The 122,482-nt window shown below is 51.2% G+C and overlaps 3 protein-coding genes across 12 annotated transcripts; all 3 read left to right on the top strand.

The window, feature by feature from the left end:
• Window positions 1–23,656: 23,656 nt before the first annotated feature.
• ACVR1B (activin A receptor type 1B) lies at window positions 23,657–55,479 on the top strand. Of its 8 annotated transcripts, none has more exons than XM_068971582.1 (9): window positions 23,657–23,747; window positions 40,679–40,918; window positions 41,688–41,934; window positions 44,854–44,945; window positions 47,469–47,636; window positions 48,852–49,008; window positions 50,006–50,130; window positions 53,011–53,141; window positions 54,556–55,479. In XM_068971582.1, the coding sequence occupies exons 1-9, from the start codon at window positions 23,657–23,659 to the stop codon at window positions 54,679–54,681; spliced, it is 1,377 nt and encodes a 458-aa protein (XP_068827683.1). In that variant the 3' UTR covers window positions 54,682–55,479. The 8 variants fall into 8 exon arrangements, with proteins under 8 accessions (XP_068827683.1, XP_068827682.1, XP_068827681.1 ...); XM_068971581.1 differs by having other exon boundaries at window positions 41,688–41,936; window positions 44,715–44,945; window positions 53,014–53,141; XM_068971580.1 differs by having other exon boundaries at window positions 41,688–41,936; window positions 44,715–44,945.
• Window positions 55,480–65,992: 10,513 nt separating this feature from the next.
• TAMALIN (trafficking regulator and scaffold protein tamalin) lies at window positions 65,993–73,657 on the top strand. 2 transcript variants are annotated; one of them, XM_068971590.1, is made up of 8 exons: window positions 65,993–66,287; window positions 68,356–68,405; window positions 69,999–70,053; window positions 70,158–70,260; window positions 71,381–71,474; window positions 71,573–71,639; window positions 72,001–72,067; window positions 72,497–73,657. In XM_068971590.1, the coding sequence occupies exons 1-8, from the start codon at window positions 66,036–66,038 to the stop codon at window positions 72,991–72,993; spliced, it is 1,185 nt and encodes a 394-aa protein (XP_068827691.1). In that variant the 5' UTR covers window positions 65,993–66,035; the 3' UTR covers window positions 72,994–73,657. The 2 variants fall into 2 exon arrangements, with proteins under 2 accessions (XP_068827691.1, XP_068827692.1); XM_068971591.1 differs by lacking the exons at window positions 65,993–66,287; window positions 68,356–68,405; window positions 69,999–70,053; window positions 70,158–70,260 and adding an exon at window positions 70,302–70,326.
• A 31,869-nt stretch (window positions 73,658–105,526) lies between these two features.
• NR4A1 (nuclear receptor subfamily 4 group A member 1) lies at window positions 105,527–114,005 on the top strand. Of its 2 annotated transcripts, none has more exons than XM_068971984.1 (7): window positions 105,527–105,645; window positions 108,384–109,261; window positions 110,073–110,202; window positions 110,531–110,682; window positions 111,020–111,222; window positions 111,307–111,485; window positions 113,260–114,005. In XM_068971984.1, exons 2-7 carry the CDS (start codon window positions 108,386–108,388, stop codon window positions 113,514–113,516), a joined length of 1,797 nt encoding a protein of 598 aa, XP_068828085.1. In that variant the 5' UTR covers window positions 105,527–105,645; window positions 108,384–108,385; the 3' UTR covers window positions 113,517–114,005. The 2 variants fall into 2 exon arrangements, with proteins under 2 accessions (XP_068828085.1, XP_068828086.1); XM_068971985.1 differs by lacking the exon at window positions 105,527–105,645 and adding an exon at window positions 105,784–106,916.
• Window positions 114,006–122,482: the final 8,477 nt, after the last annotated feature.

Below are 122,482 nucleotides of genomic sequence, written 5' to 3'. Positions count from 1 at the left end.
TTTATTTTCACCAGTAAGATTTGATCTCCGCCTGCTGTGAAATCTGATCCTCATTCTGTCCCTCTCCTGGGAACCCCATCTGGGAGGCAGTAAGCTAGTCTGATGATCAGTGTTTCCAAAACACCTGGCACACAGTAGGAGGTCACTCAGTGCCAGAGTCCCCTTCCTCTCCTTCCTCTAGAAGTCTGTGCCAAGCACCTAATTGTCCCAGGCCTACATGCCCAGAACGGGCACCATTCTCTGAGGGCACAAGGCAAACAGAATAGAAGGGCCAGTTGGGGTGACTTACTAAGACGTCTATTGACCTTGGCAGGTCCCTTGGCCTCTCAGCTAGGAAAGAGGGGGGTTGGTGGGTTTTAAGTGCGAGGGCAATTCTCATGTCACAGAGGGTAAGGGCTGAAGCCCCACCTAGGCTATGATCAGGGCCTGTCTGCTGCACTGTCTTACTGTGGACACCTAAGGATTCACCAGATGCCAAGGCAAGGAGCCTGGGAGACTTGCTGGGTCCTGGGAGTCATGAGGTCGCTCAGTCAGGCAGGCTGGACAGCAGCACCATACCACCCAGAGTTCCTGACCCCTGGCGCCCAGTCCCCCTGGACCTGCCTCGTCCCCTTAGGCAGGCGTTTCCTGTTGATAAGAAGCTCAGTCAACAAACACTGATAAAGAGATGAAAAAAGGAAATTGACAGGGCTTGGGTATAATGGGCATTTTTGTCTGCCTTTTCTACCCTTCCTCCTTCTTCCAGCACTCCTCCCCCCACTGCTTCCCAGAACTAAGGCGAAAACAGGCCCCCCACCTCCACTATGGGCCCTGATTTGCAGTTTCCAGGAATTTAGCCTCACAGAGCCCTTAGAAGCAGGGCCTTGTTTGACCTGGGGGGCGTGGATTGCGGGGAGGCGGTAGGAGTTCAGAGGCAGGAAGCTCTGGGTGCTGCAAGGCCCCCAAGTCCAGGGAAAAGGGCAGTGGCAGCAGGAAGGAAGGACTGTCAGGCACAGGTTGCATCTACGACCTTCACTCTTCCCTTCTCCTCCTCCCCCCAGAGGCCTGGATCCAAGTCGTGCTTAGGTGGCTGCATAGTCTATAATTAGTGGATTTTCCATCATTTTGGTCTCGGGCTCATTACTGGAAAATCTCATTAATTTTGACTCTTCTAATTTGGAATCCTTCAGGACAAGAAGCTGGACTGATGTTTAGAAAAAGAAAACAAATAAGTTTGCAAAGTGGGTCCGACTGCCCTTCCTGGGTTTGGCTTTGTAAGCTCAGCTCAACAAAGGCCCTTTTCTCAAGCGCTCAGCCTGCAGTTAAGATGACCTGCCACCAGGCGGTTGAGGAGGCTTTGTCCTCACTAATGCAAGTAGTCATGGATCATGGACAAGGGTGTTTTAAAGATTCGTACTCCATACTTCTTCCTTTCCCCCCAGAGAGATCGTTTCTTGATAGAACAGTTAGGCCAAAGTAAAGGAGTGAAACACATGGCTCTAAATGGCCAGTGTTTAAAAGAAAACCAACAGCCGTCTACAACTTGAGGTCTTTCTCCTGAATTCGGAATTGTTTCCAGTCCTGGTTACACCTGACCAGGGCTTTCTCTTGGCTTCAGGCCCTCAAAGCTGTCAGTGTAATTCTGACCCGTGAGGGGAGGAGCAGTGTGGTGCCAAGGGTTTTATCCAAGTCCAGATTCTAGTTGGAATTTTTTTTTTTTGTAATTCAATAAATGTATTCTAAATTGTATAGGGAAAAATATAAACTCATGAAGAGCTAAGCAGTATTCCCTTATTTTAGATTACTTTTTACATAGGTTATATATTCACATTGTTAGGAAACAAAATTGAAATGACAGTGAAATGTCTCCTTCTCATCCTTGTTGCCCATCTGCCCAAGTTCCTTGAACCCCAAAGAAATGACTGGTTTTAGTTTCTTACGCTTCCGTCTCTCCAAAGTTTCTTTATATGGATTTAAGTGAATTTGAATATGGATCCTTGTCCTTTCCCATCTTTATACAAAAGTAACATTATATACACTATGAAACTCCTTGTTTTTTTTTTAACTTAATAATATCCCTTGAAGATCTTTCCATATCCAGCAGAGAGCTTTAAGTTTCTTTCTTCTTTTTTCTCCTTCTTCTCCTTCTTTTTCCTCTTTGCCTTCCTCTTCTTCTTTTTAAAAACAGCGTGGTATTCTGCTGTTTGAATGTGCCATAATTAAACCAGTCCCCCATATTGGAAGTTTTGGTTGTTTCCAATTTAGGGCTACAGCAAACAAAGCCGCAATGACTAAACTTGTTTGTGTATCATTTTGCTTCATTCAAACATACCCGTAGGATAAATTCTAAAAAGTGAAGTGCCTAGGTCAAACGATATATGAATTTGGCCAAGCCAGTTTTAAAATAGTGTGGAGAGTGGAGACTTGCTGTAGCAGATAATAAAACATGACAAGCCATAGTAATGGAAATAGTATAGTACCAGACGATGGACACACAGACAAATGGACAAGTGGAACGTAATTAAGGGCTCAGAAAAGATCCATATACACTCGAGAACTGATATGTGATAAAGATGTCATCAAAATTTGGTGAAGACGATAACTAAAGGGTATAGTGGGTTTTTTTCCAGGGGGAGTGATGAAAATCTTCTAAATTAATTATGATAACTGTTATACAATTCTGAGACTATACTAAAAGCCACTTTAAATGGGTGAATTATATGGTATATGAGTTATATCTCAATAAAGCTGTTGAAATATTAGTGAAGACAAAGATGGACTCCAAATGCATTAAGGGCCAAAATGTGAAAGGCAAAACCGTGAGGCTAATAAAAGAAAACGTAAGAGGACATCCTTGTAACTCAGGTATGGGGAAAGATTTAAACAAGACTCTTAAAAGACAAACTACAAAATGAAGAACTATACGGACATGATGACATCAGTACATTTTCGGAGATACACCATAAATTTAACATCAGTGAATTAAGAAAACTAATAAATAAATGGCAGACCAAAAGAGATCTTTACAATCCCTGAAAAACTCTACAAGATATGAGAATGATATCTACAGTATATGAGAAACTTCTACAAATCAACAAAAGTCAATTTTAAAAAATGGGCAAAAGACATGAAGAGTTTATTCACAGAAAAGGAAACCCAAATTTAAAAAAAAAATGCTAAAACTCACTAGTGATCAGAGAAATGCATCTTCAAATGACATAAAACTAATATCTACCAAAATGGCAAAATTAGAAAAGTGAGTAATATCAAGTATTAGCAAGGAGATAAGGAAATAAAGAAACAAGGAAATGAGAATTCTTATTCACTTCTTGTAGAAGTCTAAACTGGTGTAGCCTTTTAAGCATTGCTTAGTGAAAGTGGGTGTGCCCATGCGATTTGATCTCGTGATACCATCTTTGGGTCCATATCTCAGAGAAATCCTCATCCAAGCCCACAGGGGACATGCACAGGATGTTTAACACTGTGGTGCTTGTGGTAGCGGGGAGCTGGAGCCAACCTCGGTGTCCCTTGCTGGAGGAACAGATAAGTAAAATGTTGTGGATGAATGTGTACGTGCTAAGTCGCTTCAGTCGTGTCCAACTCTGTGCAACCCTATGGACTGTAGCCCTCCAGGCTCCTCTGTCCATGGGATTCTCCGGGCAAGAATACCGGAGTGGGTTGTCATGCTCTCCTCCAGGGGATCTCCCGATGCAGGGATCAAATAGTTCAGGGTATTGTGTCATTCATCAGATGGAACCAGATATACATACAGCAATATGGATAGATCTTTAAAATATAGAACTGATTGGCAGAAGAGAACGAGAGAGCTAGATCACAGTGCCTTTTATATAAATTTAGAATGCATAATAGAACTATCCTGTGATCCTGCAATCTCACTTCTAGGTATACATCCAAAGGAATTGAAATCAGAATTCCAAAGAGACCTCTGCACTTCCGTGTTCATTGCAGCATTACTCACAATAGCCAAGGCATGAAGCAAACTAAATGTCTGTTGACAGATAAATGAACAAAGAAAACGTAGTATATACATACAAAGGAATATTATCCAGCCATTAATTTATTTTAATATTAATATTTAAAAAGAAGGAAATCCTGCCATGTGCAACAATGTAGGTGAACACAGAGGACTACATGCTAAGTGAAATAAGCCAGACACGGAAGGACAAATACTACAGGACACCGCTTACATGAGGACCCTAAAATAGTTAGACTCAGGACTTCCCTGGTGGTCCAGTGGCTAAGACTCCGTGCTCCCTATGCAGGGGGCCCGGGTTCAATTCCTGGTTAGGGAACTAGATCCCACATGCCACACTAAAAATCCCACATGCTGCAACCAAGACCCAGCGCAGCAAAATGAAAACAAAATAGGCATGTAGAATGGTGGTTCCCAGCGCCGGGCTGAGGTAGAAACGGGGTGGCAGTCGTTGGAAGGGTACAACGTTTCATTTACGCAAGAAGAACAAGACCTAGAGATCTACTGTACAGCAGAGAGCCTCTAGTTAACAATACAGTATTGTAATCTTAAAAATACACTGAGAGGGGAGAGCTTATGTCAAGTGTTCTTAACACACACACAATAATAATAGAATTCATACATATTCAAAACAGTACTGCGTTCTTAACAAGGATATGCATGTACTTAAGGACACAAGCTCACTAGAATGCTTGTGCGGAGAGGGAGCAAGGTGGATGGAGATTGCAAAGGGGATTGGAAAAAAATCTGAGAGAAGACTGGCTGCCTTGCACAGGCCAGTGATAATAACAAGCTGCTGTGTGATTAACCTGAGGCCCACGCATATACAGGGAGAAGACGAAACCACAGAGTCTGAGTCTTGACTCAGCAGTTCAGGAGTTCGTGACTTGGACATGAAACAGCACATAATACTAGGTTTCCTCATCTTGAAATGGAAATACTCTGAGGAATCACGATCATGTTGGATAAGGGGCCTGGCCAAAACTGTTGGTCAATAATTAATAATAATAGCATTGAGAGTGCTCTGCCCTCACCAGTAGTGTTCCTGGCTCTGGTTCTGCAGAGCTGCAGGCTAGCCTGGGGTCAATACCTCTTGCTGGGACCTCCCTGGTGGCCCAGTGGTTAGGACTCCTTGCTTTCACTGCAGGGGGCATGGGATCAATCCCTAGCCAGGGAACTAAGATCAAAGGCAGTCCCTCTCCCCAGGCCCTGGCTGGCTCTCAAATCTCCCCAGCCTCCTCATGTGGCAAGCAGCTAGAGGAGAGACTTCCAGGGAGATTTGAAATGTGATTGCAGATATACGTGTATACGTGTATAAGCCATATACATATATAGGTACATGTGTATGGGTATTTATGTGTGCTTATTTCGATGAGAAGAAGATTCTTCATCCTGTACTTACTGGCTGCTCCTTTTGGATCAATACTTTGGTTAGGTCTTTTGTGAAATGAAATTTATATTCACGCCCACCGTTCCCTTAGTAACAATCTCCGGCAATCAGATCTGCTCTCTGGTGGAAATGGCCTTTGGAAAGTGCTGTGCGGTGCACAGTTGCACAATCTTACCTTTGCCAGAAACTGTTTTCTGATGTAGCTGGTATCTTTTCCAGAAAAAAAAAAAAACTACATTTAAGCAGACTTAACAAGGTTTTAAAATAGATATAAAGTGGTTTCACCCCACAAGGGGAATTCTTAAAATACTAAAGTACTGTTTTTAAGCACAGTCAAGTACTTCAGAAAAACTAATTTACATTCCAAACAATTTCTATGCTAATTGCAAATGATTCTTTTCCAACTACTAGGTAATATTTTGTGTTACTGTATGTACCTGAATGAATAAAATTCTTTTTCTTTTTTTCGGCCAATATTCACTCATTCAAACTGGCCTTTCCACAGTTCTACTGGATTTGCACTTTCCTCCTATTTCAATAAAATTTTGATTTTTTTTTTGAATTTGAGAATTTGATTTAATGGTATTGAGGTAAAAACACAAAAATGGACTTATCATAGTTGTGTAAACGAGAGGGTTGCAACTCTCAGATCTCCATCGATTTTGCCTTTTCTTTCATAGAAAATGGAAGCGCCAGAATGCTCTCAACTGCAGACACCAAACCCATAAACTTGTTGCATCCGAATTTCTCCCTCCTTATCCCCTCTCAAGTCCTCACTCTTACTTTTCAAAATGAGTCCTTGACTTGCCCTTCTCTACCGAGTCCTTCCCACCGGGGTGTGAACTTGCTGCGAACAAAATACTCTCACCCCCGCCTCCCTTCCCATCACCCCAACCTCTCTCCCTTCCCTTCGTGGTCACATTTGTTGGTGAAGTCTCTGCTTCCACAGCTCCCACTCACTCCTCAGCCCACCACCTCCTGGCTCCGTCATGGAAACAGCTCCTGGAGGTCACCACTGGCCTCCTTGTTGCAAAATCCCGTGCACCCTTATCAGTCTTTCCTTTTTTAACTCGACCTCTCGGCAACATTTGACCACCGACTGCTCCCGCCTCAGCTTTTCCTGCCACAAGGTGCTGATCTCTCTCCAGCTTCTCTGGCGGCTCCTTTTCAGATGTCTTTGAAGATGTCTCTTTACCTCCCTTGGAAATGCTGTTGTTCCCAGCATTTTGTCTGAGGTCCTCTTCTTCTTGAACACAAGCCCCCTGTGTGAGCTCATGACACCTCTAAGGCTCTCCAGTGATGACTTTGACATCTGTGTCTCCAGCCCCCACCTCCACCCTATGCTCTAGACCTCAAGATCCAGCTGTTTTCAAACATCTCCTTGGATGTCTCCCAGATATCTCAAATTCATCACGTTAAAAACATAACTCCTTATCTGTCACCCCAAACCTGCTTTGCCCCTGATGTTCAGAGAATGGTATTACAATCCAAGCAAACACAGGAGATTCACTCATGACCACCTTCTCCCATCACCACCACCATCTCCCTATCACCCTTCTCATCAATGAAACACAAATTCTTGTCCATCCTACCTCCCAATTATCTTACCAGTTCCATCCACCTCTTTCTGTCCCCTTTTCTCCTCTAGTTTAGTGGGACGTCCACCTGCTGTCCTGCATCCGTCTAGCTTCTCCAGCTCATACTTCACACCGAAACTGGAGAACTTTCTCTAAAATACAAATGGACACTCCATAATGCTCTTTGCTGAATGTTGCTGCCCTCAGGTTAAAGTCTAAGCTCCTTATTAAACAGGCCCCTATTACTCGATCTGATCCAGCACACAATTCTGGCCATATCTCTTTCCACAGCTTTCCTCCAACTTCACATTCCAGTAACACTGGATTTCAACTCGTTAGACCCACAGTTCCCTTTGTCTGTGGGCCTTTGTACATGCTCTCCCCTCTGTCTAAGACACTCTTGGTCTGACTACTTGAATTTGTCTGCAAATGGGTATGGTGGTGTGATGAAGTGGACTTCAGAGAGAGGCAGACCTGGGTTTCAAATTCCAGTTCTGTTGTTTTCCATCTTTATGTATGACCTTGAGCCTGTTGACTAACCTCTCTGAGCCTACGTGTCCTCATCTGTATAAAGAAGGATACCTAGCATAAATGGGTTCTTCTTTTCAACTACCTGGCTCACTCCACCTCTCCACTTTCACCAACTTTTTCAGGTACCACCCTTTCTTCCCTATTTCTGTAGGAACAGTGGTGGTCCCTTGCAGTCAGGTTTGTACAACATGACCAAACCGACCCCCCCCACAGATTTTTAGACCAGAGGTTGACACCTGACCCAACCTGAATCATCAGTCCCTACCTCCTAAATGAGGAGTTGGGACCCATAGAGCGTCATACCAGAATCTTCCCTGAGAATATAGACCTGATGACTTCTCTTGAAGTCAAATGTTCCTTGTGGATGGGACACAAAGAACGCTGGTCTGCATCAGGGAAGATGGAAGCACAGGCACAGATGAAGCAAAAGCGGGAAGGGAAGAGAGTGGAAATGGAGAGTCTTGTCCATTTGACTCCTGCTTCCAGGCACAGCTTGAGACCAGCTGCACTGAGTCTGGGAGAAACTAAAGGAAAAAAAAAATTTTTTTTAAATAGCTTGAATTTCTATTATTTAGAATCAACGAAGTCCGAAATAATCTATCTATCTTACAGAGTTATTGTGAAAGTTAGAAATGAGGTATGTACACGTACGGTAGGTAATCAAGAAATAATGATGATAATATTATTTTTACATTCAAAGGATAAATGACTGAGGAAGGGATGTCACAACTCTCTGCACCCGTTTCTCTAGAACAGTCTCAGAAATAGAGCCTAGGGCTTAGCACTGTATCATCCCATGGGTATTTTCTTTTTAATTGAAAAGGCAAAGTATCATATTTTTGTATTTCTGAAAAAAAAGGAAAAAAACTACACCTTATCTCATCCTCCCAAACTGAAGCAAATATTTGCATACATACTTTAAATGATTATAATCATGGGGCATATCCTATTTTCTGGCCAGTATTATTCACTTTTATCGTAAACATTAAATAGTTCTATATAGAATTCATAATCATTTTAATAATCATATAATGTTTAATAACATTCCCAAAATATATTTATTTATTTATTAAGCCATTCCAAAAATATATATATTTTCTGTTTTTTTCTGTTGTAAATCATGCTGCAATATGTATCTTTGTGGAAATGCTACTTTATTAAGTAATTTATTTATATAAGAACAGTGGTGGTCTTAAGTAATTTGTTAGGCAATTAATTTATTAAGCCATTCCAAAATAATGTAATTATTAAGGCATTCCAAAAATATATATATTTCCTGGTTTTTTTCTGTCATAAATCATGTTGCAATATGTATCTTTGTGGAAGTGCTACTTCAAATCAGCTTACATTGATTTTTTTTTTAGTTGAAGCATAATTGATTTACCATGTTATACTAATTTCAGGTGTACAACATCGTGATTTGATATTTTTATAGGTTTTATTCCATTTAAAGTTATAAAATGATTGTTTTAGTTATAAAAGTAATATATAGTCATCTTTGAACATGTTGATAATATAGTCAAGAGGAAAATATTTACATTTTAACCACCCAGAGATAACTCTTGTAAACATTTTGCTAAATATCCTTCCAGATCTTTTTTATAATAATTAAAAAGTAAGTATTAAATTATACTATACTGCATATTTTATAACCTTCTTTTCCCCACTTTAACTGCAGATCATAAACATCTTTACATTTTCTGCAGTCCTTTGTATAGATGTACCTTACATGAACAGCTCTCTTTCTGAACATTTATTGTTGTTGCTGTTTAGTCACTAAGTCATGTCCGACTCTGCAGCCTCATAGATTGTAGCACGCCAGGCTCCTTTGTCATCCACTATCTCCTGAAGTTTGCTCAAATCCATGTCCATCGAGTAGGTGATGCTATCTAACTAGCTCATCTTCCACTCCTGTCTTCTCCTTTTGTCCTCAGTCTTTCCCAGCCTCAGGGTCTTTTCCAGTGAGTCAGCTCTTCACATCAGGTGGCCAAAGTATTAGAGCTTCAGCTTCAAAAACAGTCCTTCCAATGAATATTCAGGGATGATTTCCTTTAGGACTGACTGGTTTGATCTTCTTGCAGTTCAAGGGACTTTCAAACATCTTCTCCAGCACTACAATTTGAAAGCATTAATTTTTCAGCACTCAGCCTTCCTTATGGCCCAACTCTTACATCTGTACATGACTACTGGAAAAACCATAGCTTTGACTATAGGGTCCTTTGTTGGCAAAGTGATGCTTATTAATGAGCCATCTAGGTTTGTCATAGCTTTCATTTGTTACCAATATTTTACTATTTCAGCTGAAGCTGTGATGACATTCCTGATTTTAAAATCATTATGCAGGTATCTGAATACAATATTTAATTAGGATGAATTCCTACAAATGGAATTGTAGGATCAAGAAGTATATGAATATGCTTGGGATAATTCCCAGGAGTGGAATTATGAGGTCCAAACATAGAAATTCTTAGGACAATAAAGAGAAAAAAGAAAAGGCTGCCTTAATTGTTGAGTGGAATTTTAGTGGGACAGGAGAGGGGGGTTTTGTCCTCTCTGAATCACCTCCCAGAAGAGAGGCAGGCAGCAACCACTGGGCTGTGGGACCAGCTGTTGGTCTTCCTCCCTCCTCCCCTGCTCTCTCTGGGGCAAACCCCCCTCCAGTCCCTGTCACTTCCGGGCAACGGCAAAGCTCAAAAGACTTGGGTTCCAGGTGCGAGTTCCAAATTTTTACTGGCTAAATGATTCAGGCAAATTACTTAAGTGTTCTGAGGACTCACCAGTTCTCCCATCTGTAAAGTAAGGTTAATTATACCTACTCCAGAGTCTTGTAGTTTGTCTTGAAGGTGGAGTAGTAATATATCAATTATAAAGCCCTATTCTAAGCTGTGCATTTGTTCAGCCTCAGAAAGAAACACTTGTGTTTAGTATCAGAATCCGCGCCTGACAATGGGATGGAGATGTGACGGTGGAGCATGTTAAATCGTGGGATTTCACCCATGTGGCCTGTGGCAAGTCGGGGCGGGAGTAAGCCCCTATGAACCTTACCCTCTGGCGCTTTCAGGATCTATTTTGGGGGTTAGAACGGGGGCCAGCCTACTGCTGTAGTGGCTGCAACAGCAGCGGTGGGATTCTTTGGCTTTTATCCACAACCCTTTCCTCCCCCAAACCCAGGCGGCCCCTGTAGGTTCCCATGACAACGGCACGCCTGGGAAGGACCAGTTTGAGGAAAAACCAGATTTTACTGTAAGAAAACCTGATCAGAAGCCACAGGCAAGGCAAGCTAGGACAGGGGCTCTGTAGTGAGGCCAGGTCCTGCGACAAAGACCACAGAGGTGTGAGCACAGGCCAGTGCTAGGCAGTCTACGGAACAATATCTGACATGTTTGGAGTACTTCTCGCGACTGGACACCACTAAATATGTGCTGTGTATGTACTGACCTCTCTGATCCTCAGGACAAACCTGCGGGGTAGGGCCATTCTTTTACCTGTTTTACAGGTGAGGAGACCAGCATTGTTGTTCAGTCACTCAGCTGTGTCTGACTCTTTGCAACCTCATGAACTGCAGCACGCCAGGCTTCCCTGCCCTTCATTATCTCCCAGAGCTTGCTCAAACTCATGTCCATTGAGTTGGTGATGCTATCCAACCATCTCATCTTCTGTTATCCCCTTCTCCTCCTGCCTCCAATCTTTCCCAGTATCAGGGTCTTTTCTAATGAGTTGGTTCTTCCCATCAGGTGGCCAAAGTGTTGGAGTTTCACCTTCAGCATCAGTCCTTCCAAGGAACATTCAGGGTTGATTTCCTTTAATATTGACTGGTTTGATCTCCTTGCAGTCCAAGGGGCTCTCAAGAGTCTTCTCCAACACCACAGTTCAAAAGCATCAATTCTTCGATGCTCAGCCTCCTTTCTGGTCCAGCTCTCAAATCTGTACATGACTACTGGAAAGACCATATTTTTGACTAGACAGACCTTTGTTGGCAGATGGCAAAGTAATGTCTCTGCTTTCTAATATGCTGTCTAGGTTTGTCATAGCTTTTCTTCCAAGGAACAAGCCCATCTTTTAAGAGACTAGCATGGTGAGGTTTAAAAACTGGCATTTTGACTTCAGTGTCTGCATCAAAGACCTCTTGGAAGTCATAACTCTCCTGTCTTCAGCCTTTGGCAAGTGATAAAGGATAGCTTCATTCTATCCTCACCAAATTTTTTAAGATAAAACTCGTTATTCCCATAATACAGATGAAGAACCCAAAGGTCAGAGAGGTTCAATGATGGGCCCCAAATCACACATCTAGTAAGTAGCAGAGCTGGGATTTGAACTCAGATCTGTCTGAACCCAGAGCCCATGGACCTTTTTACTCTTAAGGAAATCAATCTGGATCTTCACATCTTCACCTGGGTCCATTTGTCCATAAGCCTGGAGAGACAGGTTATGGTTGCTTACTATAGCTTTAGGGGAGTGAGTGGTTGGCGTGTGTGTGTGTGGGGGTGTTTCTGTGCCTTTAGCACTGTGTCAACACACACACACACACACACGCGCGCATACACACACATACACACAGGCACACAGACCCTGGCAGGCTGATGACGCTGCCCTCCTCCCACTCACAACAGTCTTCCCAGGAGTGAGCCTGCCCACACCTGCTTGCCTCAGCTGGGACAGGCTGCTGGAAGGCACGTCTCTCCACCCCAGCTCATGCTGCATAACCAGGCTGGGGCTTCCCAATGGAGGGAGAAACTTCCGGAAGTCTGTGAGGCTGCTGGGACTTTTGGGGATTTTTTTTTCTCTTAAGGAGAGTGGGGAGCCTAAACTTCAGAGCTCAGAGTCTGGGCTCCTTAAAGGGGAAGTTCTGTTATCCCTAAAGGACATCATTCCTGTTCTTCCAGTGTCCCTTTAATATATCTAATTACTTCTCCCCTGATTTAATTATTTTCTGGGTAGTGGTCTTTGATTTTTAAAAGTCCTGCAATCCCCGCAGTAAGTGTGGTGGCCTTCTGTCTGTCCTTCTGTCTCATCTCTGTCAGACCATCCCATAGCTTTACCTGGGAGATTACCTTTAAGGTCTTGAAGTAAAACCACAACTTTTGCTTTAGATCAGTCATTGCACAGATATTGATCCTATAACTTTCCCCCAAAAGGCAGAATTTGCACTGAAAACTAAAGACACATTTAGACCCACCTGTTCCCACCTCTACAGAGTTAAGGGTGGGTGGCAAGAGAACATCACATTCTGTCAAGTTCCTCTCAGGTGGTGGGCCAGCTAAGCAGCATAGACTTCAAACCTATCTTTTTTTATTATTTAAAAAAACTTTTAAAATTGAATTATCATTGATATATGTTTCAGGTGTATGGCAAAGTGATTCAATTATACATTTTCCTTTCAAGTTCTTTTCCATTAAAAGTTATTACAGGATATGAAATATAGTTCCCTGCACTATACAGTATTTTTATATATGCTATACAAACAAACTATACCATAAGTTTGTTTTCGTTGTCTGTGAGTCTATTTCTTAAACATAGATGATTTCTTTTCCTAGTTTATTCTCTATCATCTGTATTCTAAACCCTCAGGCTTACAAGTGATTTTAGAGATCACTCGGTAAAGCCAACTAGGTAAAAATTGTAGCTGGCGTTGAATGAACAAGGGAGAGAGTTATAGGAGATGGGGTCTAAGGGTCAAAGAGGGGTATTTATCATGCAAACTTGTAAGTCATATATTAGTTATCAATTGCTGTTTCCCCCACACTGTAGCAGCTTTCAACGGTAATAAACACTTATTGTCTCACATAATGTCTGTTACTCTAGAATTTGGGAGTGGCTTACTGGTGGTTCTGGCCCAGGGTTTTTCATGAGGTTGCAGCTGTAATACTGATTGGGGCTTCAGTCATCAGAAGGTTTGACTGGGGCTGGAAGACCTACTGAAGCCTGTCTGGAGCAGGAAGGTTCTGCAGCCTTTTCTACTAGAAGCAGAATTAAGGCTCTCTCCCCAACTCTATCAGCCTGACCATCTGCCTCCATCCAGTTTCTCTCTGAAACTCCCATGGCATGTCCAGGGGGATCAACTTGGAAGCCATCCTAGGAAGCCTGGACACCCACCTTTCTCCAGGAACTGGCAGACCCTGCCATGCCTGTGCCTAGACCCTGCCAAACTGTCAGGGATCAAAGAATGATGTGGGGATGGGAACACTTGACAGGCAGCTCCCAGCTTCTCACCTGTGGAGAAACCAGCCATGAAGCCTGTCTTTAGAAGACTCAGCTGTCCAACCACAGGGCAGCACAGGCTCCATAGGGGAGTGGGCAAGGGGGAGAGAGGCTGCAGGCTCAGGGAGAAAGAGAGCCAGAAAGTGAGGAAACGGGGTGGTGGAAGAGAGAGCGGGGGCAGGGACCACGGCCAAAATATGTCAATATCATGCTTGTTTTTCCCTCTTGAGGGAATGGTGGGCAGGGCACCCCTGCTGCCTTGAGAACGGGGCACCTGTGCATGCTCCCCGCCCCCACCCAGCCTGGCCCAGGCTCGCAGCGGGCACTTAGTAAGAGCACACCAGAGCCGCTGGTTATGTTGATGAGATGACAGGCACAGCACTCAGTCTGCAAAGTCCAGACTTCTGTCTCTCCCACCCCCTGGGAATTTCATAAATAAATCCCTGGAACTGTTCCAAGAAGAATTTCAAGGCTTCTGTGTGTGTGTGTGAGTGTGTTTCCAGTAGCACAAACAATTTTACATGCTGCCTGGTGTGCAAACTCCAAAGCAACTCCTGGGGATGGAAGAGGACTCGACATAACAGAGAGAAGGAAGAGGACGGGTCAGGCTGGGCCGGATCGGGCCAGGCAGTCAGCAGTCCACAGCGGAGCCTCTGCAGCTGGCTCCAGGCTAACCGGGCTCGCAGACACCCAGCCGCCTGGGGCTCAGGTTGCTTATCTTCCCCTCCCCCGCCTCTAGCTTTGGCTATAATCTCCACCAGGTTTTTGAAAAGTGCTGGGGTCTTAAAATAGCAGGAAGGCACACACACACTCAGACTATAGTGTCAATTCCCGTACCATAGAGTGATCAAAGAGGGGGGAGAGAGGAGCGGGAACTCCAGGGCATCTTCCTGAGCAGAGAGTATGGCAAGTGTGAGCTCAGGCCCTGGAAGGGTGGGCACTCGACCTGAAGAAGGGGATGGATGAACCAGGAGGAGAAGACAGACAGAGCTCAGGTCTGGGTTTGCGTGTGACAACCTAACAGTCTCATAGTCTCATTTGGGGAATGTGTGTGTGTGCGCGCGCGTGCGTGTGTGTCTGGAATCGTGAAACCGGAGGCGGTGTTGGTGTGACTAGTTTGGCAAGCAGAACATGGACTTCCCTCCTGGCCTGTGAACTCCGGTTGGGCAAAGGACTGAGAACTGCATCTGAACCATTCCCCAAGTCTAGCCTGGTGCCTGGCACAAGCACATTCAAAGCATGTTCCAGAATGAATAAATGATGGCTGGACCCATGGATTTGCCAGAATATAAAACGACAGGAATAAAGGTAATCCGGCTTCAGATGGCAAAATCAGAGCTGGGTGCCCCAACGTTAGTACATTCTGAACGTGGGGAGGGCAGTGGAAGAGGTGGGGTTTATGGTCTGTCTGGGGAAGCAGGGGCAGCACACCCGGGAAGGGGAAAGGCTTCCTGGAGGAGCAGGGCTTTGAGCTCCGTCTGAAGGATGGGGAGAATCCCTTGAGCTGGTGTTCTAGCCAGTGCTCCTAGGCTAAGAGAACCAACAACACTCAAAACAGTGGAAGTGAGAAAAGAGGATTTCCTGGAAAGATACGTGGGAATGTCAGAGAAACGGGAGCGGGAAATATGGCAGATCTCATGGGACCTGGAGCGAGTATGTGAGGAGGACAACTTCGCTGTTGAGAGTAGCTGCGGCTAGAGGATGTGTGCACACAAGCACACCTTGGTGACCACCCCCCCACCCTCCCTGCCTTGGCTCCACTCCACTCTCTTCTCCCAGTACATCCTGATACCACACGGCTTCCGAGTACCACTCTGTAGTTTCTGCCACCATCCAAGTAACTCAGTCTCTATGCCTCCTTGGTGCAAATGCTCAGGAAAGAACAGCTAAATAGCTCAGCCAGTCTATTTACCACTTTCTCTTGGTTCCGATGTCCAACACTGATGCAATCATCTGTGGCCAGACAGCAGACCATGTACTCATCCAGGAGAAGGGGGTGTAGGCAGGTGACAGTGATACACCCTTGTGATCCAGGTGGAGAAAAAGAGGGCAGGGGCTGTGTAAGCAGTGGAAGGACAATGAGTTAGGACTTGGCAGGTGTGCCTGAAAGTGTGTAAGAGAGGGAGGGATTGAGGAGGGGCGGGAGCCAGGATGAGAGGGGAGCTGTCAGAATTGGGTAATCTTGGGCGAATTATCTGATCTCTCTGTACCTCAGTTCCCTATCTCTGCAATAGGGTAAACAGTACCACACCCACTGAGTCTGTGAAGATAAATAATCCACAAAGAGGTCTCAGGAGAGTACATGGTCAGTCTCCGTAAACGTAAACTCTTTTTCTGTGTAGGGGAAGTAAGTCTGGATGAATATTAAGTGCTTGGTGTGTAGAGGTCTTGACTGTCAGTTCTGGTTTTGTCCTGGACAAGTCATTGAGCTAAACGGATCTCAGTTTTTCCATCTGTACAATGGGGTCACACTAAGTAATTTCTAAAAATCCCCTCCAGATTTAGCATGCCATGGTTTTGGCTTGGTGTTGTGGGCAATAGGGAGCCTGTGTGCTCTCGGTAAGGCAGATGACAAAGTGAGAGGGAATACGGGTTTGCACGGGATACCTGGCGACTGCAGGAAGGGTGACCAGGAGGTGGGGAGGTGACAGCAGGAGCAGCGTGTGTGACATGAAGCTCTGCATGGGCCTAATCGGGGCATGGGGAAGAAAGGGGCACAAATAGACAACAGCTCAGAGGCCCGCGGCAAAGGAATGACCCGGAGAGCCACCCTGCTTGCCCGCTGGGCATGCCAAGATAGAACTGAAGTACGAATCATCAAGGGCGAGGGCACTGGGCCTGTTTACCCAGGAGGCACTGGGGTGGAACGAGGTCAATGTGAGGCCTATAGTAATCTACAGTCATGCAATGGCTCTGGAGCAGAAAGTGAGGGGGGAAATCCTGGGAGGGTTTTCTTTAAGAACAGCAGAGTTCAGCAGCATCCCATGGGGGCCCCTGAGCACAGACTGCAGCCACTGGCTCTCTCGGGTCCTAAACGCTAACTGGGGCCTTCGGAATCCGCAGGCCCACCGCAGTGCCTCTAGCCAGCCTCTCATCCTCAGCTGTCAGCCACGTCACATTCAAGTGCCTTCCACCACCTTAGCTGCCCTTCCTCTGCTTCCCTCAACTCCCTGGCCAACCTGTTCTCCCACTAGACCCTGAATCGCTTCCTCCACCCCTTCAGCCTCCAAACATCCCCGCTCTGGCTTCTATCCTAGGATGCTGAGCATTTCTAGAGGAAACTGTAGCATCACAGAGGCTCGTCATGGCCTCAGCATGATGTTTGGCAACTCTTGCTGGGCCCCACTGCTCCTCTGGCAATTATCTTCTGCTGTCTTATGTGTCTGGAGAAGGAAATGGCAACCCACTCCAGTGTTCTTGCTTGGAGAATCCCAGGGACAGGGGAGCCTGGTGGGCTGCTGTCTATGGGGTCGCACAGAGTCAGACACGACTGAAGCGACTTAGCAGCAGCAGCAGCAGCAGTCTTATGTGTCTGGACACCATCCTATTCCCACAGTGGATTTTGCAAATTCTCACTACTCTTTTCAAGCATGTCCTCCGTCGTATGCTGTCCTGCCCCCTGATTACACTGACTGAGGACATCTAGGCGACCTTCTCGTGCCTATAAACTTTGTTTCATGCCCTTCCTCCAACTTCCAGCTACATCACTTTTTCTTCTTCCTATATCTTGGACTCTTCCTGGCTCCTTTATTGTACTCTAAGTTGCAATCTCTCCCTTCTTCCTAAAGCAGCAAAACACACAGCAAATGCTCCTTGACCTCGTCTATCCTCTGGAAATTCCTTTTTCTCTCTTTCTCTTCTCTAGTCCAGAAATCTGTATTTTTAGTTTGGATTATTTAGCCCATTCATGTTTATTATAATCACAGATGTATTTGAATTTTCTTTCACCATCTTATTTTGTGTTTTCTATTTATCCCACCTTAATACTAACCTTTCCCCTCCCCTTTTCTTGTCTCCTTTTGGATTGCTTATACTTTTTTATTCTGTTTTTTTCCTTCTCTTAACCTGGAAGTTATATACTCTGTTTCTTTTCTATTAGTGAACATCTGACAATTAACAAAGTAGGCATGAATTCATATATAACTCATACATTTAAAAAATTTAACCCTCATTTTTGAAAGATATTTTCTATGAGTATATAATTCTAGGTTGTTATTTAGTTATTTTTGGATTTTTTACTACATAGATTATATTTCTTGGAACTTTGTGAGAATTCCTTGCAACCTGTGTTAAATATGGATTCCTCTAGAGATTATTTGCTCTTTTTTTTTCCAGGTACTACCAAGGGTTCCTACCAGCCCAGCCCCACTGGAATCTAAATAGTGTATAGTTTTTCAGACCACCCAGGTAGGGTTAATTTGGAATGAAATTAAATCATTCAGGCCAACCTGTGGTTCTGAATTCCTGGGGGAAATTTCTCCCCTTTCTCATTCAGAGCCAAGGTTCAAGTCAGGCAATTTTCCTGGCAGCCTTCTAGAGGAGTGAATAATATCTAGTTTATTCCTTGACCAAGTGCGTTATTATCCCTGTGAGTCTCAGATTTAAGCAGAGGGCGATTTGTTAGACTTTTCCACCTTGGGCAGGCCTGGGCTTTGTTTTCTGTCTCCTGAATCCTGCTCACTTTCAGAACAGGAAAATTCAAATTCACCTAACAAACAAATTCTCTCAAGGTGAAAGCCAGCTTTGGTTCTCTGCTTTCCTCACTTTGTTCCTTAGTTTTCCACTTTATTTTTCACTTTCTTGCTAGTTTACTGAGCATTTTGAGTTGTTTCTTTAGCAGAAGTTTTGCTTAGGGAACCTGGTCTATCTTTCTGAAGGAAATCCAAATCTCTTTCTCCCATCACTGCCAAGTTCTTTTAAAAAACAGATGACACTCAGTCTTTCTAAGCTTTCACTTCCTGGTCACCTGTAGCCTCCTGAAGTTAGGCCTCCAATCCACCTTCCACTGAACCTGTTCAAGCAAATGGCACAGCAGGACTTCAGGTTATCAAATCCTACACATTCTTTGGTCCTCAAGTCACTGGATTCCTTCTCAACGTTGGAAACTACTGATCTCTTGAAACTCTCTCCTGCCTTGGTTTCCATGATCCTGCTTTTTTCCCCACGTCTTTTCCCATTTCTCTGACTGTTACCTTTCTGTCTCCTCTTTCCTGTCTGTGTTGCTGTACTTTCAGAATTATTGCACACCCTTGAGCTGTTTGAACAACTATGATATGCTGCTGATTTCTAATCCATATTGCCATTGCTCCTACTTACAGGAGGCCCTTCAAACTCAGTATGTACAGGGACTTCCCTAGTGGTCCAGCAGGTTAAGAATCCACCTTGCAATGCAAGGAACTCTGGCTCGATTCCTGGTCAGGGAACTAAGATCCCACATGCCTTGGAGCAACTAAGCCTGCAAGCCACAGCTAGAGTCCATGCATTGCAACAAATGATCACAAGTGCAACTAAGACCCAAAGCAAGACCTGACACAGCCAAACAAATAAACAGAAAACAAACTCAGTGTGTCCAATGATGAATTCACTGTCTTTCTTCCAAGCTTGCTCTTGCTAATCTGCTGAATGAAGTCACCAAGTAGCCAGTCACCCAAGTCAGATTATGCTGGAAACATGATGGGCACCTCCATTTCTTCCCCGCTTCTCACATCCAATCAATCTGGTAGCTTCTGCCTCTTTAAAATGGCTTGAATTTATTTTTTTCCCCATCTCCACTGCTGCTGCCCAGGATTAGGTCTTCTTCCTGTCTCTGTCTGAGCTACTGGAATTGCCTTCTCTTTGGTTTCCTTACCACCAGTTTTGCCTTCCTCCAACCATCTGCACAAAGTTTAAGTTCATTTACTTCAACAAAGTGGTCTTCCTATAACACACATGTGATCAATTTACCCCCACCCCCTGCTTAGAACCCTTCCAGGAGTACCAGAGAAAAGGATACTTCCAAGTGCACTTCTACATCTGTCTCTCTCTCCCATTATTACCTTTCAGCTCCCCCACCGGCTCCTCTTCACCCTGTACCCTCTGGTGTGCTGCCATGCCTAAACATCAAGCAATTTCACCTCGGTGTCTTACTCATACTGCTTCCTCTGCCAGGGATAATTTCTGCCTCCCTCTGCCCCACATAGGCCTGATTAGCCAAGGAACACCCTTAGATCTTCCAGGAGTCAGCTGGAGCATGGTCTCTTTGTGAGATCTTTCCCACCGCCTTAACCCTGCAGAGCTGCATCATTCAAGCCCTCTGGAGTGCCCCTGCTGAACCTTCACGTGTGTGTGGTACAGCACGTACAGCACGTTGTGCCTTTTCCCTCACGCTCATCTTTATTAGACTGTCAATTCCATGAGGACAAGGACTATAACTTATCCATGTTTATAACTTAGGCCATATATACGGTAGGTGCTCAATACGCACTTGCAGAATGGTTGAAGCTGAGCTATTGCCTTCTTGGAATGAATGACCCTGCTGCTCACCAAGGCAAACTGTGCTGAATCCCCTAGGAGGTGGCGCGTCTTGGTGTGTCGTGACCAAGTCAGCAGCTGTGACACTGGGTGGTCTAATCAGTGGAGCCTGGAGTAAGACTTTTTCCTAGAGAAGTAAATCCTGGGAGCTCTGGGGAATTCCATGACAAAGGGACAGAGCAAGGCAGATGAGTAGTTAGTTCATAGAATGTGATGTGGGTCCAGTTCTAGGATTCAGGAGGCTTACAGAAATGGACACTTTGCTGAGACCTTCAGGGATGGGAGCAGAGCCAAGCTGTGGGAGCGAGCATGGGGAGAGTTGGCGGTCTGTCTCTATACAGCTTGGGATGTAAAAGGGAAGGTATATGCATCTTCTGGTAAAGTTTTGACTTGAGATGCTGCAAACTCTCAGGGATAGGGTGTGAAAAATATAACTCACTGCTCCCCATCTCCATCAAGTCTAATTTCTCACCATCAGCTGGCTCTTGAAGACTAGTCCCTGGAAAAGCATGAGATGCTGTGATGTTGAAGAAGCACAGGATCAGTAAGCTAGAGTTCAACACTTAATTAGATGTGAGCTTGGGCAAGTGGCTTACCTTCCCTAGGTCTCAGTTGCTTCATTGGTAAATTGCACACACCCTGACATGCCTCAACCACTTCACAGGATTATAGTCAAGGTCAAATCACCATCATCACAATAGCTGTTCTTTTTATATCACTTCGTATGTGTCAGAGATTGTGCCAAGTGCTTATAGACAGTATCTTCATTCATCCTCACAATATCTCTATGAAGCAGAACTAATATCAGCTCCATTTTACAGATGAGGGAATTAAGGTTTAGGGAGGCAAAATATCTTGCCCAAGTTAAATTCTCTCAAGTGAGCTAGCATTCGGTCTGTGGACCCAGTCTGATGATTCCCTGGGCTGTGCCTTCAGCTAAGGACCGACCTTGTAAATCAGGGGTAAAGCAACCACAGGTCCCTTCTGGGACTCCTGGTCTTACAGCCATAAGACAGCACTCAGTAAGGTATAGGGGAAGACAGTTCCTCCCCCCTTGGCCTGGTGATGTGCTCCTGAGGGGGTCAGCTTTTCCTTCCCAACCACAAGGGTTGGTGAATGTCCTGTGGTGTATTGTGTCCCCATTTTTCAGAACCCGTGAATGTGATCTTATTTGAAAATAGGAACTTTTGCAGATGCAATGAAGTTACAATGTTTTTAACTCATACTGGATTAACTGGTGTCTTTATAAGAGAGAAATTTGGACACAGATGCAGACCCAGAGGGAAGACAGGCATGTGAAGATGGAAGCAGAGATTGAAGCTATGCTTCCCCAATCCAGGGAACACCAAGAATTCAGGGAACTACCAGAAATTAGAGACAAGAACGGACTTTTCTCTAGAGCCTTCAGAGAGAGGATAGGGTTCTGACACCTTGGTTTCAGATGCCAAGCTTCCAGTACTGAGAGAATAGATTTCTGTTCTTTAAGCCACTCAGTTCATGGTATAATACTTTGAGACAGTCCTAGAAAGTAACCTTACACGGTAGGGCTTCCCAGGTAGCACCGTGGTAAAGAACCCACCTGCCAGTGCAGGAGACGCAGGTTCAATTCCTGGACTGGGAAGATCCGCTGCAGGAGGAAGTGGAAAACTTCTCCAATATTCTTGCCTGGAAAATTCCATGGACAGAGGAGCCTGGTGGACTGCAGTCCATAGGGTTGCAAAGAGTCCCACATGACTGGGTGATGAGCATGCAAGCACACAATCTTACACTGTGCCCACCACAGCTGGGAATCCTAAAGGGCAGGTGGAACAGAGTTTGGGAGATCAGTTAGATAAAATAGAGGGGAGAGGGTGCCCATTTTGGGGGATGAGCACTTATAAGAATATATAGAGGCAGAGCACTATAAAAATAAGGTGTTTGATCATTCAGTTACTGACCAATGTGTAGATAGTGCCTCTGTAAAACTTTGCATGTGTGTGTTTGTGTGTGAGTGGTGTCTGGGGTGTCTGCAGCCTAGTTTTTTCTTTATATTAGGAGGGGTATTCTTCAGGTTGGTAATAGCTTTGAAGGTGAGGATTCCATTTGAGAAGCTCCACCCTCCCACTCCCACCTTTGGGCATCCTCTCCACTTCTAAATCTCATTTGATGAGACTCTGCTAATGGGGGTTAAAAAGTCTGCCCAAGTTTTCATGCCAGTTAGTAAGAAAATGAGAATTCAGATCCAGAACTCTGGGTCCAAAACTCTGTCCTTTTCATGATTTCAAACTCTTTTTCAAGATAAGAAAAGTGAATATTTTCAAAAAGATATGAGCGATTCAGTTTACCGTTAATAAGCATTTTCCCCTAAATTTGAAAGTAACAGTAGCTTATTTGCAAAATATTTAGAAAATACTGAAATGTTTAAAGAAAAAATAAAAAAAATTATTCTGGTGATAACTACAGATAATATTGACTAGGTTCCTATCAGTCTTTTTTCCTTGCAGTTATATAGTATCAACAAAATCAGAACAATACTGTAAGTGGTTTTGTATTTTGCTTTCTCATTTAGCATTATCTCATGAATATCTCCTCACATCATTATTTTTACAAACATAATTTTTAATTAGTAAATAATGTTTCATCGTATGGACGGGACATAATTTGTTTTCTATACTATTTGTTTCCAGCGTTTACAGTGATAAACAAGTAATAGTTAACATTTCTCACAAAAACCTGTCCTCATCTCTATTATTGCTTGAAGATGGGAGGCTGGGGTATGAACATTTTAAGACATTTGATACACAATGCCAAGTTGTTTACCAAAAGGTTTCTACCTACCAACAGCACGGGAGTGCTTCACGCAGCACCCTCACCAAGACTGAATACTGTCATTAAAAAGCCCTGTACGTTCTGAGAAGGGGCATCCCATGATTCGATCACACAGGTGGCTGTGCGTCCTGCGGATCGCAGGGGGCCACTGTGAATGGGAGACTAATTAGGAGATGGTTGCGACGATCCCAGTGGGATGTGATGGGTGCTTGAGGCTAAGCAGTAGGCATGAAGGAAAAGGGAACAAGCGCACGGGACTCGTAGAACGTTCTATGCGAGGGATGGGGGTCGGTGCTGATAAGATCACGCAGCGCTGCTCGGTTTGCAGAACCGGGCGGAGGCCGCGTGTGTGGGGCTCGGCCTCCGCGCCGTGCTTGGCACTCACGGGTGAGGTTGGCCGAGGCGCGAGCCCCTCCCACCCCTTTAACGGGGACACTCCCCTTTAAGGCGGGCGCCCGCGCGCACCCGGCCCCGCCCTTCGGGGGCGCGCGCGGCGGCCGCGGCGCCGGCTCCGCCGGGAGCGCACGTGCCGGCGCCGGGTGGAGGAGAGGGAGGCGGGAGCCGGGCCGCGGGAGGAGGGGAGGCGCCGGGGGCGCGCGCGCGCGCGCTGGGCGCTGCTGGGCTGCGGCGGCGGCGGCGGCGGCGGCGGCGGCGGCGGCGGTGGTTACTATGGCGGAGTCGGCCGGAGCCTCCTCCTTCTTCCCCCTTGTTGTCCTCCTGCTTGCCGGCAGCGGCGGGTCCGGGCCCCGGGGGATCCAGGGTGAGTCCCGGGGCGGGGCGGGGGCCGGGATGGAGCGGGCCGGGCGAGGGCGAGGCCTCGCGCCGCGGCCCCTGGCTACAGCGCGCCCCCTCCCCACGCGCACAATATGGCCGGGCGGGGGGCGCGGGGGAGTCGCGGGGACCCCTCACCTCGGTCGGCTTCCCCCGATCCCCGAGGCGCGGCCGCCCCGCCGGGACCGAGCTCACGCCGGGCCCCTGGGGACCCGAGCCCTTTCCCAGGAGGGGCTGGATTTGGGGCGCTCTCGAGGGTCGCGCTCCCAGCACCCCCATGTTCCATGGAAGGGAGTGCAGGCTTCCTTCCCCGAGGTTTGGAGATCCACGTTTCTGCCGCTCAGCATGTCCAGGGGCGGGGGTCTTCATTCCCTCCCTCCAGATGCTCCAGCGGGGAGTTGGGGGGGGGGGCGCCTTTTCTCCCGCCAAGATTATGGGGCTTCGGCTATGGGGTCTTTGCTCCTCCGAGGTATCCTGACGTTGAGAGCCCTTGCGCACCATAGATAAAAGGGGAAGGGGGTCTTCAACCTTTCCGTCAGCTCCCTCCTGCAGTTGGGGTGCTTCTTCCCCTCCCTCTCCTTCCTCCCTGACGTTCTGGGAAAGCGAGTCACATTTCCCTCTCGGGCAGTCCCTTGAGTTCAGTGGGGCCAACCCCCCTCCTCCAGTCCACATGCCCCGGGGAAGCTCAGTGGAGGAAATGGGACGAACAGGCCCCTATCTGGAGCTTGGCTTTGGAATCTCTCTCACCCTAGGAGACCTAGTTCCAGAACGGTTAATCTGCATCTAGGTGTATTTGCTTTCTCCCTTGCCACTCCCACCCCACCTCAGGGGGTCCATTCTGTTGGTCACTTTGTGGATGCCTTTCAGGTGGCATCCTGGAACCTGCCTCCCACCCCCAAGATTATTTAAAGACCCCACCACCAGACCAGCTGTTGGCCCCTGGTCAGGATTTACTCACCTTCCCACACCAGCCCTCTTCCCAGCCCTTCCCCCTACGTCCTCCCCGACCCTTGCACACCCCTCACCTTCCAACTCCCACAGCCTTCTGCTCCCTGGCAGCACCCCCATCCTTCTCACTGCCAAAGTGGTGCCTTTCTGTGGGACACTCAGTTGAGTGTCTGGTTTGTGAGGCTTTACGGGCTTGAGGAATGCAGATGAAACCCTAAAATATTTAAGGGAGTCGTCTCAACCCTGTGCTGGCATTGGGGTAGCAGATGAAGGTTATATTTGGCCTTTATATTGGAGTGATTATTGACCCGCAGTTGGATCTGGGAGAGACAGTCAGGACTGTCTTTGCTCCCGATGTACAAAGCCTGCTGCTCTGACTTCTCAGCAGCCCCTAACCTTCTAGCAGCAGGAGATCAAGTGTGTGTTCCGTGGTTCTCTTCTCTCCACCAAAAAATAATGGTTCTCAGGCAGGTTCAGATCTCTTTCAGAAATGAGACAGTCAACCAAAGATGCGATCCCATTTTGGCGTCTCACAAACAAGTTCATTCCCTCCAGCCTTGATGTTTGTTTCCAGTGGTGCAGCCTGTGTGGTGGGGTCTTTGTTCACTGGTTAATGCGTCTGCTAAGGCTGTCGTGTGTATTCCTGGATCTCGCTGCTCTGTGGCAGAGGTAACGCGCTGTGGAGTCTGATAGATGTGGTGAAGGTATTTGAACACAGCCTGACATTTGTGGTAAGTTAATGGTTTTCATGAATAATGTATGCTGGGCCTTACTTTGGGGCCATGTTTTTGGAGTGTGTATCATGATGTTATTTCACTAGTAGGGTAGTAAATAAGGAGATTCAGCCTTCAGGTTTGTCATTTTACATGTGTATGACTAAATCTGTAAATTTCTTCCTTAGGAATTTTTATCCTGTTGCTAATGTATCTGAAATTCTTAACAGCCATTTCCCTCTTGGTTTGGTGTAGTGTCTGGTGGGATATTTCTTGTTGTCATGAGCCTAGTTAAGAATGTTTAATTGATGATCCATCTGGTTCTGAATGGGGCAGGTTCATTTTTTTTGTAACCTTCCTGAAATGGATGTTTGTTGGGATGAGGATGGGTGGGCATAGTAGGGAGTTGGTTTCTTTTTTTTGGTTAATTGGAAATTAGGTTGTGTATCCAGCAAACATGCTCGAAGGCCTTCAAACTTGGCCAGACACTACAGTTTTTTCCGGGACACATCTCGTTGCCAATAGTGCATGCTACAGAGACCACTGTTGCAAAAGGCTTAAAGTGAAGCATCAGTTCTGGGAACATAGAGGCTGTGAGATAACTAGAAGTTGATTACTGTCCTCCCCACGCTTCCTCTGTCGTGCTCCCCTAGGTGGGCCGGGAGGAGCAGCAGGACCAGGCAGCCCTGATGCCTCTGAACACAGGATGTGAGGACAGCAAGGGATAGGTGTCTGTGTTAAATAGTGAACTAGTAGCAACTTAGTAAAAGGCCAGTGGTACAGAGCGTGAGTTCCAGGTTATAAACTGCATCCATTTAATAGGTGGACCACATTCTAAGGCCTACCTTTGGCATTTTCACTTTAGTATTTAAAAATGTAAAGCTGAATTAGTAGCAGGAGAACATGACATTCATTTTCTTAAGACAAAAGCTGCAAGGGAGACATTTGAGGTTCTGACGGGAATATTTTGAATTTCTGTGATTAAACCAAAAATTTAATCTCAGGCCAAGTCTTATACTTTTGTTGAGTGGACATGAGTTTGAAATACAGCAGAAGTGAACTCTTGTAGAAAAAAAGAGAATCTCGGATTAGTTTTGTTAAGAGCCCCTGGAACAGATGTGGTTAACACAGTAAAATGGCTACTCTGGTTAAAGGTTAGGGCCAGGTGGGGGGAGGAGGCTGCTCTCCAGCCCCAGAACTTTGCTCCCTGACAGGTTGTCCTTGAGTAAGGCACTTCACTTTTCTGCGACTGCCTCAGTTTTGCCTCCGTGAAGTAAGGAACTGGTCTGTGTCTCTCTTATTGGGACATTTGTGAGACTGACTTACTGACAGCCAGTTGGCTGGGTGGTATTTTTAGACACAGTTTCTGACTTCAGTGAACAGGCAATGTTGGGTTACTTTTTATCTTATGGGGCAGAGAGTAGCTCCTGGGATTGAGAGAAGCAACACATGTCACCATGTGGTTAATTTGTTCTCTGTTGCATTTTTTGTGGACCCCTCTCAGACTTCCTCAAGTTAATTTCTGTCTCTTGACAAGCCCTCACATCCTAGGCCTGGCAGCATACCTGTGCTAATCAAAGACGGTCTGGAGGGAGTGACCTGCTTTAGGCTTTATTGGTTTGGCAACGTTTCCATTCTTACGCAACTCTGGGTATGTTTATGGCACTATGTAAATGTTACATAAGAACATGGAGGCAGAGAGGTGGCCGGAATGGTGCCTGTGAGCACAGGAAGGTTAGACTGAGGACTTCATCCGAAAGGACCGTGGAAATCTGCAGTCAGTAAAAGAAGCAGCTGCACTTCGTTTTCCTCTAAAAACCTTTTTAGGTGATTGTGTCTTTCAGGTGGACTGCTGTGTTATAAATAGGTTTACTCGCCACCGGTGAGCTAATTGTAACCTTGCCACCAAAATATGAATCAGGAGACAAGGAGACGATGAGGCGTGCTGCTTCTTCCAGCATGGCCTGTTGAAGCCGCTTGTTGCATTTTGGAACAGGAGTTGAATTGCGTTGCAGCCTCAGCCTGTTCTCATAATAACTCGGGAGCACAGGGTGTCGAGGTGGAATGGAATTCTCAGTCCGCGGTGCTTGCGATCTTCTTTATTTTGGAAGGTTAAATTAGAACACTGAAGTGGCTCTTTTGTTTTAATTTTGAAATCCTTATTGTTTACGGTTCAGTCTTTGCTCAGAGCCGCGGTGAACATTAATTCTGGAATCCCGCCTCTTTGTCTCGAGCCCTTGTGCTATTTGTCTGTTACAGCAGGAGGTGATGTAAGAGGGGTCTTACCTCATTTTCCTCTCTGTGTTCACGAGAAGAAAATCCTGGAGTCCTCTTGCTCATCAGCCCCCTCCGGTGCTGGAAGTGCTGAGGGCCTCTGGAGCCCATCAGTTCCACCTGGCCTGGGAGTGCCCAGACCTTTGAAAGGACTGGAGCGGGCAGTCCCCTGCAGGCTGTCACTCTGCAGGGGGCCTCATGTTCCTCTTGAGTCCCATGTCCGGCCTCTCGGGTTTTGCTCTCCTCAGCTTCTCTGCCTCATACATGGTTCAACCTGCAGCTGGGCCTGGAGGCAGCATCTCTGGTCTCGCCTGTTCTCTCTGCCCTCCAGCTTCTCCGTCACGGGTAAATACCATTCCTGGTGTAGGAATGGGTAAATACCATTCCTTTCTTCTTCCTCTGTAGTCTTGGTCCACCAGCCTCCCCGGCAGTCTTACCTGCTTGCAGGGCATCTCACGGTGCCACCTCAGGCAGCTGTGGTGCTCTTTTTGGTTTTTTTCTCTCTCCATGTAGTCTGAGGCCTCATTTGTCTTGCTAAATATTTTGAATTTAACATAATGAAAGTAACTGCCTTTCCCTTTAAAGTATCAATCACCCTAATATTTACACAATTACATATAGGAGGTTTCTTTATTCATTTGGTTGGGTGTAGGCCTGGAATGCTTCTTGGCATGGGGAGGTAACAGGGAACAAGAGGGACAAAAATCCCTAACTCTTCATGGAACTTATGACTGCAGAGGCTCAGACTGAAAATAAATGAGTAAACACAGTTATCAGTCATGAGTGCTCTGAAGGAAATAAAACAGGATGGTGTGCTGGAGTGCGCTGGGGGCTGCCACGTCACAGCCCCGTCCACTTCATTGTTTGATCTGTGAAATGGGGCTAACACAGTCAGGTGGCCTTTTTTTTGGTAACTGTTCTGTGAAGCCCAGTTGAACACTGGATTAGCAAATACTGGACCGCTGCTCCTGCTGGTTCCAGTGCTTTCATCAGCTGAACAGCACATAACCTTACGTTGTTTGTCTTTCTGTTTCAAGACAAATTTTTTAATATATGTTGTTGATTCATAAAAGTTGAGCTCAGGGCCAACAGCACTATAATGCCTGCCTGAATGAAGCTTATTCAGGATATGTATTTTCTGTCTAAGGCATGTCACTGTCTTCTTGAACTTGGGGACACTAGCCAGCGTTTCCGCACTACCCTTGGGGCCGTTTTGAAGTGAAATCGCCAGCATAAACCACAAAAAGACAGAAAGCTTGGCACTGAACATACCATGAGAAGAACACATATTAACAGTATGAGAGCTGAAACAAGCCAGAGCGTTCTTACTCAACCTCCGTGGGAACGTGTGTGCCGGGTGACTCAAATTTGTCACCCCTCTGTGCTCACCTGTGAGTGTCCGTGAACACTGAGAGTGTTGATTTTGAGGTTACAAGTAAATTTTAGCAAGTAGACAGATTCACGCATGTGGATCCATGAATAATGAAAATTGACTGTATTTCGTTCAAGCAGTGCAATGATCGTGGCAGAGAGAAAGTCATATCCTGTGGAATTCCCAGGACTCCTGGATGGTTTCACTGTACCAGTGTAGTGTATACAGTTATAAGTTCTCTTTCTAGCTTGTGAATAAACCAGGTATCTATATATACATGTATTGAGAACTGCTATGGTGCTCTAAAGGTTCCTATAACACAGATTTACTGAGCACCTACTATATACCAGGCACTGTTGTAGGTGCAGAGATACACCAGTAAACAAAAGGAGACGAAATGCTTAACCTTCATGAAGCTCACCTTCTGGCAGGTGAAATAGATGATAAACAAAGAACAAGGTGGTTATGTCTACCACAGCTTCCTTCCCACTGCTCCCTTCTCCCCATGATTTCCAGCCTTAGGTATACACACACCTGTTCTCAGTTCTCAGACATGAATGAAGGTGGTGCAGCTGACCCTTGAGCAACGTGGTTTGAACTGCATGGGTCCACTTATACATGGGTGGTTTTTTTTTTCCCCCAGTAAATACCAGAGTGCAGTACTATGCAGTATGAGGTTGGTAGAATTCACGGATGTGGAACTTCAGGTCTAGTGGGGTGATTGTTAAGTTATCCGTGGGTTTTCGACTCTGTAGCGGTCAGTGCCCTTAACCCCTGAGTTGTTCAAGGGTCAGCTGTATCATGAAGGGTTTAAATCAGTTGACCTTCAGATGGGCACGCTGTCATGGTGGACCTGACCTAATCAAGCTGGCCCTTTGAAAGCAGAGCATTTTCTCAGCTGATTGCAGAAGAGGAAGGCAAGGATGCCGCAGCTAGCTTGGGAGAAAGTAAACATTCAGGTGTGAACTGCCCATGGGAGCCGCGTGACCAGGAATTACAGGCCAACTTTAGGGACTGAGTGGTCCCTGGCCGTCAGCGAGTAGGGCCGTTGGGGGGCCTTAGTCCTTCATCCACAGGGCATTGAAGTTTGCCAGCAATGAGTGAGATAACCCTAGACGAGAAAGCCCCAGCCAATATCAGTCATGCTATGCCTGGACTTCTGACCTACAGAAACTGAAATAGTAAATAGGTATTGTTTTTTAAAATGCATGTGGGGTGAGTCAGATGGTTATATGAGGAGAAGGAAAACAGGATTGAGGGATAAGTGCACTCCCCAAGATAGGCTTGAGGCTCCTTGAGACCGGGTCACCCTGCCATCTCATGGATGGACTTACATGTGGAAAGAAGTCCTGAGACCACATGTGGCTTTCAGCTGCTGCCTGTTACCTTTTCCTAGACATTGTGAGGTTTGGAGGAGAGAGAAGATTGTGGATGCTTTCAGTGATTTTGATGTGTTGAGGAATCTGTGACTTGAGGGATTTCTATTTTTTTTAATTTAAATAGAAATTTTAAAAAATATATATTGTGTTGAGCGCCCCTGTCCCCAGATTGTCGTGTATTGTCTTGGTGTACATTTGTACGTTACTTTCTACACTTGCAGTAGATAAATTCAGATCCAATCAGTGTTCTTTCTTAACATCTCCCTAGATGTTAGGGAGCACACCTCAAGCTCCTCAAGCTCAGTGTTGAGGGGGATACTGAGGAAAGAATCTGTCCTTGCCATTAAGAAGTTTGCCCACAGACTGACTTCTGCTTGTTAGAACAACCATAAAACCACACAAGAGCGCAGCCCCTTCTCATTCACTAGGATGACAGCAATAATAAAACCATCACATTTCCTGAATGTGTACCATCTAGTCAAGGGTTATACTGGGCATTTGTGCTGCATTGCTAACTCTGTACAGCCATTCTGTGAGCCACTCTCATCCCCATTTTACAGGTGAGAAAACGGGGGCACAGAGGTTAAGCAGTGGGCCTAGAGTCTTGACTCCACAGCACACGCTCAAAATCCTGTACTGTGCTGTGTGCTGTGGTGACTGTTGAAGTAGCTTTCCAGCCAGTCCCTGCCTTCCCGTCCTACCACTGGGTTCAACCCTGAAAGTGCGCCGGCTCTGCCACCTTTGTGTAGCCTCCAGGATTGACTCCAGACCTCCTCGCCTGCCACCGCGGCCCGCGCAGTCCAGTCTAGTCTCGCTTATTGCCCTTATCTTGGCTAGAACCCTGGCGTTGTCCTTTTGCCCATTTACTTTAGACCTCACATGCCTTGTGCTTTTCTTGGTCTTGGCCTTCTCAGCCAAATCCAACATCCTCCAAGTGTGGGACCCTCTGTGTCTTCCTGCTATCCCCCAGCCAGTAACTCCATCCTCTCTGCGTTTCTTTTTGGTCCATTATCAGTAACATAGAGGTTCACACTGGCTTAGAGTTTTCTGCTTCTCCCGCTCTCCCACCCTCTACGCCCTGAAAGTTGATCCTAGGAACTGCCTTGTATTTTCCTTATATGTCTTTGTTCTATCACAGAGCCTTGTGTATTTTAGGTACTTAATGATTTAATTGAATTCATTCATTTCTTTTCCATCCTCTCAGCAAAATCCTAGGTAAATAATTCCAATTCTGTCCTGCTGTAATTTCATTGTCTCCTATATATACAGTTTTCATCCTAGTCGCTTAAAAGTGCCACAGACATTTGTGCGTTACCGGGAACGTCATAATCTGTACCTCACCTCTTTCATCTCTGTTGAATCCACTACCTGCCCATTTTACTTGAGATAAATTTGATCTCAGCCTCATTAGTTGTTTTTTGGTGTTTTTTGATGTGTTTTTTTTTTTTCCGCTGTGCCATGCGCAGCACGTGGGACTTTAGTTCCCCAGCCAGGGATCAAACCCGTGCCCTCTGCAGTAGAGGCACTGGAAGCGTGGCATCTTAACCACCAGACCACCAGGGAAGTCCTCAACCTCGTTAGTTTTATTCTCCATCCTTGCTTATTTTTTTTCCCTTCATTGTCCTAGTTGTCTGAAACAACCATTCCTATCCCTCTTCTCGAAACTGTGATGTACGCTGTCACCTCTCCACACATCGTAGTGTAGTAAGTAGGTCAGGAAGCAAATACAAAACACCACTGATAAATACTCTCCCCTGCTCTAATGAGCCAGGAGTGTGTCTGTTTAAGTACAACAAAGAAAGAAGACAGAAGGTTGTACATGTCAATATAAACTTGTGGGTAAAGGAGAAATACCAAGTGACTAGCAGACAGTCTGAATGTGACGGCTGAGTTTGTACACTTAGGTCCCAGGAACACAGGACATGCTCTGCCATAGGGATGCCTCTCCTTCCAGCTCTACCTTGACATTCCCCTGGGCAGCAGGTGGGCCCTTGCTGGATGTTCAGGCATTTACAGCCAGCCATAAATTAAGTCGCAATGACAGGTCTCCTTAGCATAAACATCAAACGTCTCTTTTGAGTGAGAACAAAGCTTTCATTCTCTCGACCTGAGGCTTAAGGGTGAACTTGTTTAAACAGCTCTCTGGGGTTGGGTTTGTCTCCAAGTAGAATGTCAGAAAGGCAGTTTGTAGAATAGATACAGTGTGGAGCTGGCTTTTCAAACACCTTTCTCTTATGCAAACCCCACTCTGAGACCTTTCCCCAGATTGAAATTAAATACCAAGCTTATCAAATGTCTTATTGTTAAATCTGTGCTTTTTTTTTTTCTCTCTCTCATACAAATAGCTTCCTTTATTAAGTCAGCTGGAAGTGCTTTTTACCAGTACACTTTTTGGGTACCACCAGCTAGCTACACATTGTAAAATTGGACTTCATTATGGCTCTTTGGTACTTGAGAGTTTTTGTTTTGTTTTATTTTAGTGTATTTTTACAATCTAATTTGGATGATTGTGAAAACTGAAAATGCACTTCGAATCTTTGTCACCAATAGCACCTGATTACTTGATTTCCGTGCAGCAGGGCTTTCCTGCCTGGTGCTGTTGTCAGCTCCCCAGCCTTTCTGGAGAAACAGACATTACCTCTGCTTTGTGACAGTGGAGTGCCAGACACCTCCATTTTTAAGCCCAATTCAGGATTTTCATAAACATTTTGACAGTTGTCTAGATCAGTAGTTACTGAACAACTTTTTCTTTTTTTCTGTCTTCTTAAAGCAGTAAAAACCTTTCAAAAATGAAAATGTGGAAATGCATATAAAACAGATAAAAGCATGTCCTCTCTGGCAGAGCCCCCTGCCCTCTCAGATTGCTAGACTGAGAGCTGCTGAATGAGATTTATTAAGCACAGTGTGGCGTGTGGGCACTCTGCTGGATACCAGTGAGAAAATGAAGACAAGAAGGACTCTGGTTCCCTCTTCTAGGAGTTCACGGGTTCCTGGGGCATATGAGGGCCTTCGGACTTGGGAAGGACACAGAACAACCCTGTGCCTTCATTTTGGGGGGTCTGCATGTGTTGGGTTTTTGCTGGTTTTGTTCTGTAGTTGAGACTGTATTACACATACTGCTTTTTAGAGATTTATGGTATTTTTTAAACTATGGTAAAACACATATAAGAATTTTTAAGCATTTTAAAATGTATAAATCAATGAAGTACCTTCACAATGTTCGGCAAGCCATCACCTCTCTAGTTCCAGAACTTTTTCTTTACCCTGAAGGAAACCAACCTAGTAACCCACAAAGCCAGCATCCCCCATCTTCTCCCCTCTGCAGCCCCTAATAACCACTGATATGCTTTCCAGATGCTTAATATGAATGGACTTGTACAATATGTGGCTTCTTTCAGTTAACACAATGTTTTCAAAGTTCATCCACACTGTAGTAGATATCAGCAGTTTATTCCTTTTTATAGCTGACTAATACTCCATCTGATGAGGGTACCACATTTTGTTTGTCCACTGTTTGTTGAGTGGACATTCGGGTTTCCACCATTTGATGGTTGTGAATGGTGCTGTTAGGAACATTTGTGTACGAGTTTTTGTTTAAACACTTGCTTTCATTCTTTTGGGCATATTGTACTGGGAGTGGAATTGCCAGGTTATATGGTGATTCAGTGTTTACCTTACTGAGGAGTCATCAAGCTGTTTTCCATATACAGGAGCTGTACCGGTTTGCGATCCTACTATCAGTGTATAGAGTTCCAGTTTCCTCTGACTCTGCACCAACGTTTTCTTATGGCCTTCCTAGTGGGTGTAAAGTGGTATCTCATTGTGGTTTGGTTTCTGTTTGTTTTTGTTTTTCTTATCAAATGTGACTTTTATTTAGCTGACAAGCACTTTTCTATAGATGCACTCTTGGGACATCACATGGCAAAAACAGAAGTTTTTTTTCTCTAGTTTTTTTCCCCCTTCTTTTTTTACCTTATTAAAAATGAGATTGGTCCTAAAAATATAGAAAGAAATATAAATTCACCAAAAAAACTGTACATTATCAGAAAGTCACTAAAACACCACATTTAGTTATATGTGGTTTTGGTTTACATTTGAATTTGAAATTCATTTGCATTTGATATGATGTTGACCAGCTTTTCATGTACTTTTGGGTCATTTGTATATCTTTTTTGGAGAAATGTCCATTCAAATCATTTGCTCATTTTAAAATTATTTTTTGTCATCAGTTTTTAAGAGTGAGTTCTTTATGCATTCTGGATGTAAGACTGTTATTAGATGCATGATTTTTGAATACTTTCTCTCATTCTGTAGGCTCTCTTCACGCTGTCTTGACATTATCCTTTGAGACACAAAAGTCTTTTTAATTTGGTGAAGGCCAATTCATCTATTTTTCTTTTGTTGCTTGTGTTTTAGATGTCATATCTAGGAGCCCATTGCCAAATCCAAGGTCATGAAGATTTACCCTTATTTTCATTAAAAAATTTTTAGAATATAAACTTTAGCTCCTGTATTTTGGTCTTTGACTTACATTGAATTAATTCCATTACTTACATTATGTAATAACTTACATTAATTAATCTTGGTGTGTGGTGTGAAAGGCCTGAGTTCATTCTTTTGCCTGTGGATTTCTGTTTGTTGAAGACTAGTCTTCCCACCCCCAAAATGTTTTAGAAATGGAAAATCAGTTGATGATATATAGATCTGTTTCTGGACTCTCAATTCTGTTTCATTGATTTATAGTCCGTACTTAGGCCAGTTTCATTCTGTTTTGATAGCTGTAGCTTTGTAGTAAGTTTGAATCAGGTAATGTGAGTCCTCCAACTTTGTTCTCTTTCTTTTCCCTCTCCCAGGATCATCCTGGCTTTTCAGGGTCACAGAGTTGTGTAGAATTGTGGTCTTTGTTCTATCCCAAGAAAGCTGTAGGGAGTTTGGATATGGTCCAAGGAAGAAGAATTAAAATGATCACAGGTTGTAATAGGCTGTTCTCATCAGTTTGGGCTGTGTGATGGATGCTGTCATCTGGAAAGAGGAGGGCTCAGACGCAGCTATGATCAAGTTGTAAAGTCATGAAGAGTAAGGGGGGAGGGGGCACAGGCTGTATTGGGCGCCAAATCTTAACTCTTGTGGAACTAGAAGGTTGCCCAGTGAAGTTTGGAAGAGGCAGGTTTAGTATCCCTAAACAAGACAATGTGCCACCCTAAACTGATGAAACTTACCATCCCCAAGGAGTATATGTGTGTGTGTGTACATATAAGCCAAAAAACATAGATACTGTAGCTTTAAAACATCATGAACCTTCATGTACCAGGACAAATATGGGTGTTCTGGGCTGCCTTTTACCTTCTGAGGTTGGTGCCTCTACCTTGCCCCTCCCACAGCCTGTCCGCTGGTGATGTGGGCTGAAGGGCAGTGAGTTTAGCCACTTGGTTCTTGGGAATTTCTAGTTGTTGCGACAACAGCCTTGACTGAGTGTCCTCCAGAGTATGCCGTGGGCAGGAGAGAGGGGCCTGCGTGGGGCTCTCTGCTCAGACCCAGCGTGTTAGCAGCTCCATAATATGCAGCGAGACAAGAGTCTGCCCAAGTCGGGACTTGTCAGCCTTCCTCCAAACACAGCCTCTCTCCCACATTAAATTTGCTTTGATATTCTACCACAGACCACCGTCTCATCATACTTTGAAAACACGTTCAAATCCTGCCATAATGTCTTTGGTTCAGGTTTGACTAGCTTGTTCGTATCAAAATGCTGTGCTAGTGAGAATTTCACTCTGACCACTTTTAACCTGCATTTGTGACTCCTCTGTGACTGGCTTTCCTAATTGTGTTATTTCTAACTCTTCAGTCAGGAACACGGAGAGTGTTAGGTATGTACTGTTTATGCACATGTGTGTAGGCTGATTTCACCTGATGAGTCACTATGAAACAGATTATAAATGGCTGTTATCAGTAGTCCAGATTCATTTTTTCAGAGAAATCAAAAGCTAAATTTGTGATCTAGTGTACTAGAAAAGTTTTAGTAAATTCAGATTTTTTTTTGTGTGTGGCCATGCCGCGTGGCTTGCTGGAGCTTAGCTCCCTGACCAGGGATTAAACCTGGGCCCATGGCAGTGAAGTGCAGAGTCCTAGCCACTGGATTGCCAGAGAATCCCACAATTCAGATGTTTTTATATTTTTATGATCCCTTCGTTTCAATGAAAAATATTAACAGAAGACAGTTTAGAGACCAGTCTTTCTTGGGTCTTCCCTGATGGTCCAGTGGTTAAGAGTCTGCCGTGCAGTACAAGGGGTGTGGGTTCGATCCCTGGTTGGGGAACTAAGATTGCACATGCAGCGGGGCAACCAAGCCAACCAGTAAATAAAAAAATATTTTTAAAAAATGATTAAGACTAGTCTTTAAAGTTCAGAAAAAGGTATATGGAATTAAAGCAGAACTTCCCAGTGTTGAATCAGTGATCCAAGCAATGTGAATTTAAAAACAAACTAGAAAAAAAAAAAAAATTAAAAAAAAAAAACAAACTAGATTCAGATTTCAGCTGGAGGATTTTGGAGCTCATCTGGTTCAGCCCCTTCTTTCTGGTTAATGATGAGGAAAATGATGTTCAGGAAGGTTAAAATGAGTTGCCCAAAACCACGGAACTAGTTACTGGCAGAGCTGAGACTCAAACAGCAGTTCCTTGCTGTGGTCTTGCTGTAACCTGGCACTTCCTAATTAGTGGTTAGAGAGACATGTTGTATGTGAATGTGTTTACTTGAGTTTTACACTGAAGGGAGTGATTAAAATTTATTGAGTATCTCTTTGCTTCACATTTTTTAAGTCTCGTTGTTGTTCAGTTGCTATGTCCTACTCTTTGCAACCCCCGTGAACTGCAGCCTCCCTGTCCTTCACCATCTCCCAGAGCTTGCTTAAACACATGTCCACTGAGTCGGTGATGCCATCCAGCCATCTCATCCTCTGTCACCCCCTTCTCCTCCTGTCCTCAATCTTTCCCAGCCTCAGGAGCTTTTCCACGGAGTTGGCTCATAAATCTCTTATTTCATGTAATTCTTACACAGTCCTGTGAGGTAATTAACAGCCCCACTTTTCAGATTAGGCAGCTGGGGTGTAGAAAGGTTACTGACTCGTTCAAGGTCATGTGACTGATGGAGCTGGTGTTTGAGCCCTGGGTCTGTGTGACCTGCTCCTGCCACGCTCCCCTGCTGTGGCTCTAGGGAGAGTAACAGAAACCTCGCAGGGGCGTGGGCAGTGGTGATGGCTATCACAGAAATACCCTTTTCAGACTTCTCACTGCCTTGCTAAAGAGCAGACCTGCACACAGATGCAGGCAGCCTTCTCGGAGGACCAGCAGCACTCTGCAGATGCGGGTTGATCTTCAAACCGCCTCTGTCACGTAAATGGCATTTTCTGGCTGGGCTGCCGAGGCCCAGATAGAGCCAGGGACTTGCCCAATCCCTTATCACAAAGCCGCATGGCCCCGCTCCCAGTTCCGTTCTTCGTCCCGTCTAGCATAGATTTCACCACTTTTGTTCTTTCCTGTCTTACACCAAGATTGTTTAAGTACTTCCCAAAAATAATGAGCCACGTGTGGGTGTGCTCGTCCTCCAGGATGAATCACTGTGAAAGAGGCCATGAACCAGGGAAAGGGGAGCGCATGTCTGGGAGCAGGGGCTCTGCTTCCCCGGCTGCTAATTGACGGACTCCGAAGGGAGCTGCTTTTCCAGAGGCGGCCACGGGTCTGGCTCGCGTGTCCCACTGTGCTCAGAATAGCCCTCTGGGAGTTGTTCGCTTTCCCTTCTGGCTTCCGAAAATAGCCCCGAGACTGTGCTCATCCCCAGCCGGCCGTCGGGGCGCGTGTGTTGAGAGGTGTGCATGCCGCGGGGACCCCTTTGTGCCTGAATGTCCCCATTGATGGAGAGAGGAATGGGCGCTCGCACTTGCTGATGAGTAGGCAGGACTCCAGCGTGAGTCAAAGGAGTTTGGGCTGAGTGTTCTGAGAGCTGCAGAAGTAAATTTCAGTCAGCAAGAAGAATGACATTTAGAAGGAATTTACTTTTAAAATTCCTTTTGTGTTTGGGATCCTAGTCTAAAGGGTACCTGCTTTAAACTTCCTGCCTTTAAAATACGACACTCCCCAAGCCCTTCAGCAGAGAGCTGCGTGTCTTGGAATTTCTCCCAGAAGAAAAGGCTTTGATCAAATACTGTGGGGGGGGGAAAAAAATCCCGCAGGCTGTGCGGTGAAGATCCATGCTGTCAGAGTACCTGTCTGAGGTCGCTCTCCTTTGTTTCCTCGGTGGGGACGGCGAGGATCGTGTCGTTTACAGAAAGCCTGCCGGAGTGGGGAGTTGGACGCAGAGATATTTCTATTCTGTCTTTGGATTTGAAAGGCCAGGAGATGCCTTTCAGTGTTTTAGAGGAAGAGACAAAGATAGACTGTTTACAGCCGAAAGGGGTGCGTTACAACAGGATAGTTTTTCACGGGACTGGTCATAAATGTCTCTTCTCCAGGGGCCGTAGTTTGAATATGTTCTCTCTTGGTATCCAGATAGTATGCGCGTAGTGTCCAGCCGGGGACTTGGGTCCCCCTGCACTTGCAGCCCCGATGGGCGAGCGCTGTGTGCAGCCCCGTGAGCCCCAGCCTCAGGACCCCGGTGGGCCGAGCCCAGAGGTCAGGGCTGGGTCAGGCTCCCGGGAGGCAGTGCTGGGGAGAGCCAGCTGCTGCTGTCTGTGCTATTCCTGTTAGATGGATAAATAAAGGATTTCAGATTCCAGGGCTGCCGAACTGACTTTCAGAGGCACCAAATTCATTTACAGTAATTTCCTGTCAACAGTGCACACTTAGGGATAACACACGCCCAGCCAAACTTGTTAGTCCCAGAGATGATTGCGTATACTATCTATTTGGGGGTGGGGGGAATATATATACACACATATATATATATATATATATATATATATATAGTGCTTTTCAAGTGATGATATCAAGGCCCTTTCAGAGTGGGTTAGATTTATTGAGTACTTTCTGTACGTTGGCTTCCCAGGTGGCGCTAGTGGTAAAGAACCTGCTTGCCAGCACAGAAGACATAAGAGACGCAGGTTCTGTCCCTGGGTTGGGAAGATCTGGAGAAGGGCATGGCAGCCCACTCCAGTATTCTTGCCTGGGAAATCCCATGGACAGGGGAGCCTGGCGGGCTACAATCCACAGGGTTGCAAAGAGTCATACACTAGTAAAGCGACATAGCATGCACCCATTCTGTGCATTAGCTTATTTAATCCTCACAGTGACTGTATGAAGTAGGCACTAATATTGCCCTCTTTGGAGGGTGTCTTTTTGCCCCTCTTGAAAGGGGTACCTGCTGGGAACTAAAGGGAGAAGGAGGTTGTTGGACCAGTCAGGAGAAGCTTGTCAAAGGAAGTGACGTTTAAGCTGAATTTTAAAGAACTTGTAAGAATTAGCCAGGAAAAAACCATTGCAGCAAAACCCTGTGTGAGAGAGCACGCACACTGCATTCAGGAAACTGTAGGCGTTTCTGGTGCAGAGAAAGGAGATGGGGTTGAAGATGGCTCTAAGAAGCGGTGGTGGTGGAAGGAGTATGTGGGGGAGGGGCCCTCTTGTCTCCCAGGGGACCGTGCTTGGCTCTCATCTTTAGGCGTCTAAATTCAAAGGAAAACCCTTTTCCCAGCCTCAAGACAGGTTCTTAAAGTGAGTCTAAGTCTAGAGTAGCCCCCCTCCTCCCAGTGGTGCAGTGGTAAAGAATCCACCTGCCAGTGAAAGAGACACGGGTTCACTCCCTGGGTCGGGAAGATCCCCTGGAGAAGAAGATGGCAACCCACTAATACTCTTGCCTGGGAAATCCCAGACAGAGGAGTCTGGCAGACTGCAGTGCATGGGGTCACAAAGTCAGACACAGCCTAGCTACTAAACAGCAGCAACATACAACAGGCTAAAGCAGAGTTTAAAAGGTAGTTTCTTTGTTTCTTAAAGACATAAACTAGAGCAATTAGAGGAAAACGGCGGGGTAGGGGGACAGTTGCGGAGCAGAAAGCCTTGTCTGTGATCTGAATAGACAGGTGAAAAGGTTGGGCTTCCCCTGACGACGTCATCTCTGGCCCCATCCCTGTAAAAAGCACCTTGTTTTGGAACCACGAGTGTGGTAGGGGATTGTATTCTAACTCCAGAGAAGGACCTAGGCTAAGACCTCACACTGACATCAGTGTCCGCTCCCAAATTCCCCACAGCTCTGCTGTGTGCGTGCACCAGCTGCCTCCAAGCCAACTACACGTGTGAGACGGATGGGGCCTGCATGGTCTCCATTTTCAACCTGGACGGGATGGAGCACCACGTGCGGACCTGCATCCCCAAAGTGGAGCTGGTCCCCGCTGGGAAGCCCTTCTACTGCCTGAGTTCCGAGGACTTGCGCAACACACACTGCTGCTACACTGACTTCTGCAACAAGATCGACCTGAGGGTGCCCAGCGGTGAGTGGACACCCTTGTTGGACTATCGGCTCGTCGTGGAGGTCGGGCACCCCCGTCATTTCATCCTTCCCTACTGCGCCCCCGCCCCTTTGTTGGAGGCTAGGTGAAGGCGCCTTTTGGATGCTCCCTGAGGTGACGTGGGAGGGCATGCCTCCCAATTCTGGTCTGTGGATCCCAGGAAAGGGAGACAGACTTGTCGAGTGCACCACAGAGGTGAAGGCCGCATTTTGGGTCGTGGCTGAGGAGCCATCGGCAGCTGGTGGGGAGTGGGAGAGCCAGCCAGAGATGCCCGTGGGAGGGTCTGGGGTGATCCTGGAGGAGGCAGCCCGTAAGCCCTGTGACGGTGATGGCAAAGGGGAAGAGGGACTCGGGCCTGGAGGATGGCGCTCTACGCTGGGGAGTGGTAGCCACCAGCCTTCACAGGTCCACCACTTAAGAGGCGTGACTGGGGAGATCTGAGGAGGCGGGGAGAGACCGAGTCGAGCTTCAGGAGGCCATCACAAACGGAGGAGCAGAACCTGGTGTGTGCCTGGGGCATGGGGGTGGGAAGACACCATGAAACGCCGTGAAATTACCGAGCGGGCCGTGGCTCTGACCGTTGCAGCGGGTGCCATGTGAGAGCGTCCAGACAGATCCACCAGCCCAGTGAGGCCAGAGTGGGGAGAAGAAGGGGGCATCTCCACCTGGACGGAGGAGCCAGGGAGAGGGAGGCCTTGGCGGTCCCACGTTTTCACTCTCTTCTTTCCCTCTCCCCTCTCACCTGCCCCAGGTCATCTCAAGGAGCCTGAACACCCCTCCATGTGGGGCCCCGTGGAGCTGGTGGGCATCATTGCCGGCCCAGTGTTCCTCCTGTTTCTCATCATCATCATCGTTTTCCTTGTCATTAACTATCATCAGCGCGTCTATCACAACCGCCAGAGGCTGGACATGGAGGACCCCTCGTGTGAGATGTGTCTCTCCAAGGACAAGACGCTCCAGGACCTGGTCTACGACCTCTCCACGTCAGGGTCTGGCTCAGGTACCACCTCTTCAGGCCTCACGCCAGCCGTTAGCCTTCCTCACTGCCTCCCAGCACGATGGAACGTTCAGGAAGAAGCCTGGCCATTTGCCTTCAGAATTCCCCTTCTTTGGGAGTCTTGACATGTAATAAGATGATGGGGTTCACAGAAAACCTCTCATTCCCTGGAATTCCAAGGATCAGCTGCAAAACTCTCCCTTCCAGAGTCCCTGCCTCTCTTCAAGTCTTGTAACCATGCAGCTATTAAAATTCACCTGGTTCCGCCTGAGCAGCAGAGTGCTCAGTGTCAGGGCCCCTTTGGAGAAACTGGAGTGTGCCGGGTTCCTGCGAGGTGGTGGCAGCTAATCATTGATCTGTGAGCAACCGCAAGGGGAGTTTAAGGACACCGAGCAAGGCCAGAGAGCTGGGCTTGGGTAAATGATCGACTCGTAGCAGTTGCCCAAGGGTTTATGGTGGCAGTTGAAATAAAAGCAGCCAGGGCTTCCAGCATGGCGTCAGCACCACTTCCGGAGCTGCCTGTCGGTGACCGAGCCTTTCTTAGGTGGGCCTCGATGTAAGACTAGAACTTAGGGTAAGGACCGTTGGGTGGCTCCGGTCTCGGAGGAGAGCGGAGCCAGCTAGCAGATGCGGCTGTGAGTACAAAGCAGTCTTTTTAGGAAGATAAATAATTATTTTAGTGACAGTGGTATTCTGTTCCTGTGGGGGAAAATGTGGATACAAAGGCCCCTGTTGCCATTCTAGCTCAAACCTACAGGCTTATGTCCGTGAGAGTTCCACGTGTGTTGGTGTATGTTTTTTCAGCCCATGACAGACTCTTCTGTGGGGAAATTATGCCATCAGTCATGGCCAGACATCCCTTCTTGAGCACAGGAATACTTTGAGCTCTGACATCTTCTGAATTTCTGTGGTTTTGCCTTTATTAAGCTCTGCAGTAGAGAGTGCCAAGATGATGGATATATTTAAAAGCTGCATATTTTTAGGAAGAGAGAAAATACATGGCTTGTTCTTTGCTGAAAGAGGGTAGGGCAGTGGTTAGAACTGACTGGCTCTGTGACTTGATTTGCTGCTGGAGGAGGGTCGCTCGGGTTTTCTGGAGTCTTTTTTTTTTTTAAGACTTGGATTAGCTGAGGTGAGGGCAGGTCTAGGGTGGTTACTCTATCATCTGGAGTGAAATGATGAGTAACTGTTTCTCTCTGGTTGGTTTCGTCCACTCAATTCAGAATATGCAAAGCTTCCAAGGTGCTGGGGTTTTAATCCTGTGGCCTTAAAGTAATAAGTCCTTGCTGCTTGTGTAACCTTCAGTTCACACTAACAAGTGTGTGTTGAGCTTCCTGTGGGTGATACAGAGTAAACAAGATGAGCAAGAGGCCAAGCCGGGACTGGATAGAAGAGATTGTGGGGAAGGATCTCACAGAGGAGGTCGTGTTTGAAGGGGTCCTGCGTTGGAAGTTTTGAGAGTGGGAAGAGGGCAGGTAACATTCCAGGCCACCGGAAAACCCTTGCACGAGAGCACAAAAAGACAGAAATGTTCAGTGAGTGTTTAGGGAATGATCTAGAGGCCAGCTTGTTGTCCAGGCCCTGGTGGGAAAATACTTGGGCTGTGCTTTGTCTGGTGAGGGGAGAGGCAGCTACCGAAGACTGTCGTGTGAGAAAGCGTGTGCTCATGTTTTCCTGCGGAAAGAACTCTGGCAGTGGTGTGAAGGGTGGATTCATCCATCCAGCAGCCCCCTGTTAGGGAGGGCAGGGTGAGGCTGGCTGTGCGGGGTGTGTGGGGCGAGCCAGATCAGTGGGGAGGCAGAGAGACTGCTGGAAGTCCTCCAGAGGAGGTCAGAATGGGTCAGGAGGGCCGCGAGAGGAGGGGGCCAAATTGAGAAGCATTTGGCGGCTCTGTGCTGTGGGAGTTACAGGCATAAACTCTGGAGTCAGTCTTACGTGCTTTGCCATTTACAGCTTGTATGAATTCCAGTAAATAACTTAACCTTCCCCTTCGAGGCTTAGTTTTCTCATTTGTAAAATGGGCATAATAATAACACCTACCTTATGGGTGGTTGTGAGGAAATGAGGTCATTTATGCAAGCGCCTCATGCATAGTAAACATGCAGTAAATAGCTTGGGGTTGATAACACTTGGATTTGTTCAGTCAAGGAGAGGGAGAGAGTTAGAGTCAGTCACGAAGGTGGAGCTGACTGGAGAGGGAGGGAGACACTCCTTGCATGGATCAAATGAGGTGATAAATGAGTCCTATAAAGACAGTGAAATTAATCTGAGAACCATCCTGGGCAGTCGTCCGCCCGCCAGTCCTGCTGCATCTGGAGCTCTTGTGAGCAGAACTGTGATCCCTTTGGAGAGCGGTGGGAACTTGGTGTGCCCTGAGCTCTGGTGGGCTTTCATGGGCCACGCAGCACTGCCCTCTAGTGGCCACTGAGCAGAGCAGCCAGAGGCGCTCCGCTCACTCAACTCCTTGACTTTGCTCTTCCACATAAAGCGGCTGTGGGTGGCTGGCTGAAGAGTTAGTAAATCCGGTTAGACAGTTAGATCTTTCGTCCATACTAGCTGGGAGGAGAACCTGCGTAGATGAGGAACAGCTAATCATATGCCTTCCCCCGTCGGGGCTCCCGAGCTCTCCGTGGTTAGTGGGCCACTGTAGCATGGAGGCGCTGTGGGAAGCATGGAGGCGCTGTGGGAGGGAAGGGCTTCTCCAGGGTGGCAGTGAGTGGGAGCTGCAGAGGTCAGCAGATGTACACAGTGTCGGCTTTCTGTCCCTTCTCTGGTCCCCAGGGCTACCCCTCTTCGTCCAGCGCACAGTGGCCCGGACCATCGTCTTACAGGAGATTATTGGCAAGGGCCGGTTTGGAGAAGTGTGGCGCGGCCGCTGGCGGGGCGGTGATGTGGCTGTGAAAATATTCTCTTCTCGGGAGGAACGGTCTTGGTTCCGGGAAGCAGAGATATACCAGACAGTCATGCTTCGCCATGAAAACATCCTTGGGTTCATCGCCGCTGACAATAAAGGTAAAGGGCTGGGCTTACAGACAAGGCGTGCCAGAGCCCACCACCGGCTCGGTGGAGGGATGACTGGGGAGCCTGAACAGACACGAGACAGCACAGTTCTGTTTGCCTTCGCAGTTGCTCCCCATAGAACGAGAATAAGAGTAAGGCAGTGGTTTTCAAACTTTGCTTCTACGAAAAGCTTGTACTGAAATCCAGGTTACTAAGCCAGTAAACAAGCAGTTATTAACCAGGTAAATAAGCCCTCATCCTACCTGCTCACTCTCCCTTCTGTGATACCCCCAAACCCACCTCCAGGGTAATCCCTAGAGGAGCTTCAGTAAACTTAACGTTGAAAACAACTGGAAGGAAGAAGGGAAGCTTCAACCCCTGCAAGGAAAAGGACAGCCCCAGGAAAGCCTGTGGCCCACACTCCTTGGCAGAGCAGCATCACGCGCATCGTTGCAGTGGAGCAGGCGCCCCAGAGGCACAGCCTGCCTCTCCGCGCTGCCCCACCGCGGCCTTCAGGCTCAGCTTTTGATCCGCTTGTATCTGAGGTTCCTTGTTTCCTCCTCCCTCCTCTGCTGGTTTTGCTCTAGTTTTTTGAGTCTCTCTCATGTGCCCAGGCATGTACTCATTTTTAAGAGCCTCACGGACTAACAAAAGAGAAAAGTGAACTAATGGTTGATTATAGGAAGTAATCAAACAACAGGTATTCTGGTGAGTGCAAAATGGGGGTGAGATGGGGGTCACGGAGATCATACCTGGGCTTGATTGAGGCAGAGGTGGCAGGGAGTTGGTCAGAAAGAAAAACCAATGAAAAGAGAAGTCCAAACATGTGCAGAGAGGTAATGTCTTTGGGAAGCTGCAGGTGACTCAGAACATTCCAGCCAGAGACGTGGGTGGAAAGGTGGCGGAGGCCAGGTTATGGAGAGCCGTTTTGAGAGGATTGTATTTTATTTTAGAGAGAGGGTAGTAATTGACATTTCATTCGTTGACTCAGTAATATTCATTGGCTACTGTCTGGTCCTGGGGTCGTCACACATAAGACCAAGGCACAGTTCCTGCCTGTACAGTGCCCAGGAGGAGAGGACAGCTGGCACCTGGGCAGGCAGTGCACTTAAGACAGAAAGACCGTGGGTGGTGGTGTCTGCATTTTAGAAGTGTCTCTGGCAGTCAGGACACGGTTCGTTCGCTCCGTGGTCCAGCAATTTTAGAAGTCGCTGCTGGCAGAGGCTACAGAAGATGCTAAGTGTTTGTTTTTCTGTCCTAAATCAACAGCAGGCTGCTTGTTTCTCACATTGCTGTGGGGGTTGTAGAGGCCTCAGCTGCCCCCAGGCTGAAGAGCCTTGACCTCTCATGCAAGGGAAGGGAGAATTCCTTGCTCATTCCGAGTAAGCTTGGTGCTTTTTAAAACATTTACCTTTTGATGGTTAGTTTAAATCTGACATGTATTTTAAAGGCTCAAAAAGACGTCTTCCCTTTTAACTTATAAGCAGGGTCCTCTGGACCTCAGGGATGTGTTTGATGGACCCCTTGCTCGTAATCAGAGAAGCAAAGGTTGGTGCCTTCCCAGGAACCACTCCCTGTATTGATTCTGGCAGCTCATGTGAGTAGAATCTGGCTGTTGAAACCCACATCAAGGCCAGGGGAGGAGAAAGAGCAGGCTCCTTTGTTCTTGTCTTTTTAGCATGATATGTTTAGTGTAAGGCCCTAGAACTAGGGCCAGCCTGGAATTTGGGAGATCTCAACCCAAGCTCATTAGATTACCAGCTTTGGTTTTCCTTTCTCTCCCTCCCTACCCTCCTCCCTCCCTCCCCCTGGACACTGCACACCCCCAGCCCCTTGGATGAAAGTGTGTGCTCACTGCCTCCCATTGCTCTTCCGAGGCTAAGATGATAAGATTCGATTCCTCTCTGGAATCCTTGGAAAGTGTCCTCTTCATGTATTGAAAAGCATTTTTGGCCCGGAACACAGTAATGCACAAAGGAGCTCTTTCCTCCTCCTCATGGAGAGCTCATAGCCTGGTAAGAGCAGTGGGCTTCAGAGAAGTGCTGCAGATGGGCCCGGCGCTGGGGCTGGGCTGTGCTCGAAGGGTCTTGGAGCGCAGCGGAGGGCCTGTGAAGCCTTCCTCCTTGATGGGGAGGACACAGGCAGTCATGGTTTTGATGAGCGGGTCTTGTCAGGATCAGAAGCAAAAGAAACAGATGTCCCTGTTACTCCCCCTAAGCACGTGCTACCTCTTCTTTTGAAGGCCTCACATTTCACATCTGGAATAGGGGAGGTGTGGTTCAGAATCCTACAGCCCCCTGCCGGAAGGGAGCAGGTCTAAGTAAGAAAAGCTGTTCCTCTTCTCTTCCTGGAGCCCAAAGCTGTGGGCGGCTGTAGATGGCAAGGGTGCCGAGGGGCCTCGGAGGTGTGGGGGCGAGCAGCCAGGGACTTGGGGATCACGGGGGGTGTGCGTGGCACATACACTCTTCCTCGCCACCCTTGCCCTTTTTGCTGGTAGTTGTGCCTTTTCTGGAACTCCTCTGTGGTCCTCCGCAGATAACGGCACCTGGACACAGCTGTGGCTCGTGTCGGACTATCACGAGCACGGCTCCCTGTTTGACTATCTGAACCGGTACACGGTGACCATCGAGGGGATGATCAAGCTGGCCTTGTCGGCCGCCAGCGGGCTGGCACACCTGCACATGGAGATCGTGGGCACCCAAGGTGAGCAGGCCTGCTCGGCGGCCGTCCGGCCCCCGCCGAGCTGCTGGGACTCCTGTGCACTGAGCAGGCTGGGGCTGGGCCTCAGGAGCGGGGGTCTGGTCTACGGGAGAGGGGTTTGAGCTTCACTTGAGCAAGAACGAGAGGTGCCTCTGCCTTTAGAGCTTCCTGAGGGAGTCCTGTGGGAAATGTTGGCTGTTTGTTCCCCGTGTCCTGGTGTGGTTGTTGGTTGGGGAGCTGGTGTTAACTGAGAGATCGTCTCAGACGCCCACAGTTCACAGGTAAATGACGAGACTGAAAAGGTGGGTTAAACCAGTGTGCCGAGATTCAGTTTAGTGAGTGCACGTGCTCATCGTTGGGTCAGCTGGATGGTTGGACACTGGGCTGTACTATCTGGGAGGGTTCTCCTGGAGGAACACTGCCTCGGGAGTCCCTGCTTGTTGACTGGCATCAGCCTTTTGGGAGCTCCAGGTCTTGGCAGATGGCACGTTGCTTCCTGGTGCATGGTCAGTTGGGCAGGAGCTCTTTCTGTCTGTGATCAGAAACCAGCCGTGAGAGTTTGACACTATCCCTAGACTCTGCAGAGAAAGTAGTGGTTCTCACCTCCCCTGTTTGGTTCTGAGAACCTAGCCAGTGCAGCAGCTTTTTCTCAAGTCCTCGACTGTTCTGTACAGGAGTATATGAGTTCAGGGAAGGTGAGCAGCGATAGCATTCATAAAGTAATGTTAGCTAATCCTCACGCCCTTCTAAGCGCTTGACTCACCTACATTAATATATGTACCTTTCACAACATTCCCGTGAAGTACTGGTGTTTGGGCTTCCCAGGTGGTGCTAGTGGTAAAGAACCTGCCTGCCAATGCAGGAGGCATCAGAGACGTGGATTCAGTCTCCGGGTCGGCATGGAGGAAGGCATGGCAGCCCACTCCAGTATGCTTGCCTGGAGAATCCCATGGATAGAGGAGCCTGGTGGGCTGCAGTCCATAGTGTCCCAAAGAGTCTGACACGGCTGAAGCAACTCGGCATGCACGCACACACTGGCGTTTACTCTCATTTTATGGATGAGACGACCAGTGTATAGACAGATTGTTGCATTTACAGGGTTACTGGGTTAGTGGGGGGCAAAACCAGAACTGAAACCCACATATCCAGCTGCAGAGACTATGCTTTAAATGCTTATGGCATCTTTCTCTAAAGATCCTTGTTTTTCTCCTCCACCAGGGAAACCTGGAATTGCTCATCGAGACTTAAAGTCAAAGAACATCCTGGTGAAGAAAAATGGCATGTGTGCCATTGCAGACCTGGGTCTGGCCGTCCGTCACGATGCAGTCACGGACACCATTGACATTGCCCCTAACCAGAGGGTGGGAACTAAACGGTAGGAAGGTCCAGGGCCTATGCCCTTGCCCAGTACTTGTACTGAGTAGCCCATGTGTGCCCTTGCCCATGTGTGCGGGAGAAGGAGTGTGGTCTCAGACAGCTGGCGGTTGCACTGAACTCCTGCCCCCACACTGGAAAGCCACACAGGTTGCATGGAGCAGTTGCAAGTGCTGGCAGCATACCTCCATAGGACCGTATGCCCACAGGCACCAGTGCATTGGGGTAGGCGAGGCAGCGGAGAAAGGGAGCTTGGAGCAAGGTTTGGAAGGGGACCAGGCGCCAGGCTTGGCTAGTGGGATGGGAGAGTGCAGTCTGAAGGGGTGGCCTGTGCAGGACCCCTGAGGAGGCAGAGCGCATGTTTTGCTTGGGCTGTAGAGATCAGTTTCATCTAGCAAGAACAGAGGTGCTCCAGCGTAGAAAATAAGGGGCCCCCGTCAGGACTGGGCCTCCCTCCTGCTTCATAGAAAAGGAAAGTAAGAAATAAGGGACAAGGACTTCCCTGGTGGTCCTGGGGCTAAGACTCCACGTTCCCTGCAGGGGGCCCAGGTTTGATCCCTGGTCGGGGAGCTAGATCCCACATGCCTCAACTAAGAGTTTGCATGCCACAACAAAGATCAGAGATCCCGTGTGCCTCAACCAAGACCCAGCATAACCTAATAAGTAACTAAATATTTAGAAAAAGAACTAAGGGACAGGGACTCCCCTACTGGTCCAGGGAATCTGCCCCTCATTGCAGGTGGCACAGGTTTGATCCCTGATCGGGGAACTAAGACCCCACATGCCATGCAGCTTGGCAAAAACTTTAAAAAAGAAAAGCAATGAATGAATGCAAAACATGGGAGTTTGCAGTGAGAAGAATCCGTCACTTCCTCCTCCCCAGGGGCCAGTCTTGGGTGATGGCTTTCCCACCTTCAGGGGGCCCTTGAACCAGTGCTTTGAGTTGGAAAAGAAGTCATTGTTTTCCATGCATGACCACATTTCGTTTGCTGTTGCAGATACATGGCCCCTGAAGTACTTGATGAAACCATCAACATGAAGCACTTTGACTCCTTTAAATGTGCTGATATCTATGCCCTCGGTCTTGTGTACTGGGAGATTGCTCGAAGATGCAACTCTGGAGGTACCGTTCTTCCTGCCTTCCCTGCTCCTACCTCCCAGTCGAGAGTGCCGGGCCACCTGAGAGCCTGGGTTTTGACTGCAGCCTCCTTTCTTTACACAGCTTGTCGGTGCCTCATGTTAGCGCGCGTCACACGTAGGATTCTCATCCAGGAGGAGGGAGGCGACCTGGGAGCAGCAGTGGCTAAGAGTGTGTTTACTCTTGTTTTATGTTGTGGTGACCATCCCAGAGGCTGTCTTTAGGGGTCTGTTGAGGTTGGGAAAGCCCTGGGCAGGAATAGCACAGGACTAATGCAGGGGGTCTGCTTCACACAGAAGGCAGGGTATTCTGATGCACTGGCTCTCAAGCCACATACCTGGGGAACGTGGGGTTTTATTGATAATGGTGATTTCTCAATTCATAGGAGAAAGCTTACTAACACATAGAATTTTTTCTTCTGCAATATTTTCTTAAATCTTTTGGCATTTGCAACTGTTTGACCGTGTCAGAACCCAGTGAAAAGTAGTATCGGATTTGGCAGAAAACACTTTTTATCATCAACTTAGTATGTTAGAATTTTACGGTGACTTTCAAGTATTCTGTCACATGATCAAGTTCAAGAGCCACTAGAAGCCTGCCCTCAGCCATTTATCTTTGATGTAAGAGATTCCAGATCAGTGGAAGTGAATTAAATTAATGAAAAAGAACTGGTGGGTGTTCCAGCAGAGCCCTTTTCTGTGTTGTACTGCCTTTTTCCTTCTATGATATGTTTGGTAAGGTCCGAATCATAGGGAGGCATCTAGGTATTGTACATCTTAAATTTTGATCGTGATATACAAATAAAACAGATCAGGATATATCTAGCCACACAGATTTTAAACTGTGAACAAGTTAAATTTTTCTTTCTCCATACCATCCAGAAATTGGGGTTAAGTATATAATAATTGTACTAAGATTTGTTCACCACTTGCTATGTATAAACTCATTTAATCTTTTCTTCAAACCTATGAAGTGGGTACTGTTAATTGTCACCATTTTGCAGATGAAGAATATGAGTCACAGGTTAGGTAATTTGTCCAGAGTCACACTGCTAATAAACTAGGATTCGGACCTTGGCAGACTGAGGCCAGAGATGAAGCTAACTGCATCTTAGCTAATTACCAAGTCAGACTCCATTTAAAAATCTGTCCCATCAGCTCAGGACAGTAGAATTTTGCTTGAAAAAAGGGATGAGAAAGTTACATTTGATTTTTTAAAATACTAATAACTTTTTATTATGGAAAATATTTCCATTTGTAGCTGTAGAAGGTAAAAACCTTCAAAACTGTTATTACACTGTAAAAATCAACAATAATTCTTTAAAAAATTTTTTTAGCTATTTTGGTGCGTTTACTGGCTGTTTCTCTTTCAGTTAGTTAATTAATTGGGCTGTGTCAGGTCTTAGTCGTGGCACCCAGAGTCTTCATTGTGTCATGCGGGATCTTTCCTTGTGCTCAGACTCTCTAATTGTGGCTCACGGGCTTAGTTACTTCGAGGCATCTGGGATCTTAGTTCCCCCACCAGGGATCGCCTGCATTGCAGGACAGATTCTTAACCACTGGACCACAGGGGAAGTCCCAGTAGTTCTTAATATCATTTAACATTAGTTAGTGTTGAGATTTCCTCAGTTGTCTCCTAATTATTTTAAAAGCAGCTTGATAAATGTCTGCTGCTGCTGCTGCTGCTAAGTCGCTTCAGTCCTTGCCGACTCTGTGCGACCCCATAGACGGCAGCCCACCAGGCTCCCCTGTCCCTGGGATTCTCCAGGCAAGAACACTGGAGTGGGTTGCCATTTCCTTCTCTGATGCATGAAAGTGAAAAGTGAAAGTGAAGTCTCTCAGTCGTGTCCGACTCTTAGCGACCCCATGGACTGCAGCCCACCAGGCTCCTCTGTCCATGGGATTTTCCAGGCAAGAGTACTGGAGTGGGTGCCACTGCCTTCTCCGTGACAAATGTCTATCCACTGCAATTGATTGGCATACCTCTGAAGTCTCTTATGATGTACAGCTTACCACTCCATTTGTCTTTTTTTTTTCTTCTGCAGTTTTGAAAGTTGGAGAATCCAGGTCCTTTATCCTGTAAGATTTTCCTATGTAGATTTTCCTGATTGCCTCTTCATGGAGTTTACACATTCTACTGTTTCTGTGAATTTCCTATGGGAATTACATCTAAAGACTAGAATCATTCCCCCCCAAAATCCTCCCGTTAAAGGCACATATAATGGTGGTTATTTCTCTTTTTGTGATAACAGCCATCGTCGATCATTGTCCAAATCCAGATTTATCAGAGGTTGAAAAGTGCCAGCATTCCAATTCTGTCAAACTTCTCATATTAGCTAGATTTTTAATTAAAGAGAAACTTCCCCTTATTGTCTCTTTGGTTACAAAGGTGTTTAATTTGAAAAGGAAAGGCAGGAAAAACACTTGATTCTTTCCATTTATTTACCATTTTTCAAAATAATGAATTTATTCTCTATCATCCCACAAAGGTGACTGAAGTTTTTGTTTGTTTCTTCTTAGTGTCCTCATGAACTGATGATCTAAAATATTTGTTTCCATTGATGTTATAAGTCTTACTATTGCTTAAATATTCTCATCTTTGGCCAGTTGGGAGCTTTTCAAGGTGGTACTTTTTGACATGACCTTAGTAGTCTTTGATAGTTTCCTTGCTTTTTGTTATGGAAAAGATGTTCCTGGCTAATCCTGTGTGTCTCTTGTCCCATACCTAGCGTTGACCAAGCTCTCCAAGGAGCCCTAGTTCCTCTTAGTGGGAGGCCGGGTTTACTGATCATGAGTCTTGTCACTGGCTTTTGAGTAATCCCTTCCTTCTTTTGATAACTCTGGTGGATATTTTCTTTTCTCCTAGGAGTCCATGAAGAATATCAGCTGCCATATTATGACCTAGTGCCCTCTGACCCTTCCATTGAGGAGATGCGGAAGGTTGTATGTGACCAGAAACTCCGTCCCAACATCCCCAACTGGTGGCAGAGTTACGAGGTAGGACGCTGCCCTGTCTCCTGTGCTTTTCTATCTGCCCTATTTCTCTACCTTAGAGAAGGGTTTCCCAGAAATGGGGCCAACCCCAGGGCTACTACCTGTGTAATGATAGGTATTATATTACTGTTACGTGCTGTTATATACTAAGCCGTTGTCCTGGACACTGTAGGGTCCCCTTTGGAACCTAGAAGAAGGCTTGGTCCCAAGACACAGATCAGAGACAAAACAAAGTCTGAGTGGGGCTGTTAGACCTGTCCAGCTAGAAAAATGGCTTTGGAGTCATAGTGGGTGAGCTGAGCTCTATGGGAGAGTTCAGAAGCATCATCCACAGAGGGTCAGCAGATGAGAGGTGGACCCAGTGAGAAAACAGGTCTGAGGAAGGTGGCTTTCTGAAAACTCAGAAGCGAGGAGGGTGCAGAGGGTTTGGATTTGGGGTTAGTGGTGGATGAAGTGGGAAGGGGACCACATTCGGTGGAAATGATAGATGCGAGGACAAATTTATGATCTAGATTGCTAATAAACCTGGAGTTGCGGGGTGCTAGAGTCTTTGGGGGCGCGGGATTTGCTTGGCTAGTGCTCCTGGGCCCCCTTGTCACTGGTGGCTCTGCTTTAAGGCATGTCACCACTAGAGGGCAGCTCTGCACTGAGGACCAGAGTCAGTGCGCATTTCAGTGGTGCCTCCTCTTTGCAGGACAGAGCAGCATTTTCCAAAGTATTCCTTGGACCCTCAGGGCCTGTTCACTTCAGAGGGTGAGGGAAGCAGAGAGCCAGTCTCTAGCTGCCCCCCACACTCCGTCTTCAGTCAGGGCTCTTCGTGGGTTGGGACTCCGCATGGGAAAACAGGTCCCAGTACTGAAAGGCATCAAAAACACTGGCCTGGGGCAGCAGTCAGGGAGCTCTGTAGCCTCCACCCATGACTCTCCAGATCCACCCCTCACCTGTCCGCCGTGGCTGCCCGTGTCATCCAGGCCCTGGCTGCAAACTGCTGCCTCTGACAGTCAAGACTATCTTTCGGGGGCTGCATCCTCCCCTTCCTCCTCCACTGTGTCTCTGCGGGTGAACGTGGGGTCACCACTGCGCACGTGCGCCTGCTGGGGGTGTCCCTGCTGTGCCTGGTTCACGTGCTACTTTGAGACAGCCATCAGTAAACAATCATAAGCATGGATACTCAGACCTTCCAGGAGTGGTTTTCAGATCACAGGCTGTGGCCGGTCTTGCTCTCAAGATCACCCGGACTTGGGGGAATGGCGGACTGTGCTTGCGGAGAAGGCCCCTCCCCAGACTGTCCCTCAAGGACTGGCGAGCCCTAGGGGGAGTGGGGCTCGCGGGCGTTTCCCCAGGGTCAGAAGGAGGGCAGGTGGGGGATCAGGCAGGCAACAGCGGGGCAGGCCCCAGTGACGCCGTTTCTGTGCAGGCGCTACGGGTGATGGGGAAGATGATGCGGGAGTGCTGGTACGCCAACGGCGCGGCCCGCCTGACTGCTCTGCGCATCAAGAAGACCCTCTCCCAGCTCAGTGTGCAGGAGGACGTGAAGATCTAGCCGCCCCTCCCACAGCCGCCAGGCCACGGGACCTACAGCCGAGCGGCCGTGTCGAGCATCAGATGGAGGCCTACCTCTCGTTTCTGCCCAGCCCTCTGTGGCCAGGAGTTTGGCCCACAGAGGGACAGAGCCCGGGAGACTCGCTCACTCCCACGATGGGTTTGAGACACAGACACCTTTGATATTTACCTCCTAGTGGCATGGAGCCTCTGAGAGCGAATGGCATGGAGAACTCAATGCCGCGACCCGGACCGGCTGTCGTGGGATGTCCCACAAAGCCCGGTGCCCCCGGTGAGGAGCCTGGTGTGGCGACAAGCGGCCCGGGAGGAGCTGAGCGTGGCCCCGTGCTGAGCAGCACTGAGGGCTTTACCCCGGGACCAACCCAGTGCAGCGAGCGGCCCCGGGAACCAGAAGGATGGCCCCTCCTGGCAGCTCCAGGTGGAGGGACTGCTGGTGCCTGTCTGTCCAGCCGTGTGTGCATGTGCCGAGGTGCGTCCCTGTTGTGCCTGGTCTGTGCCACGCCCTTACACGTGTGTGTGTGTACGTGTGTGTCTGTGGGTGCGCACTTGCCTGCTTGAGCTTCTCGTGCATGTGCAGGTCGGGGCTGTGGTCGTCATGCCGTCTCTGCGTGCCGGCGCCTCTGTTCAGTAGTGAGCCGCGTCTAGTTTCCCTGGCGCCCCTCCCGGGGGGCTCCCTCCCCACCCCTCCTTCCAGAGCCCCCACTCCACAGTGGTACCCCCTCCCCAGCAGGCTGTGCCGCCTGCCTGTGTGTCGCCTGCCCTCCTTCTCCACTTCAGACTGTGGAACCAAAGCTGGCCCAGTTGTCCGTGGCAGGCGAGGCTTTTGGGTCCAAACGTGAGGGAAGAGGGTGGGATGGGCAGGGCAGGAATCTCGGCGGAAACCTGGGGTATTGTGGTCAGCAGCCACCGTGGGAAATGAGCCAGCCTAAGGGCATCATCCTTGGCGGCGGCAAGGAGGGGCCGAGGAATTTGCAGCCCAGACCTGGGGAGACTCAGACTGGAATGTCACATCTGTCTTTCATATCCCAGATTCTGGAGACAGCAGTGTGTATTTTCGGTGGTGGTGGGTTTAGGGCGGGGAAGGGAAGTGGGGATGAGGACTGGGGGGGGAGGCTGGGGGGGGGAGGGAGGCATCTGCATGGGTCTTTTACTGGGTTATCCAATCATGGTGGAGGGAAGATGTGAGACTTGCATCCACTTCAGGGGCTTTACTAAAGGGAACAGCCTGAGCTGAACCTGTTATTTAACCTGAGTGTAGTATTTAACGACGTCTAGAAGCACGGTTGTGGGTGGTGGTTCGGTCAGCATATCTTAGGTATATAATAACTTTGAAGCCATAACTTAACTGGAGTGGTTTGGTTTTCTTTCTTTCTTTCTTTCTTTTTTTTTTTTTAATTTTATTGGGAGGGTCTGGATTTTAACTTTTTTTAAATACTGTTAAGTTTTTATAAAAGGAAAACCATCTCTATGTGATAATTACCTCTCAATCCATTTGTTTTTAAGGAAATCCCTATAAAAACAACCACACACACACAAAATGCTTCAATCAGACGCACACAGCTCAATCACACTGGAAATATCTGTCCTTGTACCTGAGCCTGCTCCCCGCCCCCTCCGACTCAGCTGCGAGAGCTCCTCTGCGCTGGGGGTTGGTCTCGCTGGCGTCCTGCCTCCCTGCCCAGTCCCACCCAAAGCGGGTTTTGCACTGGGACTCTAGCTTTTTGTGCGTCGCCCACAGGTTGCACCTTCTCATCCAGGCACTCACTCAGCAGACACTCGCTGAGTGCCACCTGGGTGCCAGGCCCCATGCTGGGTGCTGGGAAGTGCAGCTGTGAACAAGATAGGCTTGGGTCCTGCTCTTGGAGCACTGACAGTGGGACTCAGTCAAGTCAGGGGGTGCCTATCTTGAGACCAGAAGTTTTCATAGTTGGTTCTGAGCCTTTTGAGCCTGGAGCGACTGCTCTTATACAAGACCACTAAGGAGGCGAGGATGCCCCCCCTGTCCTCCACCAAAGAGGCCGGTGGTGGGCAGTGAAACCCCCCTTCACTGCGTTCATCCAGAGCCCCCTTCCTGCCCCCCAGGGGAGGCACAGTGTGTGTGCAGCCTCAGCGCATCCCTGCCTCTAGCCCAGCGATTCTCTGCCAAAGCTTGTGGAGGAGGGGGGGAGCCCTCTCCCCACTCCCATCCGTCTCCCCAGTGCCCTGGCCTTCCTATTTATTTTCCCGGTGTAGTGCTTTCCTTGTGTTAAAGGAGATCTTCCCCTCACCCTTTGGGCCAATTTACTGGCTACTGACTAATTTCCCTTAAATACCAATTGTGTCATTAGGGGGGTCTTCTCTCCCTACCCCTGCTGACGCACTTCCCCCTTGTTGTCTGCCCTCTGGCAGAGCTTGGCGGGTTATGGGAGCTGATGGAACTCAGACTCCTCACTCCCTGCCTCAACCAGCCTCTGGGATCTGCCGACACTCCTCGACCCAGGGACTCCCAAGCCACTAGCCCACTCCCCAGGTGGCCCAGCTGTCCTCACAACACACTCCTCCTCCACCTCTGGGGAAGACTGAGCAGTTTTGGGGGGAACGCTCCCAGCCCCACTGCCGCCACTCTTAACCCAAGAGTTAGGAGTTAGAGAGTTGGGGAGAAACTAAAGCTGTGGTTTTGGCTCCCTGAGGCTAACCCTGATCCATAGGGCTACCTGCACCTCTGGATTTTGGATTCACAGACCAAGTCCAAGCCCGTTCTTACGTTGCCATCAAGGCCCCCGAACGGCATTCTCGGTACTTCTGTTTGTTTTTGTACATTTTATTAGAATGGACTGTAAAATAGCCACTTAGACACTTTACCTCTTCAGTATGCAAATGTAAATAAGTTGTAATATAGGAAATCTTTTGTTTTAATATAAGAATGAGCCTGTCCAATTTCTGCTGTACATTATTAAAGTTTTATTCACAGAGCCTCTCTGGTGCCATCTGTTTTACATCTGTAGGCCGACTGGCTGCCCAGCCTTTGTCAGGGGAGTTGGGCAGCTGTTTCAGGCGTCCCCTCCCACTTGCCAGGGTATGATGCTCATGAACATCTGCTGCAGCAGTGCACGTCAGAAGAGGGCCTGATTGGAGCATCAGGGGGTCTTCCTGAGGCTGTCCCTCTGCATTTCATAGAGGGAGGGCCTGGCCTGGAGAGGGAGTGGAGGACAAACTCCACACCTTCTCTTGGGCTTTGTCTGTATTTGTCTTTTAGCAGTTTTCTCTTTATATAAAAGAGGGTCTTGATCCTGGTAAGTCACAAGCCACCTGGTCTCAACAGCAGCCTCAGCCCTCCTCAGTTTTCGCTTCCCCACTTGACTCATTGGAAAAGACTCATGCTGGGAGGGATTGGGGGCAGGAGGGAAAGGGGATGACAGAGGATGAGATGGCTGGATGGCATCACCGACTCGATGGATGTGAGTCTGAGTGAACTCCGGGAGTTGGTGATGGACAGGGAGGCCTGGCGTGCTGTGATTGACGGGGTCGCAAAGAGTCGGACACGACTGAGCGACTGAACTGAACTGAACTCCTGACTTGGAATAGAAATGTGAATTTGGGGATGGGTTAGGGGACTTTGAAATGGGAATGTACAGTGGTTACTCTGAGGTCTTCAGTGTATGGGTGGCTGTGAATGTCTTTAAAAATCTCTAGGCCAAGGAACCCAAGAGAAAAAGTCTAGAATCATAGAATCTCAAGTTTAGACGGGACTCCAGAGGTCCACCGCCCATCACGTGCTTGACTCCCCCACAGCATCCCCGCCAAGTGGCCGTAGCCTCATGCCGTGACACTCAGGACCACAGCCTCCACCTGCTGGCCATCTGCTCAGTGGACAGCTCTTCCTTACATAGGACTGGGCAGCCTCCCTGTGAGTTCTCTCCGCAGATGGTTCAGAGCACTAATTCTCCTTTCCATTTAAGGTCCCTTAAAATACTTGAAGGCAGCTGTTACGTTATCATGAATCTTGCAAAGCTTAGAGCTTCTCCCATTAGTATTCAGCAAATACTTAGTTACTGTGTGCTAGGCAGTGTGCCAAAATTGGCCTTACATACATGAACTGCTTTCATCCTCAAATAGCATGAGGTGGTCGTTATCCTCTGTGGATTAGGGAACTGACGGTTAGAGAAGACAAATTGCCCACGCACGTAGCTCACAGGGGTGGAAAAGACCTCGGGTCCACGGTGCCTGGCCAGAGCCTGCAGCCCCTCAGCCTCAGCACATCCTGTCTCCATGACGCCACGTCCTTCCCCCACGCTGGCTGCTTGCCGAGAACCTGGCTGGAGCCTGGGGCCGTGGAGGGCACGTAGCACTCCACCCGGACATTGACTGACAGCATAGACGGATGAGAATCCCAGACTGCCTGACACCTTCAGGTCACATCCCAGGACTGCACCTCATGTCGCGGATTGAGTAAAATCCAGCCCCCTTCCTCCATCCTGTATGTGAGAAATCGGTATTTTTGAACTCAAGTGCAGGATGTTCTGTGTATACCCCATAAATTTTACCGTAGAATCTGCCGATAGGTCCAGCCTCTCAATATTTTGAAATTCTGATTTGTTACCCAGAGTTTTCTATTGTCCTGTCATCTGAGACTGTTGGGCTGGAGAAAAGCAACTATCCTATACAAGTTGGCTTTTAAGTTTGGCATGCATCCCAGTAACCCAAATCAGCCGCTAACTAAATTTTCCTTGCATCCTGGCCAGAATTTAATGGACAAAATAACAGCAAAGGCGCAAGCGCCTTGCAGAAGTAGCAAGGTATTCTTGTGTTTGTCGAAAGGAAAGGTGAAGTGGCCTATAGTGGACCTCATCCCAGTTCAAAAGCTAATCAATCAGCAGTGAGTCATCTTGCCAACTATGGACCCCAAATCCACTAGGCTAAGAACTGCAGGTTCAACTTGCATCATTTTGAAAATCAGAAAGGCAACCACACTGGGACCTCTTCATGTGCCCTTGAAGGTTACTAACATTTCACCTTTGTAAGGCCCATGACACAGGAGACCGGAATTCATTTGAATGGTGTATGTCTGGGGGTTTTGTTGCCCACATTTAAAACTTCTGTTCCTGCCATCCTCTCACCAGACCATGTCTTCTGATCTACAGTCTGGAGAAAATGCTAAATACAACCAAAACAAAATGAGGTGTAGAATAGGAGAAGTTTAAGAGACACACAGGAGCATGTGAGGGACGTGTAATGAAGGCCTGGGGAAAGCTTTGGATCAAGACAGGAATGGTTTGTTAGGGCTCACCCGAGAAATGAAACTAATAGCATGGATGGATAGACATTTAAAGGAATCGATTGATTCACACAATTGTGGGGCTGGCAAATCTGAAATCTACAGAGCAGGGTGACAGGCTGCAAGTCTGAAATCTACAGAGCAGGGTGACAGGCTAGAGAGCCAGGAAGGAAGACAGGGGCAAAATTTCTTCTTCCTCAAGGGACCACAATCTTCTAAGCCCTTCAACTGATTAGGTAAAGCCCATCCACCCTATGGAGGGTTACCTGCTTTATTGCAAGTCTATTAATTTAAATGTTCAGTTCAGTTCAGTCGCTCAGTCGTGTCCAACTCTTTGCGACCCCATGAATCACAGCACGCCAGGCCTCCCTGTCCATCGCCAACTCATCCTCTGTCGTCCCCTTCTCCTCCTGCCCCCAATCCCTCCCAGCATCAAAGTCTTTTCCAATGAGTCAATCACACCTAAAACATAACTTCATAGTAACATCCAGACTGGTCTTTGACCAAACCTCTGGCATCACATCCCAAGAGGAGTTGGGCATCCCATGGCCGGACAGGATCAGATTTAAGGAATATGGCAGATAGCTCTGGATCCACCTGGGAATGGTCCTTGGAGGTCAAGGATGGAGGACAATGGGATAGGAAAGTTTAAGGGACAACAGGATGGACTGGGCTGTAAATTCATTAAGTAAAAGCATTTGTCCAACAACCTCAGTGTGTAAAGCAGTAGGCAGAACAGAAGGGCGAACAACCTGTGGGCCCTGCCCTTCGAGATGGAGAGGATCTACACAGAGAACAGGAGGGCAGGTTTTAGCAAGTCCCATTACAAACCATGTCATGGAAGCACAGGTGAGGTGCCTACGGAAAGCCAGCTCTCCAGGGGCTCCCCACCAGATGGGATGCACTAGTTAATAGGTAATTACAATGGGGCGAGGTAGTGCTATGATAAGGGCAGACACATAATACTCTGGGAACACAGGAAGATGGGGTCAAGAGAGGTGATGTCTTATCTCTTTTGGGTTTGGCATTGGCCTACTGACTGGGGACAGGAAATTTGGTCAAAAAGAGTGTCACCACCATTCAAGAACTATAGGTGGGACCTCCCTGGTGGTCCAGTGGTTAAGAATCCACCTGCCAGTCCAGGGGACACAGGTTCAACCCCTAGTCCCAGAAGATTCCACGTGCCGTGGGGCATCTAAGCCTATGCACCACAACTACTGAACCCAGGCTCTAGCCCCTGTGCTCTGCAACAAAGCCCACCAAGAGAAGCCCGCACACCTTAAGGAAGAGTAACCCCTGCTGGCTGCAACTAGAGAAAGGCCAGGCACAGCAAGGAAGACCCAGCACAGCCAAAAAGTAAGTAAAAAACAACCCATAAATGTTCAATATCCTAGAGCAAGGGAGCCAGGGTGCACAGAGGAAATCTCCTAGAGCTATCATATGCTAAGAAGTCAGGACTGCATCCCGAGGGCCGCCAATGCCACCACCTCCCTGTGACAGCCACCTCAGACTGCTAGTCTCCATCACTTTCCCTCTTGAGTCCCGACAAGGTCTCTAAATTCTTCTCAGTAGCATATTTATGTGGAGTTGTCCCATAAGTGAACACCTCTTTGTCCTTCTGCATGTAGGACCAAGCCCTCGGCGCGTTCTGAGCAGCGGAATCACGTGATGTGTTTGCAGAAGGACATGGTGCTGGCTTGAGAAGGCAGTTACTGGAGTGGTAGAGCAAGAAACACTGGAGGACAGGGACACTGGGTAGGACGCACAGGCTGGGAGCATGGTCAGATGCGGACAGTGAGGAGGAGCCAGCTTCAGTTCGGAGTCTACAGGAGAATCTTAGCCTGGTGTGCAGCGCTGTCCCCAGGAGAAGGAGCCAGGGGTGGACCACCAGAGCAGCTGTGTTTACCAAGAGGGAGGAGATGTGGGGAGTCCGGGGCCCTGAAAGGTGTCGTTTTCTTTCCTAGCTATCTGTACCTGTCTGAAATGAGGCAGGATAAAATAATACATGCCCTCTGTCCTAAAAGAGGTAAGTGGATGCTGTAAAGAAAACTAGAGAGCTGATCCTTTCTCCCTTCTGCCAGTCTAACCTGTCCAAGCCTGAGATACTAATATCTTGGCATCCCACCTAGGAGGCAAGATGGTCCCTGGCCTCTGACTGGGACTAGACTCAGAGGCCACTGTATCCAACACAAACAAACTGCCATATCCGCCTTGCTCCAGTTCCCAGACCTGCCCCCAACCCCCCGCCCCTGCTGCTGGGTCTCCCTGAACCCCAGTGCCACACACAGACACTAGCCTGTGGAAACAGTTGGGAAATAGGAGCCATTAAGGAAAACAACCACTCCCTGCCCAGTCAGCTGCCCACCAGCTGCCCAGGCCTCCCTCAGCGTCCTGCACCCGGGGCCCAGCCCCATTCCTTCCCAGACAGCCAGCTGAGTCCCCAGCCCTCGCCCTCCCACCTCCCACTCAGAAGCAGTGGCAACGCCCAGAGAGGGCCCCCAGTCCTGGGATGAAATGACCATGGGAGAGCCCTGACATCGACTCGGACACCAGAGGGCTGGGCTTCTGCAGCTCTTGCCCTGAGTGCCTGGATCTCCTGATGGCAGCCGAGAGCTTAAGCAGGTGGGTGAGGACAGGACTCAGGGGACTGTTGATGGTTACGTGTCTGGGAAAGGGCTTGTCTCGAAGGGGTCTCACCTAGGCCTCGTCCATTAGCCAAGCCCCTGCATCTGTGCCCCTCAACACAGACCAAGCCCTGTGTACCCTGAGAGCTAGGAGCCAGGACAGCTGGAACAAAAGGACGCAAAGCCTGGGAAATTCTTCTGAAAGCCTGGGACTTGCTCGGGAATAAGGTACAGATTGAGTGCAGATGTCTGCGGAGCCAGAGCAACAGGGCTTTGCTTTTACCAGGAGGCTTCCTTGGGGAGGAGAGTGGAGTGGGGAGGTGTCATAGTATGAGGCTGCAGACAGAGTGCAGTGTGTCCCCCACCCCCATCCCCAGCCTTAAGGAGCTGTTGAAGATGGGATGAGGGGAGCAGACGCTACACTAGAGACTCAGGCTCAGAAGGAAGTGGTGGAGGATTGAAAAAGGCAAAGTTTTGTGGGCCCGGTGTACTGTCTGGCTCATGCAGATTCCTGCACAGAAGAAGCCCACCGGCTGTCTGCCTTCTCCCTGAGGAATGTCACCTGCAGCCAGGCTTAGATCACAAATACAGCTTCCTAACGGGTGTGAAACTCCAGAACTTCGTGACCAAAGCAGAGCTTGGCGTCTCAGCTGAACACAGTCCTCAGGTGGAAGAGGACCTCTGAGCTGGCGTCCTTAAAGTGGGGCTCTAGCGCCTGCTGGACAGCCCTTCCCAGATTGATTTGAAGATTCTCCAGGAGATTCATGGCCAGCAGAGGGCACCACCACCCCACAGTATGGCATCCTGGGCTCCCCATTGCCTCCCTGGAGGAACTGGGAATACTGGGAGGAGGAGGCGGGCATGGATCTCTGAGATCTCAGGCGGAGATACCAGCAGCTGAATTAAATAGTCTCCAGAGCCAAGGGGGCTCGGCTCTTGTGGGTTCTAATGCTTGTTCTGCCACCATCTTTCCCTCCCTGCTTCAGGTTGCCACCTCCATGGAATGAGGGCTTGGTTCACTTGGTGTCCACTCCGGATCACAAGGCCCTTTTCGGCTCTGAACTTCTGGGATTTGAGGAAATCATGCAATGAATGTGACAGAAATGGCATCTTCTGGCCCCACCTTTACTCTGGGATTCTCCAGAGTGCCCTGCCTGGCAAGAGGCAGAAACTTGAGTTTCACCTCTCTGGGGCTGTTCTCTCACTTGGTCGCGGAGAGGCAGACTGGCCTGGATGCTGATGGGAAGACTCTGTCTCCACGTCAGTCTGAAGAAGGACTGTCTCAACAGGGCTTGCAGACACGGATACCCATGGCATATGCTCCCCTGGGTTTTAGGGAAGGAGGTGTCCCTTAGGAACCACTGTGGGATCGGTGGGGTGGTAGTTCAGAAGCACTCATAAGACGCCCTTTTGAGAGTCCCTTCAGATAGGCAAGGAGTGCAGAGAATAGACACCATCGCCTCTCTTGCCTTCACTCGCTCGCCTCCCCATCCCCACCCCCACCACAGATGCTGTCTGTCGGGAGCAGGCAGCAGACGGTCCAGGGGTCCATCTGTCCTACTGCTTCACAATAGAGTGCCGTGTTTCCCCACCAACTCCCCCTCGGCCCCTCAGCTGATGGCCACTTGGTGGTGCCAAGGGGGAAGGTGGGAGGAGGCAGAGGAAGGCTCTAAGGGAGCTGGTACTTGGCTCCTGGCCGTCCCCAATCCACCCCTGCCCCCCACCCAACAAGCATCCTGCCATCTGGACTTGTGTAATCACTGCAGGGTGGAGAAACACCCCCTCCCACCCACACCTCCTATAGGGACTGGGGCCCCAGGGGCCTGGGGGTGGGGGAAACAGACAGAGTCAGGAGACTAGGAAGCAAGAAGACGGAGACAGACCCATGGACTGAGAGGCACAGGAGACAGAAAGCCTGTGCTAAGCTTCCCGGTTGCTGGGTCACTAGCCCCTCTGTGCTCCACATGCCATGCATCTAACCCAGCACTGGCGCGGGCATCACTCCCTACCTGACCAAGAGCCTCTGTAACCTGGCCCGGAGCAGGGCTTCAGCCCAAGGTGAATGAAGAACAGCAGAAGACTGCATCACACAGTGGGTAGATGGCAGGCTCTGCAGGCTGCCCAGGTTGGAACCAGCTCTGCCACAGAGTGGCCTAGAGCAAGTTACTTAACCTCTCCCGGCCTCAGTTTCCTTCTCCGTAAGAGATGATAATGGGATCTGTTTCATAGGGTTGTTATGAAGACCAAACAAGTTCATTCATGGATGTAACACACAGAACAGTGTGCAGAGCACATGGTAAATGGCTCATAAATGTCAGCTATTAATATAAAGGCATAACACAGACTCGGGAACAGATGAGGACAGTGCATTCCTGGCTTCTGTTTAGTGGCAGACGAGATGTGGAGCCCTCAGCTCGCGGTGCTGACGCTGTGTGGTGGCTGGCCACTCTTCAGACGCCAGGCCTGACCTACCACTTCCTCCTCTCACTTCTTATTCAGGTACCACTGATGACAGAGACTTTGGCTGGGCCATTCCCACCTCTCTCATAGGCTGGCCGCCACAGACAACACAGCCAAGGGTCGGGGGTGGGGGGAGGGTCCCCAAGAAGGGTCAGAGAATTGTTGAGCACCAACCCCCAATCCTGAGCACCCCCTCAGCACACCATATGCCCTGCCATGAGTCAGCCCTACAGTAAGCATCTGTCTGCTGGAGAAAGGTTACCTGAGCCCCAACATCAGGAGGTGAGGCTGACGGGCCATTATTAAGTCTACTACTTTCTGGGTTTCCCTCTCTTCCCTTTTCTCTTGACCTGGGGAGCAGAGGCAGCTCTTTTCAACTGTTCCGGGAGCTACGTAAAGAGGAGACTCTGGACCCTTTCACCCCCTAGTGGCTTCTACACAGTTACTTCAGGGCCATCTTTTTCCTACCCCCAAGAGACCTCACCCCTCATTCTCCTAACCTAAAGTCTCCTGCAGCGCCCTGGGTCTCCTCAAATCTTACTCTGGGCCTCCAAACGTCCTTTTAAAGACTCCTTACTGTCACTCCACTGCTAAATCTCGTGCACAAGCCCCTTCACAGGCTCCCCGTCCCTCAGGTATCATAGAGACCCATACTCCGTCCCGGGATGCCCTGCACACCCCCCCATCCCCGATCCTTTCCGCGGCTAGCTTTTACCCCAACGGGCCAGTCGCTCGAGGTCCCCAAGTGTTTCCCTGGTCTAGGCAAGTCTCAGGAGTAGTGGGCGGGGCTCCGGAGCAACGGGCTCCGCCCCAGAGGCGGAGCCAACCGCGCAGGGGGCGAGGCCCTGCGAGGCCCCTCCCCGACCGCCCCTTCAGCCCGCCCCGCTCCCCGAGCCTATAAAGGGAGGCGACCCACCACCCTCCAGGCTGGCATCCTAGAGCCACCCGCAGCCCCGCCGCGCGGAGAAAGCGCTGCCAGAGAGGGGCGCCGGAGCCATGACCCTTCGTCGACTCAGGAAGCTGCAGCAGAAAGAGGAGGCGGCGGCCGCCCCAGACCCCGCCGCTCGGGCTCCTGACTCGGAAGCCGCTCCCGCCGCTCCGACCCCGACCCCGGCCTCGGGACCCCCTGCTGCAGCCGCCGGCCCTGGGACCCCCGGGGACGAGCTGTACGCAGCCCTGGAGGACTACCACCCCGCCGAGCTGTATCGCGCGCTCGCGGTGTCCGGGGGCACCCTACCCCGCCGAAAGGTGCGTACCTCCCCAACTCCCGCGGACCCCCTCGGCCCCCGGTACCCTGTGGTGTCCCTTCCTCAAGACCCGCGCTGCCCGCCACAGTCCCCATGGATGCCTGCCGATCCCCACCCACACCATACTCCTGGGGTCCCCGAGCCCCCCACTTCCTCCCCCGCCCTCTGACCCCCACGGACACCTTCAGATCCTGCTGGATCCCCTCGACCCTCTGCTCAGAAGGCGCAAATTCCCCCATCTCCGGCTCCACGCCGCTCGCGAGCTGGGCGGCTCTCCACTCCCCATGCGCCGCTGCCCCGTCTCGCTGCTCTCCTTCCTGCTGCTTCCCCAAGTTCCCTTCCCCTCGCCCCAACTGGCCATCGGCACCCCGCCCCAGCCCCGCCTCCCCGGGTCCAGGAGTATTGAGGTCCCCAGGATCCCCCCGCCCCGGCTTCTCCCGTGGGAGCAAGAGGCCTCGAGCTGGGGTCCGGCCGCTAGTCCAGCCAAGTTGAGAGTCGGCGGACCCGGGGTGGGACTCTCGCCGAGGAAGTGCCTGCGGCGCCGCCGACTCCGAGAGCTCACCCTTCCGAGGGGGCGCCGGGATTCCTGGGCTCGGCCGCCTCACCCTGCGTCTGAGGTGCGGGGCGCGAGGCCACGGCTCCCTGGACGTCAGCCGCGACCGGACGCGGTGGGAGGCGTCGCAGGGCGCCCGCTGGGCAGGAAGGATGCGGGCCGCGCCCGCCCTCGGAGTCTCCCCCTCCGCCGGGCTTTTCCTCTGGCCCGAGGGGGACCCAAGCGCTCAGAAAGGAAACTTAAGACCTAGGTTAAGGAGAGGGGACTGGTGGCCTTTCCCAGCTCAACCCCCCCTCCTCTTCCTTTGGCCCCTGGCTCCCCCCCAACACAATGAACAGCTTGTTGAGAATTTGCATTTTATGAAAATCGGTTGGAAAGACAAAGGGGTCTCTCTATGCTGCCCAGTCCTTCCTCCCTGGCCGGTCTGGGAACTGTCCCCACCCTTGAGGCCCGTCTGTAAGGTTCTAGAGAAGGAGGACTTCCTTCTCTTCCTGGCCTCGGGGTAGCCTGGGGAGAGAGTTAACTACCTCACTGACCAGGAAGCTCCTGTGTTGTTTGGGGCACACGGGACAAGGGCTGGTCTGGAACTGGGCTTCTTCCAAGCATCAGTCATTTAGGGAGGGAGAGACACTGCTTTAGTTTCTCAAGGACCCAAAAGAGGTAAGGGGTCCCTCAGCTCTGTCATCCCTCGTACCAAAAAGCAAATGAAACCAACCAAACAATAACAAAACCTCCTCATCTCTCACCTTGAGTGTAGTGAGACTTAACAAGTCTGAGATCTAAGTTTTTGTTTTGTCCTAGAAAGCAACAACATGTATCACAATGCTGAGAGACCCAGGTGGAGATGGGCACAGCTGGCCACCTGCAGCTGGACTCCATAGTTTGAGGGAGGGGGCTTAGCCCCTCTATCCCCTGCCTTTCCATGCTTAAGCTGATATTCCAGCCCTCTAGACCCGGGCCCCTGACTCCAGCTCCTGCAAGCCACTCTCTGTGACTGAGAAATTAGGAGAGATGTGACTGGCCTTGGGGGCTCTGAAATGTCTTGATAGGCAAGCCCAGGGACCCCTGCCCTTCTCTGAATAATATCTAGGAAGAGCCCCTGCTTCCCCTTTTGGGGTCTAGGGTGCCGAGCCCCTTCAAACATGCACCCTGGGGACAGAGGCTGTTCTACCTAGAGTCATAAAAACCCCCACCCCCTCCAGACTAGGAACCAGGACAGGACTTAGAGGTTCATGCATCTGGAGCCCAGGAAATTGTGTTCCCGAGGTCCCAGTTGTGGGGATAAAGCTTAGGGAGAAAGCAGTGGACTGATACTGATGGTGGCACTCCAGGGTTAGTTACCCCAGCATCAGAGGAGCAGGTGTGGAGCTGGAACAGGACAGATAGGCAACAGGAAGTTAGATGCTGGGTCTAGGACTTGAGCCCAGGTGAGGAACCCCCCAAAGGAGGGCTCTCAGCCTCTGCTCCAGGACACCTCCCTCTCACCTGCTTCTTCCTGACTCTCCTTCCCACCCAGGGCTCAGGATTCCGCTGGAAGAACCTCAGCCAGAGTCCTGAACAGCAGCGGTAAGTCACCATTACTCCCGCCTCTGCCCTGGCCCAAAGGATGAGGTGCTGGGGAGGGGGCAGCACGACACAGCATCTCAGCCCACCCAGGGGGAGTTGTGCTCCCACCCTTTCAGCACGGTGCCCTCACCAGAAATGAGGGGCAGGTGGGGGTGTGGGCTGTGTGAAGGGGGTGGCAGAGGAAGGAGGGAGGGACTTTTGAGTCATCAGGTGCTCCTTAAACCACCCCCAGTCCCTGCCAGTCACCCCTCCCTGGAGAAATCTGGATCTGGGAAGGGGGAAGCAGGAGGAGTTTGGGGAGCTCCCCTGGGCCTTCCCAGCCGAGCAAACCTTGAAGGCCCAAACCATGGCAAGCTGCATCCGGCTACTCGACTGTCTGGCCCTGCACCCAAAACCTCAGTGCTCTGCTAGTCCCATCGGTGGTGGGCTCTAAGGAAGGGCCTGGGGTGAGGGCAGAAGGACTAGCCCTGCTCTGCCTGTGTCCCATCCTGATGTGAGCCTGGTTTCTAAAATGGATCAGCAGACTATGGCCTGCTGGCCAGATTGGCCTTGAGCTGAGAGTTGTTTTGATATTTCTCAAGGGTTGTAAAAATAAAGACAAAGAACAATATAAGACAGAGACTGTCAAATAATTCAGGTCTCGAAAAGAAAGGCTGAAATATTTACCATCTGACCCTTTGCAGAAAAACTTTGCCAACCCTTTTAGAAAACCAGAGAGCACTGGAGTAATCATAGTCACCCTGCCCCCACCCCCACCCCAGCCCAAATACACACAGAGGGGGAAAGGCCTGCCTGCAAAGCAGGGAGGAGCTCGTGCTGGGGTAGGGAGTTGCCGATCAGCATTTGGGGGTGGGGGGGGTATGTGGGTAAGGCTGGGCACTGAGAGGCCTGGGTCTCCAGGGCCTTGCTGAGGCCGAGAGGCTTGAAGGGGACTTTGAGGCTGCTTCAGCTCGGCTTGTGGCGGAGCGGGAAGGAAGGGGGTGGGAGTGGGCAGAGGAAACTCTGGGCTCCCCCAGCAGGCGAAGATCTGGAGCAGCTCCAGACCATTGTGTCCAGTGGGCAGGCCTTCAGTGCGGGAAGGGGCGGCCTCGAGTCTCCCCTCCCCCCAGCCCTCACATCTGGTGGGCTGGCCTCACCGCAGCTGGGAGGGGCGGCTGGGGTCCGGGCTGAGCCTCGTGACTGGCCTCTGGGGGTGGGGCCAGCCCTCTCCCCAAGGCTCTGGAGCAGACAGCGCTCCAGGCTGGGGCCGAACTGGGGGCCTCAGCTAGTCAGTCAGTAGTGTTCTGGGGCTCACTAGGAAGCTGGGAGTGTGGCCGAAAAACTCAGCTAGTTCAACTGGCCCTGGGGGCTGGCCATTGCAGTGTGTCCCCCACTCGAGGGGACTGATTTTGTGTGGCTTGATGAAGCTGATTTCAGTATGGGGAAGGACATTCCGACAGCCGGGGATGAGTATGGCTTGTCACTGGAGACAGTGAGCCCTGCCTGGATGTTCCAGAGTAGACTCCAGCATTAGCAGAGGGCCACACTATGGGCCCACCAGGCTCCTCTTTAATCCTGACGGACTTGATGAGATGGGCCCTGTGTCTCCTGCAGGAAAGTGCTGACTTTGGAGAAGGAGGAGAACCAGACCTTTGGCTTTGAGCTCCAGGTGGGAGAAGCTGGGTGCAGAGGGAGGGAAGGGTTGGGAGGCGGTCTGAGGGATGGATGGATCCTGCTCCGCTCCTGGGCTGAGGGTCCCCTTGCCTGTTACAGACTTATGGCCTTCACCACCGAGAGGAACAGCGCGTGGAGATGGTGACCTTTGTCTGCCGGGTTCATGAATCCAGCCCTGCCCAGCTGGCGGGGCTCACACCAGGTGGGGCCTGAGCCCAGGACACGGGGCTCTGGGAAGGGAGTATGACCTTACTCCCAAGCAGAGGGGGCCAGAAATCCAATCAGTTCCCCTTCCTCCTCCTATTTTGAGAAGGCCAGAAAGAATGAGTTGGATCAAGGCAAATTTACCATTTACTATATGATCTTGAATATTCCCATCTGCATACTGGGGGCAGTAACATGTCCTCATATCAGTGTGGTGAGGGGCTTTCCTGGGCACAAAGCCAGGGCCTGCCTGGTAAATGGCAGATGTTGCCACGGCTATTCTGCCTCCTCCTGGCGATCTGGCAACCCAGCATGGGCAGGAGTCGGGGAGAGAGCAAGTCCATCGTGTTCCCAACCTGGCCCAATGCTGGGGTACCTGTGATACTTCCTCTAACAAGGACATGGTGCTGCCAGGAGACCTTTGGGACTGGCCAAATCTAGAGCCCCAAGTCCCAGGAAGGGGCAGCCTGAGACTGCACGAACTGGACTCCCCCCAATTCTATCCCTGTTTTCTTCCTGAAGTCCTCAGCTCTCGCCCCATTCACCAGCAGCCTCTGGTAGCTAAGTGGTACACTGCAACTTTGCAAGGTAGTTTCACATCCCCATGGTAGCCACCACAGGGGCCCACATCTCCTTTTCCAATTGGGCAGTGGGTCCTAAGAGAGGTGGTCTGCTCCGCTGGAGGTCAGGAGGCTCTGCAGCAGCCTAGGGTGTCAGAGGTTGAGGCCTCAAGCTTGGGGGCCAGTGTTAAAGTTCGTGGTGTGGTGCTCCTCACCCTCCTGCCTTCCTGTCTCAGCTGGGGTTCGCTGGTGACAGCCTGTGGACTGGACCGAAATAACCAGCTCTGGGGGAAGCCCGGGCTTGCTGGGAGGGCTCAGCCTTTGGGGACAGAGTTTCCTGAGAGTGAGATGAGGATGAGGATGTGGATGTTTGAGGGCCCTGGCCCCTATGCTAAGGTGCCAGGTCTGCACAAGATCGCCCCAGAACCATGAGTGGGGGTAGGGAACTCAGGAGAGTTCTGTAGGGTTATTACCCCTACCCTTTGTGGTGAAGGTAGGGGACTGAAATTCTTCCGCATGCCCCGTGGAGCAAACGCTCATTCCCTCTCTGCCTGGCAGGGGATACCATTGCCAGCGTCAACGGCCTGAACGTGGAAGGCATCCGACATCGGGAGATTGTCGACATTATTAAGGCATCTGGCAACGTTCTCAGGTACATCCAGGTGCTGTGGTCCCTAGGGGATTCCTGAGCGCAGCCTTTCTTCCCCACCCTGTGGGCCCACTCATCTTTTGATTCCCCTATTTCCTCAGACTGGAAACTCTGTACGGGACATCAATTAGGAAGGCAGAACTGGAGGCTCGTCTACAGTACCTGAAGGTAAAGCAGCCTGGAAACCATCCAGCCAAACCCCTGCCCCTGCAGGCCCTACTGGTTTTTTTTTTTTTTTGGGGGGGGGGGGGGGTTGTGCTGGGTCTTAGTTGTGGCATGTGGGATATTCACTGTGGCATGCAGGATCTTTAGTTATGGCATGGGAGGCTTAGTTCCCTCTCTGGGAACATAGAGTCTTAATCACTGAGTCACCAGAGAAGTCCTCCTACTCTTTCTGGGGGGTCGTTTATCTGCCTGAACCTCCTTTTAACCTTAAGGTTTCTTCTGTACTCCCGGATCCCTCAGTCTGTAGCCACCCTGGTTAGTTTCTTGCTGACTCCTGACAGTGAGGTGGGTGTGTCTCTTGCAGCAAACCCTGTATGAGAAGTGGGGAGAATACAGGTCCCTGATGGTGCAGGAGCAGCGGCTGGTGCATGGTGAGTAGCTCAGTGTTGGGAAGGGTCACTTGTGCCCCCTACCTATACCCCCACACCTGCTTCCCCCTAGGAACTAGTCGCTTACTTCCCCCTCCAAGTTTTGCTCAACTACTACTCTGGGTACAATGCTGCCCTGGGCTGATGCCCACAAATTTTCATTCTCACAGTAGTGCCCTGAAGGAAAGTACTACACAGAACTATCTCATTTTACAGGTGGGAACACCAAGGCTCCAAGAACTTGTTTCAGGCCTCTTTTGTGACTTGTGTCATAAGGACCCTCAGAAGGATCCGAGTGTATAGTTTGTGTTTTACACACTGGGGAAGTAGGGTTCAAAGTTTTGACTTGCCCAAGGGCCACACTGATGGTCATCAGGAAGGAGCAAAGGTCCTCTGACGCCTGCCCCCCCGCCCCGTGTCTTCTGCCCCCAGGTCTCGTGGTGAAGGACCCGAGTATTTATGACACGCTGGAGTCGGTGCGCTCCTGCCTGTACGGCGCGGGCCTGCTCCCGGGCTCGCTGCCCTTCGGGCCTCTGCTGGCCGCCCCGGGAGGCTCCCGCGGGGGAGCGCGGCGGACCGGGGGCGACTCGGAAGATGCGGTCTACCACACGTGCTTCTTCGGAGGCGCTGAGCCGCCTGCGCCCCCGCCGCCGCCGCCGCCGCCCCTCGCGCGCCTGCCGGGACCAGGCGCGGCAGACGCTCCTGCCCCGGGGTCCCGATCGATGCTGAGCCGCAGCGCCAGCGTGCGGTGCGCGGGCCCCGGGGGCGGCGGCGGCGGCGCGCCGGGCGCGCTCTGGACTGAGGCTCGCGAGCAGGCCCTGTGCGGCCCCGGCCTGCGCAAAACCAAGTACCGCAGCTTCCGCCGGCGGCTGCTCAAGTTCATCCCCGGACTCAATCGCTCCCTGGAGGAGGAGGAGAGCCAGCTGTAGGGGCGGGGGCGGGCAGGGGAACGTATTTATTTATTTATTCTTTCCAGCAGTGCAAAAAGCGGGCGGGGGCGGTCGCTTGGCCGCCACGGGGACCCCAAGAGCCCGGAGTAGCAGGAGAGGGTCCTTGGCAACCCCAGCTGGTCCTGGCTAGTCTCTGCAGAGTGGTGAACCCAGCCCCAGGCCTCTTTATTCGCGCTCCCCCAGACTACAGTGGGAGATGGGCACAGGAGAACCGGAGAGTTTGGGGTTGGGAGAGGTTTGGGGGCCAAAAATGGGACGTGCCATCCTGCATCTGGGTCAGCAGTGCCTTGTGGGGTGTCCAGGAAAACTCCACCTCTAGGTGGGGGGACCCTGTCCCACGAAGCCCTCTCCTCAGCTTTACTTGCTCCCCACCCTTGGCCATGGGGAGAAATGGCCTCCGCCGGGTCGTTCCCCTACCCACCCCACACAGACACAGTTCCAGTTATCCAGTGGGCGCCTGAGGGGGCCCAAGGTGCTGGTCTCCCTTCCTCTCAGCCTTGACCCTTAAGGGCTTGGCCCCCTAGGGGCCCTTAACTAAGTGGGGCCCTACTGGGCAGGGGTCCTGGGTCCTCTGCCCTTGGGAGATAGGAATGGGCACCCCCGGGTGGGGTGAGGGCAGTGCAGCCTCTTCCACCGTTTTGCATATTGTTGCTTCTGAACCACAAACTGTATAAAATGGACGGTTTTTTGCATCTGTGTCAGTGTGGTGACTGCCTGAGGGGGAGGATTGGGCTCCGGCAAGCTCTTGACTCCACCACTCCGCCCCTCAACACATACACACACTATATTTTACATCTTATTTGCTTGGAGCCTGTGGCCAGGGAAATAGACTAGGGGATTGACTTACATGTATGGGCCTGAACTAGAGTACCCACACTGCTTCAGAACTTGGGCCTCTTGTTTAATGCATCTGGAACCCCCCCTCCCCAAATACCACAGCAGGTGGGGTCGAAGTTCCTCTAAACCTAGCCTTGCATAAACAACTGTTTGGCATGCTCTCTCCTAGGAATCTGGAGCCTCCTGCATAGGAGTCCCTAGCCATCATCCACCCAGCCTGTGACAGGCCAAATCACGGGTCACTCGTTCTAGAACTCCTCAAAGGTGTCACGTCACTCCCAGGATAAGAGGCTAATCCCTACCCAGGCGCATCTGGCCCCTGGCTGCCTCCTCTTCTTCCTCCCCTCTCGCTCCCTGCTCTCGCCCCCTTGCCCACGGTGCACTTCAGGTGTCCCGCCCTCAGTGTCTCTGCACTTGCTCTGCCCACAGTTGGCTTCTTTGGTATCAGCATGGCCTCCCCAGGGCCCTCCCATTTGGTCTAAAATATGGCCGAGCCTTGTTTGGTTTGCATCATATTACTCATCCCCTTCTGAAACTGTCTTGACTAGGATGGGTTTGGGTTTTTGCCTGGCTCCCTTTCCCATAGGATGAACAATCTTGAGAGCAGGACTCTGGGGCCTCTCCTGTCTTACTGCTTTATTTCATGAACAACACGAGCACATAATAGAATCTCAATAAACACAGTGTGTGCTCAAAGCGTCTGCGAAAGGTGGTCACCACCTTCTTTGAGGTGACACCGAGCAAGTGAGCTGTCTAGGGGTCACAAGTAAATGGCAAAGTAGGGCCCAAGACTCTAGACTCCTGTGTTAGTGTTCCTCCCTGGCAGCAACTGTCATACAAGTGGTGCCCTTGAGAGGTCTAAGTGGCACCCTCCCCCAGGCAGGCCACCTCCTATACTCTCCTTCCTGCACTGCAGCACTTGCTTCCTGAAGGGGCTCCCTGCTTCCTCTCTCACTCTTGGACCATCGCTTTACACAGCAGTTGGGGTGATCTTTCCAAAAAGGAAATTGGGTCACAACCCTTCTCTGCTTAAAACCCATTATGGCTTTCCCTGGAATTAAAAAAAAAAAAAAATCCAAACTCTTTATCATGTTGTCCAAAACCCAAACTCCATAACATGTTGTCCCTCTGGGAAGACAAATTAGGAAAAGGCATCCCTTCCTGTGGGTTGACAGCAGCCACACAGGCCAAACGGTTTAGCAACTGTGAGCCTCTGTGCAGTGCACAACCTCTGCAACTGTACTGGGATGCCCTGCATGAGGCTCTTGTGGAACTGGGCCCTTTTCAAGCTCCAATTGTTTCTCCCTCTATGTCACTTATCATATTTAAGCCACACTGCTCTTTCTGGTTCTATTCTCAAATATGCCAAGCTCTTTCCTGCCTCTGGCCTTTGCCCATACTCTTCCCTCTGCCTGGAAGAGTCTTTGCAGGATTGATGCCTCCAACTTCAGATCTCTTAAATATCACCTCCTTGAGGAGAAGAGATTTCCCTGATCTGATCGAAAGTAGTTCCCTGTCCCCATTATTATTTATCTTGAGACCTCTATTTTTTTTTTTTTTTCTTTATAGCACCTACTCTCAGTTGGTAATTATACTGACGTCCATTGTATCTGCCTTTTGACTTTCTAAGGCAGGAAAACTCAACTGTGTTACACTGTACCTTCAGGGCCTAACACAACCTGGCACACAGCAGCTGCTCGGTACACGAGAACGTCCCCTCGGGACCAACCCTGCACAGGGGTGACCACCACCTCTGCACCTTTCAGTCCTGGAGGGTGGGGTGGGGAGGCCCCTCCCCTGCGCCATCTGTAGCTGGCATCTCTGGACCCCTTTCACCAAATCCCTTTGGGGCTGGGTGTTGGCTCCAGCCAGGGGCACCTGCTCCTGGCCACTCTGCTCTCCCTGGTCCTGGGGAGGGAGGACATTTGATTAAGAAAATGGAGCTTCCCCAAGCTCCCTGTTTGAACAGCTGCTCTGCTGTGATGACAAACAGCCGCTCCCAGGGGCTCAGGTCTAGGGGAGGGGCCCTCTCACATCTTTGTTCCCAGAGCTCCAGGCTGCCAGGAGCCCAGCTGCCTGGGCATCGCCTAGCACCTTCCTGGTGTTGGGGGGCTGCCAAGGCCTCCCTGACTTTCTCCTCCCAGAACAGATTCCCAGCCCCTCTCCTACCAGCCCCTCCCCCCTCCCCCACCCGGCAGCTAGTGTTGGCAGTGATGTCAGTCCCCCTCACCCAGGCCGAAGGGGGCTCCTGGCTGGCCGTGTGCACCCTGAGGAGGCTGAGGAGGTGCCCAGGGCGGGGCTGGATCCCACCTCTCAGCTGATGGCATGACGATGCCAGCACAGCAGCCTCCTGCCGTGTAGGTGGGTGACAGGGAGTGACTAATGTGCGAGCTGCGATGCTAAAAATTAACCCAGGGATCGTGTTTGGTGGAGGGGTGGGGGTGGATGGGAAAGGAGAAGAGACTAGGAATACTGTGTGGCCGGTATCCCCCCTGCCCTGCCTCCCCTCCTTTACCTCCCACCAGCCTTCTGGTCCTCTCAAAGCCTCAGGGGACTCTGCAGGAGCCCCTCCTCCCTAGGCCAGGAGGGCCCCTAATAACTCCAAGGAGGAAGAGTGGATGCCACTCCAGGCCTCCTGCATGGTAGCCTGAGGACACAGCCTTGCAGATGGAGTTTTGATCTGAGGTCCTCACAGAGCCCTCATCTGCCCCACCCCCTCAGTATGGGGGCTGTGTGGCCTAAGTCTCCTGGTTCATCCCCCTCTTCCCAGGCCAGAGCTCTGCCCAGGGGTGGTAGGGGGAGCAGAAGCATCCAGTGTGCAGAGACAAGGGCAGGTCCCTGCCAACAGGCTGGAGCTGGGGACAGTGGGGGTGTCAGCGGTCCTGAAGGAAAGGCCAGGAGTCTGTCTTCCAGAGCATTGCCTAGGGATGCTAAGCATGTCCACATCCATCACCTTACTCAGGCCTCACAGCATATGTGACAGCCCATTCTCCAGATGAAGAAAACTGAGGATTAGAGAGGATAACATAGCCCAGCTGGTACCTGCCTGAGCCTGCATTCTCTCAGATCCATCTGTCTCTCGAGCCTAGACTGGGGAGAGGGATGTTTTCTGGAGGAAGGAGTGTGAGGGCGGGGTCAAGGTGGCAAGGAACCGTTTTGAGAAATTGAACCTCCAGAGCTGTGGGACTCACTTGTGGGGAGCAAGGTGGGAGCATGGAGGACAAACGAAAGGTGGAATCCGAGAGAGCAGGAGCTGAGGTGTGCCAGACAGCGAAGGGCGGAGGAGATCAGGACTACAGGGTCAAGGCTCCATGGATTTGGGTGCTGTCCTAGAGTAAGGGGGGGCAGAGGGGCTCTAGGGACTGGGTTCTAGGAGTCACAAAAGGAACTGGGGCTTAGAGAAGAGCTTTGTGGACAGACATAAGAAAAACTGTCAGAAGGAGGGAACCCATAAACACTCCTGTTTTCTCTGGAGACAAAACCAGAGAACTTGAGCTGAACTTGAGCAGGAGGGGAAAGGTGAGACAGTAGATGACACCTTCTTCTCACCAGTTCATTACTCACTCATGAACTTGGGGAAGTGAGAGAGGCTGTGGGACTCTTTGAGGGTCAAGAAAAATGTCAGGCTGTCACGCTGGGAGGCTGCCTGGTCCTGCACTGAAGGCTGGAGGGGATGACCTAAAGGAGGGAGTGATGGATCAAGAGAAGTGAGAGAGAAAGACAAGGGACCAGGAAGGTTCCTCATAGAAGAAAATAGATGAGACAGATGCTGGAGAACAGAGCAAGTGTGCCTGACCCCTGGTGGTGACCTCAGAACACTGCACCTCTCAGCCCAGAGCACCCCAAAGGCAATGGGGCAGAGGTAGGGTTCTCCTCCCAGTTAAGATGCCCTGAAGGCAGCTCTCCACCTTAGAGCCCACCTGCTCAGCTTTGCCCTCATGCTCTTACAAAGCGGACCCTCCTTGAACCTCGCAAACCATCTGACGCTCTCCCACACCCTTGCTGGGCCTGGCACTGAGCAGGCATTCCAACAACACTGGAGGCAGATATGTCTAAACGAATGAACAATGAATTCAGAATCTATGTCATCCAGCTCCACTGATTTCAACCAATTTACCCTCTCTGCAGGGCACTCCAAACACTGAGCTCAGGGGCCTGAGGTCCTGTCATCTGTGTCATCCTCCGGGAGCTGAGGACCTGGGCCTCCCACCTTCCACTTCATGGTGTAAGTTTGGGGGTGTAAGATAGCTGCTCCCCTTGCTTGGAGAGCAAGGAGAACCCATTGGACACATCTATGTTCCCACCTTGGCTGGAGTGGGGCATAGGGACACAACACAGGTATCCAGGACCTGCTGGCTGAGTGGGTGTAGCTAATGCTCAGGGGGCAGGGGAGCGGACCGGAGGTGGGGGACCGAGCTGGGGTTCATGTCTAGACCAGAATGCGGGGTCAGCAGTGGGAGGTGAGACTAGGGGTAGTGCTGGGGGCGCAGGAAAGCCGACCTTCAAGTTCTGGGCTTGGTTGCAATGGGTGGGGCTGGAATGCCATTTTTGGTGCCGAACTGTAGTCAGCCGGGCACTTCCACCCTGAAGCTGAGAGGCTGAGGGCTGAGTTGCGGAGGCAGGTCCCAGCCTTGGGGGTGCAGCCGCCATTAGCTGAAGTGGGGGTGGAGATGGGGATTCTGGTTTGCATTTGGCTGGGAGCTGGGAGGGAAGCAGGTGGCCAAGCCAAATCTTGCCGCCTCAGGAAGTCCCACAGACACGCTGCACCCTGTCCCCCGCCCACGCCCACCCTCGCTCCGCCGCGGCGCGTGGCTCCCCAGCATCTTTGACCTCATCGCAGACGCCCACACCATCCCCCTCTCCCCGACAACCTCTCCTGCGTGTCCTCCCCTCATTCCTTGCCCCACTGGCACCCGCCGCCTCTCCAACCCCAAGGCCCGCGGACCCTTTAGAATCGAGGGAAGGCGCCCCATGCGCACCTCCCGGCTCCCTGGATCTGGGGTAGGGCTGTCCGGGAGGGGGGTGGCCTGGGAGGTTTGCGGAGTTTGGGGCGGCGTCGCCCTCTGCTGGGCAGATCCGGGAATTGCTTCGCCTCCGTCGCCGCGTCCTTCCATTGCCCGTTAGCCCACCTGGTTTTGGCCCTTCATTGACTTCTCTGCCATCTCTCTCCTTTCCTTGACCTGACCCTTGCAGGACTCCGACTATGCAGATGTCGGTCCTGGATCCAGCTCTGTTACATTCTGTCTGAGGCAGAGTCGCGGCCTCCCTGGGACTTGGCTTCCTTCCCTGTGAAATAGCAGTTGTGAAGTCCAAACGTGGGACTGTGAAAGAAGACACTTTGTAAACTGAAAGCGAGCATCTGAAGATGAGGTGTGGTTGTTGTTAAAGCTAAGGGCGTCCTCTCCCGCCTTCTGGAAGAAGTGGCTTAGTTCATCCCTTGGAGTCACCACATTTTGATGCATTGCTTTTCAGTCTTTTCAAAAAATGATATATATATGGTCACATCTGCATTAAATACATTTATTGTATATTGTATATTTTGGGCTTCCCTAGTGGCTCAGGGGGAAAGAATCCGTCTGCAATGCAGTAGCTGCAGGAGATGCAGGTTGGATCTCTGGGTGGGGAAGATTCCCTGGAGCAAGTCATGGCAACCCACTCCAGTACTCTTGCCTGGAAAATTCCATGGACAGAGGAGCCTGGAGGGCTGCAGTCCACAGGGTCACAAAGAATCAAATACGACTGAAGTGACTTAGCATGCATGCACGCATACTATATATTTATATAACAAATAGTTCAGTTCAGTTCAGTCGATCAGTCAAGTCCGACTCTTTGTGAACCCATGAATTCCAGCACTCCAGGCCTCCCTGTCCATCACCAACTCCCGGAGTTCACTCAGACTCACGTCCATTGAGTCGGTGATGCCATCTAACCATCTCATCCTCTGTTGTCCCATTCTTCTCCTACCCTCAGTCTTTCCCAGCATCAGGGTCTGTTCCAATGAGTCAATTCTTCGCATCAGGTGGCCAAAGTATTGGAGCTTCAGCTTTAGCATCAGTCCTTCTAATGAACATCTAGGACTGATCTCCTTTAGGATGGACTGGTTGGATCTCCTTGCAGTCCAAGGGCCTCTCAGAAGTCTTCTCCAACACCACAGATCAAAAGCATCAATTCTTCGGCACTCAGCTTTCTTCACAGTCCAACTCTCACATCCATTCATGACCACTGGAAAAACCATAGTTTTGACTAGACGGACCTTTGTTGGCAAAGTAATGTCTCTGCTTTTGAATATGCTATCCAGGTTGGTCATAACTTTCCTTCCAAGGAGTAAGCGTCTTTTAATTTCATGGCTGCAGTCACCATCTGCAGTGATTTTGGAGCCCAGAAAAATAAAGTCAGCCACTGTTTCCACTTTTTCCTCATCTATTTCCCATGAAGTGATGGGATTGGATGCTATGATCTTAGTTTTCTGAATGTTGAGCTTTAAGCCAACTTTTTCACTCTCCTCTTTTCACTTTCATCAAGAGGCTCTTTAGTTCTTCTTCACTTTCTGCCATAGGGGTGGTGTCATCTGTATATCTGAGGTTATTGATATTTCTCCTGGCAATCTTGATTCCAGCTTGTGCTTCATCCGGCCCAGTGTTTCTCATGATGTACTCTGCATAGAAGTTAAATAAGCAGGGTGACAATATACAGCCTTGACATACTCATTTTCCTATTTGGAACCAGTCTGTTGTTCCATGTCCAGTTCTAACTGTTGCTTCCTGACCTGAATACAGATTTCTCAAGAGGCAGGTCAGGTGGTCTTGTATTTCCATCTCTTTCAGAATTCGCCACAGCTTATTGTGATCCACACAGTCAAAGGCTTTGGCATAGTCAATAAAGCAGAAATAGATGTTTTTCTGGAACTCTCTTGCTTTTTCCATGATCCAGCGGATGTTGGCAATTTGATCTCTGGTTCCTCTGCCTTTTCTAAAACCAGCTTGAACGTCAGGGACTTCACGGTTCACGTATTGCTGAAGCCTGGCTTGGAGAATTTTGAGCATTACTTTACTAGCATGTGAGATGAGTGCAACTGTGCGGTAGTTTGAGCATTCTTTGGCATTGCCTTTCTTTGGGATTGGGATGAAAACTGACATTTTCCAGTCCTGTGGCCACTGTTGAGTTTTCCAAATTTGCTGGCATATTGAGTGCAGCACTTTCACAACATCATCTTTCAGGATTTGAAACAGGTCAACTGGAATTCCATCACCTGCACTAGCTTTGTTCGTAGTGATGCTTCCTAAGGCCCACTTGACTTCACATTCCAGAATGGCTCTAGGTGAGTGATCACACCATCGTGATTATCTGGGTCATGAAGATCTTCTTTGTACAGTTCTTCTGTGTATTCTTGCCACCTCTTCTTAATATCTTCTGCTTCTGTTAGGTCCTTACCGTTTCAGTCCTTTATTGAGCCCATCTTTGCATAAAATGTTCCCTTGGTACCTCTAATTTTCTTGAAGAGGTCTCTAGTCATTCCCATTCTATTGTTGCTTATCCATTCTGCATATAATAGCATCTGGAAGGAGAAGCTTAATAACAGCATCTGCTAATCCCACACCCCCGTTCCATCCCTCCCTATCTCCTTTCCTGGCAACCGTAAGTCTGCTCTCTGTGTGAGTCTGTTTCATAGATAAGTTCACTTGTGCCATGACTTAGATCCCACATATAAGTGATATCAGGTAGAATCTGTCTTTCTCTTTCTGACTTACTTCACTTAGTATGATAATCTCCAGGTCTGTCCCTGTTGCTGCAAATGGCAATGCTTCATTTTTATGGCTGAATAGTATTCCCTCGTGTGTATGCATCACATCTTCCTTATCCACTCATCTGTTGATGGACATCAAGTTGCTTTCACATCCTGGCTATTGTGAACAGTGCTGCTATGAACATAGGAGTTCATGTATCTTTTTGAATTATACTTTTGCCTGGATATATTCCTAGGAGTGCTGGATTATATGGAAACTCTATTTTTAGTGTTTTAAGGAACCTCCATACTGTCCTTCATAACGGCTGAACCAATTTACATTCCCACCAACTGTGTAGGAAGGGTCCCTTCTCTCCATAGCCTTTCCAGCATTTGTTATTTGTAGACTTGGAAAAAAACTTTTTAATTTTTAATTGAAGGATAATCTCTCTATTTGTAGACTTCTTCATGATGGCCATTCCGACTGGTGTGCGGTGGTCCCTCATTGTAGATTTAATTGGAGTTTCTCTAATAATTACTGATGTTGAGCATCTTTCCACGTGTCTGTTGTCCCTCGGTAGGTCTTCTTTGGAAAAATGTCTGTTTATGTCTTCTGCCCATTTTTCAAATGAGTTGTTTGCTTTTTTGCTATTGAGTTATATGAGATGTTTATATACTTTTGGAAATTAACCCCTTGTTGGTTGTATCATTTGCAAATATCCCCCCTCCCCATTCTGTAGGTTGTCTTTTTGTTTGTTTATGGTTTCCTCTGAGCGACTTCACTTTCACTTTTCACTTTCATGCATTGGAGAAGGAAATGGTGACCCATTCCAGTGTTCTTGCCTGGAGAATCCCAGGGACGGGGGAGCCTGGTGGGTTGCCTTCTATGGGATCGCACAGAATCGGACACGATTGAAGTGACTTAGCAGCAGCAGCAGCAGCTGCTGTGTAAAAGCTTGTAAGTTTGCATATGTTTTTTATCTGTATCTCCCCACCCAATGTATCTCCTTGGAACACAGGGACTTTTTGAGCTTTTCCTCCGCCTCTGTGACTCCTAGGAAACTGTCTGGCACATAGTAGGCCCTGGACAGATTTTTGTGTGAATATGAATAAATCTACCACTTGCCTTCCCTTCAGAGGCAGCAGGCCAGTAGAAGCCACTTCTGTCCAGTAGAGGGCACCACTACATAGCATTTTGGGGTCTCTAGGAGTTAGTGCTAGGAATGGAGATATTTATAAAGCCTGAAAGTCTCTCTCCTCCCACTCTGTGGGCCGCTCAGTTGGGCTGGAACCGGAAGCAGGAGGGCCCCCTGTGCTAATCTACCCTGGCAGCGGGGAGCTGGCATGCACTGGCCGCTTCATCCGGCGGGCTCTGGTGCCCGAGGTCGGAATACCCTGACTTGACCGCTGTCCTGGACACACCCCTTAGCAGCTGAGGCTTCGGGACAGATCACACCCTGTCCCAAGCTCTGCAAAATGAGGGCAATGACAGGAGTTGGGCGGCTGGCTCCTGGCTTTGCTGTGAAGACCAGACAGGAATGTGTGTGAAATGTTTTGTGAATGTAAACACCAGGGGAATATAATTTACACACGCCTTTATTGGTAGTGGCAGCAAATTAGCAACAAAAGAGGAGAGATTAAAGGGCACTTGCAAGGCTAAGTAAAGGTGGGTTTATGAAGGGGATTAAAATAGTGAAGGAGAAAGAAGTTAAAAATAACAACTACCTTTCACCAAGAGCTTATTAGGAGCCAAGGCTTAGGAAAGTGATCTCCAAACATTGTCTAATTATAGCCAACACTTAGATAGGGCTACCCTGTGCCAGGCACTAAATGCTTTATGTGTAGAAACTCCTGAGATCTTCACAATTCAGGGAGCTGGGTTGTGTCACACTACAAGAGGACACGGAGGCATGGAGAGCTTAAGTAAACTGCCCAAGGTCACACAGACAATGTAGGATTCAAACCTGAACAATCTGCCTCCTGGCAGAATGGGTTCTTAAGTCCTCATGGTCACAACCACACGGAAAAGGAGATAAGATCTTTGCATTGCCCATACAGGAAGCTGAGGCTCAGAAAGCTGACAAAGCCCAAAGTCACGATGTGAATACCCATATTTGAACCCTGCTTAACCTCCAAGGGATATTTCCCAGTCCCCAGTGGAGTCAGGGAAGGGAGTTAGAGGGGCCAGCAGCAGACACACCTAGCTCTTGCTCTGAGCATCAGGGAGGGTGCAGGGCAGAGAGCTGGAGGAGAGGCTGCTCGGTGGCCTCAAGTCCACAGGAGGAAGGAGGCTGGGTCATTTTCTGGGCCAGTTTGGCAGGGAGGAAGTAAAAGTGTGCTAGGAGCCATCAGGCTGTCCACAGCGATTCCACCTGGGCCTGTGAGCCTCGCCACACACATCCACACGGGGAACAGGGCCTCTGAGGGGCTGGCCTGGCTGTGGGAGGAGGGAGCAGCCCTATCCCTTGCCACAAGTGCCCCCAGCCCAGCCCCTGGCTTCTAGACTGTTACATAAGCTGCTACATACCCAGGGGCTGGAAATAGCCATGGCAGGGCCCAGGCTGGGCTGGGGGCATGATGAATGGTCTTCAAGAACATCAGCTGACCTCTCCTGAAGTGACCTGAGGGACTGTGGGTGGCTCATGTTACCCAGCCCTCCCTAGAGAAGGCCCTGCCTGTCCTCCGTGACTCTGTGTCTGGACATTTATGGTGCGTCTGAGGGATCGTCCCACTCTCAAGCCTGAGTGGCTGAGGCAGCTCACAGATACACCGCGCCCACTGGGGCCTCCCTAGGTGTTGGGGGCCAGAGCCTCACCCAGAGAAAGTGTTTGGGGATTTCTGCCGCCAACTCCAAGGAGGGCTGGGATCTCTGCCCTTCGGGGTCCTCCGCTCAGGGCCCCAAGAGGAGAGCAAGAGGAGTCAGAGAAATTGGAGGTGGGAAAGAGGAAGCTGCGGCTGCAGGCTCCATTATTCCAGGGCTACGCTTCACTCCCATTCCCACACCTCTATGTCACACTCACTCTGTCACCACACTCATGGCCCCTGGGTCCAAGGAGATGTCCACACACTCGGGTGCCCGCGAGAAAGGACAGAGTCACATGCCCCCTCCAGAGACAAGGCACATACGCTCCTACTCCTCAGAGCACCTTGGGTAGAATTTTGAAGATCCCCCAGGGTATTCTCCCAGGGTAGGGTGATCATGGGGTAAGACTTATTCGTGTGGCTATTCCAATTCTGTGCCTTTAAGACACCTACTCCTCTAAAAACAAAATCCTCTCCCTAAAAATAGGAAAATGCTTTAAATTACCTAATAGTTGAATCGCCTAATTATTCCCGCCCCGCCCCCCGCCCCCCGCACATATCCTTCAGTGGAACAGGCACTCTTAGGGAATTAGGACTTCTTTATTCCATAATCTCAGAACTCCCTGACAGAGAGTGAAAAGTGAAAGTGTTAGTGCGACCCCATGGACTGTAGCCCACCAGGCTCCTCTGTCCATGGAATTTTCCAGGCAAGAATACTAGAGTGGATAGCCATTCCCTTCTCCAGGGGATCTTCCCAACCCAGGGATCGAACCCTGGTCTCCTGCATTACAGACAGATTCTTTACCTTCTGAGCCACCAGAGAAGCTCTTCTGATGGATAGGAACCCTCCAACTAGAGAGGGGTGGGAAATTTTACAAAGGAGCAATGGAGGGCTGGTGAGTTGCTTTACCTTCTTGATGACAGAGTCCCTGCTCCATGATCACACACACACACACACACACACACACACAGCGCTGCTCTTCTCAGTGCTCAGGCGTGGGGGCAGGACCCCCTCCTCAAACTCCTATGGTAGCACTCTATAGAAGGGCCTCCTGTGTGCTTGGATCTCTGAGCTCATGGCAGAGGAATATGGGAGACAGGCCCAAAGACCACCAGAGAGCTAAGGGACACCCACCCTACTGCCAGGTAAACCTGTGGAAGGCTTGGCCTCCACTCTTCTCCTGCCGGCCTCCCTGTGTCTCCAGGCCCTCCCCCGGGAGTTGTCACTGGTAACCAGAGCTGGATCATCTGGTGAGAGCTGGAGGAGCAGCGTCGCTTGGCAACCCGGAGAGCACACAAGATCCAGCTAATCTGGGCTGCCCTGGCAGACCCCTCCGTCGCCAGGGCAGCTGCCTGCTGGCTAGCAGCAGACCCTGTTCCCCTCCCCTGCAGAGGAAGATGCTTTAAAACTTCTACCTATTTCCACTTCAGCAAACCCGAAGTTCTAGGCCAAGGTCTGGGCAGGGAAGATCTTTTCTTTCCCCACCCAACTCCTCATTCTGGAACCCCATCTTCCTTCACAGCACAGTGAAAAATCTGCAGACCTCTCTGGGGATCAGAGCTCTGTTGTCAGCCATGAAGTGCAGAGCAAATCACTTCACCTCCCTGACCTTTCAGATTCTAAACCAGGAGGGCACAATCAGCGGTTCACTGCAGAGACTTTAGGCCACAGCAACCTGGATACAAACCATGTTCTGTGATTTCTCAGCTGTGTGCCGTTAGGCACGTTATTTAGCCTCTTGGAGCCTCAGTTCCCTCAATACTAAACAGGACTCAACTAAGAGTGCTGTTGAACGGCAGGAAGAGACAAAACAAGGAAAGTGTCTGGCACGTGGCCCTCCACAATGCTTTTGCTCACCTCCGAGCTTTACCACGTACTGTTTCCTCTCCGTGGAACACTTGGCCCTTGCCCTGCCTCTTCACCTCATAAATACTCCTCAGCTGAAAACTTTACTTCCTGAGGAAGGAAAAAAATTACTTTCCTTATCCACCATCCCACTTCTAAATTGCAGCTCTTCATTAAATGTGTCATTGACATCCTGCAACTCGTTTTCTCTTTAGGGCGCTTATTACTTATTGGCAAGATGTTTTAATGGCAGCCTGGGTTGTAAGAAGGCGCAGAGACAGGGACTGTGTCTGTTTTGTTCTTTGCTTTGTGTCCCCAGCGGGAGAGTCGTCCCCGATGTTCACCAAAGTACGGTTCAGTTTTCTGTGTATCTCTGTATTTCTTCCCTCTTTCCAACTTGACCTAACTAACGTTTGTATCATTGCTTAGGTTCACTGACCTCCGAGAAGCACGGACTAACTGGAAAGATAGCTCAAGAATTATAGGCGTTTATCCTTAATTACCCTCTAGTCCCCACAGGAATGGCCGGACCATATTTGAGATGGAAAGTCCCCAACCAGTTCCGCTACGGATTTCGGATTTCGGGGCCACTCTTTTTTCTCAGCCTGGAGGCATCCGCCCCCCACGCCCGCCGCCCTGCGCCATCCTGGCAAAGAAGTCTATTTGCATACATCAGACCCAAAGGCAGTGAACGCCCAATGGCTGATTTGCATGCGCTCGTGCTATTGGTTGGAAGGGCGGCACGGTAGCCAATGGTTTGCAGCGGTGTTTACCCAGCGGCGGGTCCGCGCTGCCGGGTGACGTAATGGAATCCTGGCTGGACCCGGCGCGGACTCCCTCCGGTCCGTTTGGTGACGTAGCGGCTTCCCCGGGCCCCACCCGACCCAACCCGGCCTGGCGCGGGGCATTACGGCCGCCCCCGGGAACACGGCGTGGGGCACAGCCGAGGCCGCAACGCTGCAGCGGAGCCCGGCCCTATTCCTTCGGGCCCGGCGTTCCGGTCCCGGCCCCTCTGGGAGGGCCTGCTGGGCCAAATCTGATCTCTGGCAACGTGGAGAGAAATCTGGAAGCAGACAGCAGAGGATTACCAAACTCGACTCCTCTGGGAATAGATTACCGGTCTCTCACTTCGTAAATCATCACGCAGTTTTGTAACGTTTTGCATTTGTTTACAACGAGCTTGTTTGATTCTGTAATTTAAAAAATAAGTTACAGAGGATTTCTGTTTGTTTTTAATAATAAAGAGCCTGGCTTGGATTTAGGGGAAATCTTGGTATTAATTCCAGCTCTGTCACTTCCAGCCTGGTGACTTTGGCCACTGTTTCCTGTTGGCCCTGACGGCCTTCCATGGCAACTAGGGAAGAGCAAATGTGGAGACACTTTTAAAAGCACCCAGCAGGGCACCTCCTCCTCCTTATGTCATTCAGAGCATGTACTCCCATCTAGGTCACCCGTGGAAAGCCATGATCCCTGGGACAGCCCCTGAAAGGCCTGGTCTTTGTGTCCCCATTTTTTGCCCTTTAATTGCTCCTAAACGTGGGGAAGGGGTGGGGGGACCCCAGCCTGGTATTTCTCCATCCTCAGAGTGAGGTAGGGAACCACGAAGGGAATCCCCTCCACAGCCCCTCTCCTCATTGAGGGCTGGGACCTGGACAGGGGAGCCCCTTCAGGGCCCAAATGGTCTGGGGCACCCCCTGGACATCCTTTTACCCCCGCCCCCAGTGGGTCAGGGTGGAGGTAAGGTGGAATGGTGTCTCTCTGACTGGGCAGAGTTGGGTTACTGGGTTCTGCTACTTTTGAGATGGAAGGGCATATGGGGAACACCACTAAGGGTTTGACTGTCCTGAGTCCTGGGGCTTTATGCCCCCAAGATCTCTACCCTGTCCCCACCCCATACCTGTGAACTTTGTGATCAATCTTTGTCCTCTATGGAATACTCTTCCTTCTCTCTGCCTTACCTGGTCCTGTCTGTCCCTTCACGCTGTGCCCATATTCTCTTCTGGCAGGGAGTTGTCTTGTGTCCTGCCTCCCCAGCTTTCTGTGGCAAGAGCTTGTCCTTCTCCCTTAGGAATTTCCCATAATGTGGGACAGCACTGGATGGGGTCTGTTTTCCCCTCTAGTCCTATCTCCTGAGCTGTGCAAGGAATTGCCCTTCTCTTCCCTCAGTTTTCCCCTGCAGTTTTCCCGTCTGCAGTGTACGATCTGTGGTAGTTCCTGAAACTTGTGTAGAAAGAGGAGAGCCTAAGTTACGAAGAAGAGGAGCAAGATGGTGCATACAAATTCGAGTACTGGTCTGGGAGATGGAAGATGGGGGCTGTCGCCCTGGCTTGGCCACTGGCTAACTGGGTCAAGAAGACAAGATGATTGAAATTTGCTGGACATCTGTTGTGACATCATGAGGTGACATCACCCTCATCTGTGCAGCTCAAGCCTCCAGATAAACATACTATCTGGAAAAGCCAGGGTGAGTACTTTGGATGTGCAGCTTGAAGATGAAGTCCCCAGCCCTGCCTTAACCCGAGTTCTTTTGTGTGGAAATGGCAGGTTTACTACTGAGTCCCAGACTTGTTGCTGCATTTTTCTATCCGTACTATTAAAGATGCACTCTTCATGACAACTCTGTGAGATCGGTATGTTGTCATCCTTGTGTTTCCAGTGAAGAAACAGAAGGCCAGAGAAGGTAAGTAATTGCCCTGAAGTCACATAGTTGGTAATAGTGGGGACCAGGGTCAGTCCAAGGCCTTTCGAACCTATGTTCCTTCAGCCACCTCAGTCAGCCACCACAAGCGACATGGGCATGTGTGTTTTAGCATTACATATTTTAATATATTTTTATTTCATTATAAAACAGGAGAGTATATAATAAAGCCAAGTTGTGCTAAAGTATTTATAGAAGGGAGAGACCTCTGTGGGCTGGAATTCTTCATGGAAAAAGTGGTAACAGACTTTTAAAAAATTTTATTCTTCCTGTCCAAATAAATGTATTTCTCCTACACAGGCAAATATTTTTAAAATGTATTTCAAAAGTTAGAATTCTGGAAAAAGAAAAAGAGGAGGTGGGGGGTAGTGGCTTCTTTAAAAAGCCCATTTGGAAGGAACTCCTGGGGTAGGAAGGAGAGGAGGGGGGAAGGGGGAAGGAAAAAAATAGACTGATAGCCCCCACACACACCTTGCATTTTTGAAGAATTGGTTTCTTTATCTCCATCTTTGCCTAGTATTTGAATCTGGGGAAGAAACATAAAGTTTCTGAGAAAGTGATTTTGCGACAAACCAGAGATCCTTGGGATCATTTTCAAAAGGAGGAAAAGAGACTTGTGAGTTGCAGCAGGAGTTTAGGACAGGTCCAGGAAAGGATTTCTGGGGGTGGGCAGGAGGTGGGGAGAGGAATGTGGCCCCGGAATGAGGGCTGGGGGGGTGGAGGGGGCACGCGTGGGGCCTCTTCTGGAGAGTTTTGAATGCAGAAGAGATTCTTTGCTGCGTGGGGCCGGCCTGAATGCTGGGTTGATTAGCATGCTGATAATTTAAGTGGGCTCCAAACATGAGTACGGGCTGGTGGCTGTGACCACAGAGCCCAGGACTGGTTCTGCCCGATAAGTGTCTCCCAGGGCCTTGCCTGCCTAGCAGCACTGGAGTAGACATCATAACCCCAGCCCCACTGCGTCGGCCTTGGCCTGTCTCCCTGAACCAGCCCCTCCGAAGTGTGTTGCTGTTGGGAGACAAGGATTGATTTGCTCCAGACAAGTATAGTTCTCCCATTTCCAAAGAGTGTACCAGTCATGTGGGAAAGAGAAACCTTCCAAGACTCTCATCCCCAGGAAGGTTCGTACTGGGCAGTAGAGAGTGGGCCACTCAGGGCCTCCTGGCCACTGCAGGGGCCTCTGCATAAGTATCTCTTGCGGTAAGCACCTCTTGCACTAAGCAATTCTGTGGAATGGGAAAGTCAAGTTCCTAGAGGAAAGCAAGGAGAAAGTCACTATAAGGACCTGCTGTATACAAGGCAGTCCCATAGTTGTTCAGTCCTCCTGACTCCTGATACCCAGAAAAGGATGATAATAGTATCATCCTTGTTTTATAGGTAAAGAAACAGGCTGAGAGGTGAAGTGACTTGCCCGAGGTCACACAGCAGTATGGGAGGAGCTGCCTCCGGAAATGCTTCTCTCCAAGAGAAATTTCATCTTTCCAGCAAGTGCTCTTTCTCTAAGCCGCCTGCTTGTGTGAATGCTGGACACCCTGCTGGCCGGGCCCCTTTCCCTTGTGGTGGCATGTAGGCCAAGCGAGGCTGGTGGGGGTGTCCGCGGTTCAGAGGGCCGGGGTCCTGTCCTATCGAAGCAGTCTAATTGCTGTGTGACTTTGGACAACTGCTGAGGCTCTCTGGGCCTCATTTTTTCCACCTCTTCCTCGGGGAAGCCCCGGGTAAATTTACTTAGAAGTCAGCTCTAGGTTTGCAGCCTCTGTCGGAAGGTGTTAGCAAGGCCACAGACGCTTCACCTGAAAAACAGCTCCCCAACCCCGGCCACAGCCCGGCGGATTATGTAACGGGGTGTGCAGCGAGGGTTGGGGAGGGGGGCCCGCGGGGCGGGGCGCTCGCGGCTATTCCGGGCGCCGCTATTTTTAGCCCCATTGATGAGGCTGCGTCGGCCGCGCCGCCGGGATTCCGGAGACGTCAATGGGCGCGCGTCACGGTCCCCCGCTTGCCCGCCCGCCGGGGGAGGCGCGCCCAGGGCTGGGACGGCGGCGCGGGCGGCCGCGGGCTGCGGGGGCGGGGGGCGCGGCTGCGGCCGGAACTGCGGGGCGGGGGGCTGCCCGAGGGCTGGGGGCACGGGGCCGCGGCGGCGCGGCGGCAGGAGCGCTAGGCGGCGGCAGCACCGTGGGGGCCCGCGCGCCGTGCCCGCGACCCCCTGCCGCCCGGGCCATGGGCGCCCCCGCGCTGCTGAGCCGCTCCTCGCTGGTGGGGGCGCGACCCCGGAAGGCGGGGGCGGAGAGGCCAGCAGGGCGAGCCAGGCCAGGTGAGGGGTCCGGGGAGGAGGCACGGGGGTCCCGGGAGAGGCCCGGGAAGAGATGGGTCTGCATGGGTGCGCGTCGGGTGGCCGGGGCCGCGCCGGGAGTCCCGCTTGGAGACCAGGGTGATGAGGGTGGTGGGGGTCAGGGACTGGATTCCCGGAGGAACCAGCTAGCTCCGAGTCAGCCCCCGAGTGAGGCGGCCAGCGCTTTCTCACACCAGCCCGCCAAGGGTGGGGTTTGGCCCGCGAGGGGTGCTGGAGGTGTCCAGGCCGGAGAAATTCCTTCCATTTACCCGTTGGCTGCAGGGAACGGGTTCCAGGAGTTCAGTCCGAGAGCTCGGCTGCCAGGACGCCGAGCCGGGAAGGACCCCAGTGGCCTACTGCAACCCCTTCGTGGGTCACAGCAGAGAAACAGCCTGGAGAGGGTCTCGTGGAGTCAGGAACGGACCTGGGATTAGAAATGCTACAGAAGTGGCATTTACGGTGGTTTCCACTGAAATATAAATTTGGGTTGGGGGGGTGTGCTCGGAAAAGGAAGGCTGGGAAGGAAGAGGTAGGTGGGTTCACAAGTTATGCCCAAAGCGTGCTGCTGGAGTAGGGGGTTGATAAGAGCCTGGTGGGAGGTTTCAGTGGTGGCTTCAGACATGTTCCTAAACCCTCTTGCTCCAAGTGACTTGGATGAAGACTTGAAAGGGAAGCCAGCCAACTCTTGGTATTGACCAAGAGCTGAGTGGAACAATGACAAGTGTATAGTACAATAAAGCCAAGATTCCAAGCGATGGCAGACAGGGGGAAGGATGGACCAAGCCCAACAGGATGAATGTGACTGATTGTTAATTTTGAGGCCTGTGCTGGAGTTTAGAAAATTAGCTGAGAAGTTTAGCCTAGCAACCCAGGCCCCAGAGCTTCCCACTTGCTCTCTGGTGTTGGCTATCAAACTGCTCTGTGCCCACCAAACGGGTCCAGGGAGGGAAGGGGGATGCCCAGGCTCTAATTCTGGCTTTGTCACTTAACTAGCTGTGTGACCTTGGGCAGGTTGCTTAACATTTCTGTGCCTTAGTTTCCTCCTTGTTAAAATGTTAATAATAATTGCTTCCTCATAGTGTGAGGTTAAAAAGAGTACAGGGGTGTAAAGTGCTTAGTGATGTGTTTAACACATCAAAAAAAGTGAAAGGGAAAGCTACTTATGCTCAGTGCCTCTGACTCTTTGCAATCCCATGGACTGTAGCCCACCAGACTTCTTTGTCCATGGAATTCTCAAGGCAAGAATACTAGAGTGGGTTGCCATTCCCTTCTCCAGGGGATCTTCCTGACCCTGGGATTAACTGGGGTCTCCTGCATTGCAGGCAGATTCTTTACTGTCTGAGCCACCAGGGAAGTTTCTTGGTGTTCAACAAACATGAACTGCTGTTGGTATTGTTGATAAGAGTAATATATCTACTTCTGGGTGGGGACATTAGCCAATGCAGAGTTTATGCTATCAGGAAGCCACCAGGGCTGCAAAGGGTCTGTCATTCATGTCCTGTTGCAAGGAGTTTAGATAAGAAAAGTCTCAAATATGCCATAGGAGGGAGGATGAGTTATCAGATGGGCATAGCTATGTAGGACTGGGATCCAGGGCTGGGGGCTGGACTCCATTGTGACTCAACATAAGGAAACACCCTCAGGCTTTGGGTATGCCCCCAGATAGAAGGGACACCTCCTTAACTGCAGTGTCAACCCTCCTCCCAGCCCAGTTCTGTTGCAGGCATGTGTTGAGTCCCCCTCTCCCACGTTCCACCAGTACTTACTGAGCACCTGTTAGTGCTGAGCTCAGGTTTAGGCACTGAACTCTGCAGTCATTGGGACACACGTGTAAACGAATGGCATTAGTCCTATGGAGATGATAAAAACAGATTAACGCTGCAGGGTGGGAGTGGAGGTGAAATGGGTTCGACAGCCTGATTGATGAGAAGGAACTGGCCATACAGACATCACAGGCAGTGACTTTCCTGGCAGAGGAAACAGCCAGTGCACAGGCTCTGAGTGGGGAAACAGAGCCCATGAGGCTGGAGCACAGGGAGGAGGGGGCGCTGGAGCTGGGGACTGAAGTCTGGGCTGATGGTCCCATTTCTCTAGGGAGGGAGTCACTTTCTCCTCCTCTAAGACCACTCAGCCCTCAGTTTGTCCTCTGAACAGTGCTGATTGTGACTGACCTTGATTCATTCCCCCACTGTAACCTCCTGGGGCCCACAGGTCTCGGTTTGCTCTTTGGATCTCCCAGTGTTCGTGGTTCACGATTTGGTTCACAGTAGGCCCTCAGTAAATGCTTGTGGAGGGACTGTGGATGTGGGACTGGAGATGAGATCAGATACCTGCTCTAAGATGTTTTGAAACACTTTCTGGGGAACCAACTGGATCTCTGACTCTGGCCCGTGTTCTCAGATACAAGTGGGGAAAACCTGGGCGCTCAGGTTGGGCCTGACTGTGATAGAAGGTGTTTGGCCTCCCTTACTCCTCAGCTGTGGGGTGGAAGGGAGAAAAGGGAAAGTTGGTGGGAGCTGGAGGGCTAGGGCCTGACTGCAGACCGTTTCTGGGGTATGGGAAGATGACAGTGTCATTCTGGGAGGCAGGTGTAGGGCATGGGCTGGGCCAGGTTTGCAGCCTGCTTTTGCCTTCTGTTTTGGTTTTGCCCTTACAATTATACAGTGGAAGTGAGAAATAGACTCAAGGGATTAGATCTGATAGAGTGCCTGATGAACTATGGACGGAGGTTCATAGTGACATTGTACAGGAGACAGGGATCAAAACCATCCCCAAGAAAATGAAATGCAAAAAGGCAAAATGGCTGTCTGAGGAGGCCTTACAAATAGCTGTGAAAAGAAGAGAAGCTAAAAGCAAAGGAGAAAAGGAAAGATATACCCATTTGAATGCAGAGTTCCAAAGAATAGCAAGGAGAGATAAGAAAGACTTCCTCAGTGATCAGTGCAAAGAAATAGAGGGAAACAATAGAATGGGAAAGACTAGAGATCTCTTCAAGAAAATTAGAGATACCAAGGGACCATTTCATGCAAAGACGGGCTCAATAAAGGACAGATATGGTATGGACCTAACAGAAGCAGAAGATATTAAGAAGAGGTGGCAAGAATACACAGAAGAACTATACAAAAAAATCTTCATGACCCAGAAAATCACAATGGTGTGATCATTCACCTAGAGCCAGACATCCTGGAATGTGAAGTCAAGTGGGCCTTAGGAAGCATCACTAAGAACAAAGCTAGTGGAGGTGATGGAATTCCAGTTGAATTATTTCAAATCCTAAAAGATGATGCTGTGAAAGTGCTGCACTCAATATGCCAGCAAATCTGGAAAACTCTGCAGAGGCCACAGGACTGGAAAAGGTCAGTTTTCATGCCAGTTCCAAAGAAAGGCAACACCAAAGAATGTTCAGACTACCACACAATTGCACTCATCTCACTCTCTAGCAAAGTAATGCTCAAAATTCTCCAAGCCAGGCTTCAACAGTACGTGAACCGTGAACTTCCAGATGTTCAAGCTGGTTTTAGAGAAGGCAGAGGAGCCAGAGATCAAATTGGCAACATCTGTTGGATCATCAAAAAAGCAAGAGAGCTCCAGAAAAACATTTATTTCTGCTTTACTGACTATGATAAAACCTTTGACTGTGTGGATCACCGCAAACTCTGGAAAATTCTGAAAGAGATGGGAATATGAGACCACCTGACCTGCCTCTTGAGAAATCTGTATGCAGGTCAGGAAACAACAGTTAGAACTGGACATGGAACAACAGACTGGTTCCAAATAGGAAAAGGAGTACGTCAAGGCTGTATATTGTTACCCTGCTTAGAGTACATCATGAGAAATGCTGGGCTGGATGAAGCACAAGCTGGAATCAAGATTGCCAGGAGAAATATCAATAACCTCAGATATGCAGATGACACCACCCTTATGGCAGAAAGTGAAGAAGAACTAAAGAGCCTCTTGATGAGAGTGAAAGAGAGTGAAAAAGTTGGCTTAAAGTTCAACATTCAGAAAACTAAAATCATGGCATCCAGTCCCATCACTTCATGGCAAATAGACGGGGAAATAGTGAAAACAGTGACAGACTATTTTTTGGGCTCCAAAATCACTGCAGATGTGATTGCAGCCATGAAATTAAAAGATGCTTACTCCCTGGAAGAAAAGTTATGACCAACCTAGACAGCATATTAAAAAGCAAAGACAGTATTTTGCCAACAAAGGTCCATCTAGTCAAGGCTCTGGTTTTTCCTTGTATGTATCATGTATGGATGTGAGAGTTGGACTGTAAAGAAAGCTGAGCACCCAAAAGTTGATGCTTTTGAAGTGTGGTGTTGGAGAAGACTCTTGAGAGTCCCTTGGACTGCAAGGAGATCCAACCAGTCCATCCTAAAAGAAATCAGTCCTTAATATTCATTGGAAGGACTGATGCTGAAGCTGAAACTCCAATACTTTGGCCATCTGATGCAAGGAACTGGCTCATTGGAAAAGACCCTGATACTGGGCAAGATTGAAGGCAGGAGGAGAAGGGGATGACAGAGGATGAGATGGTTGGATGGCATCACCTACTCAATGGACATGAGTTTGAGTAAACTGCAGGAGTTGGCGATGGACTGGGAGCCCTGGTGTGGTGCAGTCCATGGGGTTGCAAAGAGTCGAACATGACTGAGCGACTGAACTGAACTGAACTTTGCCTTCTGTTTGGGGTTGGAAGCCCTCTGACTCATCCAGACTGCCTTCCTCTTCTTCATGCCCTGCTCCCCACTGTATGCCTAGGGTCATTGGAAGTGCTGGTAGCTCTGTAAGAGGAGAGTCTGGGTGCTTTGGGCCAGAGGAATGCCCCTTAGCCTATGGACCCCAGGACAGAAGTTAGAAGGGTAAAGGGGCTGTCACCTACCCTCTGGGACTTCCTCCTCATTCCCTCTACCACCCACCCTGGGAGCATCTACTTCTCTTTTCCTAGACTTCATCTCGGCCTGAAGGGCAGCCTGATAACTAGGGAAGATCCCACCTTGACTGGTCCTGCCCTCACCTTGGGGCCCAGTCAGGAAAGGAGAGGGCTGGTTAAAGGGAGGAAAAGGGTAGGTGAGAAGTGGGGTCTGGGTTGCCCTGGCTGAAGGCTCTGGCACCAGCAGGATCGGGGGAGAACTTGAAGAGTTTGGAGGAATGGCACGCACATCTGGTGTTGGAAGTAGAGCCCAGGTTCACAGAAGGGGCTTGGAATAGGGACCAGGGTCTGGGGTTAGCTTTTATGTGTCTTCATTCAGTTCCTTCTAATAACAGTAGCACCTATGTGTATCCGGCACTGAGTCCTTTGTATGCGAAATCATTGTAAACCTGCTGATAACCTTACGGTTGTTAATTTTAGAAACGTCAATTACAGATAGTCATTTTCACAGATGAAGAACAGAGAAGTTATGTAACTTGCCCAAGGTTACAAGTGAAGGAGCCAGAATTTGAACCCAGGCAACACTGATGCAGGGATCCATGCTCTTCACCACTCTTCCCTAAGCTGGATCTTCCTGTTTTGTGACTGGACTCCCCTCACAGAAGACTTCCTGAAAGTCCCCATTGCTCAGATGAGAAGGCTGGGCCTCCTAGAGCTGGGAGCATGGAGCCCTTGCCTTGTGGGGGCCTGTGAAGCTTTGGGGACCAAGTTGGAGTCCATTAAGGAGAGAGAGGTGTTCTGCTCTGTCCTTGCAGTAGCTCCCTTTTCTCTACCTCCAGCTGTCCTTTTGTGTACATCAAGGAGCCGAAAGCTGGGTTGACCTACCACCTGCTGCTGCACCCAGGAGTGGGGAGTAAGGTTGAGGGGCTGTGTCTCCAGGGCCTGGAGATGCTCCAGACACTGTCAGCAGCTCCTGGCCACATGCCACGTTCCCAAGTGCTGGTCGCTTGGGGTGTGGGCCGCCAACCTCTGATGCCCAGCTCGGGGCACCTTGGGCTGGCCTGTCCTCCGTCGCGGCCTGGGTCCTGCCTCTGTCCCCATGTCTGTTTCTGGCTGCACTGTCTCCAGGGAATGGCCCTGCCGGCTGATTTCTCCTCTCTCACACGATTCCCTCTGTAGGCCTCCGCCATGGACAGAGGCCAGCCCCAGCCCCTCCCTGGTATTGGCCCCTTCTGCCAGGCCCCAAAGGTCCTAGGGATGGTCAACTGTTGCTTAAGTTCCATCGGTCCACCCAGAGTGGTAAGTGCCCTGCCGTTGCCCTTTGTATGCCCCTGGGGCCTCCTGAGTAGGTAGCTGGGGGGCCAAGGTGGATGTAGGAGCTGCCTGAAGCGGATGTGGTTTGGGGGATGGAGAGGGAAGCCCTGCAGAAGTAGTAGGCGGCGCTGCTAGGCACGGGGAGATCTGATTTCTTCGGTAGTGGGGGTAGTGCGGGGGTGGGGAAGGGGGAAGCCTGGCTTTCCTAGCAGGACAGGCTTGGGGGGCCTCTGGGCCTGGGTGTCTTGGGATTGTCGGGAGTGACGGCTGCCAGGGCAGCATGTGCCTGGTTCCAGGAAGTTGATGGGGTGAGGCCAGGGGTACCAGAGTCCTGATTACACCTTTACCCAAGAGAGCTGGAGTTCAGCTTGGTGCCCTGGACAGGGACCCTGGGATTCTCTTTTTCCTTCCTCAGAACTGAGGGCCATCTCTGAGCAGCAGCCCCCTCTCAGCCATCTCTGAGAGACCCTCCTGGGTGAACTGGGAGCTGGCTCAGTATCCCTGCTGGAACCCCAAACACTGTTGCCTCATGTGGCGTTGGTGTTCAGGGTCCAGAGAGTCTAGAAAGGTGGCTGGGGTGCAGAGGACAGGGTGTCTGGCCCTCCAAGCCTGCAGAGAAGGAGGGACAGCCCTGGGAAGCAGGGCCTCCTGTGCTGGGGGCTGGGCTGGGCATGCACCTGGCCCCCTGATGGCAGCAGGTGCTGGGCCATCGACCTCGGCGGCCCGGGGCGGGCAGAGGAGTCACTGTAAACGGATGAGGCAGGTGTTCCTGGTCACCGGAGGTCTGGATGCGGGAAGCGCGTGAGTGAAGATGACAGCAGCGGGCTGGGTGACTTTCCCTCCGCTCAGCCCCCACCTCCGCCCTCAGCTCTGACTTGGCCTCCTGAGTGCCCGGCCTTCCCTCTGGGTACACAGTGGTTCCTGTGGGCAGAATTCCTCGCATTCAGTCTGTTGTCTGGATGAGGGAGGTGATTGGGTGGAATTCCCATGCCAGATATGCCGCCAGGGGCACCCTGAGGGGCTGCCAGGGGGCCCCCATGAGCGCTAGAGCTGCTGGTCTTGTGACGTGGGCACCTGTCTGCCAGGCCCGGGCATGGGCCCAGGGTCACGCTCACGCCGGGGCTCCCGTCAGCTGACTATTTTGGGCTCTCGCTGACCCGGGCCAAAGTCAGGCCTCAGCCAAGAGGGCTCCGAGGCAGCTCCCCTGTCCCCAGAGGCCGGCTCTGGTTTCAGCTATATAAACAGAGGAGAACACGCTGCCGTGGAGGCCGCTCCGCGTCCTAAGCCCACTCAGCTGGTGCATGGCCGCGGCTGGCAGGACAGGCTGACTGGGCGGTCACATTTCTTCCCGCAGGGCTCCTCAAGGCCACCAGGAAGAGGTCCCAACCAGCCCTGGGAGTCTCCCTTGGTGCAGTTGTCCACAACCTCTGAAAATCAAAGCAGGTCGTGTGGAGGAAGCTGGTGAGTCTTAGGAATGGCGAACCCAAGGCGCTGGGGCTGGGCCATTTGGATCTCTTTCCGTCATGACTGTCTGAGTTGTGGTTTCTTTGGCCTCAGGAGGAGGGCTGGAGGGGGAAACAAGGGTGGTCAATCCTCTCAAGGAATGAGAGTGAAAGCTTGACGGCCCTGGGATGGTGGGACTTGGACCACAGTGTGGTTGAGAACCAGGAGAGGTGGAAGTCTCCTTCCTCAGAGATCTGCAACAGGCTCTTCAATCCTCCTCTCCTGTTGACCCGGCCTGGATAGGGCACTGGTCTGCTCAGGCTGGGGAGGGACGCTGGAGAGAGCTGGTTATCAGGCAGGTCCCTCAGCACTGGTCCCTGGTAAGGCCCCCGGCCCCCTCACTGGTTGGGACTTGGGATCTGAACCCATAGACTGATGTCTCTGAGCCCTCGGCCCTTGCCCTGCCCTCCTAGCCTGGCTTCCCAGCTGCTTGGGTGCCTGAGAAGCAGGGCTGGAGCAAGGCTTGGAGGAGCTGCCAACCAGCTTGCCACAAACACGTTCCCCGGGAGCCAGGCCAGGGGCTTGGGCCGGCGTGGAACAAGCGGAGCTTCTTACGTGGGAGGCTCCGTGCTCTCCTTCTTGGTTCTCGAAAAAAAAAAATTTTTTTTTCCCTTTCTGAACGTGAGTCTCTAAACGAATCCAGAGCCTGTGACTAAAAATACTTTAACAATAGGAAAATGCATCAGTCTTTCCGGCTGGGACTCGTTATCAGAGGGTTTTTATTTTGGAATTTGAAATTTTGCCCAAGGAGGCTGGGTGGAGACCTTGGGCAGGGGCAGGAGAACTTGGTGGGTTGTTGATGTTCTGCAAGGTGGTGGGAGACCCTCCAAGGGTGGGGGAGAGAGGAGCTGGCCAGGATCTGAGCAACCTGAGGGGATGGAAGGAGAACTGAGGAGGGTGCAGATGAGGCGTGGGCCAGCTTTTCCCAAGGAACTCCGTGATCTTGTCTGTGTTTTTCAGTTGTCTGGATGTTCTTCCTGAAGGCTGGTCTTGTTCTTTTATGCTGTATGTTGATTCCTTCTGGCCTGAGAGGGGGCTGAGGGTGGAGAAATTACTCGACTGAAAATGACCTCTGTGGAGAGAGATCTGATCTCCTTAATTAACCAGCTGTCCTCAGAGTATCAATTGAGCACTTGCTGCATGCAGTCTGGAATTTTCCTGGTGCTGGGTGGAGCCCCATCTCTGGACATACTCTCATTTCCTTTTACTCAGCCCTGGAGGGGAGAGGCAGGGCAGGGGTACTGTTTGTCTCCGATTCTTGGAGGAGGAGGGTGCGGGGCCCCCTAGTCGAGCTGATGGCCCTGGTGTCTCCTTTCTGGGCTTGCCACAGGATCCTGCTCTAGAGCCCAGGTCCCCAGACAACACTCCCATTTCACTGTGGAGCCTCCCCCTTCTGTCAGTGAATTCTCACAGCACCAGCACTTGTGATGTTGTCAGCATTGGGCAGATGAGGAAACGCTCTGGGAGAGGGCAAGGGACTGGCCCGGGTCACACACCAGGCTTGTTGGCTCCTGGTCAAAGATGCATCTGAGAGTTCCTGTATCTTTTGCCCTGTTGGGGGCTGGGTGAGATGTGGAGAGCGGTGGCTGACCTGTGTGTCCTTGGGAGCCAGTTTTCCCATAGGGAACAACACGCCTGGTCATGGCAGGGCCTGGGCTAGGGCCAGGAGATCAGGCCTGGGCCTTACCCCACATCCCCAGTTCCCAGAACCGTCCGTGGCAGCCCCTTGGGGCAGTAGGCAGCGCTTCCCTGCCCACAGAGCAAATCCCCCTACTTGATGCTGGGGCAGGAAGAGGAAGTGGCTGGGTCAGGCCTGGTGATGGGTCCTGGGGCTCAGGAGGGGAAGCTCGGGGTAGGGGGTGGGGAGGAGGCAAAGCTCACTCCTTCTGCCCACCCCCTGGGAAGGGTGTGGAGGCCCATGGGTGGGGATGGTCTTGGTGAAAGTAGGACAAGTTCCTGCCCTTTGCTCAGCAGGGGTGGGAGCCAGCCTGACTGTGTGTGTTGGGGGGGGCAGTGTGGGAAAGGGGCAGTGCAGTTCCACTTCCTCCATCTCCTGTTCCCCCACTGTCTTGACTAAGGGACGATGGTGCACTCTGGCTGCCCATTGGGGCCTGCCCTGGGCTACGTACTGTTTGAGGATGCCTCCTGCCAAGGTAGGGGAGACAGGGCCTTGCTTTCATGTTCACACATTGGTTGCGGGGAGGGATGGTCTGAGCACATAAGTCTGTGGGCCGCAAAGGATTTGACAAGCAGGGACCAGGGCCTAGCTGAGCGATTCAGAAAACACTGGGAGAGATCTTTCTCGTGCTAGATACTGTGGGCTCTCCTAACCGTAGCTATGCTGAGTCTGTGTTGATAGAACAAATACATGAGAAACAACCCCCGTTTCTCTGTGATTTCAGTAAATGCCAGCAGCATCTGCATCCATTTGAATCGATGTATCTCTCCCATTTAGACATGATTATTTGGGCCTCCCTGGTGGATCAGATGGTAAAGAATATGCCTGCAACGTAGGAGACCTGGGTTCTATCCCTGGGTTGGGAAGATTGCATGGAGGAGGGCATGGCAACTCACTCCAGTATTCTTGCCTGGAGAATTCTATTGACAGAGGAGCCTGGCAGGTTACAGTCCATGGGGTCACAAAGAGTCAGATACATCTGAGCACATTTTGTAAATAAACACTTTATTACTGAGAGTATAACATACATATAAAAAAGCATACAAACCATAGATGTGAAATCTTGAGAGTGTATAGTTTGATGACTTTTTCATAGTGAAGACACCCAGGTGACCATCATTCAGACTAGGAACTGGGATGCCTCCAGTTTCCCGCAGAGACCTCCTCGTAGGCACTGCTGTTTTCAGTTTGCAGGCCATGTGTGTACCTGGCTCTGTGGTTAGACTTATGAGACTCATGGCTCACGGGGTCAGAAGCCACAGCTCTGGAGTTCAGAGTTGAGGGCAGTGGGTCCAGCATAGAGCTGGGAGTTAGCAGGGGTGGGGGTGGGTGGGGGTTCTGATTCCTGGCCACTAAGCCTCCATCTCCTCATTTATAAAATGCAGGTGGTAATTCCCAGGCAAGAGTACTGGAGTGGATTGCCATTTCCTTCTCCAAGGGATCTTCCCAACCCAGGGATTGAACCCAGGTCTCCCGCACTGCAGACAGACACTTTAACGTCTGAGCCACCAGGGAAGTCCTGATTCCTAGAAGATTAGGGAGAGGGTGAAATGGAAGAATCCATGCAGTGTCCTAAGCCGAGGTCTGACCCTTCACTGGTATTCCCTACTCCTCACACCCCCAAATCTTCTGGTGAGAAGGTACTTATTATTACAAGTCAGGCTGATCCAGGAGGGTGGCATGAGCTGAAGTCTTAGAAGGTCGGTGGGATTAGAGTAGAAGGAACAATGTGCCGAGTGGGTGGTGGGAAAGTTGAAGCCCAGGGTCTTTGTACTGGGGCAGTGGGGGGCCCGGTGCTGGTGGCACAGCGCTTGTGCCGGGCTGTGGGCGCCTGACCTTGGGCAGCTCTCTCTGGTCTCCAGCATGACATCTTCCCCTGCCCTTCCCGTGTTATCCTGGCCCTGCCTTACTTTCTGGTCCTCACTTCAAAGTTGTGGATACCTCTCCTCCCATGGTTATTACCTGTCCCTTTCCACTCCTTATTTCCCCTACAATGAGCTGTTCACTCTGACCTTGCTTATCTTAAGGGCTGGACTTAGTCAGGTCCCTTGGAGTCTCGATCTGCCCTTGGACCAGCTTATGCTCTAGGCCTCCCAAAGTTTGCATCTGTTACGCCTTTTCAAGAGTTCCACCTTAGTTGGATTCTACTAAGAGTCTCTGGATTTGGAGCCCAAGGCCACCCTCCCTGGAGGGCATCTGGCTGGCAGGGATGAAGCTCAAGGACCCCCAGTCCCTCTCCCTTTTGCTTTGGCTAGGTGCTCCTGGCTGTGTTCCTATAGAAGGACTCTGGCCTTTTCTCCTTACTTATTTTCAGAGTGTAATGTGTTCTGAGACCCCAGCATCCCCTGCCTCCACAAGCATGGCCAGGTGGCAGCTGCTCTTGCCTCTCCCACCCTCTGCCTTTGGGACAGCAAGATTACTGTCTCCAAACCTGCCATCTCCTGCCCAGGTGGGGCCTGGGCTGCCGGCACAGCTCTGGAGGCTAGATGCTTGGATGTGGAGATGTAGGCTCGGAACCTGGACTGCTCCTTACCACACGAGTTCCCTGAGGCTTTTGGGTCGACTTAGGGAAAGTCGGGAAAGTCTGTGTTGCTTTTTACAAATGGAAAGTGGTGTGGTGAATAGGAGGTGCTAGGGCTCAAGGCTGCTGATTCAGCTTTCAAAGAGACGTTAAGGCTGCAGCTAATACACCTGTTTTTGTTTTGTGTTTTGGTGGTGAGGTTTGGAGAGAAGAACATTGACCTGACTAATCAACTTTTGCTACCATACTAGAATTGTTTTCTTTTCTGAGGAAGGCCCTGCTGGGGTGAGTGGGGAGGGGGGCTAGGTGGGGAAACCAGCCTGTGACATGACTGGATTGGTTTCACCAGCCCAGACTTGCCTGTGCTTCTGAGCAAGGTGCAGCTCTTCTGGGCGCCCTTGGGTCCTAATCTGCAAAATGGGAACACATGAATTATATTAGTGGTTTCAAAGCAGGTTTAAGCTGTGGAATTCGTGTTTTTCCCAAGTAATATCTCAATGCAAAAGCCTAAGACAAAGAAAAACAAACCTTTGGTTAAAGATCATCCTATCCACACTTCACCTTCATGAAAGTGGCCTTGAAGGGTGTTTGGAAGACCGTTTAACAAAGGCCTGTCTGTGTTGAGAGCGTATGCTGTGATGAGGGAGCTATGCTAGGTTCTGACTGAAAGATACTGATGTTACTACATGGAGCCTGCTCCATCTGCGGTGGACTGTAGGGTGTGAAGAGGAGACAGATGGTGAAGGGGCAGGTTCTTAGTGGGTGTGGGCAGGGAGAAGGGCAAGTCACTGGCTTCACTCAGATGCTCTGGTGCCTTCAGGTGCCCGTGAGGCACGGGCCATGGCTGCGAAAGGAACAGAGGATCCACGATTCTGGATTTTGGTTCCAAATCCAAAATACGATTTCAGAAGAAAGTGAAAAGTAGCGCGTGAGGCTTCAAAAGCAGAGATTGGTGGTGGGCAAGGAGTGCAGAGACAGTGGATGGTAGAGATTGGGGGATGTTGGAGAGCAGAGTGTGGGAAACCTGAGAAGGAGGTGAGAATGGAAGTGAGGAGCAGGAAGTGCCTCAAGGGTAGAGGGAAGTGCCGTGGGGTGACCAGGGGAAGCGAGAGTGGCGTCCTTGGTCACAGGCTCAGTGTGGACAGGGGGAGGGGAGGGGCTCCTTCTCCCTAAATTTTACCCTTTTTATCTTCCTGTCTTACTGTAGGTGTTGGCTCTCCAGACTTGGGGCACCCCAGGGAGGTGAGGGGTGACAGCCCCATCTAGAGAAGGCTCCAGCCACCTGCAGCCTGGCCTGTGCCCTGCTGTACATGAAAGGCACACTGCCTGCAGGTGCTGCAGGTGAGGTGGGAGGAAGGGATCATGGGCAGCGGAGGGGGTGAAGGGATCCCCTAGAGATGCAGGCAGGCTCCACCCCAGTGTGCCACCACCTTGCTCTGTGACCTTGAGCAAGTGTCATTATTTCTCTGAGCCCTTTTATTTATAAAATGGGGAAGAGTCGGCACAAATTCGATAAGATTTCTCAGGCTCCACCCGGTTCTGAAATTCGGTAATTTCCCAATTAGAGAGAGGACAGTGGTGAGAAATCTAGCTCAGCTGTGAAGCACAGCATTGGCCTGTCTCGGGCCTGGCGAATCCCTGCCCTCTAGAAGATACTTTGCATAAGAAATTGGGGGGAGGGAGTAGGGAGTAAGTGTGTCTGTGTGATGGTGGGGTGCTGTGGTGTCTGACGTCCCTAGAAGGGAGTGTATCTGTGTGGTGGGTACTGTGGTGTCAGACGTCCCTGGCCAACCTCTCAACCCGAGACCCTGCTGGTTCCCCCGGAACGCGTCCCTGAGTTGCTCAGCCCAAGGCCTGCCCGGGGCCGCGGCACCCCAAGCCAGGAGGGAAGGCTAGGGAAGGTGCAGAGGCGGAGCCAGGCGCAGTCGTGGCTCCCAGGAGCACCCGGAGGGTGAAGCCGGGGAAGCCCCGCGGCCTCGGAGCTAGAGCGCCCTCTTCTCGGGCTCTGGCCCTTGGGCCTGTTTTCTGCCCCGGGGACCGGGGTCTTGGGGCCGGCCAGCGGAGCCTTGCGAGTCCGCGAGCTGCTATTTTTAGCCGGCGCAGCGGGCGCGAGGGGGCTATTTATAGATCAAACAATCCGCGCTCCCTGCGTCAATGGAACCCCGCGTGCGTCACGCGCACAGACATTCCAGGCCCCCCCTCTCGCCCCGCCCCCTCGGGCTCCCCGGCCCCGCGCCTCCCCCTGGCCGCCTCCCGCCGGAACCGCGCCGCCCCCCGCGCCCTTGTATGGCCAAAGCTCGCCGGGCCGCGTGCGTCAGTGGCGCCCCCGCCCCTCCCCGTGCGTCATGGAGCGCTTAAGAGCAGGGTCCGGCGCGGCCGGGAGTCCCAGTAGTGGAGGCTGCGAAAGTTGGGGGAGTGTGCAAGACAGCGGGAGCGTACGCGGGACCAGGCTGCGACTTGGAGCGCCGGTCCCGGTCCGGGCAGGGGGAGCAGAAGCCAGCCGGGTAGGTGCCCCCTGGAAAGTGTGCATCTCAGCGGGGCTCTCCGTTTTGGTTTTGTGGCGGGGAGGGGCGGGGGGATGTTGTATGAAGGAGATGAGTGTGTGCGAGGACCGAATGTTTTGGGGTTAGCATGAAGGAGGGCGAGTATAGGCTGCAACCCTGGCTTGGGGGTTAGGGGTTGGAACGGGATAAAAACCCAGATGGGACTGGAGTCTATTGGGTGCTGTGTGTGTGTGTGTGTGTGTTGGGGAGGCGGGGGTCTGTGCAAGGTGGAAGCCGCAGAGTTCAGTTGGCGCCTGCAGTGGGGACTCGTTCCGTAGGAGGCTGTCTAGAGTTCAGTCTCCCAAGGTCCCTTAGTTGGCACAGGGCGCCCAGGAGTTAGTTGCTGCTGGGGGTCTCAGTACAGTGCAGGGAAAGGTGCACAGAGTTCTGGGCTGCTGGGATCTGACTCCTTCCAGGATTGGATTTCCAAAAGGGTCTCTTAGCTTGTCAGCTCACTCCTATACCCCTAGTTGTTTTCTTAACACTTATTCTTAATGCTGTGGGTTAGTTTCTAGGGTTCCCCAGTTGGAAGTTTCTGCCTGAACTATCTTAGGAGAGGTCTGGATTGTCCAAGCAAATGGCTTAACATTGGTGATTGAACTGTGGAGGGGGTGCTGCTGTGTGTTGGAATAAAAGAGGCTTCTTATGGCAGAGCACAGTCTCTGGAAGCATAGGGAAGATTGCTTTTTAATGTAGCTTGAATGTGTGTGTGTGTGTGTGTGTGTGTGTGAGAGAGAGAGAGAGAGAGAGAGAGAGAGGTGGAAAGCTTCGTCCTTGGGGATCCTTGATTGAAGTTGATGTTGGAGTCTCCGGTGGGGTACCACCTAGAGGATCCCCCTCCCCAGTCTCTGTCGGATCAGACAGGTAGGGTGCAGCCTGAGGCTTGTTTAGCACAACAGGTGCAAACCATATTGTTGCCAAGACCTGCCTGTAGCCGGATTCTCCTTGCTCCTTCCTTCAACCCCGCCTCTTCCTTCGCCTTGTGTCCCTGCCAAAGGCTGGATGGAGGTCCATATCTTGTGTCATTGAGTACCTGCGTGAATGCAGGAGCGGGGGTAGATTGGTGGGGGTTGATCCGGATGTGGGACTTCCAAGTGGAGAAACGGGATTTGAATAAGGCTGGAGTGCCCAGCCCAGTCCTTCGTAGCTGCTGCCTCTTTCACTCCACCCCAGAGCCTTCCCTGCCAGGCTGTCGTAGCGCGGACAGACGGGGCCAGCCTTTGCTCTTGCAGGTACTTTATGCCTATGGATGGGCGCCGCTGGTTGGTGGGGCCAGAGTGTCTAGGGGCTCTTGTCTGGGTTGGTTGTGGGAGTGTCAGGACAGGGGTGGAGCTGCCCTGTCCAGGGCCCAAGAAGGCGGGAGAAAGCCTATTACGAGAGAACTCCCCAGGCTCTTGGCCAGGAGGTAATGCCAGCTTTTGCCCCCTTCTGCTGTCCCCTTTGATTATGGCACTCCCTGTTTCAGCTTGCTTTCTTCCCCAGCCTCCCTCTCTGACTGATGAGGCCAGGGTCATGGAGACAAAGCAAGCAGGTAGGATGAGAGCCTCCTCTCTGCGTTAGCTTTTGACTTGTCTGTGAACTTAAAGATTCCCCCCGAATGATTCTCTCTGCTCCTTCAGATTCCTCCAGATTTGAGGGGGTGTAAATCCCCTTTGTCTGAGCTCCTGGGTTCTTCAGGGCACAGAACTGTTTAGTGGAGGGACCCAGACTTCCATCACCCCCAGCAGGCTTCTCCTCTGCCCTCAAGTAGTCTGCTAGGCTCTGAGTGCTCTCATAGAAATAATAGGGGGAGATCCTGCGGGAAAGCAGAAAAGTTCCTTTTCAGGACTCGAAGTCCAGGGGCTGCTCTCCCCACCACACTCTCCCTTCCAGCATATGGCCTTTAAAGGTCTGGAGCCCAGTTACCTGATCCCTTGGGGTACTGGGGAAGGAGGTCGAGCTCCTTTCCTCTTTGCTTCTGGGAGCATCACAGGCAATGTAGAGAGGGTGCCCATCCCCAGATGGCAGGACTAGGGTGTGCGTGGGATCTACAGCCTTTGCTCAGTATGTAGGGTGAGGGTGGGGTTGGGGATGGCGGTAGGGACAGGCTAATTGCTGTCTAGGCTGCTTTCATAGGCAACTGGGCCTTCACTCTCAGCTCCTCTTCCATTTGCAGGATGTTGTTCATCAGCTCAGGCACTGTGGGGGGAGAAGAGGTGGGGGTTTTGCAGAGGCTGAGCCATGCCTGGGAATATTCCCAGAAGTGCCAGGTTGGAGGAATGGCATATCTGCTCCCAGGACTGGGCTCTGGCTTTGCCTGGCTGCCTCTCCCACCCACCCTTCTTCCAGCCCCCACCCGCGCCTTACCCAGTTAGGGAGAAGCAGGGGGCTGGACGAACACAGCTTTCCCCTGTTCCAGCAGAGAAATGCTGGCTACATGCCCTCCCTGGGGTTCCCAGGCTGCCTGGGGTGTGGTTGGCCTTCCGACTTGAGCCCACCCTTGCCCGGGGACTTTGTGACATAGACGCTGAGATGGTGCCCAGGCCAGGTGCCAGGATTCCTGGGTTTTGTAGTGGGCCGTGGCCCTAGCGCCTCCATGTCCCATGCCTGGCTGGGAGTCCTGCCTCCTGGCCGCTCAGGGACCTGTACCTAGAGATCAGGCTTCAGGCCTCTCTTACTGACTTCCCCCTCCCCCCAACTTTGGTCTCTTCCCTCTCCAGAGATGCCCTGTATCCAAGCCCAGTATGGGACACCAGCACCGAGCCCAGGGCCCCGTGACCACCTGGCAGGCGACCTCCTGACCCCCGAGCTCAGCAAGCCCACCATGGACCTGGCCAGCCCCGAGGCGGCCCCCGCTGTCCCTGCCGCCTTGCCCAGCTTCAGCACCTTCATGGACGGCTACACAGGGGAGTTCGACACCTTCCTCTACCAACTGCCGGGCACGGCCCAGCCGTGCTCCTCGGCCTCCTCCTCAGCCTCCTCCACGTCCTCGTCGTCAGCCACCTCCCCAGCCTCTGCTTCCTTCAAGTTCGAGGACTTCCAGGTGTACGGCTGCTACCCTGGCACGCTGAGTGGCCCCCTGGACGAGACCCTGTCCTCCAGCGGCTCTGACTACTATGGCAGTCCCTGCTCTGCACCGTCACCATCCACACCCAGCTTCCAGCCGCCCCAGCTCTCTCCCTGGGATGGCTCCTTCGGCCCCTTCTCGCCCAGCCAGACTTATGAAGGCCTGCGGGCATGGACAGAGCAGCTGCCCAAGGCTTCTGGGCACCCCCAGCCACCGGCCTTCTTTTCCTTCAGCCCTCCCCCCGGCCCCAGTCCCAGCCTGGCCCCAAGCCCCCTGAAGCTGTTCCCCTCACAGGCCGCCCACCAGCTGGGGGAGGGAGAGAGCTATTCCATGCCAACAGCGTTCCCAGGCCTGGTGCCCACTTCTCCCCACCTTGATGGCTCAGGGAGGCTGGACGCGCCCGTGACCTCTGCCAAGGCCCGGAGTGGGGCTCCGGGTGGAAGTGAGGGCCGCTGTGCTGTGTGTGGGGACAATGCTTCCTGCCAGCATTATGGTGTCCGCACCTGTGAGGGCTGCAAAGGCTTCTTCAAGGTACTGGGCTGCCCTGGGTGTAGCTTTTTATGAGAAGTGGGGCAGGCTGGTCTCTCACCCCAGCAGGCTTTGTGATGGCTTCACTTGGGTTCTCTTTCCAACAGGTCTGCTCTTTAGGAAGAGGGCACGCTTGGCCCGTTGGGCTGCCATCCTAGGAGCAGGGACCTGGGACCTTTCATGCTGACACTGGGGTCGGGGAGAGATGGAGGGAGGGGTGAGAGTGGGGCAGAGGGTGCAGGCTGCGGGGTTACCCAGGAGGGGGAGTTTCTGTGGCCAGCCTCTGGTTTTCCTCTGCCTGGCCTCCCCCTACTCAAGGTCCTGGTGGGAAGGGGGGGCCCAGGCACTCCTATTCCTGGCACGAGATGAAAGGATCCGAGGAGAGGGCTTGGTGCTGGAGGGCTGGGGGTGGACTTGGGAACAGGCTGTGTGTTTGTCCCAGCGCTGGGTGCCTGCCTCCCTGCCCGGCCCCACCCCCGGCCCCTCAGCCCTCTCGTGTCTGCCTCAGGGAAGGGGCAGGCGGACACAGGCACGTTAAGAAGTGTCAGTGTCTGGGCTGCTGGGGAGCCCCTCGCCCCTCATCCTGCATCCTGAGGATATGGCCGAACCCTCCGCCAGTGTCCCCAAGACTTTTTTTCTTCCTCCCCCAACCCATCCATCTTATCCTCCCCTGCCACCCAAATGTTAGAAAAATAGTTGTGAACAGAGAGCGCTTTTGTCTGCAATGGCAGTAGGATCTGGACAGTCCCCTCCCCTGGCTCCCCCCCACCCCACCCCACGCTCTGACAGCCTGTTCCGTGTTGCCCCCCCCCAGCGCACAGTGCAGAAAAATGCCAAGTACATCTGCCTGGCTAACAAGGACTGCCCTGTGGACAAGAGGCGGCGAAACCGCTGCCAGTTCTGCCGCTTCCAGAAGTGCCTGGCCGTGGGCATGGTGAAGGAAGGTGGGTGGTTGGGACAGGCCCCGAGGGGCAGAGGGGGGCCAGAGCAGGGTGGGGCACGCAGATGCCACCCCCCCCCCCCCCCCCCGCCCCAGACATCTGTCCTGGTGGGCCGCAGGGGAGGGTGTGCCTGGGCCTTCTGTCGTCCCCCGCCTCCAGTCCACCTGCCTGCCTTGTGAGAGTGGAGATCGTTGCAGGCTCCCCTGGGTTCTCGGGGGCTCTAGCTCCTCATACTTGGGTGTGCTTCTAGCACCGGGGTGCACAGTTTGGGCTGGGAGTCCCTTCCCTGGGCCCCTTTCTCCCTGCCTCACTCCAGCCCTTTTCTCTGTAGTTGTCCGGACAGACAGCCTGAAAGGACGGCGGGGTCGGCTCCCTTCAAAGCCCAAGCAGCCCCCAGAAACCTCCCCAGCCCACCTACTCACCTCCCTGGTCCGGGCGCACCTGGACTCAGGGCCCAGCACTTCTAAACTGGACTACTCCAAGGTGAGGCCCTGCCCAGCCCACATTCGGCACTTCCTATGTATGAGAAAAGCTACCCGCCCAGCCCCCAGTTCCACAGACTGAAAAGAGGATTGGCCCCTCTAGGCTGACCAGATGGAAAAATGTACCCCTCTGGGCAGTGGCCAATTAGAAAAAAATGTGCTTCTTCCAGCAGCCTCGGCTCTGGGTTAATAGGCAAGAGTTGGCAAGCAAGTGTGGGCGGGATCTCGGCTCCATTCTCACCCTTGGGATCTGGCATCCCAGGGCGTGACACGGCTGTACACGGCCGCCTGAGTGTGGGGCTCTTTCTGGGGTCTGACCCCGTTGGACCACCTGCCAGTTCCAGGAGCTGGCACTGCCCCACTTCGGGAAAGAGGATGCTGGGGACGTGCAGCAGTTCTACGACCTGCTCTCGGGTTCCCTGGAGGCGATCCGCAAGTGGGCCGAGAAAATCCCTGGCTTTGCCGAACTGTCTCCCGGAGACCAGGACCTGCTGCTGGAGTCCGCCTTTCTGGAGCTCTTTATCCTCCGTCTGGCCTACCGGTGAGTGTCCCACTGTGTGCTCAGCCCTCGGCCGGCGCTCTGCCCTCCAGCCCCTCTAACGGCTGTCTGCACCCAACCTGCCAGGTCTAAACCAGCCGAGGGGAAGCTCATCTTCTGCTCAGGCCTGGTGCTGCACCGGCTGCAATGTGCCCGTGGCTTCGGGGACTGGATCGACAGCATCTTGGCCTTCTCTCGCTCCCTGCACAGCTTGGTGGTAGACATCCCTGCCTTCGCCTGCCTCTCCGCGCTTGTCCTCATCACAGGTAGGAGGCCGGTCCCCAGACCCAGGGAGATGGGGAGGGCCTGAGGGCCTGGCTCTGGATGTACCAGCATCTGGTGTTTCCTGGGCCCCCTGCATTGTGGAGTGAGGGTGACGAGATGCAGAGAGGGCAGACGTGGCTCAGGGCAGTGCAGTCGGTGGTTGGCAGAGCCGGGTTTCAGGCCTAGCTGTGGCTGACAGCAAACCATCAGCCTCTGACGGAGCCCAGACTACTCAAGGTCCTAACTGTGTAGGTGTCAGGTGTGACCTAAAGTTTGTTTTTTTTAAATCTTACTGAATCATGTTGCATGGAAATTATCACAAAATGTATGCACATAAACAACACACAGGTCAAGAAACAGACATGGGGCTTCCCTGGTGCCTCAGTGGTAGAGAATCCACCTGCCAACGCAGGAGACACGGGTTCAATCCCTGATCTGGGAGAGTCCCACGTGCTGCGGAACACCTACACGCGTGTGCCTTAACTACTGAGCCTGTGCTTTAGAGCCCAGGAATCACAACTGTTGAAGCCCATGAGCTGCAACTGTTGAAACCCTCCTGCTCTAAAGCCTGTACTCCAAATAAGACAAGACCTACAATGAGAAACCTGTGCACCGTAACTAGAGAGTAGCCCCTGCTCGTTGGAACTGGAGAAAGCCCACGGAGCAACAGAGACCCAGCACAGCCAACAACAAATAAATAAGTAAAGTTATATTTAAAAAAAGAAACAGCCATGACCAGTACCCCAGAGCCCTTCCTTGTGCCCGCTTTTTAGTCATTAGCTGCCCGAAGAGTAGCTACCACCTTGACTGCTAGCAGCACTGATTAGCTGTGCTGGTTGTGTACTTCATGTGAATATGTAAATGTAATTCTGCAAGATACGAGTTTTTGGCATTAAATGTGTAGGTTTTCAGGTCTTTATTTGTTAAAGCACCAGAATCTGCCCCATCTCTTTCTCTCCGGGATCTTTTGTTGTGGTGCAAGGACTCTCTAGTTACGGTACATGAGCTACAGAGCATATGGGCCTTGATAGTTGAGGCATGCAGGATCTTGGTTCCCCTACCAGGGAGCAAACCCCTGTCCCCTGCATTGCAAGGTGGATTTAAGTTAAGTTTCACAAGGCTACATAGAACCAAAAAACTGTAGGACAGAATCTGAGGTACTTTCGGCTACAGAAAGAGCACTGGGTTTTGAGGCCTGCTTTCTCTGGAGGTGACATCTGTAATGCTACTACACAAACCCAGGGTTTCTCACAATAGTCTGGGGTGTTAGTCGCTTAGTCATGTCCAGCTCTTTGCAACCCCATGGACTGTAGCCTGCCAAGCTCCTCTGTCCATGGAATTTTCCAGGCAAGAATACTGGAATGGGTAGCCGTTCCCTTCTCCAGGAGATCTTCCTGACACAGGAATCAAACTCCAGTCTCCTGCAGGCAGATTCTTTACCATCTGGGGTGGGAGGAACCAGAAACCAAAAAAACAGCACCGGGCTAGTCAGTGAAACCTGCTTAAGGTTTTATTTCCTTTTTGTGACCTTAGGCAAGTCTTGTAACCTCTCTGGGCCTCACTTTGTCCCTTGGAAGATGAGGATGATGAGCATTGCTGCCTTGCTGGGCTTCTAGTGGGGCTCCTCTGCTTGCATGGGGTGCAGAGGGGGCATGGGAGATGATCAGTAGCAGCAGCTCCAGAGACCTGGGGGCAGCCGACTCTGCAGCGGGGAGAGGGTCGTCCGGTTCCGGGCAGGGCGTCTAATCCCACACCTTGTCCCCCCCTCCACCGCAGACCGGCATGGGCTGCAGGAGCCTCGCCGGGTAGAGGAGCTGCAGAACCGCATTGCCAGCTGCCTGAAGGAGCACGTCTCGGCCGAGGCGGGTGAGCCCCAGCCGGCCAGCTGCCTGTCACGCCTGCTGGGCAAGCTGCCCGAGCTGCGGACCCTGTGCACCCAGGGCTTGCAGCGCATCTTCTACCTCAAGCTGGAGGACTTGGTGCCCCCTCCACCCATCGTCGACAAGATCTTTATGGACACACTGCCCTTCTGACCCTGGCCCGGGAACATGCGCGCACTTGGTGTGCACGCTCATAATGCCACCCCACGTGCCTTTAGCCTATGGCCCACGGACCCCCGGAGCATCACCCCGGCCTGGGCCTGAGCTGCAGACTGGCTGCCCCTCCCCTTTGTTGTCTGGGAGGTCAGCAGGGAGCTCACGGCCTCGGGGAGAGGGATGCATTCACAGGGGTGACCCTTACTATTTGTCTTACCCCCCCAGCCCAGCCCTGGTCTTCATGTTTTTGTAAGATAAACCATTTTTAACACACACACACCGCCATGCTGTAAATAAGCCGAATGCTGGTGTAAATACAGGAAGGAAGAGGTTGAGGTGGGAGTGGGGGTTGGGAGGGAGGAATGGGCCCCCACCAGCCGCCTCCTACTTGCTCTCTTGCCGCCCTCCTTCCACATGTACATAGACTCATTCTAGGAGGAAGACAAATGACAGATTCTGACATTTATATTTGTGTATTTTCCTGGATTTATAGTATGTGACTTTTCTGATTAATATATTTAATATATTGAATAAAAAATAGACATGTAGCTGAAGCTGAGATCTTCTCTCTGGCACCCTCTACCCATACCACCCACCCCCAAAACAGCATAATAGAGACAGAGGTGGCTCCTGTAAGTCTTTATTTATTTTGGGGCAACCCATGTCAGGTGGCATATGGGAGCTTAGTTCCCTGACCAGGAATCGAATCCACACCCGCTACAGTGGAAGTGCAGAGTCCCAACCACTGCACCACCAGGGAAGTCCCTAGCTCCCATAAATCTTGCATGTTGCCAACTTGGCTAACAGGCCTCAGTTTACTCATTTATAAAAGGTGAAAGTAATGACAGCTGCTTCATGGGGTTGTTAGGCAAAGCACTCAGACTAGTTTCTGACATGGAGAAAGCCTCTGGTGAACAGGCCAGGCTTGTGGATGGGGCCTGTGCTGGGGGCCAATTCGTCCAGCGGCTTTGCCTGGAAGTTCCTAACCTGAAGCCCCAGCTCACATGTCCCCTGGGAGTGTAGGGCTGGGTCCAGGGCAGCCCAGGATGGTGGTAGCCACTGTCCTTACTCAGAAGTTTTTCCCCATCCCCACTTTCAGTATCCCTCCCCACAAGCCTAGTGCACCAGCAGCAGGACCCAGGTTATGGTAACCCTGACCTTCTTGGCAGGAAGACTGTTCTGAGTTCCCTGCTTGTGCCCAAATGCCCCCAAGTAGGTTCTCCAACTCCCAAGACCATCAGATGCTTAGCTGGCTTAAAATGCAAATTCCTTGGCTCTACCCCAGAGACTGGGATTTGATGAGGGGCGGGGCCCATGGAGCTCAACTTTCACCCAGCACCCAGGTGCCTGTGAGGCTGGAGGTCTGGGAGCCACTCTGGAGAAACAAATGTAGAACTGACCCTATACCAAAGTCCAAGGTAGCTGGCTGCCACGCAGGGCCCGGCCCCCTACCCTGCGCTTTGTGCAGGAGGACCCTTGACCCAGGACCCCTGAACCTCCACCCCCACACCCCCTAGGAACTGGCTGGATGAGGGCAACCCCTGCCTGATGGAAGCTCAACAAAATAGGGCTCTGCTCTGCAGTAGAACAGAATCAAGGGCCTTCCCTGGTGCTCCAGCCCCCGCCTACAGGTTCCCCAGAGAGTCCCCCACCACCTGCCCTCACTCAGGTTTTGGGATGATGGCTAAGCCCCAGGTGTTTTGAAGGGTCCACGTTGGGGTAGGCTGGGGAGTCCTGGGCCCTGTACGTGATGGCCGCCATCCCCCGCAGTGTGTGAACATCCGAGCACATGTTCCTGGCAGCCCTGCCAGAGCCCCTGAGTTGCCACAGCCCGAGCACCTGGTGAGACAGGGGTATGGGGTGGGGTGGTCAGGAGGTCTGCTTCGTTTCTCAGCCCTGCCTCCAACTCCATGCTGCTTTCTGAGAAGCCCCACTCCCTCGCTGAGCCTTGGTTTCCTGTCTCTTCTGTGTGGAGGTGAGTCTGGTGGCAGTACTCTGGTTAGGAGCAGAGCTTGCTGGGAAATCTCCCACCAGCTGTAGCTGGATTGAGTCTCTCTCCCTTTGGGTCACCCTTTGGCATAGACAGATGTAGAGCACATGGCAGGGCCCCAGGGAAGGCAAAGGTGCTTGAGAAGATTCTTCCCAGGGTCAGGAAGCAGGCAGGGCAGTGGAGAATTTTGGTCCCTCCGATATCTAGGCACCATGGTGAGGACAGCAGCTACCACACCTGCTTCATCATCCACTGAGTTCATATATTTGCTATTTCTAGTCCTTGACACCACGCTATGAGGAAAGCCTGCAACCAAAGAGAGTGAAGAGAGCAAGGACTCCAGAACCCGACTACCTGGCTTTTTAAAAGTCTTTTCCTAGCTGTGGAATTTGGGGCAAGTCACTTCACTTTTCTGCGCCTCGGTGTTTTCATCTATGTTGTTGTTCAGTCGCTAGTTTGTGTCTGACCCTTGGTGACCTCCTGGACTGCAGCACTCCAGGCTCCTCTGTCCTCCCCTATCTCCCAGCTGCTGCTGCTGCTGCTGCTATGTCGCTTCAGTGGTATCCAACTCTGTTCGACCCCACAGACAGCAGCCCACCAGGCTCCCCCATCCCTGGGATTCTTCAGGCAAGAACACTGGAGTGGGTTGCCATTTCCTTCTCCGATGCATGAAAGTGAAAAGTGAAAGTGAAGTCGCTCAGTCGTGTCCGACTCTTAGCGACCCCATGGACTGCAGCCCACCAGGCTCCTCCATCCATGGGATTCTCCAGGCAAGAGTACTGGAGTGGGTTGCCATTGCCTTTTCCAAGAGTTTGCTCACATTCATGTCCATTGAGTTGCCTATGCTATCTAACCATCTCCTCTGCTCCCTTCTCCTTTTGCCTTCAACCTTTCCCAGCATCAAGGTCTTTTCCAATGAGTTGGCTTTTCACATCTGGTGGTCAAAGGATTGGAGCTTCAGCTTGAGTATCTATAAGTGGGGAAAATAGTTGTATCTATTTCACAAAGTTGCTATAATGATTACAAGGTGAATGTATACAAAGTTGTTTCCAGCAGTGCCTGCCATGTAGCAAGCACCAATACATAATAGCTATTGTTTTTGCCAAAGAGGAGAATTCATTTCAAAGAAAAGGAAATGACTTTCCCAAGGTCACTTGACTTCTAAGTGGCTGAGCTGGGTGGGTCTAACTACTGTACTTAATCACTAGGTCTCTCTGTACAGGGCCTTGTAAGTTGAAGAAACACCATGGACAGTGGCTTCTTTCCAGGACTTGGGTGATAGGGGTACAGGGTGGGTGGGGGGTTGCTGATTTCTCCAGCCCCGCCCTGCCCCACCCAAGGCCTGGTGCCTGAAGGCAGGCCCTTTCTTTCCAACTAGCAACTGGAAGAACTGGCCTCCGAGTCTTGCTAAGGGCTGGGAGGACGAACAAGGGGGCATTGAGCCTGGTGGGGCCTTACAATGGCTGCTCTGTCCCTGCAGCCTGGGGGCTGGGTCATTTCCGTCGGGGACAATAGTCAAAAGGCAGTGACGCCGGCAGGGCCTGGAATCCCAGGCAGGATTTTCCGAGGCCTCAAAGCTTTCTGTTTGTCCTCACAGGGGACCCAGGAAGCCTGCCTCCCTCTGTCTCCCGCCTCACCCACGCTGGGCCCTGTGCCCAGAGGCCCCCAGTCCAGAGGTGCCACAGTGAAGGGGCTATGGCTCTGAGGTCTAAGGTCTGAGTGAGTAGGGGCTGACGGCCCTTCACTAGGGCCTGGGATGGAAGAAGTTGCTGTGGTTATGGAGGGAGGTGATGAGGGTCGGCCTCAAGGAGGTGCAGAAGCTTCTGACCCTCATAGGCAGCCACCTGGTACTTGAGCTGTACGGTACCTCATGGTTGCTCTGAATGTCCAGTGCGCCAGGCTGGATGGTAGCTGGCCCTGTGGCTGCGGAGAGAAGCGTATGAGAATTTCTCAGAGGTAGGCAGCTGGGGACAGTCCACAGGTCTAGTGATGTCCTTCCATGGCTGCGAGGAGCCCTGTTGGGCCTGTTCTGGTTGAGGGCAGTGGTGGGTTGCCTCAGGTAAGAGCTGGGCCTGGGGATTCCCAGGGTGTTTTAGCTTAAATCTAGATGAGCCGCAGCCTCACCAAGCCCCTGATGTTAGCATTGACCCCAGGGCTGCTGGGCCTTCTCATAACATGAGGCCGAAGGGATGAGCCTCTGTCCATCTGCTTGCGGCCCTGTCCAGGCCCGGTCTTACAGCCCTAAAGCTCAGCCAGCAGCTGCTCTGTGTTACCTAGAGCCCCGAACCTCTGCTCCTCGCTGCTCCAGGCCCTGCCCTGGTCCCAGGCTGGGGGCTGTTGGGTAAGGCCTAGGCTTCCCAGTGGGACTTGGAAGCTTCTAGTCTACTGTGGGAAGGGCAAGAAGGAGCACAAGACTGAGGAAACCCCTCTCCACCCCCTTAGTATCTCCTTCGCCACACAGCTGGGAACATTCTGAGGGCAGGGGGCACATTTCAGGGTCCCCAGCGGGACTCAGAGCTGCCTGAGAGCCCTGGGGCCTTGGCATCTGCTTCCTGCCCCCCAACCCTAGGCCCGTGTTCCGGCCATCCTGGCCACCACCCCTGCTCCCCTTTGCTTCCTGCTGGGCCCTGACCCTGCCAGGCCAGGAGGGGTGGCCACTTGAGGTCTCCTCAAGGTCTCACCCAGGTGCTGGCTCAGGATCATAAATCATGCCGGCACGGCTGGGAGGGCTGGGGGTGGCAGCTGGGCCAGGGAGGGGAGTGCGGGGGGGCCCTTCTGGGTACATGCTGCGTTAGCAGGGAGCAGTGCCCAGCTGCGAGCTGGGCGGGCGGGTGCTGACTGTTGCTGCCCTCATCCAGGCACATCAGAGCAACAGGGCCCCCATCCAGGGAGTCTAGCATCAGGGTTGCCCAAGCGGAAGACCTGGACCTATCCCAGGTAACTGGGGTACCATGAGGACAGATACAGAGGTAACCCCGCCCGACGGGAAACCTGGGAGAGAAAAGCAGCACCCCCCCCACCCCCCCATCCCCCCCCCCCCCCCCCCCCGCCGCCAGGAGTAGGTGGAGACACTCCCTTACGAAGGGTGGCTAAACAGGCCTCTTTTCTTGCACGCGTAGTCTCACAGAATCCTCTGCCCCAAAGAACAACAGTCATGCACACACCTCCCAGAGGAACAGAGGCACAGACCTTGCAGGAAGGATAGCTTGACCCCTTCCCTCTGGGGGACAGACACAGAAACAAAGCCCCACCCCAGCTGGCCAGAGAGATAAACACAAAGATCTTCTAGGAGACAGAGACACACCAGCCTTCCCCAGCACCAAAGGCCAGAGCCCTACGCATCCTGGGGCAAAGGGCAGCCAGTGCCACCTCCTGCCCTGCCCAGGTCTTGAGGCTCCTGACGAGGCTGGGCTGGGAGGCCCCTCTTTCTCACGCTCTCTGTCACTCTCTCGTCCGCCCAGCCATTTCCTCCGCCTTGAAGGGAGGGCCAGCGAGGGGTTGGCGGGGGGGGTGCTGGGAGTGACAGCCCAGAAAGAGTGGGAAGTGGAGTAGCCCCTGCCCAGGATACCGGGGGGCAGACAGCTGGTCCTCATCGCCCCCGCATCCTGGCTCGGACTAGAGGGTCGGGAGGCAGGGTGCTGGCTGCCCAGCCAAGCTGGCCACTGTCAGGAGCCCCCAGCCTGACGTCAGTCCCACTCATTGTTGCTGCTGAGGCTTGAGTCACTCCCTGTGACGCACGGGGGTCAGCTCTGGAGCGGCTGGGGGTGGCTTCAGGGCTTAGCTCTCCCCTGGGTGCACTGGGATGGGGTGGGGCCATCTGAGGCCACAGTCGCCTTGCGAAGCCAGCTGCCTACTCCCAAGGTCTTGGGTTGGCCTTCAAGGTCCCTCTGCAAGCTTTTGCCGCAGACGTGCCTCAGAGGGCCTTCGCCAGTTGCCTGTCTGCCTGGCTGGCCGTGACTCTGAGAAGTCAGCTCCCCCTGTGCTGGCCCGTCCTGCCTCAGAATGCTCGGTTTCCACCCTCGCTGAGACCTCTCCCTCTAGCTCCTTTCTTTCTTTTTCTTCAGGAAGCCTCCCCAGCATAATTCTGTGTGGCCCCACTTCTTCCCGGGATTGCCAACCCCGCTTCTTGTCCATCTTCTCAGGTTGCTGTCATCCCGGTTTTCTGCTGGTGCCGTCACCTCCCAGCTTGCTGAGAGCAGGGCCTGGGACTCCTTTTCACTCTGACTGTGTCACTTTCTATTCCAGGCCACAGGCATCTTTCTGGGATTACAGCAGTGGCTTCCATCCTGGCCCCCTCTGGCCCCTGCAGAACCTGCTGTCATTTTTTCATACCCTTTGCTGTGTTTTCCCACCCAGGTGCAACTCCTGGTCCATCTCCTCTGTGAGACTCTGAGGCCTTCTCGGAGGGCCAGGATTGCCACTTGTCCCCCTTGGTAGGTAGGACACGGGCCTGGCATGGGGACAGTTTCACAGGTGCAGCATGATTGCATGATTCCATCTGGGTCAGCAGGAGTGCTGGTGGAGGATGGGAGAATTCATTCCACACAGCCTCATTTTGAGGGGCTGAGACCCGCCCCCCCGCCATGTTCCTGACAGGACCACCCAGACGGGTGTAGGACTCAGGGTCAGAGTTACTGTGAGAATGGCCCTTTAAGGATTCAGGGAAGTATGAGGAGGCAAGGACTGGTCAGGATCTGGGCCTGAGACAGGAGAGGTGAGACGTCTCAACCTCATCCTCAGGCAGGAAAGGCTCCAGGGACGGACGCGTGAGTGTGCAGGGAGGAGAGTGGTAAAAAAGACTGGCAGCGGGCTTCTCTGGTGGTCCAGCAGTTAGGACTCCACCCTTCCAGGGCGGGGGCCATGAGTTCAATCCCTGGTTGGAAACTAAGATCCCACATGCTGTGTGACATAGCCAAAAGATAAAAAGATTAAAAAAAAAAAAAAGACTGGCAGAATTGGGACAGACTAGCTGTGCGGCCTTGGCAAATGTATTAGTCAGGATTCTCCAGAGAAACAGGACCAATAGAATGTGTACGTATAGAAAGAGATTTATTATGAGGAATTGGCTCATGTGATTATGGACGCTGACAGGTCCCAAGATTTGCAGTCAGCAAGCTGGAGATCCAGGAGAGCTGATGGTGTGATTCCAAATGTTGGCAGGCTCGAGGTCCAGGAGGAGCTGATAGTTAGGTTCAAATCTGAAGGTAGGGGGAAAAAAAAACTGATGTCCCAACTTGAAAGTAATCAGGAAGGGTGAGAACCTTTTATTCTATTCAGGCCTTCACCTGACTGGTTGGGGCCCACCCGCACATAGAGTCTTCCGTGGTGGCTCAGACGGTAAAGAATCTGCCTGCAGTGTAGGAAACCCAGGTTCGATCCCTGGGTCAGGAAGATTCCCCGGAGAAGGAAATGGCAACCCACTCCAGTATTCTTGCCTGGAGAATTCCACCAACAGAGGAGCCTGGAGGGCTACAGTCCATGGGGTTGCAAAGAGTCAGACACGACTGAGCTGCTAACACTATTACCATTACCCTCCGTAGGGAAGGCAATCTGCTTTGTTGCTGTTTAGTCCCTAAGTTGTGTCCAACTCTTCTGTGACCCCATGGATTATAGTCTGCTGGGCTCCTCTGTCCATGGGATTTCCCAGGCAAGAATCCTGGAGCGGGTTGTCATTTCCTTCTCTAGGGGGGATCTTCTCAACCCAGGAATTGAACCCATGCCTCTTGCATCTCCTGCATTGGCAGACAGATTCTTTACCACGGAGCCGCCAGGGAAGCCACACTAAGTCTGTGATTCAAATGTTTTTCTTCCAGAAACAACCTCATGGACACACTCAGAATAATATTTGAGCAGATGTCTGGGCACTCTGTGGCACAGTCAAGTTGACACATAAAATATGCCATCACAGCTTGTCACTCTGTATCACTGAGCCTCAGTTTCTTTACCTGTAAACTGGGGAGAAATTGTACTTAATTTCCGAGGCAGTTGGAGAAATTAACACACTAGTGCATGTGAAGTGCTAGTATGGTGCCTTGTAAAGCTCAGTGACAGGTAATTCTGATGATGGTGTTGTCAGGACTGTGGCAGTGAAAGCTCCTGAGATGAGTGTGTCAGGGCACAGAGTGCCTTCAGTCATTGCCCACACTCTCCGGCAGTCGGTGGAAGTTAGGCTATTTTTCTATTTTCCTGGCCGTGCCGCACACCATAGGGGATCTTAGTTCCCTGACCAGGGATCGAATCAGCGTCCCCTGCCGCAGAAAAGCGGACCCCCAGAGAAGTCCCTCGGCTCTTTTTCCTCCCCCTCCCCAGGGCTGGTGCTAACCGCTCTGGTTCTCCCTCCTTTGCCTTCTCACAGATCCTCCCCTCGCAGTAGCTCATTCTGATTCCCTTCCGGTAAAATCCAGGCTCTAGAGGAGGGTGTTGGCCTGTCAGGCCGGCTACTTTCTCCTTCCCCAGGCCCCATTTATAAAGGAGGAAATCAGAAAGGATGAATAACATCAAGAGGCCCATACAGAGGCAATGGCAGAATTACAAGCAAGAACAGTCACCAGACCGGTCATGGCAGAGCACCAAGAAATGCTCCTGAAGATAACCGAGTAAGGTTAAGCCCTCGTTGCCTGATATCTTCCATCATGCACATTGAACCAACTTAGTTTTCCCACTCAGAACACTGGCCTGAGCTCATCTCCAGGGCACCTCTCCAAATGCCATGTCCCTCATCTTAGGGGATCGGTACTTCTTCCAGTCCTCTGAGACCAGAATTGGGGACCACGTCTCGGTCCCAGGGGTGGCTCTCTGCCGATGACTCCTCTCCACCTAGGGAGGCAGCACAGAGCTCGTCTGGTCCCTCCTTCCCTCTCATCTCTATGGCGGAAGTGAGTTATTCACACAACAACATCCTCCGTGGTGGGGTTAAATGGACTCGTCCAAACGAGGGGGATACTTCTTACCATCAAATCTTAAAATCCGAGAA

The sequence above is a fragment of the Capricornis sumatraensis genome, chromosome 4, assembly GCF_032405125.1.
Source record: "Capricornis sumatraensis isolate serow.1 chromosome 4, serow.2, whole genome shotgun sequence".
Classification (NCBI taxonomy): Eukaryota; Metazoa; Chordata; class Mammalia; order Artiodactyla; family Bovidae; genus Capricornis; species Capricornis sumatraensis.
The sequence above is the reverse complement of the archived record's forward strand: the minus strand, read 5'-3'. Positions and strand labels throughout refer to the sequence as shown.

Coding starts and splice junctions, on each gene's coding strand:
- ACVR1B (XM_068971580.1), top strand. CDS start 23,657: ATGGCGGAGTCGGCCGGAGCCTCCTCCTTCTTCCCCCTTGTTGTCCTC. Junction 23,748..40,678: donor CGGGCCCCGGGGGATCCAGG/GTGAGTCCCGGG, acceptor AATTCCCCACAG/CTCTGCTGTGTGCGTGCACC. Junction 41,937..44,714: donor CACGTCAGGGTCTGGCTCAG/GTACCACCTCTT, acceptor TCTGGTCCCCAG/GGCTACCCCTCTTCGTCCAG.
- TAMALIN (XM_068971590.1), top strand. CDS start 66,036: ATGACCCTTCGTCGACTCAGGAAGCTGCAGCAGAAAGAGGAGGCGGCG. Junction 68,406..69,998: donor CAGAGTCCTGAACAGCAGCG/GTAAGTCACCAT, acceptor TGTCTCCTGCAG/GAAAGTGCTGACTTTGGAGA. Junction 72,068..72,496: donor GGAGCAGCGGCTGGTGCATG/GTGAGTAGCTCA, acceptor TTCTGCCCCCAG/GTCTCGTGGTGAAGGACCCG.
- NR4A1 (XM_068971984.1), top strand. CDS start 108,386: ATGCCCTGTATCCAAGCCCAGTATGGGACACCAGCACCGAGCCCAGGG. Junction 110,203..110,530: donor CGTGGGCATGGTGAAGGAAG/GTGGGTGGTTGG, acceptor TTTTCTCTGTAG/TTGTCCGGACAGACAGCCTG. Junction 111,486..113,259: donor CGCGCTTGTCCTCATCACAG/GTAGGAGGCCGG, acceptor CCTCCACCGCAG/ACCGGCATGGGCTGCAGGAG.